At 43.1% G+C, this 125,428-nt stretch overlaps 6 protein-coding genes and 1 long non-coding RNA gene across 18 annotated transcripts; 2 read left to right on the top strand and 5 right to left on the bottom strand.

The window, feature by feature from the left end:
• Positions 1-6,652: 6,652 nt before the first annotated feature.
• PCOLCE (procollagen C-endopeptidase enhancer) lies at positions 6,653-11,985 on the bottom strand. 2 transcript variants are annotated; one of them, XM_020979161.2, is made up of 10 exons: positions 11,782-11,985; positions 10,679-10,787; positions 9,741-9,999; positions 9,341-9,415; positions 8,554-8,678; positions 8,309-8,445; positions 7,823-8,049; positions 7,552-7,629; positions 7,036-7,206; positions 6,653-6,894 (listed from the first exon to the last, which is right to left on the bottom strand). In XM_020979161.2, exons 1-10 carry the CDS (start codon positions 11,889-11,891, stop codon positions 6,740-6,742), a joined length of 1,446 nt encoding a protein of 481 aa, XP_020834820.1. In that variant the 5' UTR covers positions 11,892-11,985; the 3' UTR covers positions 6,653-6,739. The 2 variants fall into 2 exon arrangements, with proteins under 2 accessions (XP_020834820.1, XP_020834821.1); XM_020979162.2 differs by lacking the exon at positions 9,341-9,415.
• Positions 11,986-12,100: 115 nt separating this feature from the next.
• FBXO24 (F-box protein 24) lies at positions 12,101-28,717 on the bottom strand. 5 transcript variants are annotated; one of them, XM_078155564.1, is made up of 10 exons: positions 28,636-28,717; positions 26,500-26,598; positions 26,212-26,395; positions 25,056-25,294; positions 24,563-24,797; positions 23,493-23,651; positions 23,034-23,155; positions 22,661-22,792; positions 13,941-14,111; positions 12,101-13,563 (listed from the first exon to the last, which is right to left on the bottom strand). In XM_078155564.1, exons 1-10 carry the CDS (start codon positions 28,714-28,716, stop codon positions 13,201-13,203), a joined length of 1,785 nt encoding a protein of 594 aa, XP_078011690.1. In that variant the 5' UTR covers position 28,717; the 3' UTR covers positions 12,101-13,200. The 5 variants fall into 5 exon arrangements, with proteins under 5 accessions (XP_078011690.1, XP_020834813.1, XP_078011689.1 ...); XM_020979154.2 differs by lacking the exon at positions 28,636-28,717 and adding an exon at positions 28,176-28,492; XM_078155563.1 differs by lacking the exon at positions 28,636-28,717 and adding an exon at positions 27,008-27,172.
• A 271-nt stretch (positions 28,718-28,988) lies between these two features.
• On the top strand, positions 28,989-40,067 carry LRCH4 (leucine rich repeats and calponin homology domain containing 4). 3 transcript variants are annotated; one of them, XM_078155562.1, is made up of 19 exons: positions 29,141-29,208; positions 29,323-29,728; positions 33,454-33,598; positions 33,763-33,889; positions 34,094-34,199; positions 34,744-34,880; positions 35,018-35,133; positions 35,311-35,410; positions 35,645-35,735; positions 35,842-35,918; positions 36,055-36,116; positions 36,268-36,384; positions 36,653-36,712; positions 36,800-36,876; positions 37,020-37,103; positions 37,345-37,430; positions 37,630-37,767; positions 37,861-37,938; positions 38,223-38,891. In XM_078155562.1, exons 2-19 carry the CDS (start codon positions 29,581-29,583, stop codon positions 38,418-38,420), a joined length of 1,947 nt encoding a protein of 648 aa, XP_078011688.1. In that variant the 5' UTR covers positions 29,141-29,208; positions 29,323-29,580; the 3' UTR covers positions 38,421-38,891. The 3 variants fall into 3 exon arrangements, with proteins under 3 accessions (XP_020834810.1, XP_020834808.1, XP_078011688.1); XM_020979151.2 differs by lacking the exons at positions 29,323-29,728; positions 38,223-38,891 and adding an exon at positions 39,515-40,067 and having other exon boundaries at positions 28,989-29,208; XM_020979149.2 differs by lacking the exon at positions 29,323-29,728 and having other exon boundaries at positions 28,989-29,208.
• Positions 40,068-40,173: 106 nt separating this feature from the next.
• On the top strand, positions 40,174-43,507 carry SAP25 (Sin3A associated protein 25). 3 transcript variants are annotated; one of them, XM_020979163.2, is made up of 6 exons: positions 40,174-40,929; positions 41,044-41,144; positions 41,273-41,340; positions 41,481-41,631; positions 42,873-42,970; positions 43,097-43,507. In XM_020979163.2, exons 1-6 carry the CDS (start codon positions 40,808-40,810, stop codon positions 43,289-43,291), a joined length of 735 nt encoding a protein of 244 aa, XP_020834822.1. In that variant the 5' UTR covers positions 40,174-40,807; the 3' UTR covers positions 43,292-43,507. The 3 variants fall into 3 exon arrangements, with proteins under 3 accessions (XP_020834822.1, XP_020834823.1, XP_020834824.1); XM_020979164.2 differs by having other exon boundaries at positions 42,938-42,970; positions 43,097-43,209; XM_020979165.2 differs by lacking the exon at positions 42,873-42,970 and having other exon boundaries at positions 43,097-43,209.
• Positions 43,508-43,517: 10 nt separating this feature from the next.
• Positions 43,518-47,184, bottom strand: LOC110202820 (uncharacterized). Its single transcript, XR_002322795.2, has 2 exons — positions 46,110-47,184; positions 43,518-45,863 (listed from the first exon to the last, which is right to left on the bottom strand). It is a non-coding gene; the product is annotated as an uncharacterized LOC110202820 (long non-coding RNA).
• Positions 47,185-47,266: 82 nt separating this feature from the next.
• LOC110202823 (rhomboid-related protein 4-like) lies at positions 47,267-48,643 on the bottom strand. Its single transcript, XM_020979170.2, has 3 exons — positions 48,259-48,643; positions 47,788-47,893; positions 47,267-47,418 (listed from the first exon to the last, which is right to left on the bottom strand). The coding sequence occupies exons 1-3, from the start codon at positions 48,641-48,643 to the stop codon at positions 47,289-47,291; spliced, it is 621 nt and encodes a 206-aa protein (XP_020834829.1). The 3' UTR covers positions 47,267-47,288.
• Positions 48,644-50,313: 1,670 nt separating this feature from the next.
• AGFG2 (ArfGAP with FG repeats 2) lies at positions 50,314-103,877 on the bottom strand. Of its 3 annotated transcripts, XM_020979104.2 has the most exons (13): positions 103,532-103,877; positions 88,031-88,124; positions 80,482-80,597; positions 78,709-78,856; positions 77,966-78,116; positions 70,578-70,703; positions 69,876-69,908; positions 57,997-58,117; positions 57,634-57,734; positions 57,457-57,540; positions 56,796-56,921; positions 56,374-56,459; positions 50,314-56,024 (listed from the first exon to the last, which is right to left on the bottom strand). In XM_020979104.2, exons 1-13 carry the CDS (start codon positions 103,750-103,752, stop codon positions 55,965-55,967), a joined length of 1,467 nt encoding a protein of 488 aa, XP_020834763.1. In that variant the 5' UTR covers positions 103,753-103,877; the 3' UTR covers positions 50,314-55,964. The 3 variants fall into 3 exon arrangements, with proteins under 3 accessions (XP_020834763.1, XP_020834767.1, XP_020834766.1); XM_020979108.2 differs by lacking the exon at positions 56,796-56,921; XM_020979107.2 differs by lacking the exon at positions 69,876-69,908 and having other exon boundaries at positions 103,532-103,876.
• Positions 103,878-125,428: the final 21,551 nt, after the last annotated feature.

Below are 125,428 nucleotides of genomic sequence, written 5' to 3'. Positions count from 1 at the left end.
GGGGGGTGGCTAGGCAGTAGGGTTAAGTGATTTGCCCAGGGTCACGCAGCTAGTAAGTGTTATGTGTCTGAAGCCAGTCAAGTCAGCTTTTACACTCTTTTCTTTTACCCTCATCAGGAGGCTTTTTAATTACTCTTCATTGTTTGACATCAGATTGATATTCTTTGCATCTTTGAGATTGTTGCTATTTCTCCCAGCAACCTTAATTCAAACTTTTGTTTCATCCAGTCTGGCATTTCACATGATGTACTATGCATATAAGTTAAATAAGTAAGGTGACAATAGACAGCCTTGTTGTACTTCTTTTTGAGTCTTAAACCAATCAGTTGTTCCATATTCAGTTCTAACTGTTGCTTTTTGACCCTCATAGAGGTTCCTAACAGGAGACAAGTAAGATGATCTGCTACTTCCATCTCTTTGAGGAATTGCCACATTCTGTTATGATCCACACAGTGAAAAGCTTTAGTGTAGTCAATAAAGTAGAATGTTTTTCTGGAACTTCCTTGCTTTCTCCATAATCCAGCAAATGCTGGCAATTTGGTTTCTAGTTCCTTTGTCTCTTCGAAAACCAGCCTGCTCTTCTGCTAATTCTCAGTTCACATATTGCCAAAGCCTAGCTTGCAGAATCTTAAGCATAACCTTGTTAGTGTGTGAAATGAGCACAATTGTTTGGTAATTTGAACATTCCTCGGCATTGCTGAGACATCAACTGATCTTTTCCAATTCAGTGGCTACTGTTGTGTTTTCCAAATTTGCTGACATATCGAATGTAGCACTTTAATAGCATCATCTTCTAGGGTTTTAAATAGCTCAGTTGAATTCTATCACATCCCCTAGCCTTACTGTTAGCTGAACTCAAATCCAGCCTCAGACACTTACTAGCTGTGTGACCCTGGACAAGTCACTGACTCCTTTTCGCCTCAGTTTCCTCATCTGTAAAATGAGCTAGAAAAGGAAATGGCAAACCACTCCAGTAACTTTGCCAAGAAAACCCCAAAAGGGGGCAGCTAGGTGGCACAGTGGTTACACCACTGGCTCTGAAGTCAGGAGGACCTGAGTTCAGATCCTGGCCTTAGACTAAACACTTGACACTTATTAGCTGTGTGACCTTGGGCAAGTCATTTAATCCCAATTACCTAAAAACAAACCAAAAAATAAAAATAAAAAATAGATCTGAGAATCATCTGCATAGATATATTTTCTCTGATCATCTCAGTTGTCAGTGCCCTCTGTCCAGTCAAATTACTTCTCATTTACTTATCTGTGTACTAGTTGTAACCATACCCCACCCCCCCACCCAACTTAGAGGGGATGTGCCTAGCATACCTGGCACCTAAAACTATACCTCTCACAAAAGTCAATAAGTGAAAACTTAATTTCAATTTTTATCTGCAACTTGCTGTAACTTATAAATATACTATAACTTATTAGATAAGTCTTAGGAGTTATCTGAGGCTCAAAGAGATTAAATAACTTTCTCATGGTCATATATCTACTAAGTGTCAGAAAAATGGAATTTTCCATCCTCCTAAATTCAGCAGTCTCTATCCACTAAGCCAGGCCACCTTTTACTTTTCACATAATATATGCTTAATAAATGCATGTTCTTCCTGGTAAGACAAATTGACTACATATATGTGTATATACATATACATATGCAAATATATATACATATACACATATGTATACAAATATATATACATATACATACATATACAAGCACAAATATACAACACTGGCTTTAAAAGAAACCCCATAGCAAAGGGGATTAACTTAACTTTTTTTTCATATCATGTTCCCCTTTGACAGTCTGGTGAAGCTGATGGACCCCTTCTCAAAATGTTTTAAAATGAGTAGAACAAAATACATAGGATTACTAAGGAAATCAATTATATTGAAATATAGTTATAAAAATATTTTAAAAACAAGTTCAAAGACCCCAATTAAGAACCTGTAGAATCTTAGTGACAGTTTAACTACCATTCTATGAGGAGTTTTATGTGAAGAGACTGTTTTACTGTCATAGCTAGACTGAGGAAGGTACAGAGAAAGAGAAAATCTTTAGAGAACTGAATTCTTGAGAAGAGACTTTCCTTGTTCTCTTGAAATAACAATCGTGGGATTATGTTACATAACTCCAGGGAAGTCAAGAATTGTAGTGACAGAAAAAGATAACTTTGGCTGTGATCTTTCCCACAGTTGAAGCATTATAAATAAATCTAAGAGATTAGGGGTTTTGATATAGGGATATGAGCAGCTGCTTTTGGAAAGAAGTTTCTCCAGTTTATTTTAGACAGACTGATAGATAGATATAGATAAAAAGCACTTAAACAGGACACAGAGCAAATGAATTTTTTTTGTGGATTTGTTGTATGATTCTGCTTTGTTAAATGTTAAGGGTTTTCTGTAAAATGTTCATTTGATTATTTTTGTTGGTGGCAATTACACTTTTTATTATAAAACACACTTAATCCTGACTGGAATGAGTGGGGATTTCCTCAATCCATATATAATTTGGAGAAGGCTCTTACTACACCACAGCCAGAATCCTTCTCTCCCCAGCTAGCCTGCTGTGACTTGAGCATCTTCCATTTTTCTTCCCTTTCACTCCAACATCTGCATGTGTTAGCCAGGGACCCTCAAAGGCCATTTGTTTGAATCTTACATTAGTACCACCTGGTACCATCTACCTCCCATCAGCTACTGCTTGCCTTGTACTCACTAGGCAATGTATATGAATTGAATCATACTGGTGGGTGGGATTCAATCTTTTCAATGTATTATGCTGCCCCTCTGAAAATGCCTACTTAATATACAATTTATGTCATTTGCCTTATCTCAGTTAACAGATGTGAATAAAATTACCTTGATGTATGGGGATTCACAACATTTTTAGATGTTAGAATTTAAAGCAGGTTTCTCATACTAGAGCCATTGATTCTAGATGAAAGAATTGGAGTTTCACATGACCTGAATAGCAGAGCTGAAGGCAGAATGTTAAGGGCAGCTATATAACATGGCATAGTAGCTACAATACTGGAGTTGGGCTCAGGTAGATTGTTTGAAATCATGCTTCAGGCACTTACTGACAAGGCAATTAGGGGACAAGCCACTTAAAAACACTTTGCTGATCTTAAAGTGCTGTATGTCAGCTTTTTTTATTTAACCTTCTCATTTTACAGAAAAGAAAACTGAGGCCCAGAAAGTAGAGGGATTTGCTAAAAGTCATACAAGTAACACAGCTAATTGGTGTCAGAGCCAGGACTCAGCTTGGGTCAACTGACTTCCCCAACCTAGAGCTCATTCCACTATAGCTCAGTGAATATCTAGATCCCAGGGGCACTGAGAGGCAGAATATATTTCACTAGAAAGAAGAAAAACAGGAGGGGTAGGAATGGAAATCAGATTCTCTTCACATTGAATTTTTTCTATTTTTATTATTCATTTTGTAAAGTGACTAAAAATTATTGAGCTCAGAAGGTTGGGGAGGAAACAGAGCTTGTTGATATCTGAATGAACAAATCAAAGCGTCAGTGTCCCAGTGATTATTGTCAATTCCTGCCCAGAACTGAACACCTAGATTTGAAAGAAAGTCACAGTTAAAAGAAGGAGAGAGGAAGGAAAGGATATCAGAAGCCAATTCCTTCCAGGGATTTAGTGTCCTCCCCACCCTCTTCCAATCCCAACCCAATGGTATTGAGTGTCTAATCCTAGCACTCACTCAAGATATGCTGCCACTAACATCTGTCCCAGGGAGATATGTAGGATGTGGAGTAGTATGGGACTGAACTGCCCATGCAGAGGGAGCAAGAGAAAGGCCACATAGACTATAACTGTCAGAAGACAGAGAAGGAAGATACTGGGGCTGATGACAAGAAATCTGGGAGATTCACTGTTTGAAGCTCCACCCAAGAAATTCTTCCCCTTTCTCTTCTCCCCCAAATTAGGCACTGGATCCCAGAGACCCTACCCCAAAGATCCCTGTCTTTAAAAGGAACCTGAAAACAAGCAGTTGAGAGTCATAGGGTAGAGAAATCAGAGAAAAGAGGGGAGAGAGGCTATAATCATAACCTCACTATTCCTCATCGATACTAAGCCACTTAACCTTCCAGAGGGCAAGAACTTCCTCCCTGCAAAGGGCAGGTTCTTCCTAAATGCTTGCTGATTAATTCATCAGCTTGTGGTATAGATCAGATGACTTGTGAAGAAGCGTTCTCTGCTGCATGAACTTTTCACATTGTCTATTTCTGTTCAGTCTCCAACCCTACCCGATTCCAGCATCTCGGTGTGCTCTCTGTGGTGGGGGTGGGATGGGGGTGGCAGGAGCTGATAGGGAACAACTCAGGCTCTTGAGTCCTGGGACATCATGGGCAGGGGGCTTCCCAATGGAAGGAATACTGTTGAGTCCTGTCACTGGGTCCCTTTCTCCTTTCATTGTGGTGCCCGGGGATGAGGGCCAAATGACATCTCATACCTTTGAAGAGGGGTTGAAAGAGGTTGACAAATGATGGCTGAGGGAGCCCTAGAGCCTTCCCAAGAGCCCGCGACAGCAGCTAGACACAGAAACGCTTCCCTATCAGACAAGACGGACAGAATGGGGGTACCTAAAGAGAACTGGGTGAGGGTAAACGTGGTGACCAATTAAGCAGGCAGTGGAAGCTGACCTATTATTCTGCAAATGCCTCCACATCCCTCTGCCCCCGGGACTGCAGAGGGTGAGCAGAAGCCGCAGCCCAGACGAGGTAAGGACATGGATCCCATCCCAACCAGACCCTGGGGCCACCTCCAAGGATCACGGGGGCTCTTCTTCTTCTTTTTTTGCTAGGCAATTGGGGTTAAGAGACTTGCCCAGGGTCACACAGCTAGTATGTGTTGGGTCTGAGACCGCATTTGAACTTAGGTCCTCCTGACTTCAAGGCCGGAGCTCTATCCACTGCGCCACCTAGCTGCCCCCCCCTTTTTTTTTCCCCACGGAGGCTCTTCTGAGGCACGCGTGCCGGCTCCCCAGGCACAAAGCACCGCCGGTGGTCGCCGGCGCCTGCTTCCCCTGTACTGTCGCCCTCAAGCGGAGCGCAGGCCCGGGGCTTCTACAGGGTCACGGCCGCCCCACTGGTCCGTTCAGAAGCCCAGTTCCGGCGGGAAGACACGGACCGGGACCAAAAGCCCGCAGAGTGAGGGGCCCTCCCCCGGCTAGGACTCTGTTCTCAAACCCACCGCACCCACAGCCTCCGATAACCCGGCAGCCCCGAACCAGCCCAGCTGCAAAATTTGGGTAACGGAAAGAGAGGTTCCTGGGGCCCACGTCCGGATTGGAGAGCACACGTAGAGAGGGGCGGGCTCAGGGACCAACGCCCTGATTGGGCAACCGGCAGAGGAGGGGCGGGCTCGGGAACGGGGATGGGGTGGGCTCACAGAACCAACGCCTGATTGGGGAACCGGCAGAGGGGCGGGCTCCAAGCCCGACGCCCTGATTGGGGAACCGGAAGAGAAGGGGCGGGCTCGGGAACCGGGAGGGGGCGGGCTCAGAGAACCAACGCCCTGATTGGGGAACCGGCAGAGGGGCGAACTCGGGGACCAACACCCTGACTGAGGAACCGGCAGAAGACGAGCGGGCTCGGGGACCAACGCCCTGATGAGGAGGCTGGGAGAGGGGCGAGCTCAAGGACCAATGTCAGGAATGGGTGGAAACTGCAAAGGAAGGGTCCGTGCTCTGATTGGGAGGGTGGCGGGTGCGCGAGATGCAGCAAGACCTCCTCGTTTCTTCTGCTCCTAAGAGTCAGTCTTACCTCGGTCAAGCCCCCGCCCTTCTCAGACACTGCCCCGAGAATCTCCCAATCCTCGCCCCTTTTCCCCTTTCCCAGTTCTCGCCCCTCATAGCGTCCCGCTAGTGGCTGGATGACTCGGAGCCGTCGGTAACGCCTGTTTCTGGGGCGTTCAGCCCCGAGTCTCTAATTCTGCCTGCATTGTCAAACTCTGACTCTGCAGAGCTTCTGCCAGCGCAAGGGTTCAGGTTTTCCAGCTTTGGTTCCGAGTTCAACCCTGCCGGCTCACATTGGGCGAGGAGGCCGCCCATCAGCCCGAGGGTGGGCGTTCGACTCCGTTCGTCCTACCCCTCCGAACCGTAGAACTCTGCCCAGTGGTTAACAGAAAATTCCGGATCTGTACGCCCCGCCTAAGGGCACTTTTCATTGGCTCAAATACACATACGTGGCAATTACTTAATCGGAGTCTCTTGGGAACGGAACGCAGGACTTGGACTGTCCTGCAGGGATTGAGGGTGGGGCTCTGGACGTGGACATTCCCTAGGTCCACCCGCCCTCTGCAAGATTGAGACTTCCCTTGTTGGGCCGTCACCGCGGAGAGCGGCTGCCGGGCCTTCCTCCCTCTCCTCCAGGCCTCCCCTAACGGCTTCTTGCTGAGCCCCGCACGCCGTCTCCCCTCTGCCCACCTACGGCCCAGGTCCAGCCGCCTGGATCTGGGCAGCTTGCCTTGATGAAGAAGGGATAGAAATCGATCAGTTAGGAGGAGTAGCCTGTTTGGGGCTGGGGGTGGGGGCATGATGGAGGCTTTTTTTTTTTTAAGTTTCAGCAAACTAAGAAATCCTTGACATCGACCCTTCTGTCCCCCCAGTCTTAAACCAGACAAGTTCTGATTCTTCTGTCTGGGTGAACTTTATTTGTATTTCATAAAGTATGGAGGTAAGGAGAGGAAATTAGGTAGTATTTTGGTGCAGGTCATCTCAGGCCATGGCTGGAAGCTGGGAAGGACACTTCTTTTTGCTCAGGTTGGTGAGGATCTGGTCCTGGTTTGGCCGATATAGGACCACAAAACTGTTGGGGGGGAGCACTGCACTTCCCTTCTCATCCACGCTACCCATCAGCAAGTAACTAGCCCCTAAAGGAAGAATGATAGATTGGAGGAATAAGTCAGGCAAGAGGGTCTATGTCCCTCACCTTCCCCTTTTTTTTGTTCTTGGCAACCACACTATGCACATCCCCTACCCAAACTTTACATCTCTCCCCTAGGCTCTCTTACCTTTCTTTATTGGGGGACACTGCCGACAGGGTACATACAACTTAAGCGGGGTTCCAACGGGAGTGGAAGACAGGACAAGAGCCCCTGCCTTGTAGACACCCGTGAGGGTGATGGTAACAGTGATCCCTTCCCCAGGACCCCGAACCATTGACTTCACTGCTCCTGTCACCACTGTGGAGAAAACAGACAAGAAAGATCAGAAAATAAGTTTAGGGAGGACTCACCAGGAGTCCCATATGGTGGGCAGGATGACGAAATTAGCTGAAGGTCATAGGATAGAGCAAAGGCTAGGAAGCTGAGATGGTAATGGGAGATTGATTTGAGAGAGAGAGAGAAGGGGTGGGGGGGCAAGGGAAGGAGAAAGAAAGAGGAGAAAGGACAAGATATTGAAGAGTGCCTGAAGACATAGTAAGTGCTTAATAAAGCCTGTTCATAGACCGATGCAAGGAGTAGGAGAAGGCTCCCCCCAGTCTATTGATAGGAGATATGAGGGAGCAGGATTCTTGGCTTCCTTACCAAAGTCATTGGTACAGAAGTTGCTTTGTAGAGTGCCCGTTCTTCGACATTGTTTTGGGCAGGGAGTACTAGGAGCATCTGTGAGGGAGGAAATCTATTAGCTTTATGAGGTATCTATTCCTCCTCCTCCCTCACCCCACCCTCAACCCAGCTTCATCTTCCCCAACCCTCCAAGTTCTAAGTTGTACTTACGTGTCCTAGTATCCAGGCCCCAGATCCCTATTCTACTAATCTTCCCTACCCCCAGCCCCTGCTTACCAGCCATGCTTACCAGAGTCTGTGGCAAGGGTAGGTTTTGGGTTCTCCTGATCTGGGGCCTGGGGTTTGGTAGGAGGTTTGACCTTAGGCCCTGGCTGTGGTTGTGGAGGAGCTGGAACAGTCCCCTCCTTCCCACTGCCTCGGGGCTGGGCTTTATAGGAGGCAGAGAATCCATCAGCAGTCACACTGAGATCTGAGACAAACTGGACCAGGAGTTCATTTCCTTCTGAGGTGATGGAACTGAGGGAAGGGAGGATAGTAGGGTGTCGGGGGAAAGAATGGCTTAAGCTATAGTGCCTTCAGATTTTCCTCCAAAGCCGCTGTTCCTACCTATTCTGCTCTTTTACCTCTCTACTTCCCCTTTTTAACCTCCCCAACCCATTCAGTGTGGGAACCTCTGTTTTTAAGTCATGGTCCCTTCTATTTGATTCAACACTTTCCCTTATAACTTCATCCCAGCCACTAAAACTTGCCCTTCTAACAGGCCCTACTCACTCACCTCGGGGCAGTGTCCCCACAATACTTCCCCAATCTTTTTGAATCATCACTTTGAGCCCCATTGAAAATGCTGACTGAGTCGTATCGGCAGTAAGTGTCTGGCTCCAGGTCAAATTTCCCAAAGGTCAGAGAAATCACCTAGTGGAGAAGAGAAGGGAACTGGCTAGCAAGATACTTGGCTTTTAAGGGGAAGTGCAGCAGAAAAGCCAGATGCTTACGTTCCGTGAAGGGCCTCGGGAATGTTACCTGTTCTGGGGGAGCAATGATGAGCCAGGAACAGCTGACCCCAGGAGGATAGTCAGACTCAGGCCAGTTGGGTGTGGTCAGGGTACCTTGGGGCTTCTCCAGCCGACCCCCACAGAACTGATGCTCTGGATAGAGAAAGAGAAATGGGGTGGGGGCAGGGAGAGGGATAACTAGTGTTCAAGGGCAGGGGAAAAGGAAGTTCAAATATATGGATCCCTGAGTGGAGGAGGGTTGGGGGGAGGTAAGGAGAGGGGGAAAGTTAGCAAAAAGAGAGAATAAAGAAGAGTGGGAATCTGACTTTGGGCATAAAGGCACCCCCAAACTTCCCCCACTTCCCCACCCTTGGAAAATGATAGGAATTAGCTGGAGGGTCCCAGCCCACTCCCCAAACTCTTGCTCTCCCTCCCTATTATTCCTTAGCCACATTTTTCCCTTTCCCAAGGGAGATCTTATCCCCTCCCCAATTTAACAATTCTTCCTGATATTTTTCCTCTCAGTTGGAAGTTTCCCAAATTTGAGGGCTTCCCAACCCAAGGCTTTTGGGGTGCTCTCCATTCATGCCTCTTCTAATGCTTCCCTCTGATCACAGTGGTCCTTACTTTTTAAGGGGTGTCTTCTGCTATGGGGACAGGATGATGGGACTATAATCAGAATTCCAGGGCTGGATTTGGGGGGGGTAATCTAGGACAGGGGGAATAAATACGTCCCCCCCCCATCTCAGTTTCCCCACCCCCACCCCCAGCCAGGTGAGTTCTAACTGCAAGGGACATGAAGGCAAATTACTCACCATCCCAGTAACCCCACGCCGCCCAGTCCACCCGCGGGTCTGCGCCCCATTTCCGCCTTGCACCTGGGGGGGTGCCTAGAAGAGGGGGTTTGGTGGGAGGGAGGGAAAGGAAGGGTAGAAAAGATGGAAAGGTGGGACTGAAGGGACAGTTAGTGAGGGCAAAAGGAGAGGGGAGGATGCAAGGTGGAGGATGGGGATTAAGGAGAGTAACCTGGAGGTAAGGCCTTCTGTAAGGCATGGTGGGGCCTCTAGTAGGGACAGGCCTGAGCCTCTTGGGAGAGGGGTTTGTGTCTCATGGAGAGGGATCTCTTTGTCTTTGGATTTTGGTGGGACACAAGTTACAGGGTGGCAGTATGTGTGCCAGTGCTTGAGAGAGAGGTGGGGGGAGGGGTGATCTCACCATTGCCATTGGTAGCCCGCCCACTGTACCACAGCAGGAAGCCCCGTCCTCCTGTCCCCTCATCAGCCCTCATCCTCAGTGTCACCTGGTTGCCAGGAGCAACCACAGGCCCTGGCCTGAAGGTCCCACAGAAATGTCCAAGACGCTGGCCTGATGTCCCTGCCCCAGCAAAAATCTCCAGGGAATCATAGCGGCAGGAGGAATCCAATTCCAAGTCAAAGACTCGGAAGGAGAGGGAAACAGTCTGACTCTCAGGGACCTGGAGGAGAAAAAGGAAGGGCAGAGGGGCCAAGAGTACACTTCAGGATTCCATTTCTTCTTTCCATACCTATAATCCCAACTTCCCCACTGCTGGGGAGCTTTGTCCTTAGCTATTTGGGGCCAGATTAGGAGATGGAGATCTGGTGTGGTTTAGGAAAACTATCAAAAGGTTTCCTCTGTAGCAGTTAAGCCAAGGGAGTTTGGGGTTCCCTGGGTCCAAGTTATGGAGAAGGGTCCCCTAGAATTCCTTCTTTGGCCAGTAAGACTTATTTTTGACAGGGATGAAACTTCGTCTCACTCCCTTGGTCTTGTTGCCCAGGAATATCCTTTAGCAACAAGGCATGGAGGAGCCAAGGTTTGTGCTTCCCCTACAGAAGTGTTAGAAAAGTAAAGGACTCTAGAATCCTAAATGGGTTATTATATATACTAAGGAGTGCTGAGCTTGGGGCTTAATAGGATATATCATCAGAAAGCATTTCCCTTGGCAGTAACCAGATCTAGTTTGATGGACATAAAGGAGATGGGGGTTAGCAATAAAAAGGTCCTTTTGCTGGATCCTGATTGGGGGAAGGATCTTGGAGTCTTAGGGGAGCATTGATCCCAAGATAAGCTGCCCTGGTCCTAGGAGTTGGGAAATGGTTGAAATTGGCAGAACAGGGGGCAGAGAGGACGCTCACCGTGATTGTCCAGATGCACTCTTTGTTGGGGGGATAGTGATTGGGGAAGCCCTCACTTGCCACGTAGCCTGATTCCCCAGTCACATCTCCTCCGCACAGGAACACAGGTCTAGGGAGTTGGCCAGACATATAAATGAAGGCGTTGGGTAATCAGTATGGGTAGGGGGAGGCAGAGAAGAGATACAAATAAGAAATAAGAATGGAGAGGGGTCAGACTTTGGTGGGATAGTATACAGAGAAATGGGGATGAAATAAATGCAGGAGGGGTGGGAAATTTGCTGGAGTGGAGGTGAGATTGGGGCTAGAGAGGGGTTACTAGAAATGGGCAAAGCATTTGGCAAATGGGTAAGGCAAATGGCATCACAGCCAACTGGGATAGGGAGGAAGATCCAGGGATAGGAAGCAAAGGAGGAGATACAGTTTTGAGTTAACTCTTCCCGACAGCCTCTTAAATCCCATTCCCCAAGGTCCTTCACCCCTACCCTGGGCTAGAAGGCCGGAATTCTTGGAATCTTTTCCCTTTACACTGCCAGGCAGCTGGGACAGGAGCTGACTTAACTAGCACCAGATGTGGCCACAGCCACAAGGCTGCTAAAAGGAGGGGGCAGGATATGAAGGGAGAGGAAGCAATGATATATCTCAATGAAACTAGACATCAGCTCCCTTTAACTCCCACACTTGCCTCAATTTCTGCTGAAGCCTAGGATTTGGGCATCAGACTTCCTGACCTAACTCACCCATTCCCCCCATCCCTCTTGAACACAGATGTTCAACCTCTAAAATGAGGTTGCTCCTTTCAGGTCACAGCAATCTGGGACAAGGAGATGAAAGGCAGAGAAAAAAAGGTACAAGACACTGGAGAAAAGGGTCCGGGTGGGTTCAAGTGGGAGTCAGCTGAGAAACAAAAGAGCCGGCAGAGCTGAAATAAGACATAGGATGAGTAATACTAAAAGAGGATGAGGTCAAAGTGAGGGGGTTCTCAAGGAGCAAAAGAGAGGGGAAAAATCAATGGCTTCCAGCAATATAAAATCCATAAAGCTAAGTTCCTTTATTGGATTCTGTGGACATTGGGAAGGGTACACTAGGGGTGGAAATAGACCTACCTGGTGTAGTTGGGGGTCTGGGCAGGAGCTCCCTGGGCCTGGGTGAGGGAGAGCAGGGCGAAGGAAGTAAAAAGGGGCCCCAGGACGCAGAGTGGGATAGGAGGCAGCATGGCTAGGGGGAGAAGAGCTGGGGTCCCTGAGACAGAGGCAGCGGCTGAGTCCAGCAGCAACAGGATAATCAATGCCAGATGGGTTGGCTTCGAGTGTGTGGGCGTGGGGACTGGACGAATTAGGGAGAGGAATGGGGGAAGGGGAGGAAGACAGGGATGTGAAAAAACAGAGCCAAGTCTGGGGGCCTCTTAGGCCCAGTACACACAAATATTGACTTAACCTAAGTGATTAGGGTGGAGGGAAGCAGTGAAAGCACCCCTAGCCGTTGGCCAAGATCCAAATGTCTTGTAATTTTACCACAAGTTCATATTCTTCTTTGGAGACTCATGCATTCAGTTGCTATTTAGGACTGCCTCCAGACTGACAGCTGGATCTGACCTCATCCCCCACTTCCCACCTAGCTCTTAATTCTGCTTCCTCAGGGTTCCTGCTCCCCTTTTCTCTGCCCCCACTTCTATTCTTTGGTTCCAGGCATCTGGCCTTCCAGTCCAAGTCAGGGGAGAATTTGGAGGGGTGGGCAAATAGTTCCACCACTGCCAGACAAATTGGAGAAATAATAGGAGATAGGGGATTGCACAAGATTAGAGGAAGGTACCATGCAAAGGACACGTTAACGTTTGAGATTGAGAAAAAGTTAAGGACAGCCTGAGCATATGGAGGTAAAACCTGAGGGAGAATGAGTGTGGGAAAGTGGATATCAAAAGAAATGTGAACAGATAGAAGACTCTGGGACAAAAAGAAGACAAAGCATCTAATGGGGGAAACAGAAGATGAGTGTTTTGCGATGTGGCGCTAGAACCTCAAGGGAATGGCATTTTCCCTGCCATTTAGATCTCAGGGAGGTTTGCTGTGGCAAAGAGAGAGTTAAGAGAGAAGAAAAAATAGCCACTTCCTTTGGCCATCTCCACTGACCAGGTCCCCTACCTTCCCTTAGCTCTTCTTCCTAAGCTTCAAGCATTTTCTCAGGTTCCCTGCTTTCTCCTCTTTGAGCCCTTATTTCCCATGGGTATCCAAGGCAACCATCATTCCTACTCCCCTCCTAGGACCCAAGTATCCAGGGCTCCGCTGCAGCTTCTTTTTATTGTATCCATCCGTCAAATTTCTTTTGTCCATGATGCCCAAGTTGAGGGCCCCTCCTGGGAAGTCCCCAGAACATTTTACAAAACAACCCCCGTCCCGTCCCAGTGCGTGTCTCCTGTTCCCTCCCCCATCCCCAAATCTCTCACATATATAAAGTACACGCTTCAGCTCTCCTCTGTCCTGGTCCCTGGCCAGTCTCTCCCCTTCCTTTTGGGGGAGTAAGGGGGGTTAGCTTTCAGGGGGTGTGGGTCCTGGGCCACCTCCCCCCGCAGCCCTCTGCAGCATGTTCAGTGCTTCCCAGAAGAAATCCTTCTGTGCAGCTAGCAGAGGCATCCAGCCCACAATCTCCTTCATCTTCTCCATCCGGTCCTGTAGGGTGAGGCAGCTGTGAATCTGGCTCAGATACTCCTCACAGGCTCGGGCTGTTCCCCCAGGATCCTGGGATGTTCCAGTTCCCACAGTGGACTCTGAAGTGCCTGTGGCCTTGCTGGCTGGAAGATCACGGTAAGTGGGGCGGCGTTCAATGTCATGGCTGGAGAGCATGTAGAGGCACTCTCTTGTGGAGCAAAGAGAACAGGCACAAAGAGGGACCTAAGTGGAGAGAGCACGGCAGGCGTCTGAGGCTAGAGAAGATGACTCTGTGTGTGTGTGTGTGTGTGTGTGTGTGGCCTGGGTTTTGGGGAGTCTACTTCATTCTCCTACAGAGCCAACTAGATAGGAGAAATCTGTGTGTGAGGGAGGGGCCAGGGAAGGGCCCCAAGGATTATTGGGTAGGGTACACACCCCATAACAAGTGGTACACCACAGGAAAGGGACCAAAGAAAAGAGTTATGTGTGCATACATATCACTTTAGTGGGGGGCAGGGAGGGTAGAAGGGCAGAGATCAAAAAAGCCTCCTTTCTGGTTCTTATCTATCTTGACCCCTGATCTTCATAACCCCCTTTGCTTCCCCCATCATAATCCCGACCTTCACATGGAGCTTGACGAAAGAGGCACTCCCCTTGGGCCAGCCGGGGAGCCGGCCCCCAGCTCCACAGCCACAGCCCAACAGCTCCTTGCTGAAATCCGAGCTCTGGCTCAACACGAGGGAATGGTTCAGGCCACACCAGAGGGCAATGGGGCGCTGCAGGTAATGTACCTGGGGACAAGATGTCAGGATCCCTGAGGTGAGGAAAGACACCAAGGATTCTTGGGTTGGGGGGCAGGGAGGCTTGGGGGCTGGGAGGTGGGAAAGAAGAGACTTTCAGCACAAATCTCACCTCCTTTGTGAAGCTTTCCCTGACTAACTCTGTTTCCTTATCCTGAATTCTCAGACTGGTCTAGACCCTTCTATCACTCTCCATTTTCATCTTGTGTATTTTTTCTCCCCAGCTAGATTTTAAGTGAAGGAACCTTGTCTTCTACTTCCACAACTTTTCTCCATATCCCTTTATCAGTACATCTCAGTTCCTGCATTCATCTGCTCATCCTAATCCTCAGTCTCTTAGGAACAGGGGTTCTTTCTGTTCTCAAGGCTTACCATACCACATACGTACATGACCCCATTCCTTTCAGTCCCTGACATATAGGATTATTGTCTTACCCCTCCCTCTTTCATCTCTCCCTTTTCCATTGGCTCCTTTCCTGCTGCTTTCTAATATGCCTTAACACAACTTTTCACTATCTCCTGCTGCCTCTTAGAGGCAGTCAAGTAAAGTGAGGAAAAACTGGATTTGTAATCAGAAGACTTATATTTGAATCCTGCCTCTAAGATTTTTTATTTCTGTGATGTGTGACTTTACCTCCCAGGGCATTATCTCCCTGGAAGTTTCCTCATCTTGGAAGATAAGGGATTTAAGACCAGAGAGAGAATCTCTTTGGCTCCTCCTCGTCTAAGTCTGGTGGTCTTCCCATCCAAGTGCTAACACATTTTTTTTAAACAACAAATAAACAACATTTATTAAGTGTCACTATGATGATGTAAGGAATAGAAGACATTGATAAAAATATATTTTTTAAGTGAAAAAAGAAAATTACCAACAGTTAGAACACTATTTGGTTTGATGATTCATGGATCTGTCAAGACAGAATTTGCTATTTTCCTGAATGTACCTGTCTTGCTTGATGGGACCTGGTAAATTTGTACATCCCCTTTCTCCTTCTCATGCTAATACACTTTTACAAAATATACCTGCTACCTTCATTTCTTCAACCACCTGACCTCTCCCAGTCTGGGCTCTGTCCTCACCATTATACAAAAGTGGGTCCACTGAAGATTGAGTATTGTCCTGATTAATCATTTTGATGATTTTTTTTCCATCCTTATTTTCCTGGAACGTAGTTGCATATGACGATGTTGACTACCCTCTTCTGGAAACTATTTCTTCCCTTAGCTTCTGTGCTACTATACACCATTCTGGGTCTCTCTACTCCTTCAACTGCTTTTTCTTAATTTCATTTTTCCTTCTTCATTCAGCTTCTTGTGGGATGTGTTTCAAAGTTCAGACTTTGGCTTTTGGCTGCTCTTTCTCTTCTCTCTTTCCCTTTCCTCCCTCTTTCTCTCTCTCTCTCTCTCCCCTCCCTCCTTCTCCCTTTCTCTCTCTCTCTCCCCCCTCCCTCCTCCTCCCCTCTCTCTCTCTCTCCTCTCTCTCTCTCTCTCTCTCTCTCTCTCTCTCTCTCTCTCATATATATTCTCACTACATCATTTATCACTTCTCTGAAAAGCAATGTGGGGTAGAAGAAAAAGAAAGTAGACTAGGAGTCTCAGCTTCACCATCTGCTCACTGGCACAGAGACCTCTGACCAATTACTTATAACCTCCTCAAACTTAAGTTCTCTCATTTATAAAACAGGAGAAATGGATTAACGATACTTTCACTGTCTAATTTTTTGGGTTCCTATTAGAATTAAGTGAGATAACGTTTGTGAATGTGTTTTATAACTAACTATCAAGTGCTCTCCAAACAAATGTAGATGATTTTAAGGCTATGTGGATGAAACCCTAATCTAGTTTTCTAACTCTGTCCTTTCACCCAAACTGCAGGCAGTATCTCTAGCTACCTGCTAAAATATTTTCAGTTAGCCTTCATTGTTAACTTTCACATATCCAAAATGCAGCTTATTATCTTTCCCAAAAATTCTTCTTCCTAATACAAGGAGGCAAAATTTGAACTCATAGGTATTGTTGAGACTTAGTGGGATGACTCATCCTGGAATATGACACTGGAGGAGTAGACATTAAATCACTTAATCTCTCTGTGTAGATGTGGAGGCCAGATAAGATGGCCTCTACAATCCCTTCTAACTCTGAATCTATGATCCTAAACCTTTAGGATAAGTGAAAAGGCAGGGGTTGGGACCCAATAACATTGTATGTATATTAAGAAGTTAAACTTGTATGGGGAGATGCAGGAACCAGAGAGAAGAAGCATGGTAGAAAGCATGGGAGTGAAGATCAATAGAGGCAGAAAAAGAGACAATGTTGTCACTGAAGTAGACTATTGACCACTGAGAAAGAAAGGGGAAAGAGATGAAGGGCTTGGAAAAGAGATGAAGGCCATGAACTTTCAATTATCCCGATGTCTCAAGGCGAACGATCTTTTAGACTTGAAAAGATAGAAATAAAATGACAAATACAGAGTTGATAGCCCTCTAAAATGGAGAGTTAGTAGGAGAATACTTAGCTGATTTTGACGAGTTCAGGACTAAATGCTCAAGACCAAGCTCAGACGAACTACATCATTGGGTGCTGAAAGAAATGGTAGTTAAGACTGCTGGTTCCCTTAGTGATCTTGGAAAATAATGGAGAATAGGAAGTATTAGGGACTGAAGATAGGCTAATGTCCTAATTTTTTAAAAAGGGGAAAACTGAAATCTGCATACCATAGGTCTGTGAGCTTGACTTCGACTTCTGGCAAAATTCTAGAATTTTTCATTTGAAAGATACAGTTAATGGATATCTAGAAAAAGAAGCAGCACTCATAAAGGGTAGCATAATTTCATCAAGAACAGGTCCTACAAACTAACCTAATTCCCTTTTGTGACAGGGTTACTAAGCTGATAGATCAGAGGAATGCTATAGAGATACTTAAGTGACTTGCCCAGGGTCACACAGCTAGCTAGTAAGTGTCTGAGGCCCAATTTGAACTCAGGTCTTCCTGACTCCAAGGCTAGTGCTCTATCCACTGCACCACCTTAACTGCCCCCTTACCTAGATTTTAGTAACACATTTTATAAAGTGTCTATAGGTTACACTACAGTACAGTCAAATATTGGTTGAATGGTCAGACTCAAATATCAGCTTGGAAGGAGGACTCTACAGGACTGCTTGGCCTTGTGCTAGATCCATTCATTGAACAAGCATTTATTAAACAATTATTATGCGGTAGGCAGCTAGCTAGGCATCAGAGATACAAAGATCTAGTCAGTTCCCATAGGTTTAATTATCATCCCTTTATAGATGACTCCCAGATCTATATTTCCAGCCCAAGTATTTTTCCTGAGCTCTAGTCTTGCATCATCAACTATTAGACATTTCTAATTGAATGTCCCATAGACATTTTAAACTGAACATCCCTAAAAAACTTATCAGCCTCCCTAAACCCTAACTTTCCTAACTCTGCTGAAATTCTTAGTCACCCTACCCAGGTTTTCAATCTCAGAGTCCTCCTCACTTCTTTTCTTTCTCTTATCCTTTACAGGCAATCAGTTGTTAAGTCTTAGCAATTCCACCTCAGTAACATCTCAAACCCACCCTCTTTCTCTTCATTCATAAGGCTATCATTCTAGTTCCAGCCCTTATTACCTCTCGTTTGTATTATTACAATAGACTTCTAATTGGTCTCCCTGCCTCAAATCTCTTCCCTTTCCAATCCAACCTTCACACAAATGCCAAATCAATACTCCTAAAGCACAGATCTGACTATGCCACCCCCCTACTCCAGTGGTTTCCAAATGACTCTAGGACCAAATATAAACTTCTTTGGCATTTAAAGCCCATTATAATCTGGCTCCAACCTCCCTTTCCAAGTCTATTGCACATTATTCCCCTTGCATAAATTCTACCTTCCAGCCAAAATGGATGTTTCCCATACCTATCTCTCATATCAGTAATGCCCTCCCTTCTGACTGTCCTTCTTAGAATCCCTAGTTTCCTTTAAAGCTCAGTTCAGGTGCCTCATCTTAGAGGAGTCTTATTCTGACCCCTCCCACCCCCCCTCCAGTTCTAGCCTTCTTTTCAGAAGTTGCTTTGTATTTAATTTTCTATGTACATGTTATTTCCCTAATAGTATGGAAACTCTAAAGGGTATATATTGCTTCATTTTTTGTTTTTGTAACCATATCTGGTACTTAATAAATACTTGATACAGATACCCACTGATTAAAGAATGCCTAATCCAGTGTTTTTACATAGTGCCTGGTACATGGTAAGCATTTAATAAATACTTTTTGACTTGACTTAAATCAAATGAATGTAATGGAATATTAGTGTACCATAAGAAATGATGAATATGAAGAATTCAGATAAGCACGGAAGATTTATATGCACTGATATAGTGAAGTGAATAGAACCAGGAAAATAATATACATCACTACAGCAATGTAAATGGAAAGAAGAAAATGGAACTGAACAATATATAATTACAACCAAGTTTGGCCCCAGAGATTAGAAAAAGCACCTCCCTACCTTCTTTGCAGAGGTGAGGGATTGTGGCTGTGGAATACTGCATATGCTGTCAGATATGCTGGCTAGTTTTGTTGAACTGCTTTTTTCCCTCTTTATTCTTTGTTACAAGGAATAGCTTGATGGGTAGGGGAGGGAGGAGAGATATATTCATAAATGAAGGTGATATAAAAACAAGATATCATACAAATTTAGAAAAAAAAATTAATGCTTGTTGGGTGAAAGACAAAAACAAAAGAATTCCTAACCTCAACGACCCTTACATTCTACTGTGGTGAAAACATGTACACACACGAAGAGATATAAACCAAAAACACACATCAAAATTGCATGTGATGGGACAGAGGTAGCTAGCAACTCTGCTATTTAACATTTTCATCAGTGGTTTGAATAAAGACCTAAATGTCATGCTTCTCAAACTTAGCAGAATACCCAGAGCTGGGAGGGAGAGAGAACAAATGACCGAATCAGAATTGTGAAAGACCTTGTCACAGGCCCTAGAAGCAATAGGGACAGCACGTTGGATTTGAAGACAGGAAGCCTTGTTCAACTTAGTTTTATGGATGAGGGCATGCAGGTGGCACAATGGGTAGAGCACCAGGCTTTGAGTCTGGAAGACCTGAGTGACCTAACTTCATATCTAACATTACTCACTAGCTATATGACCCTGGACATGTCACTTAACCTATTTGCCTCAGTTTCCTCACCTTGTAAAATAGAGATAGCACCTACCTCCCAGGGTTGTTGTGAAGATTAAGCAATAACTGTAAGCCACTTATTAGCACAGTACCTGGCACATACACTATATAAATGTTACCTATTATTGGTAAATCTTGCCTCTGAGTGCCTGACACATATCAGGTGCTTAATAAATATTTATTGACTGATGAGTTTTGTGACCCTGGGGCAAATCACTTAACTTCCTAGCTCCTCAGTTTCTGAGGGGTTGGATTCAATGGTCTCCTAAGTGCTTTTTTAGCTCCAAATCTAAGATCCTATGATCTAATAAGATGACATTTAATGGCATCTTATTTACACTTAAGTTTAAAATTCAATGTCTTAAGTGAAAGTTGGGGGAAGTATGGCTATACAATGGAGCTTACCTGAAAAAGATCTCATAGTTTTATAGTAATACAAGCTCAATATGTGTGAACAGTATAATGTGAGAGCCCCAAAAGTTCATTGTATCCTAGTCTGCATTGAGAGGCATATTATCCAAGATTAGGGAGGTGATACTTCTGTTGTACTCTGCCGTGGTAAGTGCATATTTAGAATATTGTGTCTACTTCTGGATGCTGTCAGGAAGGACACTGATACGGGGACTAGCACTCAAAGACGGGCCATCGGCATGGCCTGTAAGGCCATCAAGATTATGCCATACGAGCATCATTTGAAAGAACTGAGGACATTTAACCCAAAGAAGGAAAGTGTTACAATATAGAAGGATGAGATTTCTCTGCTTGGTATGAGGTCAGAATTGGGAGCAGGAAAATTTAAGACTTGATGTAAGGAATAACTTCCTATCACTTAGAGCTGTCTAAAAATGGAATGGGCTGTCTCAGGAGGTAGTAATTTCCATTTCTCACTGGAGGTCTTCCAGCAAAGGCTGGAGGATTTTGTTCAGGTAGTGATTGGATTTGATAGTTTCTTCCAGTTCTTAGATTCCCTGCCTCTGTGGCAGGTACTGCCATTCTGAAAACCTTATTCATCCATACATCCATCTCTTTTGTTATATAATCAATTCCCAAGACATTTGTTTTAAATGTCTCTCAATATTTCACTTATATTCCTAATGCCTCCAACCTTAGTCCAGGTTCTTATCACCTCGTGGCTGGATTATTTTCACAGCCTTCTAGGCCCAGCTTGGAATGTTACCTTTGAGTTCAAATTTACCCTAGACACATTGCAGTGTGACCCTGGGCAAATCACAGTTTCCTCACATGTAAAATGGGGAAATAATAGCACCAACATCCCAGGATTGTTGTGAGGATAAAATATCTGTAAAGTGCTTTGAAAACTTTAAAATGCTGTTATTATCATTAGTTACAAGGAACTAACTTTTTCAGGATGGGGGAACTTTCTTTGTATCCCCAGCACTTAGCACAGTGCCTAGGCACATAGTAGGTACTTAATATGTGTTGTTGACTTGACTTCCCAAGTACCTCTGCCCTCCTACAATGACAGAAATAACCTTTCAGTCCTTTGAATTCCTTTAGCACTTAATTGACATCTACATTATGACTTTTCATAGGATCACAGGTTCAGAACTAGAAGAGATCTTGGAGGTCATCTAGTCCAACCAACTCATCACCGTACAGAGGAAACCGAAGTCCAAAGAGGTTAATCAACTTGCCCAAGGTCACACAGGAGTAAGCAACAGAGTCAGGGTTTAAAACTTTTTATTAGGGGGCAGCTAGGTGATGCAGTGGATAGAGTACCGGCCCTGAAGTCAGGAGGACTTGAGTTCAAATGTGACCTCATACCAAATACTTGACAGTTACTAGCTGTGTGACCCTGGGCAAGTCACTTAACCTATTACATCCTATGTTATAATTGTTTATCTGTGTTTTATCTCACCTGCTAGAATATTAACTTCTTAAGGGCAGGGACTGTATCTTAAGTCATCTTGTATCCCCCACAAAGCCCAAAGGAGTAGATATGAAATACTTAACATTAAGACTGTAAAGTTGTAAGGACCCTAAAAATCATACATTTGAATGTATTGAATGAATAGTTTCCCTGACGCTTCTTCCCCATCTTTCACACATCTGCCAGACAGTCTTTCTTTTTTGGTATTATTTAAAGTTTTTTATTGATATAGTTTGCTTTTCCATCACCTTCATTTCCAGATATATCCCTCCCCTCCCCAGTGAGCCATCTCCCTTGTGAATTAAAAAGAGAAAAAAAAAAGCAGTTCATCAAAACCAACCAACACATCAATCACAGACTATTCCTTCATAAGAGACAGTGTAGTAAAATGGAAAGAGTGCTTAAGAATCAGGAGACATGGGGGTTCACATCCCAGTCTTATAATCCTGGAACAAGTCATAATTTCTTTAAGCTTGAGTTTCCTTACTTGTCAAAAGGGGATAATATTTGCTTCTAACTCACAGGGCAGTGAGAAAAGCATTTTGAAAACCAAAGAGTGCTACAGGAACATATTATTATGAACCACTATTTTCATCATGTCATGGCCCTACTTAAAAATCTCTGATGGTCACTTTATGCCACTTCAACTTTGTTCTTGGCCCTTCAAAATTTGGCCCATTCCTTGCTGATCCAATCTTATTTCCAATGGGCAGTGAAATGAGTTTGTGAGTCAGAACCTTGGGTCAAATCCCACCTCTGCTGCTTTTAAGCTACTTGTGTGACCTTAGCGAAGTCACTTACCTCTCTGGGACATAGTTTCCTCAACTATAGAATGCAGAGGGTAGTTAAAAGGCCTCTGGGAACCATTCAAGTTCTAGATCTGTGAACCAATGACCTTACAAACCACTCCGTAAAGGTGTCATGTCTTATTGTATATTTCATCTTCTTTCTTGACTGTAAACCCCATGTGGGCAGGGAACCTGCCTGACTGATTTGTCTCCCTCAGAGCTCAGCACAAAGCTGATAGACACACATATATTAAGCACTGAATGTTTGTTGAATTGAATATTATCGTATACTGTTTTCTAGTTGTTTCAAGTGTTTGTCCTAATCTCTCCCAGTTAGATCATAAGCTCTTTAAAGACAAAGACTTTTCCTATTCTTTTCCACACATTGCCAAACACAGGGTTTTCAGTAAATATCTGTTTATAGACTGACTGATGCTGCTATGCACATGAAGTAACAAGCTATCATTCCTTTACATACACTGAATCAACATTTCTTGACTTGACTAGGGACTAGGGACTCAATTCTGGGGGCATCTGAATAGGAGAGGCAGAAAGCCTAGGTCTCAGGAGAAGAGGCAATATGAGAGCAAGAGGATGTGTATCAGGACACCTGGGTCAGGTCCCCAAAATTTTGGTCATGGGTCTCACCTGAGTGGGTTCCCCACGGTCCATCTTGTCTCCCGTCCCTAGCTGCCCATATCGGTTGTTTCCCTGCATGAAGATTCGTCCAAATTCATCTACCAGACCAAGATGATTGTAGCCAAGAGCACAGAATAGTATCTGGGGGGAGGAGGGCAAAGTAGAAGGGGCAGTAGTAAGGGCAGGGTGTTCTGCTCCTTTGAATATCAAACTCCCAAGACCAGATCCCTAAAACCTTTTTCTTTCTCCATTTCTTTTCAAGCCAACATCTCCCTGATGAGTCCCCCCCCACATCTTTGTCCAAATCTCTTCCCTTCTCGGCCCCACAGTCTCTGCTTCCTAGGTCTTCCCCCTCCCTAAACCCTTTTAGAGGATCTCCTACCTTAGCAGGTAGTGAGAGAGCAAGTGGCATCTGTTGGTCCAGAGGATCAAAGGCATGAAGGGTCCCAAAGAGATCACGATATACTCCAGGAGTGTGTACCTCAAAATACACTCCCCCCTGGTCTGGGGGGGGTGGGGGTCCTCAGCACTGAAGCTCCTAAAATATCTATATGTCCCAAGGAGTCTCCCACCCCTGGATGAAGGCTATCCCTAGATAACACTGTTGGAGAAATGGAACAAGGGAGGAGGGAATGGAGGACAGGATCAGAGATTAGGGACAGCTAGGGTCTTTGAGTGAGTGGGAACCAGAACTCTAAAGTCTGTAGTGATCCCAGATACTGGAATGCTCAGTAAACACATTAATAATACTCATAATAATAATGAGCTTATTAAGAATTGTACATAGGTCATGGGAAAGGCAAACGAGGAGGGTTTGGGAGTGGGGCCCTGGGAGATGTACCCGTAATGTAGAGTGTGCTGCTTTGATTGGAGGCCATGCGGGCCACTCGGAGATGAGGCAGACAACGGGACACTTTCCTCAGTGCCAGCTGCACTGTGTATGACCGTGGCTGGTCTAGCTGTGTTTCATTCACCACCAGGGAGTAAATCTTTCCTTCTTCTAGAGAATGTAGGGGATGGGGCAGGAAGAGGTTGTTAAGGATTTGAAGGGAAAACGAGACCGCCACTCCCCTCACCATTCAAACTGACCCTCAAAACCAGGGAATAATCTTCCTTTCCTTTGAGATGGAAGATTCATCACACTAGGGAGAAGTGACTTAATCAAGTTCATCAAAGATTTCCCCTACCCCCCAATCTGATAGTCTTCTCAAACTCAGTTGAGTTGGAAAGCTGGGATCAGGGAGAATAAAAGGGAAGCTAAATTGTCAAGATCCATGTGTTCAGGAATTTGAAGCAGAATTGGGGTCTGGAGGTGATATTAAGGGATCCAACAAGAGTCATCACTCCATTAGCAAACATTTAGCACTTACTATATATGTGCCAAGCACTCTGCTAGGCCCAGGAGATAAAAATGTACGTGAGATAATCTTTTTACCTAAGGAGCTGATGCATCTAAGCGCTTTATTACAAGCATATAAGCACTTTGGGTTTTCATATTTTTTTTTCTGGGGGTTGGGGGGGTGTTACATTTTGAGTTCTGAGTTATCTCCCTCTCTCCCCTCTTAATTCTACTTTAGAGAAGGCCAACAATTGATATGGAGGTTTTTTACATTTCTAAGATATTTACTTACCTGTGCTGGTCTTCCACAACAGCTAGTACTGATTGTGACAAGTTGGGGCTTAATAGATGTTTATTTAATGGAATTAGGGGAAGGGGAGGCCTCTGAAAGGACCTCAGAGCAACTATCTGGACTTCTAATTCAGGCTGTATGACCCTGAGCAAATCACTTCCCCTCAGTTTTCTCATCTTCTTGTAAAATGAAGGGGAAGATAGACTAGACAATCTCCTAAGGCCTCCTCTGACTCTGACATCCTACAGCTTTAGATTTGGGAGATAATGGCAGGCCATACCAGTAAGCAGTAACAGAGCCCGCTGAGTCTCCTGACCAACCAGCACAATCTGCTTGAAGTGCATGGAGTGGTGAAATGTCATCTTGAAGACACGCTGTCCGCTGGACTGCAGATAAACCTCCACACAGTCGCAGGCTCTTCCACCAGGCCCCCCCACCCCTCCTGGCTGCTCCCGTGTGGCCAACACATACAGGTATTTACGATAGACAGTGTCACTCCGTGGATCTGAGGCAAACTGCAAGGAAAATAGGGATACCTGGGTTCCAGGGGCCACTTGGCAACAAGGTAGGGGCAATTAGGATACTTCAGTCTCAGAACTGGTGGAAATTACTAGTCCCAGCATTCTAGGGCTGGAAGGCAGTGGGCTGGAGCTAAATTCCCAGATGTCTGGGTCTAAGGGGACACCCATAGTGGCGGTAAGGGGGCTATGGTCCTGGACACTTGGGTCCAAGAATGAGGAGTCTGCAGGAGGTCTGTAGGGTCTCAGTCTCACATCCTTGGCTCCTCGGCACAGTACAACATATCGGCATGCCCTCTTCCATTGGATCTGGCCAAGAGTGGAAGACACCAGTGCATTCTTGAGGAAGAAGAGAGTCCCAGCATAATCAAGAATGAAGACATGGTCCTTGGTTGGCAGGAAGCGTCGGTATCCATGGGCAAGCAGGGGGGCCACGCTCTTACTGAGGCAGCGGCGGCGGCCCCCAAACGCCTGGAAGTATAGGCCTTTGGTGTCTGGGGGAGGGGAAATTATATATGGCAGGGGGCAGTGGTTAATTTTGGGACAAACTGGATTCTGCAACTCCATGGTTCTTAGCTCCCTAACCCTCCCATTTATAGGGTTGGGAATCATTAAAAAATCCATACCCACATTTTATAACTCTTAGGTCACAGGCCTAGGCACTCCTTTCTTTCCCTTAACCCCATGCCAAATCTCCCCACCCCTAAAGACGTGCTTAGCTACAAAGTCTAGTCCTGTGTCAGAGATATCAGGAAAATCCTGGGAGAGAGACAAGCATACAAACAAAACAAAGAGACAGAGAAAGGCCTGTCCAATAATCCTCTCTCATACTGAGCCTAGAGTTAGAAATCTAGAACCCAGGTCCCTCCCCAGATTTCCTCAGAGACAAGAGGGTTAGGGAAGCAAAGCTAGGAGTTGCCAAGGAATCTTTAGAGAGCTTTGGGGGAAATCTTGGAGAAAATTTGGGAAATTCTATTTGTCAGGAATTTAGGACTAGGGATCTTTAGGTTTCTCTGGGAAAATGCTAGATGTCTGGACTAAAGGCTGTTTTGTTTTATTTTGTTTTTGTTTTTTGTTGGGAGGAGAGGAGAAGAAAAAAGCAGGAGAGATATTATTGGACTGGGTATACAGAAGTAGGGGTTAGTGGAGTATCCAAGAATCTTTAGGCTAGGGGTTGTTTTGGGGGGAGCTATTAAAGGACTATCTCTAGGATTCTAGGAATCTAATGGCATTTCTAGGGTGAGGGGTGGGATAGAATGGGGAGGGCATACAGCTGAAGTTTAGTAAATCTCTTCCAGGGAATCTCCCAAGGTTTTGGAAGTCATAAAATGTATGGAATAAGAGAAAGAGCTCAGGCCCAGTCGTGGGGAGGGGTTGGTTGAGGCTGGGGAATCCTGTTATTGAGGCATACAGTTTAAGATAGCAGCTCTTTTCCAGGGCCGAGCACCAGCACCCTGTTCTCGGAGTCGGGGGCTGAGCCTGCGACAGATTCTCCTCCACACTCCCTCACCATCACATACTTCCCGGAAGTAGCGGCAAGTCTGACCCAGAGCAACAATGTCCCGAACTGGGAGGAATGAGATAATGTGTTCCACCTAGAAGATTCAGGTGAAGAACGATATCAATCAGCTCAGACATACCCCAACCCTCAACACTGACCCCCTGAAGTCTCAGGCTTCCAGAAAGTCCCCCAACTTACCAACTCAGGGGGGAACAGCTGAACAGACACAGGGTTCCCTCTGCCCTTCTTCCCACCACTTCCAGGCTCTGGTCCACATGGGGGGCAGCTCCGCTTTACCTACCCAAGAAGAAGAAAAATGGTGAGATCATTTAGAATCATGTGGCCACTGTTTTTCTCCCATCTTCTCTTTCTGTGCCTCTTGCCTATCTCCTTCCTTTTATCTCTCTCCTCTCTCTAGTTTCATAGCTCCATCCCCTCCCATTACGTTTATCTGTCTTTCAGGCTTGTTTCTGTGCAGGACATACAGTTATTCCCCCACTACCCTAACACTACTCTTATCCCATGCCCTTGCCCCTGTCCCCCTCACCCTGAGCCCCTCCTCCCGACCGCAGAGCCTTGTGAATCTCTGCAGCCTCCTTCTTCGGCTCCTCCTCACCATCCTGACCCCCCTCCCCCCCCTGCTCCTTCCCTTCCTTGGCCACCTGGGCCCCCCCCCTGCCCCGTTCACTCAGCTCCTGGGCCCCACCCGTGCTGCCCTTCCCACACCATGCCCTCTGCCTGGGCTTGGGGGCCCTTTGAGGCCCTTCCCCCACATAGAGCACCAGGCCAACAAACTTCTCTGTGACCTCACCATCCAGCCACTGTGACCTATATGCCCAACCTTGCCCAGCACTTCCTCTCTTAGCAAGACCCTGGGTCTCTGGCCAATCTCTTACCCTATGGCATCAGAGGACTCACAGCATGATTCTTCAATAAAGGGGCACTTCTCCTTTCTCCCAGGATTTATTCAGGGGCAGTAGCTGAGATCTTCCTATTCTACAACTTCCAATACTCCAACTTTGTATTCCAGTAATGACTAGGACTATACATCATATATTCCTGGGGTAGCTAATCTCCCTTTCTTGCCAGCTTTTACTGGGTTCTGGAAAATGGAGTCTTTGGGGGGGGAATATGATGGAGGGTTTTCTTCCTGTATAGCAACACCCTAATAATGCTCAGTATTTGCTACCTGTGTTGGCTAGTTGGCTTCAATATTCCATGCCTACTGACTACAGGCCTAACCCTGACCCAGCTAGCTTGCAGCCCTTGGTCTCAAGAGAAATCAGTCAGGTTACCAAGTCTCACCAGTACTATAGCTAGAAAACAATTCAGGGTTATGCCCCAGCGAAAACATCTTCATACCTGAAAGTGCAGTTGATTTTCTTTTGGGGGTAGGGGGCGAAAGTATGGGAGATAATTTTTTTTTATTCCTAACCCTTTTATCCAACCCTAGACCTGTTTACCTCCCCAGCTGTTCCCAGCACTCCCGGAAGCCTCTGGGGACAGACAGCCTCAGGGTCTCTTTGGGAGTTCTCCTTCTTAATAGAAGGAAAACCTTTTCAGCAGGGATAGGGATTTGTCATTGTATTCCGGAGCTGCGAAGGACAAAAGCTTGGGGGCAGAGAGTTCCCCAGCCCCTTCTCCCTTGCAAAGATTGACAGTGGCAGCTCCCCTCTGCAAGCACCCTGGGCAGCAGCCTGTGCACACTCCCTGTGCCTCTCTCCACAACCGGACCTTCACTCTCCCGGTCCTCTGGGGTGCTTCAGATCTCTGGCACTTCCCTGGCACACACACGTACGCCACCTCTGCGACCTTACACTGGCACGCTCACCTCCCTTACTCCCTTAGCTCACTGCCTGAGAAGTCCATCCCACCTTTGCACGCTCGCCCTGCCACACTCGTGCCTCTTTATGTGCCGCCAGTCTCCAGCACTTCTCACCAGCTCCCGCCCCCTTCGTCCCCCGGCTCCTCCTCGCTTTCTGCCCGTACTCAGCCAGCCACCCTGCCCGCGCACTCCCAACTTTCTCTCGCTCGCTCATCTTGCCCCCTAGCGTTACTACCCAGAGCTTCCCTTACACCCGTCCTCTCCCAGGTTAGCGGAACCTCAATCTCCACCCTGCTTAACCCTGGCACCGCCCCCTTCTATTACTATTGGCAGGCCAAAACGTTCCTCTGAGCAGAGGCCTCGCCCTCAACTCACGCCTCTAGTTTCCTTCCTGAGGGTCTTTTTATTGGTCTACTTGGAAGCCACTCGCCCGTTGCTAGCCTGTGATTGGTTGATGGGAGGAGAGGGCACGGCCTACTGCGTTCGCGTCGTTTGACGTTGCCTTTTACCCAAGCGCTGGAGTCCTCGCCTTCTCCCTGGACCTGATTAGCTCTGTGTTCAGCTTCGTGCGTTATGATTGGATACAGCATCAAGGGGTGTGACAGCCTCGAGCCGCGGCCGTTGGCGAACACTCCATTCCATCCCTCCTCCCCTTCTCTCGCCCCTCACTCGAAGGGCAGAGTCATCTTCCCGTAGCCAGTTCTGATTGGCTTGCCGCACCCGTCCCGCGACGGCGATTGCTCCGCGAGGTTTCTGACCCCTCTCTCTCCTCCCGGAGAGACTACGGCGGCTCCGAGGACGGAGGGGGGGAGGGTAAGGCCGCTCCCGTCAGTCAGACAGCTGTGGGAATTGCCGGGTGCGGATGGCGGCTGCAGTGGTAGCCCCACCCGCCGTCGGGGGCGAGGAGACCGCGGCAGCAGCCCGGGTTCCGGGATCTACGGGGTTGCCGGGTAGCCGTAGCGCCGAGCGGGCTCTAGAGGAGGCCGTGGCCACTGGGACGCTGAACCTGTCGAACCGGCGTCTGAAGCAGTTTCCTAGGGGCACGGCCAGTGGCTACGACCTGTCGGACATCACCCAAGCTGGTAAGTGCGCCCTCGCGCCGGGCCTGGGACTCGAGGGTCTTTATTTGCATAACCACGCCTCCTGCGCGTGTTTTTCCCTTGAGAGCTTCCGACCGCGCCTTCTCTTTTGCATAGCCACGCCCCTCCGGCCTGCCCGGCCCGAATCTGAGCTCCCTCTGCGTAAACTACCACCTTCCTTCCGTACCTGGCCGGTCGGCCTTTGCATTCGCTGATCGTTTCCAAAGCTATGCCCCAACTGGCTAAGTTCTAGTTGGAACTTTTCTGACCGCGCCTCTTCATTTGCATAACTTGGCGTCCACTGCGTTGCACCGAAGCTGGCCCCCTCACCTAGAGCCGGAAGAAATCGTAACTACCATCTACCCCAACCTCCTCATGGTACAGATGAGGAAACTGAGCAGGCCTCCTCATTTCGAAGTTCTGACCCTGATGACTTTTGACTGCTTTTCTCCTCCTTTCCTCCTTCGTCTCAAGTCTCACCTGAACCCACGTCTTCTCCAAGGGCTACCCACTCTGGCACCAGGTGGTTCTCGTTTTCTTACTGGAATCTCAGCACACCTCCTCCTTCCCACCAACCCTAGCAATCAGTGAGCCTAGGGGAAGAGCCTTGTGAATTGAAGCCTCTTTACCTAGGCTTAACTGCCCTATCGTATCCCTGGTTTCTTTTTTGAGGCTTCTGTTGCCCTCCATCCGTGAGGTCACTGAGAGGAGCCTGTGACCTCATAGGGACCATAGAGTTCACACCTCAGTTTCTGCTTCCTTTCCTAGAAGGTAGGAAGATCGTTAAGACTGCAGTTAGATGGAGAAATCAGATCTTGCAGAAGTGAAAGGGGAAAAGACTCATACTCCCTATTTCTTTCCTGACACCCATTCTTCTTAGTTAAGATTCCAGTATTTCAGAACCGGGAGGAACTTTAGAAAGAGATCCTGTTATCCATCCTAGTTATTTTACAAGTAAAGAAACAGAAGGAAAGTGACTTGCCCACGGTCACACAGGTTTACCACCTTCCTGTAGTAATTACTAACTGGGGTTAGAACCCAGGTTTCTTAACTTCTAATTCGGTATACTTTCCACTACAATAATTTGTATGAATTACCTTCTCGCTTACACTTAACGCTTGAGGAATAGACAATAGTGCCTTCTAATCATGGTGTCTGCTGAGCTGATGTTAGTTGGGGAAATTGTCTGGGGAGCTCAGACTCAGCTGCTTCTTAAGGCATGCTGGGACCTAGAGCTGGCAGCTGTTAGAAAACTGCATTCCTGGAGTCCCGACCCTGGCCCAGCCTATGGTGTGAAATGCCAAGCCATCTCTCTCCTATTTTGGTTTTAATCTGGGGAATCCTATACTCAGAAGTCTTCCTACCACCACACTCAAGGAACCTTTTCCTCCCTGAAGTAAGTGCTTGTGCCTGCCCCCTTCCCATTTCTGAATTAGAAAGAACCAGTATGTCTCTTTTTTTCTTCAGTTCCCTTTAGGTATTGCGTGGCTAGTAGGCCCCTCTGCTTAGGTTAGCTTAGGCTTGTCTATATAGGTCTTTCCATCTCCTTTCCCTACCTCACCCCCACCAACTCCTACCTCAAAGACATATCTCATTCTCTGTGTATCTCCTCAGCCTATATATATATAATAGGCTTTATTGTTTGTTTGCAACTCTTCATGATCCTATTGGACCATATCTGTCCATGGGATTTTCTTGGCAAAGATACTGGAGTCCTTTGTCACGTCCTTCTCCAGTGGACGCTTTCGTCAGACAATTAGAGGTGAAGGGATTTGCCCAGAGTCACGTAGCTAGAAAGTGTCTGAGGCAGGATTTGAACTTAGGTTTTCCTGACTGGAGACCCAGTGCTCTTTCCATTTTTTGCCTTGCAGAAGACCAAATGTCACCCATGGATCTTGGTGTTTTTTTTGAAGGAGGCACAGGAGGTGGGGGCGTGGTGAGGTGGGAGGGGGAGGGGAGAGAAAGAAGAACCACTTAGAATCCACTCCCACTCCTCTTCTTTTTCTTTTTACCAGTCATTACCCTCTTCCCATACTCAAACAGTTCTCACTTTCCTTCTAGTCTTTTATCTGGGACTTTGGAGTGTCTGTCCACAGTTATGTGGCAGATAAAGACGGTGGGAAAATCTCAGCTCTCCTTGTACCCTTCCTTCTTATCCTTTAACACACCATCACCTCTGTTCCTTCTGGTAGATCTGTATGGACTAGACTGCTTCTTTTCTGTCCAGGGTTCCTTCATACTCTTGGTTAGGCCGGTGTGGGAAAGGGAAGTGTCTGGAGCACAGGGCTCCTTAAAGGTGGATAGCGTCATATCATAGGATCATAGATTTAGAGTGGGAAGGGACTTTTTAAGTTATCTAGTCTCCCTAATTTTGTAGAAGCCTGGAGAAATTAAGGGATTTTGTTGCTCCAAACTCAGTACTCTTCCTACCATGCTATCCTGCCTCATTTACTACCTTCTTTAAACTCTGTTCCCTGAAACTCCCCCAGTTTCTGCTTTACAGCCAGGTTCTATGATTTTCCTCCAGGGTTAAAGAGGAAATAGAGGCTACCCTGCACCCCACTGGGAAGCCCAGTACCTCTGCCCCTTCCCCCTTCAACTTTATTTTTTCTGCCTGTTACAATCTCCATCATCACAGAGAAGAAAAATAAACTTTCTCTAGAGATTCCTCTTTAGTGTTTCCTCCTCCCCACACCCTGATAAAACAGAGTTCTCTCTCCTTTTCTTTGTCCTAGACTTCTGACTTGAATGCTAGAATGTCATTTTTCTTCCTTCTCTCGGCTCTTTCTGAACCCGAAGAAATGATCTTCTTCCCTAAAGCCATCTATCTCAATACCTCCCTCTCCATACAGGAGAAATACCCTTTATCTTCTCATTCCAGTGGACTCTATTCCCTGGGGCCTAACACAGGGATGAACCTGAGGTGGGGTTTGGGGAATATATATCAAAAGAGAAGTGCTCGCAGCCCTGCTGTTGACCACATCCTGTCTCTGACTTGTCCTCCTCTTCCCCCTCCCCCCCTCCCCTTCCCCAACCCTGGGCTCCTTTCCCCTTCCTACTTTGAGGACTTTTTCCAAAATCGCATGCCAGCCTGTTCCTACCTCCTACCCTTTCCCCATGTGGCGGTGAATGAGGATGGGAGTCCTAGATATGTCCAGAAATGTTTTCTCAGATGACATATAGCTTATCTATAGGTTGGGGAAATATAAAGCAGAACCTTCTGAGGCTTTACCCTTCTGCTTGCCCTGCAAAAAATTCAGGGGGCTGGTGGATAGATTGTTTTCCATTTCACTTTGTCGTGAGACCAGTTTCTTTGGGGAAAGTTTTCCTCGGTGGCCCCCTTCCTCAAGAGAGTTATTCCTCCAGCACTGGAGAACGGTGGTGAGGTTTAATCCAGATAGTTGTCCAAGCCTTCCACTCCAGATCCTGGAATACCTACCCCTACAGGGTGACCAGTAGAAACAACAGGAGTTCTGGGTTTCTAGGATTTCCTAGAGTGGAGGGGCAGAGAGGGGTTCAGTTTGGCCTAGGTGAATTAGCTAGCTACTTGAGTTAGGTAGACTCCAGTACTTCTGGGTCTTCACTTTACTCCTACCCCCCCATCCCACTTGAGAGTTGGGGGAGAAGAGAAATTGTTTCAGTGAAGGCTGAGCTTCACACAGCAGGGTCAGGTGGAGAGGAAGTGAAACTGGTTATGCAATCTGGCTGGAGGGGGAGGGCCTGATTGGGGAATGGGGATTGTTGAGAAGCAGCCATGATAGCTTCCCTGGGCAAGCAGCCATCTGGGGCCAGTCTGGAGGGAATTGGTTGAGAGAAATTTTTTTAAACTGTTGAGATCCTCACCTCTAGCTCATCACTGCTTGGAGAAGGAGGTGTCTTTCTGCTTGATCAGTTGGAGCCAGGACACAGGGAATCTTAGGTTGCACTGAGATAGGCTAAGGATGAGGTGAGGGTGGGGAAAGAGGAATGTTATATAGGGAGATGGGAAGCCCCTGTTTCCTTTCTCAGGCTCTTTCCTTGCTCCTCCTGCCTATAACCTCAACATTTTCTGTGTTTCCCCTTGATCCTCTTTTATCCTCTTGCCTTCTCCTTCATGGGGCCTAAGTCATGTTAACCTTAAGAAGTCACCCCTTTTTTTATAGTAGGAGATGGGGATGCCTGTGCCACCTCCGGGTAAGTCAGGAACCCTGTTATATAGAGGACTGCACTTTCCCATAGCTATCCCCTACTCTACCTGATCCCCTCTAGACCTGTCCAGGAACCGGTTCCCTGAGGTGCCAGAGGCAGCATGCCAGCTGGTGTCCCTAGAGGGGCTGAGCCTCTATCACAACTGTCTTCGGTGTCTGAACCCAGCGCTGGGGAACCTCACGGCCCTTACTTACCTCAACCTAAGGTACAGTGGTTATTTGGGGAGGTCTCAGCTTTAGAATCGAAGGGGAGTGGGAATATCTTGCCCCACTCTGAACCTCATGTATGGGAGAACCTGCTAAGCAGGGAGGCATTCCCTGGGCCATCTGTGTCTGAACTGTGAGCCTACTTTTTTTCCCCCTACTACAGCCGGAATCAACTATTGTCGCTGCCTCCTTATATATGCCAGCTGCCCCTTCGTGTGCTCATTGTCAGCAACAACAAGCTGGGAGCCCTGCCTCCTGACATTGGGGCCTTGGGAAGCCTAAGACAGCTTGTGAGAATGGGACAGCCAGGGAAATGGGGAGGTCCTTGGGTTCTTTGGAGGGACGATTGAAGAGAAGCGATTGCTGGGAGCTGGGTTGAAGGCGGGGGAATAGGTGATGGTGCCAAAAAATGAAATGGATGGGATTAGAGGGGCTGGCCCAGGGATTCACGGCCTGACCCTGGTCTCAAGCCCCAACTTCCTCCCTAATTTCAGGACGTAAGCAGCAATGAACTCCAGTCCCTTCCCCTGCAGTTGGGTAACCTCCACTCCTTAAGGGACCTTAATGTTCGGAGGAACCAGCTCAGCACTCTGCCTGATGGTGAGGGAGGTCAGGGCCTGGATGGGTTAGTAGAATCCTCAGTGATCTTCAGGAAGCCTCCTCCCCCCACCACCCATCCCCCTCTTAAATCAACCCATTTAGTCACTTAACAAACAGGCATGTGTGGTCCCTACTGTCACAGAAGCCAGACTAACAGACACGAGACAGAGAAAAGTACAAGACAGTGTGTAAATGAAATGCTAAATTGTGTGGTTCTAATTATAAGTATACTAGGAGTTCAGAGAAAGGGGAGACCAATGTGGGCTGGAAGAGCCAGGGAAGGCTTCACGGAAGAGGTGAAACTTGAGCTGAGCCTTGACGGTTGGTAGGATTTGGATAGAGGAGAGCCTTCCAAGTGAGGGTAACATGATGGAAGACACAGAGGCAGGAATGAGCATGGTGTGGACCAGTAGACAGGAGAATAACCTGGCAGGAATGGAAGGTGTGTGGGGTGGGGAAAGCAGTGGGAAATAGGGTTGGATAGTTAGGTTGGAGCTGACCTTCCATTCCAAGATCCAACCGCAAGTTGTTATTTGCTCTCCAGAGCTGGGAGACCTTCCTCTTGTCCGTTTGGACTTCTCCTGTAACCATGTTTCTCGAATCCCAAGCTCTTTCCGCCGCCTCAGGCACCTCCAGGTCATTCTGCTGGATAGCAATCCCCTTCAGAGCCCTCCTGCACAGGTGAGGTACCCTGGACCTAGAAGGGCAGGTGGGCAGAATACAGCCTAGCTGTTTTCCAAAGTTGGGAAGAGGCAGACCCTGAAGACTGCCTCTCATCACTCTTTTTGCATTCTCCCTCTCTTTCTCCTGACCCCCAGATCTGCCTGAAGGGAAAGCTTCACATCTTCAAGTACCTTTCATCAGAGGCTGGAGAGCGGGGAGTCTCTGGATTTGGGGACCTGCCACCCTCTCACTCGTCAAGCTTCAGCCCCTGGTGGGTCACAAGTTATAGAGGAGCTACGTGGTGAATGAGAGCCCGGTGTCCTAGCTTTGTATTCATCATAGTTTTGGATTGGGCTCTTTCTCAGATAAATGGAGAATTTGAGGATGGGGGGAGGAAGTGTTAGAACTATCCAATTGACATTCGACCATGGCTTCCCCCAACTCCTAGCCCTGTGGAAGATTTGTTCCCTGGACGTCGGTATGATGGTGGGCTGGACTCTGGTTTTCACAGTGTTGACAGTGGAAGTAAGAGGTGGTCTGGAAATGAGGTAAGGGCCTCCCCAAGTGGGACATTCCTTGCCCGACCCCTTGGAAAGAAGTATTTTCTTCCCAGACAGAGAGATCCACTGCCTCTACTATCTTCCTAGACCAGAAAAAGAGATAGATAGGACACAGGGACTAGGCGTTAAGGGCCTTTGGTTTTTATGGGACCTCTCATCACATACTATCCAATTGTGATGTTGGGGGTTGGTCTCAGAGGCCCTCATTCTCCCTCTTTATAGCTGACAGATGAATTTTCGGAACTATCTTTCCGTATCTCAGAATTGACCCAAGAACCTCGGGGGCCTAGGAAGCAGAGGGAAGATCGAACAGGTGAGTGGAGGAGGAGTGGCAGAGAATGAAGAGAGAGATTCTGGAATGGGGAAGGTGGGGTTGGAGAGTTAGATATTCCCTTGATCCTCTCCCTTGGCCTTCTCAGGTGATGGGGACCCTGAACAAATTGACTTCATAGACAGCAGTGTACCTGGGGAGGAGGAGGAGAAAGGTCCTATTGAGGTGAGGGGGCCCCAGCTTTAGTAATGCCAGGGGAGATGGGAGGGCTGGGTGGGCCATTGAGGAAAATGTAACATAACAGTGGGGAATGGACATGGAAAATCTGTCAACACAACTAATGTGCAACCTCTTTTCCCAGGAGCAGCAGCTGGCAGGGCAAAAGACCCCAGAGATGGAAGTAGAAAGGCCTCCTAATGCCAGGTATCATTGCCCCAGTCCCATCATCAGCCCATTGCCCCTGTGTCACCCCAGTGCAATCACTCCTCACACCTTTCTTTCCTCCTTTGTCCTCTCTCTCTCTTTGGACCCCATGGGTGGGTACCCCTTTCTTGACTTCCCTGTGACCTTGCAGGTCAGAGGAGCCAGCTGGGGAAGAACGTCGTCGGCCAGACACTCTACAACTGTGGCAGGATCGAGAAAGGAGACAACAGCAACAGGGAGGCATGTGGGGAGCCCCCAAAAAGGAGAGGTATGAGAAATGGACAAGGGTGAGAGTGGTGCAGAGTCGGAGACATTGCATGAGATAGATAGGATTTGGTGATTGGCCACATTTGGATGGGGGTGGTGGTGGTAGGTGGAGCTAGAAGAAGCTGCCCCTCTGTATCTACCCCACCTGCCATAGGCTGGGAAGGCTTTGATCTGTTCTTGAGCTTTCCCACCTTATCCCATTCCACACTCTATGTGAATATTCTTCCAATGTGTATCTTCCATTTTCTTTGGTTTTGGTTTCTTTCTAGTTTCCTGAAACTGGCAAACAAAGGTAGTGGGGGAAGCCCTACCAGCACAGCCTCCTACAAGTAAGTCTTTTCTTCCTCATCTCTATTCTCAGCTCACCCTTCATCCCTTCCCAACATATCCTCTCCCAATTAACTCTCTCCCTTTAGCAATCCCTCCAAGCGAAGTGGCCCCCAGCCTGGAGCCCCTGAGCCCAACCCTGACCCTCACCATACAGCCTGTCCAGGTGAGATAGGGCCCCTAAGGGTGAGGGGGAAGGGGCATCTCTTAGCTGGTGATGGGATCTTCAGGAGAACTATGGACAGTGGTGGGATGGAGTACTACTTTAACATTCTCATTAACATTCCTTTTATCCCTATATCCCCCTAGCCACAAGCCCTTCTCCTCAGCCACTTGGCTCCATCCAAAGACCAAACAGTTTCCTATTCCGTTCGTCTTCTCAGAGCAGCTCAGGTGAGTTGTAGGCCTGTTGGGCATCTTCCTATGTCCCTATGTCAGTCATTTCCCCTACAAATTTCTGCAATCTGGGATATCATCCTAGACATGTAGATCATATTTCCCTAGACCCCAGTTTCATTTTTCACAGAAGCTGATAAAAAAGATTTCAGTCGGAGTGTTCAGGGAAAATGTGAGGGAGAGGAGAGTGTGGTATGAAGAAGGAAAAGCAACCTTTTCTCTTTAATTTCCTCCCCAGGCCCATTTTCATCGGAGCCTATTCTGAGGCCTCGACGGTCCCCCCAGGCAATGGACAGGGAGGAGTTAATGGCTCAACTCCGACAGGTAGGTCTTGCCTCTGCCTCTGCCTCAAAACCCCAAGTAGGTTTGGATTCTCTTCAGGGACCCAAGAATTCTGCTCCAATCTCATTTGCAGGTATTGGGTCTCTTCTAACACCCACTTCATGGAACCCAAGAAACCTGTTCCTTGTCTCATGAGGTGGATAGAAAGAGAGCCAGTGAGCTAACCCTTATGTTTCCTCAGGTCCTTGAATCTCGCCTACAACAACCCCTTCCTGAGGATTTGGGTGATGCTCTGGCTAATGGCGTTGTCCTGTGTCAGTTAGCCAACCACCTCCGCCCACGCTCTGTGCCCTTCATCCATGTTCCCTCACCTGCTGTGGTTAGTATATATGGGGGTGGAGAGGGTGAAGGAAACAGGGAGGGTCTCTGTTTACCTTTTGTTTCACCTCCAACTTCCTCACCCCCATCTCAGCCAAAACTTAGTGCTCTCAAGGCTCGAAAGAATGTGGAGAGTTTCCTAGAGGCCTGTCGAAAGATGGGAGTCCCTCAGGTATGGAACAGGATGCTGTGGGAGCCTATGGGGTGAGGTGCACGCTGTGGAGGTGGGAGAGGGGTGCATGAGGGAGGACAGCTGGGTGTGTTGCATGAAGGAAATGGAACGGGTCCTAGGCCTCACCAGAAGAAAGCATGTCTGTATGGGAGAAAGCTTAGCTTGTGGGTTCCTGCCAATATGATGTCATCAGCATGTGAGGGAGATTTGGGAGGGGAAGGTTTTGCTGCTGCTGACGTGTCTGTCTGTCTGTTCTGCTTTCCTGCCCTTCTGACCTACCTCAGGCTGACCTGTGCCTACCCTCCGACCTCCTCCAGGGCACCACACAGGGGCTACGTACCACGATGGAGGCTGTGAAGTGTGGTGGTGGGGAGGGCCCCCTGCCCCTTGGGCTCTCTCCCAGCCTGGGTGGCTTCGTTTTGTTCTACGTAGTCCTCATGTTCCTGCTCTATGTCACCTATGCTGGGCTCCTGGGCTCCTAGGACCCTGGAGTCTGAACGTCCCCAAACCTTATGTGCCTATTTATGACAATTCCTTCCCCGACTACTCGCCCCCCCCAAAAAAAATTTTTCACTGTGGGGACTTAGCTCAGCTACCCCCTTCCTATTCTGTCTGACCAATGATGCCTTCTGCCCTCACAAAACTGTACTGCTTCCCTTTCCCGTAAATGTATACAATGACTTCAGAAGCCCTACACTGCCCCATCCCCCTCCGGGTCCTCACTGGGGCCCGGACCTCATCCTGATAGATCTTTACTGTGGGTCATCCACCTCTGGCCCTTGATTCTTCAGAGAGGCTTTGGCCCCCTGCACTCATATACTGGTCCCTCTTCTACCCCTGCTCCTAACCCCCGATTAAATTATCTTTATTTTGTAGAGAGATCACTATATTTTTAGGGGATGGTGGGGCCCTTGCCCATCTCCCTCTTTGTTTATAAACTGTATAGACCATGACCATTGTCTCTGTGTTTGTTGTGTGTATTTTGTATCTGCTCAGTGTCACTCTGCTGCCATCTTCCATTTGCTTCCCTTTTCTGGCCAATAAATAGGAAGTCTCCTGAGCCAAAAGCATTGCCCCACTCCATGGCCATCTAACAGTTACACTTTGAAGTGCCTTCCTCCAAATCTGCTTCAGATCTTCCCTCCTTCAGAACCTATTAGCATAGAGTTCTATCCCAATAATGTAATTAACAGTTGATGAGCACTTTGTGTTAAGCACTGACCTGTCTCGTCCCTACAAGGCTTTTTCTCTCCCATCTTTCCAGTCTATGTGCAGTGTCTGTATGCAGGGCTGGATACAGGTGACAGTGTTGGGTAAAAGAACAGAAAGGGAGAGTGGAAGTAGCCAGGTCTGAGACCTAGTTTTTACTTTGAGGGTCCCTTTCTGTCTCCCCTCCATTCAACCTGTGTTCTTTATTTAGTGACTTGGGAGGAAGTGGACTGTCAAGGCTGAGTGAAGAGTGGGCCCCCAGGCCAGGCTTTGGTCTCTTACTTGTCTCTCTCGGAATGGGTGGGCTAGAGAAGTTAGTTCATGAAGACTAACCTAGAATCCTTCCTCATTTCCCCCTCCCCCCCAGGAGTCCCTGTGCCAGCCCCACCACATCTTAGAAGAGGAGGGGACCCTTGAAAAGGGCCTCCCCAGCATCGTCACTGCTGTCCATGCCTTGCTGGAGCAGGCAGGGTCCCATTTGCATCCTTAGGGGAGGGGAAGGGGGAATGGGACAAGACATCCAAGAACCTCCCTGCATCAGCAAATATGGATATCTTTAGATTACTGCTGCCCATAAATCATTGGGACGTGGGATGGGGCAGAGGGACATTGCTTCAGTCCCGTTTCCTGCCCCTGGACTCTTATGTGGGTGGGAAGACCTCAGCCCTGGCACCATGCCACTCAGGTACTGTTTCCAGGCTGTGCCTGGTGTAGGGAGCAGTAATTCCTACTGAAATGCTGTGGCTCCCACCATAGAACTCCCCATGGCCAGCTGAAGAAATGGCTGAACTGGATTCTAAGGAAAGAGGTCTGGGATGGAGCAAGAACGTATCTGGACTAAATCCCCCTGGACACCTCAAGCTGTGTCAGGTTCCCCCAATAAAGAATAGCCAGGAGCCTCCTGGGTTGATTTTCCGTTAGGCTGTCTGTGAATGAATGCCTGAGACTTTTTTTTTTTTAAACGACTGGGGGCGCTTAGGGAAATTCGGAGGCTTCTGGTGCATCTTGTCCTCCGACCCCATCTCTTTAACTTCTCGTCTCTACGTCTTCTCGGTGGGTTTCTCCAGTACTCATCTCTGCCCCGCCTCTCTTTTTCTTACCCACCTCAGCGGTTGCCCCACCTCCCATCAGTGACATGTGACTATTCCCTCGGGGGGTTCCCAGGTGGTAAAAGGGCTAACTTCTTGGTTCTGGCCTCTGGCCAGTCGCTCTTCCCTGGCCCTCTTTGCGGCTCTTTGGCTTCTCACCTTTTTTGGAGTCCCGGGGTGGGGTGGGGCCGTCCCTTGCGGGGTTAGCGCCTCCTCAGCACTTTTCGGTTTGAGGGGGGAAGGAGGGACCTCGGGACCCGGCCGGCACCCTCATCCTCTTCCTTTCCCAGGTAAGACTTGTTGGGTCTTTGAGCTAGTCCTGGCCGGGGTCTGGGAGACCCATGTGGTGGGACCAACCAGGGAGGGAGAGGGATTGGTGCCCCAAGACTCCAGTTAAGTTTGGCTTAGGAAGCAGAACCGGGGTCTCTGGTCTGAGGGAAACGGTGGGAACCAAGTACCCAGAAAGCTGGAGGAAAGAAGGAAGGCTGGGGGGGAAAAAAATTAGGAAGCAGGCCTCCTGAGTGTCTACAGGGTGAAGAGGAGGTAGTCTTGTGCGCTCCTCCCGACCTAGCATGATCCACTGCCTTCCTCCTGGGGAGGAGAGGAAGATCTGGATAAAGACCCATGTGACCAAGAAGAGAACTGTGGCTCTGGAGAAGAGTCTGGATGACACAGAGATCCCTCGACCACACAGGTAAGTATGTGTTGGGGGTAAAGTTGAGGACGGTGGGGGTCAGGCTTAGGGGAATAAATGGGAGATGAGAGGGAGGGTCTAGGAGAGCAGCTTTGTATTCCTCTTGACTTTCAGCCCCCAGCCTGGGTCCTCTCCAGCCCCTCAGCTCCATGGGGGCCAAATTCAGCCACCAAATGCCATGCTTCACTTTGGTCAGCTGCTTCTGGGGGATCAGAGTAAGTAAGCCAATATTTCCCATGCCATTTGGATTTTGACCTCCAGTGGAAACCCCACTTCTTCCTTACTTTGCCCTCTTCCTTTCTGGTTTTTGGCCTATTCTGATTTCAGTTTCCGTTCTTCCTAGCCCCAGTTGTCACCCAGAGTCTCAAAGAGAGGAGCCAGCCAGCTCCCTGGGAGCCTGGCTATGAAAGGGTGATGCCTGTGAAAGGGTGACCGGGTGGGAAGGGTGGGCTGGGGCAAAAGGGTGAGATGGAATTTGTGGAGTGATTGTGGGAGGGAGAGGGTCAATGTTGAAATTTGTGGTAAAAGTAAAAATCCTTTCCCAACCCCAGACAGGGAATTCTGGATCTGGTAACTCAATCTCCTTCAGAACCATCTGGCATCCATCCTTCTGTGCCTTGTTTGATGCCCGGGACCATGACACCCAATCCTTAGCTCCACCTGAAGTAGAGGGGAATAGGGAGAGCTCCCAGAGTGATAAAGGTACTGAACTTCCCTAGGTAGGTTACAAAACCAATGGAGATCCAGGTCAGATGTTGATGGATCGAGGAACCTGGGCTTCTTTCAGCGTCTTGAAAGTCTCTTCTTGGGAACTCCCTTATGTTATTTCCCCCTTCAATTCAACTCAAGTATTCAGCACCTGCTATTATGAGTGATTTCTGGGATCCAGAGAAAGCACCGACTACAGCTGGGGATCAGAGAAGGTTTTTTTCTATAGGAGGTGACCCCAAAGGAAACTAGGGATTTCAACAGGCAGAGGTAAGGAATAGGAGGATACCAGGCATTTGGGACAGTGGACAAAGGAATGGAAGGACAGCAAGTAGGCTGGTTTAGTTGAACTACAGAGAGTAAGTGAGAGAGGGGAGTAGTCAATCCAGAAAGGGTGGAGGTAGATTGTTTTGTGAAGGGCTTTAAATTCCAAGTGGGAGTTTGTATTTTATCCTAGGGGAACAACTGAAGTTTCTTCTGCAGGTTTCTTCAGAGCTGTGTTTTAGGAATATCAGTTTGGTAGCAATTTGTTGTGTGCTTTGTATGTTCATAAAGCGCTTTGCTTAAAACTATATAAATGCTAGCTAACTACTAAGAAAAATTATGAAGTCTCCATAGAGCTGACATTTTGATGGTAGTGTAAGGGTAAAAGGGCATTTCAGGCATAGGGCACAGCTTGTACAAATATATAAAGTCAGAGCTATAACATCCAGTTCTGGTAACTAACTGCTGTTCAGTTTGCCAAGAAAAGAGCCTGCAAAGGGGAATAATAGAAGTTAAAGCTGGAAGGAAAGGTAGGATGTAGGCCAGACTTGGAGGGCCTTAAGTCTAAGGCAGAGGAATTCATCTCTTATCCTAGAGGCAAGTAGGAAACCCAGAAGGCTTTTGTGTGTCCTAGAGACAGTGTCCAAGTTGTGCTTTAGGATTCTTTGGTAGACAGATGTTTGTAGAGGGGTGAGGCTGCTTTCAACAATTAAACAATTGTCTCTCTGAGAGTTGTGTAGGTCCTGAATTAAGATTATGGCTGTGTGATTGGGTAGAAAGGGTCCAACTGAGAGAGGTTTAGTTAGAAGCTGTGGAATTTACCTACTGATTAGATTTGGGTGTGTGAAAAGAGGGATCAAAGGTGAATTCAAGGTTAGGAAAGGATAATTACTCCCTATTCCTAGGTGTAGCTGGGAGGGAAGTGCTTTGTGAAACCTAAGCACTATATGAATGTTAATCACTGTGTTTAGGTTTCCCAGATCTCTGCTCAGAAGATTTTTTTTTCTCTGACCCTCTCTTGCCTTCCATTACTCAGATTCCGATTGGCCTGTCCCAACCACCCCAACAGGTGAGAAGCCCTCCCCTTCCACCCAAGTCCCTGGAGTGGATTTGAATGAGGCCCTTCCTGAGAGCTCAAGACGTTCTAGCTTTCAAGGATTCCTCCTTGCTAACCCAATTATTGTTGTTTCTTCAGATTCTGAGGAGGTCTAGGCAGCTTCTTGCCCCACCCCCCATAATGTCAGTCTGGACACAGCCAACCCCTGCCCGAATCTTAACTTGGATGTGTGGTCCAGAGATAACACCTGTTACCTGCCTACTTGAGATGAGCCAAGGAGACACCGAGTCTACCCCCACTCCAAAGTCCTCCCTAGTCCCACCCACTCCGTAGCCCAATGAGGCAAAGGTGGATTATGTCATCTCATCCCCATCCTATCCCTCTCTGCAATACTCCTTGAGAGCTGATGAAGGCTACCTCTTCCCCTTCATCTCTTGTTGCTGTTATTGTATTGGGAGAGAATAACAGGGCTCTCTCTTTTTCTCTCCCCCCCCCCTTTTGCTGTATTTAGTGTATTGCTGTGGGGCTGAATAAAGTGGGTAATGTGTACTCAACTGTCTCACAGTCAAAAATTTTATTATCATTCCAGGCATTATGTTAGCTGGTGCTGAGGATACAAATACAAAGAATAAGAATCCCTGCTCAAGCAGTTTACAGTCTAAACCACGGGTGGGGACCACATGTGGCCTTGAGGCCGAAGGTTCCCCACCCCTGGTAAACTATTTGTGACATAGGCCAGGAAGACAAGTGATTCCAATATGATTGTCTGGGGATGATAAATCATCCAGTCTCTCCCCCCCTCTTCCCACATCAGTGTTCTATTGGTGGCCATCATCACCCACCCCAGCCCTGTCTAGGGGAAGGTTGGCATGTGGGGTAATCACTGTGGAGTACAGGCGGCAGGGCAGGCTGGAACCAGGGCCATTAGTGCAGTCTAAGATAGGTTCTGTCATGTGCCTGGGGTCACTGCCCTGGGCAGACTCTAATGATGAACGCCTTGTATGTTTACTGGGGGGGCCCCCATTGGAACAGAGATAAGAGGGAAAGGCAATCTGGCCTCTCAAATTAGAGATTAAATGGGGCTGCTCCCAGAGTTACAGGGTGCCTCTCTGTGTAGGCCTCTCTAGCTGTTAAGGGAGAAAGATTCTTTAAGATTCCTCCCTGGCTCATGGAAGTTCCAGCTAGGAATTAAGTGGAGGGACTAGATCTATCGATAAGAGATAGGAGATTGCACTAGGACATTTGCAGGAATTTGAAATAGCAATTTGGAGTGGGTTGGGAATGAGGAAGTACCTCTGGAGAGTTACCACAAGAGAGTTCCCAGTGTTCTTATTGTCAGGACTAGAGAGAGAAAAAGAAAAAAGACTCTTCAGATATCTATAGATGTGGGCAGATTTTTTTTTTAGATGCCATCTTTCAAAGATGAAATTACTGGATTCTTAATGTACATTTTCTGGGTCTTCCTATCTTTAAGATAGCTGAAAGTGAGGCAAGCAGAGGTGGGGTGCAGGTACTGAGGGATTAACTATTAATATTAACCCAGTGACTTCTTTCCTGGGGAATGGTATTAGACAGCCTGAAGGGATGACTACCTGGGGGAAAGGAGTTAAAGGTAAACCTCTTTAGTTCCTGGGTCAGTTGTATTGGGCACCACAAGGAGGAGGGTCAGTGCTCTACACAAACCAACTCCCCGAACCCATTTAAATCCTCTTCCAGCCCAACAGCTGGAGAAGACAGTTGACTTGTGCCACGTTCATCACTTTGGCTATAAAGGGATGAAGGGTTGACAAGGGCCTGCACACTCGCCCTCTTCCCTGGGCCTCACAAAGTTGTTTCTGTGCTTAGCTATGGGGATGCCCTCACAGGGGACCAGAGGATGAAGCTGAGCCTGGCTGCTTGCCCTTCTTCCTGCCCCAGATCCAGGTCGACCTAGTTGAAGCCAACCTTCCTGGTTGGTAGTGGAAGCTCTCTTCCCAGCCAGCCTCTATGGCTATGTATTCTGGACCTTCAGTGCCTACCTATTCCCCTGCTGGCTCCAGAGCCCAGGGGTTTGTCGCTTTACTGGCATCTTGGTGACCACAGCTGTCATTACACTCCAGTGGTGTGCCAGGGGGAGGCAGCTCTATTATATGGTGCTGGCTGGCACTCTGAGGAGTAGAGCAGGGAGCTAGAGTTCTGAGGCAATTCCGGTGCCTGACCACAGGATACAGCATTAGGAAGTGATGTGCCCCTCGAGGGCAACTCCATCTTCATGGACCCCTTGGCCTCCCGCAGACGCGTGGTTGCCCGAGTGCTCCAAGTGGTCCCCTGTACCACTTGGCTTCAGCGGTATCTCTATCCTGAGGGCATTGCTCCAACGGTGACCCTCTTCTGGAACCTGCACCCGGGGTGACCTTCCTTTTGAGACACACCCTAGGACTCAGGGCTCATCCGTATATGATCATGGCCCTGGAGAACTTAGGCAACTAGAGCTGTTGGAGGCTTCGGGGCAGCCCGGTGCAATGATTACAAGGTCCCCGCAGGAGCCGCTCCGTGTTCTAGCCCGGTCCCACCAAGCCCATTTATAGCGTCCAGCAGTCTTATGGATGCTACAAGTTTGGCCCGTTGTCGTGTGCCTGCAGCCACAGCTCTCCGGGCTCCGCGGGAGCCGATCTGCTCCAGGAAAAAGGGGTCAGTGTGGCCACAACGCCGCGAGCTGAGCAGGGGCAGCAGGAGGTACTTGGCTAGGGCTTTCGGATTCCCAGATCTCTCTGGCTTCCCTCTGCCCGAGCGCCCTGGACCTCTTATAAGCTGGTAACAATCTCAGCCCAGGCTATGAGTCTACAGCCCCAGTCCCTTGGGCCGAAGGGTCACTGGTCACACCTCGTGGCACGCAACAGGGTCTAGAACTCTGGAGCTCTTTAACCTGGAGGGAATGAAGGTAATGGGGAGTCAGAGCAGAAAAACATGAAAAACACTTGTAAAGAGACCCGCGGGGTTATTTCTTCAGTGAGTGCTCAGAGGGAGGGAAAGAGGGATCTAGATAAAAGGAACCCACCGACAAAGGGAAAACCATTTCCTTGCAACCTTCATAGGTCCATACTTCTCCCCCTGGTGGATATCGTCCGGGGCCCCCTGGACCTCTTTTATTCCCTCCCAGATCTGACCTCACCTGTGCTGGCGGGCGCTGTACCTGGTCAGCTGCTCGGCTTCACTGGCAGCCACCACGGCCAGACTGCTGTAGTGTGTGCAGAGTACGATAAGGTGGCCCAGACTCGCACTGGCGCACTTGTATGCGCCCGCCGAACGCGCAGCCATCGCTCACTTTCTTCTCACTATTGAAGCACTCTAGCTGTGGAGGGTCTGCATGGAGCCCCTGCGACGTTTGCTTCCGCAGGTGGCCGCAGAGCTGTCTGCACATCTGGATGATAAAGCCAGGGCCGCGAGTCAGTAGCTCACCAGCCCTAGTACCTCATGCCCCCAACTCCATCTTCCGGGCCCAGGGGTCGAAGGATTGACCTAGGCTTGGAGGCGGCTGGGGAGGGAGGGCGAGAGTTAAGTGGAGGTGAATTCTGAGTATTGTATGAAACTTGCATGCTCTGTGCCAGGTGAGGTAGAGTCGTAAGTGAACAGCCAGTTCCCCATTGTTTCCGCAGTACTGGTGGACAGGCTAGCCCCAGGACAGCTCTCGCCTGGGTCCGCCGCCGTCTCCTAGCCGCCACTCCACGCTTGCGGGGGGGGGGGGGCGGGAAGGCCCTATCTACTTTCTCTGTGAGTTTCTTAGAGACCCTGAGCTGCCTGAGGATCTCGTAGCTGGTGTGGACGCTAAGGTTCTGAGTCCTGTGGGAGCGCCGGGGGACTGCTACCTAGGCGGCTCCCGGAGTCCTACCCTCCTAGCGTTTCACCCTCAAAAAACGACCGGAGTGAAAACAAGGCTAGGGGGCTATGAGACGGGTTGCTAGGAGTTTGCCTAGTGGGGGGAGAATTGAACGGAAACCGAGACAGGGCATTCGCGGGCAGCGCTCCTGCCAGTTGCCAGGAGTCGCTATCTGGGAGGGCAGAATCCAGCCCGAGGTGTTTTCGGCCGCTGGCCAATCCGAACTTCCTTGGACAAGTCGGCCAAGCTCTGACCAATGGGCGTTCGCCGCCAGTATCTCCTCCCTCTCTTTTCGCCCCGCCCGGGTTGACGTGCCTCGAGCCGTGTAGATCTAGTGGCGCCGTAGGGACTCGAGCTCCTTCTGAGCTGCCCCGCCCCGCCCCTGCCCACATCCCCGCACCCAGCCGTCCTACCACCCCATCCCCCCTCCGAAGTAATTGTGGAGGCTGAGGTTAAGGCATGTATTCAGCTGTATTAGTTGATTGTAGTTGGGCGGGGGGAATTTAGCGTAGCTTTTATTTTCCGACGGGTGACGTCCCTCAGCGGCCCCCAGATGTAGGCCAGGCCCACGAGGACCCCTGCCAAATGTCCGCTGAAGGAGATCCTGTGAAGGAAAAGGAGGCTCTTGGAAGCGGCTTCTCGGTGCCTGTGCCTTGCGCCGGGTCTTGGGCGGTAGCCGAATGGGCTCCCGGGATCTTTTCGTTAGTTAGAGCAGTGGATGTTAATCGAATATGGACCTTTTCCTAAGAGCAGTTTGGTCACTGAGGTCACTGGGCTCCTGAAGAGCCGGGAGTCCTCGTAAAGGGGCGGGTCAGCAGATGGTGCAGAAACTTAAGACACGACGTGGTGTATTCAAAAGCCCACGGAACCGGGATCGGGAAATCTGCACTGTGGCTCCAGCTGTGATTATGGGCATTCACCTTTCGAATACATAGCCTCTGAATCCCCAGCCCTGCCCAAGGGCCACACTCACTTAGGGGCGAAGTAGCTGGCCACCAAAGATTCTGCCAGGCACAGCAATAGGTCCCCCACAAGGGTGTTCTCGGAGCTGGACATCACCTGCATGGCAAACAGGACGCCTTGGGAGTGGAAGGGAAGAGGATTCCATGGGTTTACTACTCTCCGGGAGCCCCAGATTCTCTTTCCACCCCCTCTCTTTTTCAAAAGAAAACATGAAAACTCCCGGCTCCACAGCAGAAGGAGGCTACGTTTGACATAAAATTCCCCCTTGCGACAAACATAGTATAGCTAAGGTGAAGCAATTTCTGTGGATGCTGTCGTTTGGGTTAGTGTGCAGGACCGGAATGACTGCTCTATCCAGAACTTGATTGACCTGAGCAATGGAAGATAATTTCCCCCCCACCCGCCCATGATACCACCCTTCCCCACCACCCCAGGGATTGTCTCTCTCGCTTGAAGTGAGGTTTTCCTGTCCCTCCTGTACCGGAGAAGCCAAGCGTACAGCCAGCTCGGTAATGACTTTCTCGGAATAGCAACTCCATGACCAAGTTCAGGGCAAGGTGAAGGAAACCAGCGAACAGGGCAGCAGAGAACACCAGGACTAGGAACATGCCTGTGCCCACAGACTGTTCCATACGACGCCCAGTCAGCCACAGTCCCGCCACATTGCAGGCCAGGTGCCAGGGGTTCTCATGGTGCACGGGAGCTAGCAGCAGCAGCCACCAGTGCTTGGCTGTATCTAATGAGAAGCAGGCATTGCTGGGGTCCACGAGTGGCCACAGGAACAGGCTTATAATGAAGGATATGGTCCCTACTGTGACTTGGGGCCAAGGTGCTGGCCCCTTTAGTTGTTTTGCAAGCAGCACCATAGGTGGAGGGAGGGAACAAAGAAATTAGGGAACTCGAAGCATTTCCCCCGTGTCACGTCGAACTCTTTCCCTCTAGCTTTCACTTTGCTAGGTGATCAAGGTGGTCAAGGTCCTCCCTAGCCCCAGATCTTCCCACAGGGACCCAGGTGCCCATTCCAATTCCCCCTATTTCCAATCATGTGAAGAGGGTCCCTCGCCCAGACTTCTATTCAGTCTGCTCCTTTGTGACGGCAGCTGTGATTCACAGATACCTACTCTTGGGTCTGGACCCCTCTGAGCAAGTTAGCGACGTGTCCAAAGGGGCACTAGGTAACTAGGGTAAATGGACAAAATTGGATGGATGAAGAACCAGAATTAATGGGGGGAGAACATTTTGCAAAGTAATCGTAATTAACTCTCTGAGCATTGGGGAGAGGGGGCGGCGGGAAGAGAGAAAAACAGCACCCTCTAAATCATTTGCCCTCTAACTCATTCAGCCTATTGTCCTGGCAACTTACGAAGCTCGCTTAAAGAAACTGGCTAGATTTGGTAGGTGGAGGGTAGTTCTCCTAGTCAAGTGGTTGTAGGAAAAATACTGTTTACAGTTTATAAAGCATCTTCACATATACTGTCATTTAATTCTCACATTAGTTCTGCAGACGGGAGAGCCCTATTGCATTTATGAGTGAGCAAGCACAGGACATCAAATGATGGAGTTAACTAGGTGGTGGTGGAGTCATAATTCATCTTAGATCTGCCTATTTTGGTGATTCAGAGACAAAAAGTCTACCTCTTCTAGGTGGACTTGCTGAAAGTTGGAAGAGGAGACACCTAGGTGCTCATCCCAATTTGGCTTCTTGAATTTTAATCAAACCCAGGAGGTGTCAAGACACAGTTCCTAACTACTAACTGCTGACCCACTAAATCATTTTCTAACCCCAGAGGCACAGTGGAACCTGACAGAGAAGTTAAGTACTTCTAATAAATAATTTCTGAAATATTTTTCCTCTGTGCTTCATTGGTCCAGGAGAGAAGAGGACACACCCACACACCCACCCACACCCACCACCTCTCCCCTCCATTGATATATTTGCTAAAGCAGATTAAGTATGGCTGGGAGTAATACCTCTGGTTCTGAAACAGAATACAGGAAAACCAAGTAAATGACTAGAAGGGAATGATACCTCAGAACTGTAGATCACTTGATTATTTTCAAAATATTTTTATGTGATCTGGTTGAAAGAACTCACAACTCAAACTTCTAGCCAAGATGCTCATAGGGTGACTTGATCTCAGAACTGCACCAAGTAATCCGAAGTTCACAGGCTTATTTAGGAAAGGGAATCTGCCCAAAAAAGCTAGTGCCAGTGTTAAATACGATGGAAGCCTCCCAGCTCAACCAGAGACCATCTGCAACTGGCAAGTCTTTGTATCCAAGAGGCAGCAAGAGCAGAGCAGTCCCATGAGAAAAGTCCAGGGTGACTGGAAACATATAACATGGACCTTTGCACTTGGAGGATTTGGAGCAAAGGCACCTAGACTCTGTTGTGCAGCACAGGCTCCACAAGCCCACAGGCTGAGATCACTCAACCTCTCTCGAGTTTAGAACAGAAAGTGGTAAATAACTTTAGCCAGGTAATGGAATCCCTGAAAATTAGAATAGACCAAAAAGAAATCAATGACAAGAAACATCCAAACAAAATCAAAAGAAGACTTTTAATAATGAGAAAAGTTATCTATTTTTATTTTTTAAAAGCTGATCAGGAAACAGGTTAAGGAGAGGTATTTTGGAATCCTTGAAAACCAAATTTTTTTTTAAAGCCTGAACACTATATTTTAAGCAATGATAAATGAAAAGTGCTCAAATCTTTAGAAGCAGAAGGCAAAGTGAAAACTGAAAGAATCCAATTGTTTTCTGAAAGGAATCTCAAAAGGACAAATCCCAAGAATGTCATCAAAATCCAGAGCTTCCAAGGTCAAATTAAATTGCAAACAGCCAAAAAAAAAAAAGCAAGAATTCTAGCACCAGGGAACCAAGATTAGGGTCATATAAGGCTTGGGAGCTTCTCTTTCGGAGAGCTCTTAGAATACAGTTTTCCTTTTTTTTTTTTTTTTGGCTAGGCAATAGGGTTAAAGTGACTTGCCCAGGGTCACACAGCTAATAAGTATTATTATGTGTCTGATGCCGCATTTGAACTCAGGTCCTCCTGAATCCAGGGCCGGTGCTCTATCCACTGCACCACCTAGCAGCCCCCAGAATACAGTTTTCCAAGAGGCAAGAGAGGAATAATTCGCTCAACCCTGAAAAACTAAGCATAAACTTAAAGGGGAAAAAAATGGACCTTTAATGGCATTCTTAATGAAAAACCACAGTTGAATAGGAACTTTGAAGAGCAAGGTAAATTTATATGAGCATTTTAAAGGGGCTACAGAATGATGAAGTGCTAACAGTCTGATGGGAGAAGAAACAAGTGTTCCTTCAGAACATTAATGCCTTCATGGGAATTAAACAAGATAAATGGAAGAAAACTTGGGGGCGGCCTGGTTACGTTCTATGGGTTGCACGAGGGAAAAGAAAAGAGAAAATAAAAGGGATACAAGTGTAGAAAGGAGGCAAAAGGGAGTGGAACTAACTCTCATAATTGGGATGCCTCAGAATATACATACATGGAGAAGGGGTGGGCATATGCAGACATCAGATGAATCTTTTAACCAAATTGGATAAAGTAAGGTTGAACACACTCATGATCTTATACACAAATATATAAAACTCAATCAGCAAACAGGCAGAGAAAAGGGGGTTAGGGTTAAGCAGGAAAGATCCTATCCTATCCCTATAAGAGGGAGTAGTGGCAGTCAAAACAAACTTCAGTTTTGGAGAGTGGACCCTGGTTATGGAAAGGGGAAAAAACTGGAAACTAAGGGGGTGTCTATCATCTGGAGAATAGCTAAACAGGCTGTTACATATGAATGGTGTATTACTGTGCTATAAGAAATGAAGATTTCGGAGAATCCTGGGAATGTGTATGAACTGCTGTAAGGTGAAGAGAGCAGAATAATAATTCAGATAAGGACAACACTGCAAAGAAAAACAACTTTGAGAGACCTAAACATCCTAAATTCCAAAGGCAAACTGACAAGAGCTGATGTGGAGAAAGACATAACATTTTTGGATGTGGCCACAATATGGATTTGTTTTGCTTGACTATGCCTATTTATATTTATTTCTGTTGGGGTAGGGGGTGGGAGGGGTGGAGATGCAATTATGAGGTCAAAGGGGGAGAAAACTTGGCCACTGAGATGTTTTTAAAATGCAGAGAAGGTGAAATTTTACAAAAATGAATGTGGAAAACTATCTTCCTGTGTAATTGGGGAAAAAAAAAAAAGAAAGGCAGAGAACAGAACAGTATAGACTCTTACAGCAGTCAGTCAGTAGCAAGATAAGGTCTTGTGTTCAGACTCAGTTGTTTGTTGCCGATCTCAACTTTTCCACTCAGATTTCTACTCTTTCCTCAGCTTATGCTCTTACCAGAGGCCTTAACCACTGAAAAAAATCAAATGTTCTAGTGAAGCCCAAGAGTTAAGCTGTTAAAGTATGGACTCTTTCAAGACAATAACAAGCCAACAACAATCTTAACTTAATCTTTTGTATTTGGAAGGGAAGCAAGGCAGCACTGATGAAATGATTAATCAAAATGATTTTTAATCAGGCATTTCATAAATACTTGGGTTCATTATGGGCTCAGAATAAAATATGGGACTACTCTTCCTAGAAGACGTAACAAATGCTGAAATGTTTTATCTTGAAGAACACCTAACACCACATCGATTATCCTCCATGTTCTTTCAGTGTACTTATATTCAAAGAATAAATTAGTTATTTTAACTTTTTAAAAAAATAAAACGCAAGGGGCAGCTGGGTGGCGCAGTGGATAGAGCTCCAGCCTTCAAGTCAGGAGGACCTGAGTTCAAATCTAGCCTCAGACACTTGACACTTACTAGCTGTGTGACCCCTAGGCAAGTTACTTATACTCGACTGCCTCACTAAAAAGCAAGAAAAGAAAAAATAAAATAAAATGCATGAAGGATATTCAGGAGGAAGCAAAGACAAAGGAGAACAGCTTTGAAAGTAATGCAAATTTATTATATACATTTTTAAAAAGCAAGCAGTATGGAATAGAGATTCATAGTTTCATATGCAAAAAACCTTACAGACATACTTTTTTTGGTGTTAAATTCAAAATTTAAAAATTAAAAAAAAAAAAAAGAACAATTCATGACTCCAGGTTCTACACCCAGAGCTACCCCCTCTCATCCTTGGTCAGTGACAGAGTAAAGATCAGAATTCCTGTTGTTCCCACTGAACTCAGAGATAAGGAGTGAGGCTAGGAATGGAGAAGGTTGGCTGGAAGTATTTGAGGTCCTTGGCCTCACTTTTCCTAAAGTGCCCTTATTTTCTGTACTTCGGGATCTTGGGCTGATTCAGCCCTATCACCTATGACTATCTGCCCTCAAAAAGCTAAAGTAAGTCCTAGGACCAGAATAGAGAAAAGATGACAACAGAGTTGGCTGGCTCAGTAAATGCTGGGGGAAAGTTGGAGGGAGCCACTGAATCTAGGGCACCAAGCACCAGGGAAAGAATATGACACACAAAGGCATCTCAGATCCCTAGCCCTTTAAATAAGTTCCAACCAGTAGTGATTTTTGGAGGCCTTTCCTTGGTAACTGAAGAATTGGGGGGGGGGGGAAGTAGCAGCAAGTTATGAGAAAACAAGAAAAGGCTAAAAGTGTAGCTCTCACCACAGCATGCCAACCGGGCTCTTGGCTCCCTCCCTACCTCAAAGCACTCAAACAGGCCAGTGAAAGGGGACAGTAAGTGGAGACAAAAAACAAATGGCGAAGGTACAGAATACATGATGACAAGATTTAGGGAGAAAAAAGCCAAGATGGGAGACATGGAGATATAGCATATGGAGATTAGAGTTTTGGAAACAACACTAACTAGTTGTGAGGAGGTGTCCTCCTATGGGTTACCTTCTCCCTAAAGGAGAAATTCATTGGGCTTGAGGAAGGGACTCTGGAAGCTGGCTGTGTACTTATTCTGCTTCCCTGACTTGGACTTGAGGGAGAAGTACCAACATGAGTTTCTCCCTCTCCCGTGCATAACTGCCTATACTGGTGGGGTAGACCTTTGCAAAAGGAGGGGGGAGGGAGTGAGGAGGAAGCAGAGGGTGGACAGAGAGATATAAGGGGAGCATGACTTCTGTGCCCCAGGGGGAAGTGACAACAGTTCTTCAGCAGTTAGACTTCCCATCTTCCCCATACCAAAAACAGTGTTAATAGGTATGTTCAGAAGCTGGGCACAGAGAAGAGTTAGGAATTTAAGAGAACATCAAGATATGGATTCTTCTCCACAATGAGGATGAAGTGAGATTGAGCCTGGCTAGATAAATGACACACAGCTGGAGGCATTCTTCCAGAAAACACCCCAAATCCACTAAAGATAACCAATCTCCCACACCCTCAAGGCTACAGAAGCTTAAACACCCACATACACACACAAATAAGAGAAGGGAAACTGAGTAGCAAGTCCTCTCACCCTATCACATTGTCCTAAATATCAAGGTCATAACCCTTTGCCTCATTCTGAAGAGAAAGTTTACCCTAAGCAGATATCCATGTCCCCATACAAACAGCTCAGCCCCCAGAGCTGTTGACATAACACAATGGACTAGAAAATATAAACAGCTGTGTTTGCCTGAGGTGGCTGTCAGGGATATTATGGTAATGCTTTGGTAGTCTGGTTAGGTATGGGCAAATTTAACACTAAGGCAATGAAAGCCATCCTCATTTCTGCCCATCTTGTCCTTGGTATAAGAGAAACATCCTTACCTAGTCTTACCCCCCATCTTAACCCACTCTTTGGAGTCACTTTGCCAGAAAGGCCTGTGTTAGTTTATAGACGAAGCTGTTGTCTGGACAAAGAAAGAAAAAAAAAAGCCAAATTAAGCTAATCAGGCAAGTTTGCTAGTATATGAAAACAAGGGACCCTAAAGCCAGGCAACAACAAACTTTTTTTCTTTTTCTTTCAAACCAAAGTTCTTTTCCAACACTGCCTTTAGTGCAAGAATCAAAGTCAGGGCAGAACAGGAAGTGTGAAAAAACAATGCAGCAACTGCACAAAAATCTCTCCCCTGTGGTAGTCCAGAAGGTAAGGCTGGGAGTGATCTCAGAACATGGATGATGGAATGATGGTCAGAGTAGATAAGGAATACCTTTACTACCCATGAATATCAGCAGTTATCTGGTGATTCTTGGGGGCAGAGTACACAAGAGGATGGCTGTGTAGATTTTATGTATATAGATATAGATATAGATATATGTATATATGTATGCATGTATCCATGTATGTATGCATGGATACATACACATATATGTAGAATAGGCTATATTAGAAAACTTTGTGTTTATAAAACACTGGTATCCAAACATCAAACCAACAGTTAACTAAAGTGCCTGACATGAGTTTGGGGGAAGAGAAGAAGCTAAGGGATTAAACTTTTGCAAACAAATGAAAGATAGTAGCAGCTTTGATATGAAGGATAGGAACCTTTCATCATTGCATGTGTAGATGGGGTAGTTGGGTTGGGAGTTTGTGCAAGAGAGATGAAGGCCTTTTGGGGGGGGGGCACAAGGTGGAAAGTGATTGGAAGGTTGCTAAAGTGCTCAGCAATGCAGAAAGAAGCCAGGGAATGAAGGTGCTCCAACTCCAGTGCCATTCAACTGTCCTTCCCATGCCTTGGTCTCAGCAGCCATACTTCCCACTGTTTTAGCCAGGAATGAGGCCCTTTAGCATGTGGGGAAACGTCCTGCCGTGGGTTCAGCTTCCCACAGCCTCCCAGCAATTAGTTAGACTAGAGCACTAGAGGAGGAAATTTGTATCGGCCTGCATCTATAATAACTTTCTCCACAGGAGAAGGCTTTAGGAGCTGGGAGAATCACAGGTGTAAGGGGGAGAGGGGAGATAAGAGAAGGAAAAATTTTAGAATAATAAAACACACCTGGGCCAGCCCCCTCTAATAACCACTCCCATTGTTCTCACTGCTCTGGGAGGGGGACTACTGGCCTAGGGGCTGGTGTTTTATTTGCAAGCCCAGAGCAAAGCATTAGCACTTTCATTATCCCCAAGATTCCCACCACCTAAAGCAAGGCAAGTCATTCCCCATTTTGGGCTGAGACCACAGTAATGCCAAAAAACAAAGGTGGCCACCAGGGATCGAGGGAACAGAGGGATAATTGGGGCAGAGGGAGCAGGAAGGATGTTGTCCTCCTGGGCACAGTGCTACAAGAAGGGATTAGTAGGAGGAGGTTTGGAGGCAAATGGGCTTGATGAGGATCCAGTCTAAAGAGAAAAGAACAAAATAAAGAATAATCAGATTTGGGAAGAGGAATTGGGTAGATTCCTGTGCCATTCCCCACCCCCAAACAGTTCCAAGAAGAAGCTGGGTAAAGAAATGTAAAGATATAAAGAGAGAGGTTCAAAGGTTCAAAGAGACAAACACAAAAGAGGGCTAGAATAGAGGGCCTTGAATCTGACCCGACCTAGAGAGCAGCAAACACAACACAGCCAGGGGGATTCACTCCTAATTATGTCTGCTAGCACAGGCACCTATCCCCAGCACACCCACATGAGTAAAAGGTCTCTCCATGTCCTCTAGATTTCTTCAAGGCTCAGTCTCTTCTTTCCTTACCATGAAGGGGTTGGTAGAGATCCCCGCAGGATGGTTCACAGGCCTTTGCCCCAGTTTGGCTGCTCCTAATCCCACAAAGCCAGAGCCTGAAAGACAAAACAAAGCAAAACAAAACAAAACATAACACAATTTAGCTGCAATGAACAGCAGCATCAGAACTTAACCAAACAAATGAAGGGAGGGTGATATGAACTTGGACAATCTTTCTCAATTTCCCTGATAGTATGCACAATTCCACATTCTCAGCAAGGATTGGGGGAGGAGGGGAAAAGGCACTCCCAAGATTGAGGGATGTGTATTCCTAGAGTCTCTCACTTGAGGACAGACAGGTTTCATCCCCTCTTTACTCCTCTATGCCTATCCAGGAAAATGAATCGTTCCCTCAAATTCAGCGGCCGAACAGAAAGAAGAAGAATCTTTACCATTCTGCTGCTGAACCAGCAAGGTTTGTGGAGGGAAGAGATTAGGAGAGAAAGTTCCTGGGAAGCCACCTGGGGTCGGTGCAGAAGAGAAGCTAGGAACCACAGTGTTCATCCCCAAACCAAGCCCTGTGGAAACAAAGCAGATGAACTGGAACTGAGAAAGACAGGATTTAGGGCAATTTTATCAAGACTACACCTAATGAGAGAAATAGGCTTCTCCAGATCAAAAATCAACTCACTGAACTGTCCTGAATATAACTCTGAAATCTTCTGCTTCCAGATCCACCCTGGGTCCATTGTCACCAATGTTCAAAGGCAGAGGAGCTGGGACTCAGGGTTCCCAAAAAAAGTGCTGTATTCGTGTTGTATGTAGTTATAGCCTTCTACCTAGGTTTTTAAGGGCTCTTTAATTTCTTTGGGAATTTGGGGGTGGGAGGACTAAGACCACTGGGGTTGGGAAAGTCAGAAGAGGGGAGTACAATGGGAGAACATAAAGGCTATGGCCCTGGCTGAGAAGGTTTAAGGAATTAATATATTAGGGGAGCCCCAAGATGGGAACAAGAACAGAAATAACCGTATGAAAAAGGGGTACAAAAAAAGACTTCCTGAAAAGATGTTTGGTAGTCTGGAGGAGATAGAATACAAAGAAAGGAAGGCTTACCTGAAGCCACGCCATTGGTTTGGAATGGGTTAGTGGAAGGCAACTGTGGGTGAGGAGCCGGTGTGATGAAAGGGTTGGTGAAAGCTAAATGTTGGGGGAATATAGGAAGAAAGAGTTAGTCTTTTATATATATAAAATGTTTCCACATTACCCTAGCTCTTTACAAGTGGAACTCACCCCCAAATCCAAGTCCAGTGCTGCTGCTGCTGCTGCTGCTACTATTACTGCCAGAAGCAGCAGGGTGGAGTCCAGAGACATGGCCAACAGTCCCAAAGGCTCTGTGAGAGAAAGAGAGAAATTGCATCACTAGTACCAAAGAAATATCCTCCACTATGATGAGCCTTATAAGCATTATTCGTATTGGTATTGGAAAAGCAAATCCTGCTCCTCTGTCTTCAAAGGTATTAAACAGAAGGCACTGAGAAGAAAAAAGGAAAAAGCTTTGGGACATGGGACAGGAAGTATCAAGACAAAAAAAAACCAAGTCTAGGCTTTTTGCTTTTCTTTCTCATGGCTGAGGAACCCACAATCTCAACCTACCTGCTAGGAACACCACCAGCTGACATCCCAGTTCCCAAGACATTGCTCATATCTGAAAGGGCACTTGGCTGGCCGGCAGGAGCAAGAGGAGAGGCACCAAATGGAGTCACCTGGCTGCTGCCTATAAGAGAAAACAGGTACAAAAACTTAATACTCATGAAAGACAGGTAGAGGAAAAAGGCAGACTGTCTCTTAGTTTAAGAGGAGATAGCTAGGCTACCCTCTTACTCTTCTATCCCACCCCTAATCCATCCCAATAAAAAAAATCTGAGAGTATAGGGTTATATTGTGCTGACATTTCCAAAGATCCAGAAACCTAAACCTCTTTTATTTCCCCAGTGTCCAAGGGATCTTACCCCTAGAGAAGTGATTTTTCTTATGTTATCTCTTTCCTTGCTCCAGTTTCTGCCACATTTTCCCCAGGTCTGACTTCAAAAGACAGGAAAACCTGTCCTTTACTAACATCCTAATTGTCCTATCTCACCACAATCAAATCAAATCAAGGGGCAGATATAATGGAGGTGAAGAGCAGGAGTGAGTCAATAGTAATGAGTTGAGGTTTCTAGATCTGTATCAAATCCAACACCTCAGAAAGGAGCTTTCTTTCTAGCTCTCCTTTACTGATCTGTGGAATCAGCCCCACCTGGTGATGCCAACAGCTGCAATTGACTGGTTTGATTGTTCTTCATCAATAATAACAACAACCTATATTTATATAGCACTTTAAAATTTGTAAAGCCTTTTATATACATTTTTTTCATTTGGGCCTCCCAACCACCCTTTTAGGCAGAGACTACAGGTATTATTTGCTGGTAAAAAATCTATGAATAGATTGAAGTAAACCAAATAGCATTTTTTGTTTTACCATCTGGGCTTTACCATCATCTAAAACAAAAGCTCTTAAGCTTTTGGTGTCATGAACACCTTGGGGAGTGTGATGAAGCCTATGAATTCCCTCTCAGAATGTTTTTAAAAGCATAAAATCAAATATGTAAGCTTATGAAGGGAGCCAATTACACAGAAATAGTTATGAAAATATTAAAAACAAAGTTCATGGATCCCAGGTTTAAGAAACCTTAATCTAATGTGTCACTGAGATTCTGGGAGAGGAAAGATACAGGGGAGCATCAGCATTTGGAAATCCTCTGCCCACTAACTAGTATTTCTCAGAATCTGGCTGTGGAGGGGGTGCTTCCTATAGAAAGAACCAGTACAAACCATCAAGTAGGATGCTTATTCCAGCTACTTCCTCTAGAAGAGGCCCATCCTATCCATATGTGTTCTAAACATCCCTCTGGATAAAGAAAGCCATCCTCTTTAAGCTACCAGGATGAAAACCCAGAGAATGAGCCATGTTTGAGGGGCCTCCCTGAGATCGCATGCTTCTTTGAGTTCCAAGCACTGTGGTCTTGTTAAAAAAGCTTTAGGTCACTGCATTTGGTGTTTAACAAGTCACCTATCCTCTGGGCTGTCATCTATCTTACACAGAAGTCATGGCAGCTAGTTCACAAACAGGAAAAGGCTTTGATCAATTAAAAGCGCCATGTATTATTTTATTATAAAACCAGAATTAATGCCACACTAATTATTGATATAAGGTAGTTGATACTGATATCTCCAGCTTATAAATGGTCAAACTTCTCAAAGCCGCAGTTTCCTAATCTATAAGTTGAAAGGGTTGCATTAGAATACAGATTTAGGTCCAGAAGGGATTTAAAGGTAGTCCAACCTTCTCATTTTATGAATAAGGAAACTGAGCCCTCAAGTGGTGAAGTGACTTGGGCAAGGAATCAAATGCAGATCCTTTTGACTGGAAATCCAGTTCTCTTTCCACTGTGTCATGCAGCATTTTAAGCTCCATCCCTAAATTTACGGACAGAATCACAAAGCCTGTAAGCAACTGAAGCGGGATTTAAACCCTGACCTCTTGAAATGACCATGCCAGGGTGCCTCTCTCATCTTTCTGTCTAAGCAAAAAACTCCTTAATTAAGGGCAAGAAATCTGTCATTCCATTCTGCATGCCTCATCAATAAATGCTTACTAAAACATGAGAAGCACTATGGCGCAGGGAACAGAGAACCAGGTAGATAGTCTCTGACACTCTACCTGTGTATCACTGGACAAAGTTATTTAACCTCTCGATGCTTTGGGCAACTCTCTAAGATTCTAAACTGTAGATAAGTTGCCAACCAGTTAAGGGCAAAGGTAATTTTCTCACTTGGGAGCTCCCTATTGCAGTGAAATTAGAGAAGAAAGAAAATAAGCATTTATTAAGTGCTATTATGTGCCAGGTACTGTGATAAGGGCTTCACAAATGTTATCTGAATTCTCATTCCCATTTTACAGCTGGTGAAACTGGGACAAACAGAAATTAAATGACACACAGCTATTAAGATAATTCACAAAGCTAGTAAGCGTCCCAGTCTTTCTGGCTTCAAGCCCAATGCTTTGAGATGCCTAATTGTCTTAAGTAGACCCTGGCTGCATCTAATAATCTTGCCCTTGATGATTCATGCTTCAGGTAAAGGTTGAATTAGATCAGGGGCCAGCAAACTTTTGCCGTAAAAAAGGGCCAGATATTTTAAGCTTTGCAGATCAAGAGGCAACAATCGAGGATATTATGTAAGTACTTATATAACAAAAGAGAAAATAAATGTCCACAAATTTTTTGATGAAATTCAAAATAAAATAATTAACAACAGTACAAGTTGTTTTTTTTTTAAATACAGGTCTACAAATAAGAACAAAATTCTTTCCTGGGGGATAAAACATTTCACTTGATAGGGGTTCAAATTTATCATTCCCTATCATCAAAATTGATTGCAAATGTACATCTATTAATGCTAATCTTTAATGAGATTTTAAGGGTTTCATCTTTGAAAACATCTTTCCACACCAGGACACTAATGCATTGTTGGTGGAGTTGTGAACTGGTCCAACAATTCTGGACAGCAAGTTGGAACTATGTCCAAAAGGCTATAAAACCGTGCATACCCTTTGATCCAGCAATACCACTGCTAGTTCTGTGTCCCAAAGACATAAAAAAAAAGGGGGGGGGAAGGAACTATTTGTGCAAAAATATTTATACCAGTTTTTTGTGGTGGCTAAGAATTGGAAATCAAAGTGATGCCCATCAATTGAGGAATGACTAAACAAGCTGTGGTATATAACTGTAATGGAATATTATTGTGCTATAAGAAATAAGATTTAAGGGGCAGCTTAAATGGATACAGTGGATACAGCATTGGCCCTAGAGTCACGAAGACCCCGAGTTCAAATCCAGCCTCAGACATAAAACACTCACTAGCTGTGTGACCCTGGGCAAGTCACTTAACCCCACTGCCTAGCCAAAAAAAAAAAAAGGCAAAAAACACAAAAACAAGAAATAAGATATAAGAAAAACCTGGCAAGACTTATAAGAACTAATACAAAGCGAGGTAAGCAGAACCAGGAGACTGTTGTACACAGTAACAAGCAATATTGTATGATAAAGAACTGTGAATGACTTAGCTATTCTCAGCAAAACAATGATCTAAGACAATCCCAAAGGACTAATGATGAAGCATACTATCCACCTCCAGAGAAAGAACTGATATTGTCTGAATACAGACTGAAGCATGCTATTTTTCCCTTTCTTTTTAAAAATTCTATTTGAGGAGCAGCTAGGTGGTACAGTGGACAGAGCACCGGCCCTGGATTCAGGAGGACCTGAGTTCAAATTCGGCCTCAGACACATAACACGTACTAGCTGTGTGACCTTGGGCAAGTCACTTAACCCCAGTGCCTAGCCAAAAAAAAAAATTCTATTTGAGTCTTCTTGTACAAAATGACCAATATGGAAATGTTTTACATGATTGCACATGTATTACCTCTGTCTGACTGCATGGGGAGGGGGAGAGAGAAAGACAGAATTTGGAACGCAAAACTTTAAAAAAAAAGTTAAAAATTGTTTTAACATGTAATAGGGGAGAATAAAATATTATATTTATAAAAATGTCTTTTTCACACAGATAGGTACTGCTAATATCGTTATCAATCCATGATTTTAACTGAGCATATTCATCTCTTGGAAGGCATGTATAGAAAGAATTCTATTAGATTCTTCTCGTGATATTTGTCTTTTAGTATGTCATTATGTTACAGATAAATCACTTCCAACTGAAGATTGGTGGAATCTCCTCAACTGCACCGTTCAACGGATTCTGAAATATGGAAATGTCTTTTGCACCTGCATTAAGGTCTGAAAAACACTGCTGGAAATGCAGTTTATGCTCAAAATATATCCACTGCTATTGTGTGAGAATGAAGATATCACTTCTCGTTTTACCTTTTGACAGCATGGGAAGTATATAAAACAGCCTGACAGTGCTTGTGATTCAAACAATGTTTAGTTGTTGAATTGACTTTACCACAGTAAAAGTTTTGCCTTGTAATTTTAGGTTGAATTCATTAAGAAACACATCAGATCTGAAGCAAAAACTAATTTCCAAAGCCATTCAGTGTTTGGTAATATTGACTGAGGACAATTCTTTTCATTCTGAAAAACTTCAATCTTGGCCCTAAGCTCAAAAAATTATAAGGCAGTTTTTTCTCTTTTCTTCTTTTGACAATGATGTATATGCACTGGTAATTAAAAAAAATTAAATGTCACACTATAGTGATATGCATAACACTCTTAAAACACTGTCAAGTTCTGTAGTGCCATGGGCAGCAGTACAAAGTGATAAGAGTGCCACATACTATCTCTGTTGTAACTCCTGAACTCTCACTGAAGCATAAAAGTAGTCATGGACAAAAAGTAAAAAAAAAAAAAGAGTGCAGCTGTATTCCAATAAAACTTTATTACAGATACTGAAATTCACTGAAATTTGAATTTCAAATAATTTTAAAGTGTCACAGAATATTATTCTTTTGATTTTTGCCTTCAACCATTAAAAAAATGTAAAAACTCATGGGCCACACAAAAATGGAGCAGGCTGGATTTGGCCAGTGGATCATAGTTTGCCTGTTTCTGAACTAGATGATTCTTGAAGCCCCTTTCAGTCAGAGACCAAACAACAGTAAAAGTAAAAATGAATTTACAGCAGGTAGAATTCTTCCTAGCTGTTTGAGGGCATGAAATGGTATGTGTCTATACTGAACCTGAGAGCAGAATGACATAAACAGGAGTCCAGATCAAAAAGGGAGGCAGGTTTAATGTTAAGTCTTTTTCTAATTTCCCAGTCTTCTAAGAGAGAAATAAGTTAGTTAGGGGTGTCAAGAGCCCCACCTACTGGTAAGACTTGCAATGGCCACTTTAATTCCGTTCATGAAGTGAATCCTACACAGGACTGGGGTGGTAGATTTTGGGCTAGAATGGATGTCAAAGGTCAAGTTCAACAACCTCATTTTAAAAATAAGGAAAGTGAGGCCCAGAGAGGTTAAGTAAATTTATCAGGGTCACAACTAATAAGTTTCTAAGGCAAGAGTTGAACCCAGGTCTTTAAAAAAATTTTTTTTATTAATTTATTTTGAATAATCAACAATCACTTCCATAAGCTTTTGAGTCTTAAATTTTGTCGCCCTTCCCCCCTACCTCTGGATATAGGCTACACATGAACCTAGGTCTTCTTGACTCCAAATCTATTGCTTAATCTACTACATCATGATGCATCTCTCCAAATGGGGTTGAAAAGGTTCTAGTACTGAACCTGAAGAGATTAGGGCCTCTGGATAAGTCTCTGGGTAAGGTGGACAGTTAAGGCTTATTTTCTTCAGGGTAGTTTCCCTACCTTCTGAACTTCATGCAGAGAAAAGGGAAAAACCAAGATCACTCGGAAGAGAAAGGAAGTGGGTATGTTGATCAACAAGTATTTGTTAGATGCCTACTATATACACGATACAGTATCAATCAAAGTTAAATATTGTTTTTGTTTTGTTTTCAGGAGCCAGAAGTCATTTGTGGCTAAGAGTGGGGCCTAAGGCTCAAACATCTAGGACTGGACATAAAGGAATCTTGTCACCAGCTTTAACTGACAGCTAGACTTCACATACTGAAAGTTGCAGGCTTTCTCCAACACACAGTCAAAAAGTCAAAGGACACATTCGAGGAAGAGTGGAAAATTACCCTTGACAAACTCCAATCACACCAACTTCCTCAATCTACTTCACAAGACAGATTCAGGGAGAGAGGTATCTATATTTGGGCGGGACCTGACTCAGACCAGGCCACAGGGTAGTTTATGTTTGATAGGAACAAAGTGAGACACTTGTAGATCATTCACTAGTTAATAAAAGATTTACTTAGCCTCAGCGGAAGAACATTTGCCAAGAATCCCTGCAGTTGCCCATTATGGTCCCCCAAGCACTAGACAGTGCCTGGAGCTAGCTCCCTGCGGCTGCTTTTCACTCTAGAACCAATCCAGAGTGTATGATTATCTGGAGTACAGCCTCAGTACCTTTTAAGAAAAAACTAGCCTGATATGCACTGAAGCAGGATTTAGTCTGCTGCTTCCAACACATGTAGTGTATTAAAAACATAGCTATATTTGAAGTCTGATTGCTACTAGTGAGCTTTGTGACCTTGGATTACCATTGAACCTCACTGACCTGCAGTTTGCTTACTTGTAAAAAAAAACCAACATAATAACAACTGTACTGCCCATGTTGTGTCAAATTAGGCAATGTATGTGAAAATATAGTGCCCACTCCTCCCCAACCAAAAATAATATGGCATATGAATAAATCCTCCTGCTCTTGGCTCCAGCTCCACATCTAATCTCATTCTGGTATAAGAATGCACATTCCTGAAGGCTCAGCTGTGCCTATGTCCCTCTCAAAGATATATACAATTATTTTTTCACAGAGAACTGGAGTTTACTGTTAGTTGCAATGCAGTGAATCAAATGCTCCTAAGAGTTTCTACTGATATGTATGATGTAGCTAAAGACATGGTCTCGAGGTGAGGATAGCACAAGGGGGAGAAAACCAAAAGGCTAAGACACAAAAGCTGAGGGACTTACTCAAACCTCCATTCCCTCCACCTAACTTTCCCCTACCTAAATTGTGTATTTCTTACTAGCTGTGGCATAAGCTCCTGACCGTACTCTAAAGCCCCAGCTGGGCCTGCCTCCTTCCCCCAGAGCCATGGGCCCCACAGATCAGGGCCTAGGTAGTGGCCAGAGAAGCCCCTCTCAACAAACTCCTTTCAAGAGTTAACTTCCAGTGTGAGGAAATTCAGGGTGTCTTCACTACTCAATGTCATGGTAACACTGTGTATCTCAAATCCACCTTGTTCCCTTCCATCCCTTTAACATATATATATATATATTTTTTTTTTTTTAAAGTGTCTCATCTGGGCTAGCTGTAAATTCCCCAAGATACAGGGACTAGTTCTGAGTCACCTTCCAAATCCACTCCTGCCTTTCCTTCTTACAGACATTTCAACATATCTTGGGGGGAGCTGCATATGGCCCTAGTTCTCTGGCCTCTTCTGACTTGGAAGGAGCAATCTTGCTTATTTTCCCAAGGATTAGTAGTTCATGTAGCCATGAAAAACTTAAGAGCAGTACTGTAAACTGGGAGAAATGTTCTGAACTCTCTTCCTTAAGAAAACATTTCCTCATGATGGAAAATGCTATCCACACTCAGAGAAAGAACTATGGAGTTTGCATGCAGATCGAAGCATACTATTTGCTCTTTTTTTTCTTCTGTTTTATTTTGTTTCTTCTTTCTTGTGGTTCCTCCTATTGGTTCTAACTCTTCTTTACAATGTGACTAACGTGAAAATGTTTAATAGGAATGTATACGTGGAGCCTATTGAATGCTGTCTTGCAGAGGGAGGCGGAGAAAATTTAAAACTCAAAAGGTTATAGAAGTGAATGTTGAAAACTAAGAAGAAATTAATAAAAATAAATTAACAAAAAAGAAAATAAAATGAAAACATTTCCTTCCTACTTCTCCATCCCTCATGTGGGCTACGGATTCTCACAGAGAACACCATCTCTTACGTCATGGTCCTCTTTGGCCTCCTATGATTTCTCATGGGTTTCAGATCTATGCTCTCAGGAAAGTTGAAGGGTAAAAGTAATCTTTTAAAAAGAGGAACCTCAAACTGAATAATTTAGAAAACCTAATTGGATAAATTGAATTGGCTAGACCAAGCACAGAGGGGAAACACAGTACAAGGGAGTTGGAAAAGCCAGAGGTAAAATCAATAATAGCTGACATTTATATAACACTTTAAGGTATATCAAGTGCTTTGTATACATTAACTCATTTAATCCTCAAAATAATCCTGTGAGGCAAGCATTATAGTTTTTAATATTTCCATTTTACAGATGAGAAAACTGAGTAATTTGCTCAAAGTCAAATAACTAGCATGTGCAAGAGATAAGGTTTGAACTCAGGTATCTCTCCTGACTCCAAGTCCAATATTCTTCCACCAACCACCAGCTCTTCTTAGGGTAGAAAGACTGTGATGGAATAATAGTGGCTCTTAATCATAACACTTCCAAACGTATTCACCTCTCCTCCTACCACTAAAAATTCAATGGAAAAAAATTAATTTAGAGTCATAAGATCTGAATTCAAATCTCAGTTCTGCTGCTCTCTATCTGTGTGACCTTGAGCAGGTGACTTCATATCTCTGGGCCTCAGTTTTCTCATCTGTAAAATGAGGGGGTTGAACCAGATGACTTCTCAGGTCCCTTCTAGCTCTAGATACACGACCCTTTACTCTGGCGGTTGATCCATGATCCTGTCTATGGGAAATGGAACAATTCCTTATCAGACTCATCAATGGTCCAAACTACGCCTCTTCCTGGACACTGAAAAGTAGATACCTGACATACTGTAACAAAGAAATAAACTTATCTGCCACCAAATGATTATCACATCCGTTCTGCTACTTGCGGGCTTTTAAGTAATCAAACATTCCATTCAGGCATTTTATCCCATGATAGGCCAGAGCACCAGCAGCTCATTCAGTTGATTGGCTAAAGTTGTCCTAATAAGGATTTTTCAGAAGCATGACATCAATTGCACATCTGACAGAACCAATGAAGTGCTGCCAGTGCCTCTAGGTAAATTTTAAGAACTCCAGGAGGTCCTGGTGAAGCCACTCAGCCAAGGAACACCAGTCTATTCAACTTGAGACCTAATGGATCAGAAATTGACCATATGCTTCCAGAAACAGGCAGACCGTAGTTCAGGGGACCCCTGTGCAGAAACTGCACATTAGGATAGCCTGGGAGAACGTTACCCCAGATGCCAAAGCACCCATCTAATGCCACCATGTGAATGGCATCCTTTGTACTGCTATAGCTTTTCAAACTCTTAATAAATGTTTATTCCAAGGCTAGTTTGTTCATCCAATGTCAGAAATGTAAACAAAAGTTAAAAGAGATAGGAAGGTGGGGATGATCTGCTGTACAGAAAGTATGCTGCTGCCTCTAAAGACAGAAAAGGAAGGAAGAGAAGAGTGCCCAACTCGTATTCTCCCTCTCTCCCCTCCACCAACCTGCACCAGGACAAACTGGGAGAGTCACTCCCCCTCCCCCTTCTGATTTCTGAATTTCTGACACCTCCATCTCAGAGTGGCAGAAAGAGATGGTGTGAGGAGATTTAGTTTTCAGTCCTGGCTCATCCATTAACTTTCTGCGTGATCCTGAGCCTCAGTTAAGCCTCTGGGGGAGGGGTGGAGCCAAGATAGGGGAGAAAAAGCAGGAACTGGCCTGAGCTCTCCCCACAATCCTTCCAAACAACTTTAAATAATTCCTCAAAACAAATTCTGAAATGGCAGAACCCACGAAAGGACAGGCTGAAGCAATTTTTCAGCCTAAAACAATTTAGAAGGTTGGCAGGAAAAGTCTATAGCACCAGGGTGATAATGGAGCAGAGCAGTCCAGCCCAGGCCATGCCTCAGCAAACCAGCAGTAGGCTTTGGGGGTTATCATGGTGGTAGTGGCGGTTTCCAGACCTCTCAGCCCACAGACAATAAGGGGATCAGACAACTGGTCAGAAGGAGATTATAGAGATTCCTTTGCTGGCACCAGGGGTAGGACTCTGCTGCATTTCCCACACTTGGATCTGGGTCACAATCCTGGCTCTCAGTCCCAGGGCAGAAAAGAGTGCTCATGGTTGCTCACAGATCAAAGGACAGGCCAAGAGAGAAGTAATCCCTATATCATAACACTTTGGAAGAACTGAAAATTTATAGGTCCCCAGAATTATCTCTGAAAACAGCTGCACAAAAAACATGAAGCTTGGGACAGTGCCACCTCCACTATGGAAGGAAAGCCCTATGGTAGGATAGTTAAAAATCTTGACTTTTAGGAGGACCTGAGTTCAAACCTGGTCTCAGACACATAACATTTACTAGTTGTGTGACCCTGGGCAAGTCACTTAACCCCATTACCTGGCCAAAAAAAAAAAAAGACACATGAAAGCTTTTACAGTGGAGAGGTATGAGGGGGAAGATGAGGCGAGCACTTGAACCTTACTCTCACCAGAACTGCCTCAAAGAGGGAATAACATGCACACTCAGTTGGGTATAGAAATCTAGTTTACCATACATGAAAAGTAGGAGAGGAAGGGGATAAGAGAAGGAGGGAAGGCTGATAGAAGGGAGGAGGATTGAGTGAGGTAGAAGTCAGAAGCAAAACACTTTTGAGAATGGACAGGGTGAAAGGACAGAAGTGAGTAGGATAAATGGGGAAAGTGGGATGAAGCTAAATACACAGTAATCATAACTGTGAAAAAAACTTTGTAAAGACCCCATTTCTCTCATATATATATATATATAAAATGCATATATATGTATGAATCAAATTTATAGAAATAAGAGCCATTCCTCAATTGAAAAATGGTCAAAGGATGTGAATAGACAGTTTTCAGATGAAGTAATCAAAGCTATCTATAGTAATATGAAAAAATGCTCTAAATCACTATTGGTTAGAGAAATGCAAATGAAAACAACTCTATCACGATTGGCTAATATGACAAAGGAGGAAAATGACAAATCTTGGAGGGGATGTGGGAAAAGTGAGACATGAATACACTGTTGGTGAAGTGATATACTGATTCAACCACTCTGTAGAACAATCTGGATCTGTGCCCAAACGGCTATAAAACCACACATACCCTTTGACCAAACAATACCACTACTATCCCAAAGAGATGAAAAAAACAAAAAGGACCTATATGTTAAAAATATTTATAGCAGTTCTTTTTAGTGGTGGCAAAGAAATGGAAATTGAGGAGATATCAATCAATTGGGGAATGACTGAACAGGCTGTATATGATTGTGCTGGAATACTATTGCGCTATAATAAACGATGAGCAGGATGCTCTCAGAAAAACCTGGAAAGACATAAACTGACGAAAAGTGAAATGCACAGAACCAGGTGAACAGTGTATACAGTAACAGCAATACTGTATGATGATCAACTGTGAATGACTTAGTTATGCTCAATAACACAATGATCTAAGACAATTCTGAAGGACTTAGAACTTATGAATGCAGATGGAAGCATATTTTTTCTTTAATTTTCTTGGGTATTTTTCTCTGTATTTTCTTTTACAACATGACTAACATGGAAATATGTTTTGCATGACTACACATGTATAATCTATATCAAACTGCTTGTCTTCTCAATGGGGTGGGGAGGGGAGGAAAGAGAAGGAGCAGAAGGATGGAGAGAATTTGGAACTCTAAAATTTAAAAAAGTGCTAAAAATTGTTTTTACATGTAATTGGGAGAAAATATTAAATTAAAAAAAAACCCTCACTAGACTTTAACTTCCTCATCTGTAATAAGAGTGCTAGAAGGTCTAACAAGGGAATCTTTAAATATGAGCAGGTCTGTTTTTGCCCTTTGGCTCAAAGAAAGGAAACTTACCAAAGCTGTAACTTCCAGTAAGCATCTGACTGGCTAGCAATAGGGAGGGAAGAGGAAAAAGTGAAAGAAAATCAACAGAGAAAAGCAGTCAATCTATCACTTGCTCTCCCTCAATCCTTAAGTGCCTCGAGGTGGTCATTGCACAGAGAGAGAGTGAGGGGCAGGGCAGAGACCATCTGAAGTCAAATGTCAGACTTGCCTTTTAATACCTATAGATGATCCTGGGTGAGACACTTACCCACATTGGGTCTTTGTTTCCTCACCCACAAAATGAGAACGGCCTGGATGACATCTCTTGACACCCACTCATTACAGGAGTGGGGCCTCTTCTGGGCTGAGACCTCCCCACCCTACCCCTAGCCACCCCAGAAACAATGTAGAGATATCCAGAAAGAAGTAAACCATGCTCAGGTTTGCTCTCATGGAGCCTGGTCTTTCCATTCAGAAACAGAGTCCTGTTTGTATTCAACTTTTACCCCTCCTACTGCAGTGTTGGTCTTTCCCTTTGGTCTTTGGTGGAAGAAGAAAATAGTGCAATCTTCCTCCTTCGAGAAGGCCAACCATAATTGACTCATTGGTCTTTTAAGTTACACTCAGTTCTAACGCTCCTCTACCCAAGTCTTGGGCAGTGATGAGATGAGAATGGGGAAAATGGAGAGGGAAGGGCAAAGAGGGGAGAGAAAAACAATGAACCCCAATTACCTATGGGCGTTGGCTGGGTCTGGAACAAAGTCTGGCCGGCTGGAGGGATACATCCGATTGTGGAAGAGAAAGGGCTGCTCCCAAAGGCATCAAAGTTGGCAAAGCCTCCATGGGAAGTCCCCTGGCCTGTAAGTAGAGTGAACAGGAAGGTTACACACCAGCAAGACCAGAGCTAGAAAGCAACACTTAAAGGATTTCTGCTTTACCACACAGCTCTCTTCCCCAGGCCTTGTTTTCCTTGACTACAAAATCAGGCAACTGAAATCAATGACCTCAAAGATCCACAATCCCAAGAGTGGACATACCCAGGCATATGCAGACAGAAAGGGACACTTTAAAGAGGCCCAAGTTTTCAGAGCTCCACTTCTTCACAGAAACATTATCAACAAATTTCAGAGGCAAAAGGAACTTTGTTGGCAATGTAGTCTAACCCCTGCCTAACACAGAACCCATTTTACAACAACTTCCAAACATAGTCATCCAGCCTTTGCTTGAAGACCTCCAGTGAAGGGTTTGGATGCATTTCAAAAAGGGTGTTTTTTTTTCCCTCTAGAAATACAAAGAAATACATATTTTTTTCCAATTTAAAAACTCTTTCCAGATCTGTTCTCTTCGTGTGGATTAGATCAAGAACGAAAGACAACATCCTTGTCTATTTTTTTTTAGGCAACTGGGGTTAAGTGACTTGCCCAGGGTCACACAGCTAATAAGTGTCAAGTGTTTGGTCTGAAGCCACATTTGAACTCAGGTCCTCCTGACTTCTGGGCTGGTGCTCTATCCACTGCACCACCTAGCTGCCCCCTAAAGACAACTTTCTTAAGAAAATGGATTAAAATCCTCTAAAGTCCTTGCCTGCCTCAACCCCAGAAAGTGACTGGCCTGTGGGACTCTCAGGAAAGTACTCTGAATAATGGATTCTCTGGTTTAGAAAAGATTATGATACTGATAACAAGAGGGTCCCTATCAGCCTTAAGGGGAGGGGTTAAGGCAAGAACTGAATAGTTCTGGTTGAAGATTAAGTGACTACTGCTATAAAATATTAACCACAAACTGTATTTTAACATGCTGAAATTTTTCTCCTCAGGATCCTTGTAAATATTATCTCATCATCTTGGGGTATGTGTTCAAGGGCATGTACAGAGAAGCTATGCTTCTACAGGCATGGGAATTGGGGATATGCCAAGTTGGACATCTTTCTCTAAACTAGAAATGTCTAGAAACTAGAGTACTATGAAATGGAATAAAATTGTTTCTGGTAGACTAACATTTAGAATACAGAATTAATAATTTTTTTCTTCAACAAAGGGAAACTACTTCCTCCCATTACATTTCTGGACAAGTCTAACTATTAAGAAGTTTTCCCTTTTGTGGCCCATACACTTACCTTCCTGAAACTTCCACTCACTGCTCCCAGTTCTGCATTTTGGATGAGGCTAAGTGGGACAAATCTAACAATAATAATTGGGTATTTTTATTTTTTAATATGAATATGTTGATTATTTTTCTGATGTTGAACCACTCTTACATCCCTGTATAATGATGAAATGATTTCTTTGATGAATTTGTCATCTGACAGGATTTTATTTAAAAAATTTTGAATCAATATTCATTAAAATTTGTTAGGATATAGTTCTTTTGTGTTATATCTTTTCCTGGTTTGGGTACCAGTTTAAGTATTAATTAGGATGGTATTTGTCTCCTCTGGTAGGGTGCTTTTTTCCCCCAATTTTGAGAATAATTTGTGTAGTAGTGATATTAAATGCAAGTTTAATAGAATTCTCCTGTGAATTCAACAGGATCAAGTGTTTTTCCTTTAGTAGTTCCTTTACAGCTACTTCTATTTCCTTTTCTGAGATTAATTAGGAGTTCTATTTTGTGTTCTGTTAGTTAAGATATTTTAAGATAGTTAAGATATTTTTGAAGGTATTCCTCTATTTCTTTTGTATCTGGTTTTGTTAGACTATAACTAACTGTACATAGTAGGTTCCGATCATATTTTTTTATTTCTTCTGGTTTTGTTGTGATTTGACTTTGCCTGCTGTGTTGTTGATTTGATTTTCTTTTTTCTTCTTTTTAATCAGACTGGCTACATATTTGTCGATTTCAGTAGTTTTTTCAAAGAACAAATTGTTAGTTTTACTAGTTCATTGTTTCATCAATATCATTTTCTTTCACATAACTGTTGTTCCTATGACTTGTTCTTTTAGGATTTTGCTGTTAAGTTTCCAACTGTGTCTGTGTCTTTTGTTTGTGCTCTCTAAACTGCTTACTGTTCTTATCATGTCCTGCAAAGGATGTGTTTACTATTTCTTTCTTTTTGACATTCATTTGTAATTTCTCTGTGTACATTCTTTAATACACAAGTAATTTCTCTACATGTTCCATGTGGTGTTAAGAAATACTTATATTCTAAACTGAGGGGATGCTCATCAATTGAGGAATGGCTGAACAAAGTTGTGCTATTTGATTATGATGGAATACTATTGTACTATTAGAAATGATGAGCAGGAATGTTCTCAGAAAAATCTGGAAAGTAACAGCAATATTGTAAGATAATCAGCTGTGAATGACTTAGTTATTCTCAGCAATACAACGATCCAAGACAACTCTGAAGGACTTTATGATGAAAAATGCTATCCATTCCCAGAGAAAGAACTGATGGTGTCTGAATACAAATTGAAGCATACTTCTTTTTTTTTAACTTTATTTTTCTTGGGGGGTTTTTTGTCTATGTTTTCTTTCACAACATAACTATTATAGATATGTTTTGTATGACTATACATGTACAACTTATATCGAACTGTCTTCTCAATGGGGGGGTAGGGAGGGAGGAAGGAAGAGAATTTGGAACTCAAAAGTTTTAAAAACAAATGTTAAAAATTGTTTTTACATATAACTGGGGGAAAACAAAATACAAAAGAAATACATAAAAAAAGAAATAGTTGTATTCTTAAGCAGTCTCATTTGGACATGACATAAGCCTTTTAGCTCTAGATTCTCCAACAATCTGCTCAATTCTGTATTTTCCCTTTTGTTTATCTCTCTGTTAGATTTGTCCAGAACTGAGAACAGAACAACTGAACTCTCTTACCATTACTGTATTACTCTCTATATCTTCTTGTAGTTCAGTTAACTTTTTCCATTTTGAATTTTTATGGTAAGGCACTTGAAGCATAAAAGTTTAATATTGATACTGGTTTGTTATTTCTGGTTACTTCCATCATACTGTAGTTTCTTTGCTCACCCTTTTTTATGTTAACAATAATAAATGACATTTATATTGCACTTTAGGGTTTGCAAAGCACTTTACATACATTATTTCACAAGAACCTCAAACAATTCTATGAGATAGAAACTATTTTACAGACAAGAAAACCAAAACTCAGGGAGGCTAAATAATTTTGCCCACAGTCACCCAAGGAGTTAAGTGTCAACAAGACAGGATTTGAACAGTTTTCTGTGTTTCTGTAGTCTTTCTGCTATATTATTACTTCCTTTGACAAGGACCTTTCAGATCCTTAAAGAATGCTACTATTTCCCCCCGAGTCATCTCTTTTCTCTGCTAACCATCCCCTATATAGTGTTATAATCAAGTTCCTCTCTACCTTAGTATCCTTCCTAAAGTGTGGTGCTACAAACTGAACACAAAGCTCCAGACTATGGTCTGACCATTAGAACACAATAAAACTATAAGTCAATCAACAAGCTTTTACTAAATGGGTTCTTAAACTTGGGGTCTGAGAATTTAAAAAAAAATTTATTAACTGCATTTTAGTAAAATTGATTTCCTTTTAATTCTATTTTATTTTTACAAATTTAAAAACATTATTCCTAGAAGGGGTCTACAGGCTTTAGATCGCCCAAGATGTCTAGACACACAGCAGGTCAAGAATCGCCACCCTAAGGGCAGCTAGGTGGCACAGTGGATACAGTACTGGCCCTGGAGTCAGGAGGACCTGAGTTCAAATCTGGCCTCAGACACATAATACTTACTAGCTGTGTGACCCTGGGCAAGTCACTTAACCCCACTGCCTACCAAAAAAAAAAAGCATCACTGCCCTATACTTCTCTCAAGGCACTTATACTCTAGTGGGGAAACACAATATTTCCATAAACATAGGCTATAAATATAACAAGCAGTGAAGGAGGAGGGGATTCAACAGCTATGAAAGTCATAGAAGGTGGTACCTGAGCTAAGTGCCAAAGGGAACTAGGGATTCAAAGAGATGGAAGTGAGAAGTGAGAGCATTCCAGATAGGAGGGACAGAAAACCTTTGTGAAGGTATGGAGTGGGAAATGGAATCTCCTGTACAGGGAACACCAAGTAAGCTAGTTTGACTGGAGCATAGAGAACATGTGGGGGAGTAAAGTATAATAAGCCTAGAAAGACAGGCAGGTTGGAATTTAATTGTCAAACAGGGTTTGTAGTTTATCCTGAGGTAATGGGGAAACAATGAGCTTCCTGGGCAGAAAAGTGTCATGTTTATCCCTGTACTTTAGATATATAATTTTGGCAACTGCATGGAAGACACATTAGATAGGAGACAGTCTTGAAGCAGAAAGATCCATTAGGAGGCTACTGTCCAAGCAACATGGGATGAAGGCCTGGATGGGATGGCTGTGGTATGAGCTGAGAGAAAGGGACTGACGAAAGAAACACTGAACACATAACTTCAACGCTGCAAACTTGAGTGTCTGGAAGAATAGTGTTTCTCTTGACAGAGTTAGGGAAGTTAAGAGGAAATGAGTTTAAAGAGCAAGATGAGGTCTGCTTACGACATGTTGAGCTTGAGATACTTATCTAGGTGGATAGGTCAAGTAAGCCACTAGAGAAGCAAGACAGGTGCTCCAAAGAGAGAAGGGGAAATGGATGTGCAGATCTGGAAATCATCCACACAGAGATAATAGCTGAGAAATCATGGGAGCTAAAGAGATCACCAAGAGACAGGATATGAGGAAAGAAGAAAGGGTACATAACAAAGCCATGAGGCAGAACATGATTAAACTGCAAAAGAAAGAGAATGAATGGTCTGTCCAGTAGAAAGAAAACTATGACTAATAAGTGTCATGAAAACCCAGGAAAAGAGAGAGAGAAGGACAGAGTGTTCAACAGCACTGAACACTGCAGGGAGGTCAAGAAAATTGAGGACCAGGGGCAGCTAGGTGGAGCAGTGAATAGAGCACCAGCCCTGGAGGCAGGAGGACCTGAGTTCAAATCCAGCCTCAGACACTTGACACTTACTAGCTGTGTGACCCTGGGCAAGTCACTTAACCCCACTCCTAACCAAAAAAAAAAAAAAGAAAGAAAGAAAAAGAAAAAAGAAGGATGAGGACCTAGAAAATGCCATTGGATTTAACAGTAAAGTGATCACTGAAGACCTTGGAGACTGTAGTTTTAATTGTAGACAGGAAAGTGAGACTTCAAGGAGCTGAGAAATGAGTGGGAGGGGAAGAAAGCAGAGGTAAGGAATATAGAAAGCTTTCTCTCAGAGTCTGGCTGTGAAAGGGAAGAGAGAGATAGGAAGATAGCACAGGCACCAAGGTCAGGTGGAATAGACTGAAATGGATGCTGAACTTCACTACAAAGGAGAAAAAATGACCTGACAGCCCATCAATAACCAGGATCTGGGTGGTTATTTTGGATGAAGTGAATCTCAAAGGAGGAACAGTAGATGAGGAAAGCTGGTTAAGGAAAAGGATACGTAAATGAGAAACAAAAAGCATCCTTCTCCCCCTCCTAGCCGACTATGTCAATGGGGATGAGAGATAGTACAACCAGACAAGGGTAGTCAGGAGTGCTGTGCCACTGAGGAGAGGTTTCTCAGATGGCCAGGAGATAGAAGGACTGTTAAGAAAATCTAATCTCAAATGTAATTTGTTAAAAAGAGAAAGAAGGTTCCTCAAGGCACAATGGATGGAAAGAATAAAGTTGGAGAGGGACCTAGGAAAAATGTAAGAGAGTAGGGAGCGTTGGCCAGGGATGGGAGACCGAAGAGTCTAGTCCAGGGGTGGGGAACCTGCAGCCCCAAGGCCACATGTGGCCCTCTAGGTCCTCAAGTGCAGCCCTTTGACTGAACTCAAACTTCACAGAACAAATCCCCTTAATAAAAGGATTTGTTCTGTAAAACTTGGACTCGGTCAAAAGGCCGCACCCAAGGACCTAGAAGGTCACATGTGGCCTGAAAGCTGCTGATTCCCCACCCCTGGTCTAGGCACTCTTCTACTATGAATCACAGGGATTGTGAAGAGAACAACAGAGCACAAGATTACTATGCCCTTTCCAGTAGTAATGGTAATGATGAACTGATTACTATTCCCAAACCAAGAGGCAGAAATTAGGGATAGTAGAGGTATTGAGGAGAGGGAGAGAAAGGTGGCCTGGGCCCTGCTATACTGGTGAGATGAAGCTGGACCTTGGGCTGGCTAGATATGGAGAACTAACCTCCTCCAACCCAGAAGAGCTCTAATTTAGGTTAAGTTCCAAGGCTTCATGGATTAATTCACCCTGGGTGGGAAGGCAGAGTCCAAAGGGCTCCTATTCCTGGCATCCTATCCTCTCCCTACTGGGCATTATGTAGCCTACAACAGCATTAGCTTTTGGGCACAGTGTTGACTCACGTTGAACCTATGGTTCACTAAAATTCCTGGATCATTTTCACTGAAAATGCCATTTGGTCATGATTTCTCCAACAGGACAACCCAATAAGGTTGAATTTTTGAGCCCAAGTGCAGAACTTCACATTGATCCCTATTAGATTTCAACTGATCCACTTCATCTTTACCAGTTTAGCCCCTCTATGTCATTTGGAACCCTACTATCTATCATTCAGTGGGTCAAGTTAGCTGTAACTCCGTTTCATGTCACGTTGCCCCCCAAAATCCCGGTCTGACTCAGCATGTTTTTACAAGATATGGAACCAGGATTTAACAGAATCAGATGGGTTTGGGTGGGAGGTGGCGGTGGAGTAAGGCAGAGAGGCAGATAATACTCTTCAGCCTCCACTGGCCAATACAATGAGACAACAACCTCATCATTCCTCCTTCAAACCACGTGCAAAGCAAGAGAGGACAAAAAGGGAATAAAAAGACGAAGATTATTTTCAGAAGTTTAAGAGGAAGCTCTGGGACTCCTCCTGCTTTTATTTAGTTCCTCCCCTCAATTTATTTAGTACCTCAACCCAAGCTCCCAGTATTATGACCACTTTTTCTTCTTCTCAACCTTTCTCCACTAACCAATATAAAATTACTAGAATGTGTTGTCCCCTCCCCAACTAATTCCAAGATCAAACAAAATGCAAGTTACCCCAAAGGAATGGGTTATACCTACACCTGATGTGTTCTGAATACATGAAACTGTTTTTGTTTTTTAAAGTCTGGACCCAACTTACCCCCAAAGACAGCAAAGTTCGATGCGGGTTGGGGAGCAGCAAAAGGGTCTCCACCAATGTCAGCCAGAAGGTCAGTGCTAGCTTTCTTGACTGGAGGGAGGGTGGGTGGTTGAGAGCATGGGTGCTGGGAAAGACGAGCCTGAGGGACAGACTAGAGAGGAATGAATCATAATAACTATGGAGCCAACAATCCTAAAAAACCCCCAGGACTTCCTCTAACTTTGTATTGTCCTAACCCAGAGAGAAAGATGCACTGGAAATCATGTGGTCTCTGTACTAAGAAAATTTCTGGGAGCAAGACAGGATGGTTTCCTTTATATTCCAGTTTCTAAACTCATAGGCTCTTAGGCTAGGGCCTACATAGGAAAGGCAACGGCCTCAGTGAAACACTGTTGGCAAACAACACAGTATTCAATTCCAGCTGTGGCTATTATCAACCAGATTTCTGCTTTTCCCGAGTTGCTGAAGAAGTTTCCCCTTCTACGGCTCCCTCCAACTGTAAAATCACTAAATCTGCTCTGACTTTCCTCCACCTTACTTTCTGCTAGTTTATTCCTTTTTTTTTTTCTTCAAACAAGGGTAATATCCACGGATATTTTTTAGTAGACAGTGACACACAAGCAGAGTTCATAGTAAAGGTTCTGCTCTGCTGCCTTGTCAATCAAACTAGAGGATTCAAAGACTGAAACTAGATCTCTATCTTCTTACCCTCTATAAATTAAGCTTTTGTATCTGACACCTACCTGGCTAGCACTGGAGATGGCAACAGAGGGCACAGGGTCCCCAAGAAGTGTCCTCAGGGGCTTTACATCTGGAGTGGAATCTTGGGTAGGGGTAGAGGTGCTGCTTTTGGTGTAGGATGGCCCCTTGATTTGGTCTGGGGGGACATACCTTCAAGGAACAAACAGTCTAAGTGGAACAAGGAGTAACACCTTATAGTATCCCCAGTTTATGTGATCCTTCAACTCCTAGGAAAGCAGACATTACAGTATCTGAATCAAATCATGGTATTTTCAGAGTTGGAAGAGAATTTAGATATTGTCTAGTACAACCTCTCAACCAGTGCAAGAGATGTCAAACATTTGGCCTGCATGAGTGAAGCCCCAAGTGAGTCCTAAACCAGATTTAAATTGGGAAATATTTAACAAGATAAATAAAAATACAAGAGAACATAGATAATATTACACCTTAAAACCAAATCAATATGCAGTCTGCAGGGATCCTTAGGCAGAGATTAGTGGCCTCCCTTTTTATTTGAGTTTGATACCAATGACCTAGAACATTTCTGACAGGTAGTCATTCAGCTGCCACAGAAATACTTTTTGTGACAAGGAATCTACATAAGGACAATAGTGATAATGAGCATCCTCTTCATCCCAACACTCTGAGGCACCTGGGTTCTAAATGAGTCCCTACCCCAAAATGAAACACCTCAATTCTGATAGAAATATTACCATATTCACCAATGTAGAAACTCCCCAACTTTTTCCTATAAGGGCTTCTTTTTATATCTCCCCTCTAATTCTTTCCCACAGGCAGGGTTTCTATCATATCATCATTCCCAGGCTTCCAAACTGTGCATCTCCGTATTTGTCACTCCAGCTCATTATTTCTACCTCTAATTATCCCCTTTTGCCTCTGTTGCATATACTTTACTTTTAGTAACATCACCTAATCCAGAGCATTTCCCCAAGACTAGGGGTTCTTAACCTTTTTTTGTATCATGGCCCTTTTTGGTAGTGTGGCAAAGCCTATAATCCCCTTTTCAAAATAATGTTTATTGCCTACATTCATAATTAAAGAAAAGGCTAACTTCAACTAGAGGTTAGGAAAAATAAAGGTGTAAATTTCTCCACCCCCCACCATTCAAGTTCATGGACCCCTTGAAATTGAAGTTTGGATCCCAGGTTAAGAAGCATTGTCCAGAGGACAGCACATCTAAAATACTGTTCTATTCAAATTAATCTGCATTCTTCCACTTACCCTCCAACTAGTAATCAAAACAGAAAAAAAAAATTGACCTTGGAGAGAAAACTGAGAGAAAGCTGTTACAACATGGCTTTCTTCTTTGAGAAAACAATAATTTGTAATGATTTGTAAGGGGAGGAAGGAGGTAAATACCATTAAATTTAATACCATTAAGAAGGTACTAAGATAATGAAGGTTCAGACTTCACCTGATAAAATACCTGCCTTCAATTTCTCTCTCCCCACAAAAGATAGCAACTTGGTATGAATAAAGACACATTGCTGCCTACATGTTCCCACCATTCTAACTAATCCATTTGCTCTGTTAAACTTGAGGAACACCAATTGTATGTGACAAATGACTGAGGACAGGAAATACTGTCCTTCAGCAAAGACTGGTTCTGTAGAATTATGACAGGACTTAGCTATGATTGAATCTATAAAGATTTAACCAAAGCTTCCAGAGAAGCCCCAAATTTATATCTAGAAAGAGAAGAATATATACCACACATAATCTATGTAACTGTTTCCTCCCTCCTCCATGATTACCATCGTTTCTTCTCATATTTCTCCTGAAGAAACTCCTTCACCTTTTGAGGGTCCCTGGAGTCTGGGACTAAGGAGGTTTGTGAATCAAAGAGACCCAGCCAGATCTTCCTGCAAACCTGTAGTACAAGAGGATACACAGGTAACACAGGCGCTAGAGAAGACAGCTTAGAGTAAAAAACACAAATACCTCCAACCAGAAGCTGAAAAATTTTCAGTATGAGCATTTACACCTCGGAAATTAGCAGATGCAGAGCCTGATTTATTGTTGTGTTGATTGTCTAGACTTAAGAAAGCACAGAGAAAACATTAATGATACAGATTAAACTTAAAAGTGTGTCATTTTTTCCCCCCAGAGAACTGTTGAACATTTATCAACATAATGATGCCTCTAATGGTCTTGAGAAGTGTGTGGTTTTGGGGCTGATCAGAGGCCCTTGTCTTCAAGATCCAAGTTCCTCATACTGGTCAGTGAAAGGAACACAGATACTACTAACAAGCATTTCTCTGGGCGTAGTTGAGGAAGGAGGAAGAATTTACTTTGCAAAAAAAAATTGAATGCATTAAGAATCTACTATGTACAGAGCACCATTCTGGGCACAAGAGGAGACACAGAGTCTAGAAAGAATCTTTTAGCTTTTTCTGACAATTTTACCTATGTCATCTTGATTTTTTAATGTTTTAGTCTCTTTGGAACTATGCAACAGATCTAATTCAGCAATCTTAAATCTTGAAAAAGATATAGAAAAATATCCAGGACAGTTTATGAGTTATTACTTACTTATGGTGATTATCTGTCAATGTATTCAATCTAACAATTTTTTTTAAATAATCCTCTTATACTTTTTAAAAGAGGAATCGAATGTCAAAACGGTGACATTTCTCAACTGTGTCTTGAATAAAGAACCTATTCTTGGTTGGTTCAAGTTCCACAAAAATAATCTCTATAAGAATCTAGAAAACTTGTTGGGGTGGGTTTCCATGCTTTTATCAACAATTTAGCCAGACCCTTTACCCCATTTCCCAGTTTAATACAGCTCTGATCATGGTATTGGGTACTTGTGAGTAATGGTCAGGTTTTAAGAAACTAGTCTATCAGGACCCAATGGTCAAAAAAGAAAAGGCCAGAAATTTCATGTCACACAAGCATAAATAATACCTACTACCTTAAAGCTGGGGCATCTAGATTAGGTATATTTTCCTGTATAAAGGGAAAACTACAATCATTTCTAAAGGGGTCACCTAATCCAATCCTTTCATTTAACAGATGAGGAAACTGAGGCCAAGAGAAGTTGTCTTTTAGGTGCTAAGTGGAAAAGACAATTCTTCCAACCAAATCAATTATGCTCAGGAACAAATGAATCTTTTTAATTCTGCAATTACAAAAGAAAGAGAAGGAAGCTGAAATTTAGACACAGATACCTCTTTCCAAAGAGTAAGTTTCATAAAAAGGGTTTTATACCTTACACCAAAAGGGAACAAAATGTTATCAATTAAGACACTTTATGAATTGTAGAGGGGCCAAGAAGAGGGCATCTTCAAAGGAAAGGAACATCAAACAAAGGACAGCTGTCTTTGCTTCCTGGAACTATTTCACATTCTTGTTATCAGCAAGGTCTGGTAGAGTTAGGACAAAGAACCTCTCAAGCTTACAAATAACATTTTGAATTCCTGCTGTTCAATTGAGAATTGGAGCTTTTTATGTCTTCATCAGCGACAGAGCCAACAGGCAAGTCCTGGTCCTTGGACTCTAAGCCTGGTGGGCCCTTTCCACTGTACCATATGCTCCCTCCTTGGAATAACACTGATCCTCAGAATTTAGTTTTATGCATAATGAATTCATTTTCTTTTTTTATTATGAGCTTGACAAAAATCAGACACGAACATTTCCATATATAAAAAACTGAAAAATGAATGTATATGACACTGAGTATATTACTTACAGTTTGTTTTGTTTTTTTTCTTTGAAAGCACATATTAAATTTAACCTAGCAGTCTCAGCACTATCCTGCTTGTCTGAGTCCTCTTGTTAACTTTCTTCTGCTCTCTTCCACGTATGTTTTAAAATGTTTCACTGTCACTTTTTTTCCTTTCCTTTCCTTTTTTTTCTCTTTTTTTTGGGGGGTGCAATTAATTAACTTAAAGCAAATGATTTGAATTAGCAGTAGGCCCAAAAAAGTAGAACCCATATCTCATTTCCCCAATACCTAAAAACAGGCTTCCTTCTATGCTCAGGCTACATGAAAACACTAAGAATTCAACAGTTTCTCTACAAAGGGGTTCAGACTTATCTCCTTTCCCCTGTCTGTACCCCTAATGAAGGACAAACTATAAACTATATCATCAATAATTTGCTGGACATCTATGAACAAATAACACAACTGTACCTTAAATCCAGTGAAAAAATAATAAGGGGAGAAGTATGGCCTCAAAACTCCAAGGAAAACACCTATTAGTATCAAAACCTACTCAAATCAGGACAGAGCCAAGATACAGGAGTGGTAGGAAGCAGGGTGGTGAATTCTTATCCACAAACTCCTCCAAATAGATCTAGAAAATACAGACTGAATATTGATGAAGATATCCAGAAAAAGTCATAGTAAGATCTTTGTTCAGCACAGTTCAACACAGAGAGGCAAACAAGGTCTTTGGACACTGGGGATGGATTCTGTCTGGAAGTATGCAGCATGTGGAGCACTCCAACAAGCAGACAGAGGTTGTGCATCAGAACAAGAGGAGGTACCTGACCCAAACTGGACCACCTGCAGACCCATAACAGGTAAAAACAGGGACAGAGGTGAATTGGCAGTTTTGTTACCACCCATTTCTGGGTCATAGATACAGGGCAGACCAAGAAAGGGACCTTTGTACAAGGGTTGTATTTCCAGGAAGGGAGGCCCTGGGCACAGTGTATGGAGAAAGAAGGAAGTTCAGAAGCCAACAGCAGCAGTGTAGCTCAGAACCCAGACTCAGATCAGCGTCTCACTTCAAGCACTTAGACCAGCCTGTAGCAGAATAACCAAGGGCAGGAATCCCAGACCAAAGCAGAGCCTACACCTCTGTCACTCTGAACCAAAAGGGCTTTCCAGCTGGCTAACAGGGGCTAAGTCCAACAGCAGTCTACTCTTGCACAGAACCAAAGAAGTCAGGGGACCTGCAGAGGTCAGACCAAGGGAGGTAACAATCAGATGTTGCCCTGATCAGACCACTCTGGGAGCACTGAAAGCTTTCAGGTTTCCCACCTGTCCCTGAGATCCTAGAACAACACAACACTCAATACTTCAAGAAAGCAACAACAGGATAGGCCCAGAAGTGTTGCAGAGCTCAACCCTAACATTAAATCCAAAGCCAAAAAGTTGGCTGCAAGAACTAGCAAACAAAAAAAGGGTACACAAGTAAACATCTCTATAAATGGGGGAGGGGGGGGTTGGGGGGGTGAAGAAAGAGCAGCTGACACTGAAACCAAACTCTTAACTGAAATCTTCAAAAGAAAGAACACACACACACAGAGTCGAGTCCAGAATTACAGTTCACTCAACAGGGAAATAGAAGGGAAAGAGGAGAATATGAGGGGGGGATTAGAAGGAGGGAAGATTATGAAAGGGAGTAGTCCTAAACAAAACAAAGTCTAAGGATGTCTTCTTTTTCTTCTTCTTCTTCTTTCTTTTTTTTTTCCTTTTTTTTGCTTTTTGGTGAGGCAATTAGGGTTAAATGACTTGCCCAGGGTCATACAGCTAATAAATGTCAAGTGTCTGAGGCCAGATTTGAACTCAGGTCCTACTGACTCCAAGGCCAGAGCTCTAGCCATTGCACCACCTAGCTGCCCCTTAAGGATATCTTTTGCCCTTTTTTGTATCCCCAGCACTTAGCACAGTGCCTAGCACATAGTAGGCATTTAATAAATAACTGATTGAGTAGATTAAAAAAACATTAAAGCTCTTTTTGAGGTATCAAAGAATAGGAATCAGAAAGGGAGGCCCAGAAATTCAGGAATGAATGAACAAGATATGGTATATAAATGTGATGGAATAGTATTGTGCTGAAATCTTATCTACGTAAAAAGAGATCTTAGAATATAATATTCCAAATGGCTGAACACTTATAAAAAATAATAATTTACCCTGTCAAAGATGAGAATAATCCTACAGGGAAAAGAACAGACCCTGAATAGAACAGAGGACTTAAAAGCACTTCTGGTGAAAAGATCAGAGCTGAGTAGAACTTTTAAAATACAAACACAAGAGTCTAAATAAACCTAAGAAAGTAAATTTATTTCAGCAACAGGAATGAGCTGAATATTTTCTAATAATTGAGTGGCTTGAGAAGAAGAGTACACAAACACAGAAGAAGAGGTAACAGAAGTGGGCACGGGATGAATCTCACTCTTATCTAAAATGGACAAAGTGTTGAACATACACACATGGGTTTGGTATAAGACTACATCAAACTCAACACAGGAAGAGATGGGAGGGGTTAAGAAGGAGGATAATGGCTCAGATTCTCATAATCTAGCCAATAGCTCACTAATGTTCAGACTCCTTAATAGTCTGCCCAACATGACGGATGTTCCAATAAACCTTGTCTTTGGCTGAAAAGAAAAAAGGCTTGGGTCGAATTCTTTCAGACAGAACCCACGTTTCCTGACTTTGGGGTCCCAGCACCTTTAAATCCCTAAAGCTCAACATTTTGGTGGCCTGTATGGGGAAACTGCCTAACCCCAAGTTCTTCTCCAGCCAAGACTAGAAGGCATAGAAGCCTCTCTCCTCCCTTTCTTGCTCTGCAGCTGAGGTAGCTCTCTAAGCACCAAGGTTTAGAGGTGCTTTTCAGGCAGTTACAAGGTTGTCTCACACTCAGCCTGACCTCTCAGGCTCTCGGTCCACTGGTTCAGTTCAAGGCCATGGACCTGAGTATACTTTCGGCAGCATAGAGGACAAAGACGGACTCCCTATCTGAAAGCATATGCCCAATTCTGTCAATTCTTTCTTCGATAGGGAATTGGGGAAAACTACAGTTGCCTTTTGGTTCCCTGAGGCTTACTAACTGCCCTCTATACTCCTGAATCAGGAAAAATTAGAACAGCTAAAAATATCTTAGCAGATTCTGGAGGTTTTGTGATCAATCATTAAGATGTTTTGAAACTCCTCCTTACAACCTTCATCACTCCTTTCTTCCACTCCCTTCCCTAGAGTCAAGAGGGTATCTCTTAATACCTTTCATAGGAGAAGAAAGTTTTACCCTTTACTCCTCACCTTTGATTTCACCCTCCCCCACTTGGGAAAGGAAGGAGGGGGAGGGGCAGCAGCTACAGCTTGCACCCCCCTGGCAATTGCCTTGGGCCCTGGGGCAACCTTTGCCAGGAAGCATCACCCAGGTTCACTATGTCCTGGTCCTGCTTTAGGTAAAGAAACTAGCCTCTGAACTTGGGGAAGCATGTTCTTTTAAAATTGTAGTTTTAACTGTTAATGATGAGATGTTGATTCTCTATGTAAAGTAATTTGGAAATGCATTTAACAAAACTCAAGTCACCTGACTGGTAATGGGTTTGTTTCAAGTTTCAAATTGTTAAACTTTTTGTATCAGTTATGTCAAGCAACTTCGTAATTTGGTTACCGATAAAATAATTTCACTGTTGTTGGTTACTGTTTTAATTGTAAACTTTCCAAAAAGCTTGTTTGGGTTTTGTCTTGCTGAGAATTTGCAAGTATATAGAAATAATCTTTAATGATTAGCTTTTCACACCAGGAGAAATTTAAGTTTGAGATGTAAATCCTGGAAAAGTTTTTCCTAATCTATGATTAGTGGAACTTGCTATATGAGACAAAAGCTCATAGGATTTTATTTTTAGTTGCCTGATGGATCATAATAATCCATCAATAATCAATAATCCACCATCTGAGAGAAATGCCACAAGCTACTCAGAGAGAATGTGATACTGGTGGAAAGTCAGCATCAGGAAAAGCTGAGAGGGCAATTTTAGTCTCAGTCTAAGATAGGATCCTCCTGGCTCAATTTCCCCATTATGTTCCTTTGAAAAGGAATGTTACCCACCTGGCTATTCCTGAGTCTGGCAGATTTATGTCTTCCAGGCTACAAGCCATTCACCTGTAGCTGACAACAAATTTTGAGTACCAGCTAACGTCCCCTCATTGTTCCCTGGACGCAGCCTGTACTCAGTTCCAGTCAACCTCCTCTTTGGGACTCCCTCAAGGAAGGGATAGCTCTACACCCCTTGCCAACAGTAAGCCGTTTCAGAAGCTGAGATCTTCACCCCTTACCCCAAAAAGAATTTGGGTCTCATTTGTTTGAGGGGGGAATGATAAGGATGGGATTTAGACCCCAAAAAGGAAAAACCCTGGACTTTCTCACATGACCAAATCTCAGGCTTTTGCCTGAAGCTATAATCCCATCAACTGGTCTTTCATTGTGGCTATGCCCTATCTCCCAATTCTCTGTTAACCCTTAATCTAGCCTAGCCCTCCACTGTTTTACCTCCCAATGGCTCCTGGCCACTTCCCACTCTTAATCTTATCTAGTCTCCATTCTCCCTAGACCATGTGGTCCAGGTCCCTGGTGTTCTGTTCACCCCAGCTTATTGGCCACTCCCATTCAGATCTTTCTTAGACCTCCCCTCCAATCACCTAAACTACTCGGCCATTCCTAGATCCCTCCCACAGTCTTTCTGTATATAAGGTCCATCTTGTCCCCATTAAGGTGCTCAGATTCTTAAAATCTAGCCAATAGTTCATTAATGCTCAGCCTTCTTAAGAGTCTGGCCAATATGACAGATGTTCTAATAAACCTTGTCTCTGGCTGGGGAAAAATTTAAAAAAGGAGGATAACACTAGAGAGAGAATAATCACAGAACCAGGAGAACAATTTATACAATGACAACATTTTAAAGAAAAATAACTTTCAAAGACCTAAGGACTCTGATCAAATTAATGACTGAATCACCAGAAGACCTATCACGAAGCACGTTACCCACCTTCCAATAGAGAAGTGATGGACACAAGGTTCAGAGACATACATTTTTGGAAGTGGCCACTTTGTGGATTTGTTTTGCTTGATTATACTTATTTGTTACAAGGAATTTTTTTCACCTTTCTTTCAATTTCAGTTAATTGAGGAGTGAGAGGGGGAAAGGTAAGAGTGAATGAAGGACTAGCAATAGTGATACCAAAAAATAAGGGCCATTTAATTGTTTTTAAAAATACACCAAAGAAAAGACATTCTAAAGGAAGCACAGACAAGCAGGGAAGTCTTGAAAGTAACATGCAAATTTTACTTTTTTTGAAGCAAGCAGTTTGAAATGGAGATTCAGTTTCATATAAAATCCTACTTTTGTATTAAGCTATGTGTACAGAAATGTTCCCTTTTTTTTGGCATTTAAAAATTCAGAATAAAAAAATTTTTGTCCTTCCCCCAAAAATAGACAAGAAAATTTTAACCAAAAGAAAAAAAAATGTCGTAACTTCAAAAACACAGAAACTCTTCATAATATGCTTCAGGCAAAGCCAAGGCCTTCTAATAAAATGTATCTGTGGCAACTCACCTCATTTCCACGAGACTGGAGGAACATCACTTCAGGCTCAGTAAAGGTTGTCATGGAGATGGATTTGACTCGGTGAGGGGGATTCAGGCCTCTCCTGTGTGAGGAAAAGCAAGAGAGATATAATGCGATTAGCACTGCCAGGCTGCTTATAGGGAGAGGAGAGAGAAAAGGGTGACAAAATTAATTATGGAAGGAAGAAAGAAAAAGGAAGGAAGAGTTGGAAGAACGCTAGTGAGAGCCAGAGAGAGGTTTAGAAAAAGAACGGCCAAGAACATTTGAGGGTCTGTCACTCTGGAGGGAAAACAAAGAATCGCTTATCCTTTTTTTTCTGCAGGCTGGCAGACCAACATCTCTAGTGCCCTACCTGTGAGCTGTACAACACTTCTGGGAACATGGACAACCAGATTCCATTTTTCTCAATTTGTCTGTATAGCACTTCAGCATCTGAAGACTAAAACCTGGTAAAATCACATTCCGATGGCATTATGGTCATGCTAAAAAGGCCCCAAATAGCTGATCTGGTAATAAACATGAAAACTTAGAGGGTTTTTTGCTGCCCTTCCCCAGGTTCTACTTTCCCAGCCCTCACAGCAGGTAGGTGGTCTTTCACCAGCCTCCTTCATTACTAGATCTTACTATGAAGCACTAGGGAACTTATTTTCATCCAGCAAGATCTAAACACCTTTTTGGCCTATAGGAAGCTAGACCCATGCTTTTAGCTGAGATGCTTATATCACTGCTGTGTGCTGTGTGTCCCTGGGAGTTCAACTATGGTCAAAGGAGTCCTGTGGAGACCACATGGCTGATGGGATGGTATTTTCTTGAGGCCACAAAACCAGTTCTTCTGGGGGAGGTGTTCTAACTGGAAAGACACAGGAATTCTCTCACACCCTCCTACCAGTCCTATCTTAAATCTGTTATTCTGATAACATATTAGAATAAAGCTAGGCCGTGGGGCAGAGAATGGGCCACTACTTTATTTGCTTCTTCCTAGTAAAAGAAAAATTTCTTTTTCCTATTCTACCTCTAAAATGTTTTAAAGCACAGAAATGACTGAGAGAGACAAGGAATAAGTTAGAGAAACAATCTCAGATGACAGAATGTAAAATAAGAGAAAGAAAGAAGGTTTTAAATCCCCTAAAAACTTGGCCAAAAATCTGATACTAAAGAACAGATATAAGAATGCATGTGCCTCCCCTTTCTTACATAAGGAAAACTCAACGTACCGTCAAGCCCGTGTTGATGTTTAACTGAGAAAGATTTAGCTACTATGATCAATACAATGATCCATGACAATTGCAAAGGACTTGGGATAAAAGATGCTATCTACCTCCAGGGAACTGCTAAACTTGGAATGCAGATAGAAGCATATTGTTTTTCCCACTTTATTTTTTCTTGTCCCCTCCCCCCCATATGGAAATATGTTTTGCATGACTTCACATGAAGAAAGGGTATCATATTACTTACCTTCTCAATGTGGGGGAGGGGCTTAAGGGAAGGAGAGAATTTAGAACTAAAATTTTTTTTTGAAAATATATAAGAAATGCAAAAAAAAAAAAGACTGTATTGATGTGTTGGTTAGTTAGCTGAATTGCATTTTTCTTCCCTGTGTTTTATTCTTTGTTATAACGGATGGCTGTCTAAGTGGGGGAAAGAGAACACATTGGGAAATAAAAGTGATACAATAGCAAAATACATAATAGAAAAAAAATAAGTAGGAAACATTTGGCCAAATCAAGACTTTTTTTTTTTGGTTTTTTGGCTAGGCAATGGGGTTAAGTGACTTGCCCAGGTTCACACAGCTAGTAAGTGTTATGTGTCTGAGGCCATATTTGAACTCAGGTCCTTCTGAATTCAGGGCCGGTGCTCTATTCACTACGCCACCTAGCTGCCCCCCAAATCAAGACTTTACACAAAGAAATTAACTACAGTAGGTCCTAGTTAATGTTTCTAGCAAGACAAAGGGAAGGGGAGAAAAAAATGGACATTTATATGCTTTTGTAAAGCATGTAATATGAAATGGAGAGTCACATTTTCATACAAAATCCTCTTGGATTTTTCTGAATCCAAGGGAATCCTGGGAAATTTGTAGTTTCCTAAGTAGAAACTGTAAAAATTTCACAAAGACAGGGAGGAGATAGGGACAAAGAGGATAAAAGGTGTCATTGCCAAGTTTAGAAAAACAGCACTATTTATGAATATAAGTGATGGCTCTGGGGGCGGGAGAACAGATGACACAAAACAGAGTGAACACTGAAGGGTCAGACAAATCCTGGGATTCTGCCCCAGTGGACAGGTGCTGATTAAGAAGAACAGATCCATGGTAGCTAGTTAGGGTTACAGCAGTTCAGTTGTCGCATAGAAATAACCAGAAACTTGTAGCTCAGACTTCTAAGAGAAAGGTCTCAAACATACTCAGGAAGGGCAGGAGTCAGCAGAGAAAACTGCTCCCCCCAAGAGCATGTAAAGGATACAGAGAAGCCAGGATTCTTTACTTTCACAATATTTGACCTGACCCAGATACTGAAGCATCCACAGATCACATTTCAGGAATGCTCTAGTTTCCTCTTCCTAAGTAGCATAGCTCTCAGGCTTTTTTTCCTTGCTTTACCCTTTCACAAAGTCTTGTTCCCTAAAGAATGGAAAGAATGGTAGACTTGGGGATCAGGAGGAGTCTGGGTTCAAATCCTGCCTCTGACACTTGCTGACAAGAAAGACACAGAATGGAACTAATAACACCTGTAGAATCTACCTCACCAGGTTACCTGTGAACCTTAAACCTTTAAATTTGACATATGTCATTTATCATTATCATTATTCTTGTCATGATTTTCCCCTGTGACCAGACTGAAGCTCAACAGGAACATTCCAAAATTCAGCAGAGGTGCTATCTTGACCTCATGGTCGAATCTGCTTTTATAACTTCATCCTTTTCCTCAGGGTCCCTTCCTTGTACCTTACCTTTCACCATTCATTTAGCTAACTGCCTACTCCATATGAGGCTTTGTGCTAGGTGGAAGGAGTGATACACAAATTCATTAAGGCTCTCTAGGAGTTTACAAGAAGGAAGCCCTCCGAAGCCAATTTGAACAAATTAGTATGGCACCATCCTCCAGTAGGCAGTGTTAGCTTGTACAAAATATGATTCTAATTTTCCACATGGGGGTGAGGGCAGGGGAGGAGGAGGAGGACAGGAAGGAGAAGAAGGAAAAGAAATAGAAAGTAGAAAGGGATTTTGGGTTTTCTGGTTTCTTATCATTAACAAACACATCAAAAGGGGTTACTGGTATGGACAATATGGGGCTGTCAGTCTGGCAGAGCAAGGAAATGTATTTTCTTGCTTAGGGAAAATCCAGCAAAAAATATCAAAAGAACCACGAACCCATAGTCAGGCGTACATTGGGGTTTTGGAGTGGCAGTGAAGGAAAAGATGACAAAGTGAATAAAGAGAGTCTCAAGTATGTTAGTTTAAGTGAGTTTGATCAAACAAGATGTTCCTGTTATTTTGCCTTTGGTGTACATAAAACAGGAACACACTGTTAGAGAATATAGAGAACACAATACAAAATACATTATTCAGCTCCAAAAACAAGGCTTAGTTAGAAAAATCTGAATCCCAAGAGGCTTAGTGAGACAATCTAAATCAGAGGAGTTGTTTCTGAAGCCATTTTCTCCCACCTCCAGGAATTGTCCAGGTCAGTCTCCCAAATGCAAGTTCTCTTCCTCCTTGTTAAACCTTTCTTTTCCAGTTTAAGCTAAGGAGGCACCTTTCCTCCCCAAAATCTTCTCTGACCCTCCCAGACAAAACTCTTCCTCCAGGACTGAACCTCTTGACCATCTTCCCCAAGCATTTACTCCCCCCTCACATTTTTCTAGAACATTTTGCCCAGATCTCTCCTTTGTCCCTCCCACACTCTATCTTGTATTATGTTTAATTGTGTATAGTCTTATCCACCCAAGTAAAGTAATCCCCAGAAGAACAGGGATTTTGTTGTTTTTCATATCTGCAATCCCAGGACCTAATCATTGCCTTGTCTGTTGAAGGTGCTAGATAAATGTTTATTGAATTAAATTGGTTGGGTAGATGACAGACTCAAAGAAAAGAGCTCCCCAGGATTAGAGAAGAGCAGATGCCCTAATTTTGTGAAAAAGGGAAAAGAAAAGAATCTGTGAACCAGAGGCCACTGAACTTGACTTCAATTTCTGCTAAAATTCTAAAATAGACAGTTAGTGAATACCTAGCAAAGGAAGTGGTGATTACAAAGATCCAATATGGCTTTATCAAAGACAAGTTATGCAAAAATAATATAATTTCCTTTGTTGACAGAGTTAATTGTCAACTAACTGGTAGATGGGGGAAGTGCTATAAATACAGTTTAACTAGATTTTAGCAAAAAATTAATAAAATGTCATACTATTCTCGTGGAAAAGGTGCTTACTAGATGGCCAAAAAAATTAGGACTTGGAAGTAGCTGAACGGTTTGTCTCAAAGAGCAGTTGTTAACAAGAACTAGCATTTATATAGTACTTAACAGGTTTGCAAAACATTTTACAAATATTGTCATTTTATCTTCACAACAACCTTGGGAGGTAGTTAGTTGTTATTATTATCATTCCCATTTTACAGATGAGGAAAATGAAGCAAATAGTGGTTAAGTAACTTGTCAAGGGTCACACAGCTACTAGCTGAGGCTGGATTGGAACTCAGGTCTTCCTGACTCCAGGCCTACTGTTCTATCCACTCTGCCATCTAGCTGTTAATGATTCAAAAGTAACTTGGCAGGAGGACATTTCTTGGCATTCTAGTAGATTGCCCCACCAGATCTGTATTTGGCCCTATGATGTTTATTAATTATATTTATTTATAACATAATTTATATATCATTATATATTAATTATAATTAACTTATTAATGATTTAAAGGCAGAGATGACATGCTTATTAAATCTGAAGATGACACAAAATTGGGGGGAGGGAGTGGGGATAATTAGAGCTAAAACAATGATGATTAACTGAATAAGGATTCAAAGAGATCTTGACTGGCTAGAGTACTAGGCTGAATTTAGCGATAGGGAATGGACTTCATCGATACAGGTATAGGGAACTGCCAGGTAAGAAAACTTCCTTCACCAATTCAGGTCACCAACTTCTTTACAACTTATAGTCTTAGAAAGCTGTCTAGAATAATGAGAAGTTAAGTGACTTGCCCAGGGTCATGGCAGCAGTGTTGTCAGAGGCAGAAATTGAACCCAGGTCTTCTGGGCTCGAAGACCAACACTCTACCCACTAGATGTGCAAACTCCCTGTGCTAAATTGACTAAGATTAAGTTGAATAGCGATCTGTGAAATTATAAGAACAAGCTAGGCCTCAGAGGGAGATATGAGAAAATACCTTTCCCCCATTCCTCTGTAGAGGTGGGAGAAAAAGGTCATGAGTGGGAAGCATTGCATCTAATGACATTTTGCATTGTATTCCTCTTCCTCTTTTAAGAAAATTCTTTGTTATAATATATGGCTTCAGGGAGGATGAGGGGACACAGGGGGGAAATCTAGGATATGTAAAAGCAGAATATCAACAAAACTCTATTCTGAAAGACAAATTTAATAGGAATAATTGTAAGGTTTTATATTTGGGTTAAAACAATCAGCCTCAAAAATAAGAGAGTGGGGTAGGTACAGGCATACATTTTGTCTGAAAAAGATCTGAGAGTTTTAATGGACTACAAGCTTAGTATGAGTCAGCAGTCTGATATGGCAGCCAAAAAGCTAAATTGGTGTTGTGTTCCATTAAGGAAGCCACAGCTTCCAGGAATAAGGGGGTAATAGTCCCAAAGCACTTTGCTTTGATCAAACCACTTTTGGAGGACTGTATTCCAGTTCTTAATGACAATTTAAGGACAATAAGTGGGACTGGGCTCAGAGGAGGACAACCAATGATATAGGGCCTCGAGTCTATGTTATAAAGACAGGGCCAACAAACTAGGAATATTTAACCTGGAGAACAGCTTGGCGGGAGGGGAAATGATAACTATATTCAAATATTTGACCAGAAGAGAGTTTAGACTTGTTCTATTTAGTCTCAGAGAACAGAACCAGGGACCAGCTGAAAGTTGCAAAAAGGAAAATTTAGGTTTGATGTCAGGGAAAATTTCCTAACAAGTAGAGCTGTCCCAAAGTAGCTGCTTTGGGAGGTGGGAGGTTCCTCACCTTGGAGGTCTTCATGGAGAGGCTGAATGAGCAACCGGTCAGGTACATTATTGTAAGGACTGCTATTAAATATGGGTTCTTCATATGACAATTTCTCTGTTTCTATACCTTTACATAGGACGTCCCCCATTCCTGGAATGCCTTCCCGTCCTTATCATTGTCTCTTAGAATCCCCTATAGTTTCCTACAAAGCTCAGCTCTCAAGTGCCACCTCCCCAAGGCTCTTCCTGATTCCCCCAGCTGCTACTGCTTGCCCACTAAAAATACATACTTACGTGTCTACAAGTTTTTTTATTCTGATAGAATATAAGTTCCTGGAGGGCATGTATAATTTCATTTCTGTCTTTGTATTCTCCACACCTAGCACAGTGCCTAACACATAATAAATGTTTTATGGGTTAGACTGGATGGCCGATGAGGTCCTCTTCAAATCCAAATTCTATGATTCTGTCATCCAAAAGGATGGATGTCAGTCCCTGGCTGTGTACTAAGCAAGGCCAGTTTCACCAGCTGCCCATCCTCCTCAATATAGTTATCATACACGTTTTCCTTAATGAAGAAGTAGAGATTAACTGAGGGATGTTGTTAAATGTTGGAGTCAGATGACCTAGAGTCAAATCCTGCCTCTGAGATTCACTACCTGTAGGACTAGAGGCAAATCAATTACCTTCATATATTGGGGCTGAACCCAGTAGTTTCTGAGATTCCTTCTAGCTCTAGGATCTGTGACCTTTAGTCCTTGATGTCTCATCTCTCAACTCAGCTATTCTTTCTGACAAGAAGGGACTATAAAAGAACAGATATACCCAGGATCAGGAAGCCCTTATACAACTGTACAGGACAAGAACTTCAGTTCATTTAATCTACCACCCAAAGCAATGAATTCGCCATTACCAAGGCAGTTCATCCCAAAGTTGGCTAGCCCTAATTATTAGGTGATTCTTCCTTATATAGCACTGAAACTTGCCTTTCTCTAACTTATTAGTTCTGGTTTTGCCCTCAAAGGTCAAGCAAAGTTGAAACCCTTCTCACATCTAATTAACCCCAATTTTTCTCTTCTCCAGACTAAACAACTCTAGCTCCTTTAACAGATCCTTACATGGCATGGTTTGAATTACTTACACTATCCTTATTATGCTCCAGCTTGTCAATATCATTTCTAAATATGATGCTCCACCTCTCCAGAACTGGACGCACTTATCAAAGATCATGAAAAACCAGCCTGGGTAGCAACAAAGTAGATACAGCACTGGGCTATAGTCAAGAAGACCTGAATTCAAATCCCACCTCTAACACTTATTAGCTACGTGACCTTGGGTGAGTCACTTAACCTCAATGTCTGTTTCCTCGACTATAAAATAGGGATAAAAATAGTACCTACCTCCCAGGGTTGTTTTGATGATCAAAAATGAGATATCTCTAATACTCAGCACAGTGCCTGGCGCCAAGTAGGTGCTTTATAAATACCTATTCTCTTCCTCTTATTTCAGCTCAGCCACATTCCCTCTACTTCAGATGCAATGCTAAATTGCATATGAATTACCTAGCAGATCACATGATATTATATGAGGACCTCTTATTTAGTCTATTATAGAAATATGTATCTGCACCAGCCTCTAGAAGTCTATGAAAGGTGCCCTTCAGTCAAGGGAATTGTTTTCACAGACTTTTAGGGAAATACTACACACTTCCTGTCTTAGCCACCCCTTTCCCCCAGTGTCAGCCTGTCCATATTTTGCTTTTATCTTGACTAATAAAATTCACTCAACCTGCTCACAGTCAGTGAGATAAAGGAGTTGCACCTGGTCAACAATGGAAAAAGCCAGATTTACCTGATCCAATTCTTTCATCTGTGCCAGATTTGTAGCACTGACACTCTTTGTCTTTTGGACACTTGTATCCAAAGAAACACACTCCGATTGCTTCTGGGAAAAGGGAGGATCACTTTAGAATCAATCTCAGAATTGGAAAGGGAAATACTGACAGGATTGCAGCTAAACTAGGCCAACACCTATTTCTTTTGCTTGTCTACTACATTAAACTATGAATCTCTATTATATACACGTTGCTTTTCTTGTTAAACGTATAATACGTGTAACTTTTAAAGCTGCCTGGCTTTTATGCGATTCTTTCTGGTCTTCTATGCATTTAAAAAATGTTACAATGGCCTTTTCTTTTTTTGGCCACTTTTCCCCTAACCGTCCTCCCAGTCCAACACTCCCAACTTGAAAAAGAAAAAGAAGAAACCAAACAAATCCTTGTAACCAATATGCAGAGTCCAGGAAAACCAATTCCCACATTGGCCACGTCTGAAAATGTATGATTCTGATTCTGCATCTTGGGTTTATCCACCATGTTAAATGTTGTATAGTACCATCTTTCTTCCAAATAACTCTATAGAAAGAATCCAGCTTCCACCCTGGTTTTGATTCAATGTTACTTATTCCTTTGGAAAACATGTAAGTTTCTTAGTCTATAAACTCAATTACAATTCTTTTTTACCTTTTCTCTCTGCCCCCCACTTTAGTCATAGCTTTTAAACAAATTTTAAAATAAGTTTTTATTGATCATTTTGGTTTTTTCACATCACCATAATTTTCCCCAGTATTCATCCTTCCTTTCTGACTTCCAGAGGTTCATCCCATATAACAAATAGTATTTTTAAAGATAAAAAAAATTAAAAAGGAAGGGAAAAAAGGCATAACTGATCAATACATCAAAAAGGCTGAAAACATGCAATATAACACTTGTGGACCTCCCGCCTCTACAAACCCCTTTAGTTGTTTCTATTGCTTTCTTACACAAATTCATACTGAATAATCTAATAAAAACCTATTTATCACACAGAAAGTAGGATAATGTGCTGAGGGAGGAATGGGGCCAAATGGAGTCACAAAGTTCCCTTCAACCATTCTGGCTCAGAGGCATGAAAAATGCTGAATTATTAATAACTGCTTTAGTGCTTATATAATAAGTGTTTTAGCCAAGACTTTCCTTATATTGGGCAGATTATAATTTGATGTAAGGAAAAAATTCCCAACAAATGCAGCTACCCAAAGGTGAACTGAATGAGTTGTCTCTGGAATACTGGGTTTCCCAGGACTGAAAGTCTTCAAGAGGTTGGGAGGAAGGACTGGAAATATCGCTGAAAATATTTAGAGATGATTGGTAAGGTAGAGGCGGTATTAAGATGGCCTCTTCCAGGTGTTAAATTCTACGAACCAAATATTATTACTAATGTTGAAGGAAACAGCAAGAGAAAAACAGATGGACAGAGGTCCAAAAATATATAGGCTTTGCCTAAGATTTAAAAAATAATCGTGTGGTACTTAGCTTCAGAAACCTGGCCAGACCTCTCTAATCACAACCTACTGTCTGATATTGGAAAGGCAAATTCATGAATAGAAAAGGGACTGCTACCCCAGACATCTTCCATGCACATTAACTAGTCCATAACTATTTATAGTCTTAAAGAAATGCTTTAAGCTCAGAAAGGTTATATAATTTGCCCACAGTCACACAGCTAGAACATGTCAGAGGTGAGATTTGAACCCAAGTCTTCCTGACTCCAAATTCAACAATCTATCCAATATACTAGGCTGCATTTCTAGAACCCTGTGAATTAATTATAAGGAGAGGGAACCACTGCCCTCAGACCTACCTGGCTGTGTGAGGCAGGCAAAAGCACATTTTTCCTTTATTCTAATCACAAGCCATTACATCAGCAGAGTTAAGGAAACTGAGGAGTCAAGGAGAGAAATCCATACCTATCCTCCCCAGGGAAGGGGACCATAAGTCCATCCTTCTTCCCCCACCACAGAGGCAGATGCAACCAGAACAAAAGAAAAAAAGAGAATCAACATCCTAGAATATGTTTAACTCTAATGCTCTATGAGTCTATTTAGACAATTCTGGCCCCACTATCACCCAAATACCCTCACTTTTCCACGGAGCACTTCTTGTCTCATCATAGGCCTCAGTGGCACATTCATTCTATAACGGGACTGCTAGAAAAAATAACTTCTGCCAAAATATTTACTAGGGGGACAAAAATGGAATCTACATCTAGAACGCTGAAATTAGATTTGCAGAGTGGGGCTGGAGAGAAAAAAAATTAAAGGAGGTCAGATTCAAGACTAGCAACTGTGTCAACATTCTTATAAATTTAGAAACGGCCAACACCAGTAGCTTCTCTCTCTGTGAATAGAGTGCTGGACCTGGAGCCAGTCAGACCTGAATTCAAATTTGACTTCACACACTTAATAGCTATGTGACATCACTTAACATCTGTTTGCCTCAGTTTCCTAAACTGTAAAATGGAAGTAATAATAGCAACTACTTTCCAGGGTTGTTATGAGGATAAAAATGAGATATTTGTAAAAAGTGTTCAGCATAGTGCATGGCACATTGGAGGCACTATATAAAAATGTTTATTCTCTCCCCTCCTTCCCTACCTTATATGGCCCCCTCAACCTTATGAAAGCCACAGCTGAAAAAACATTTCCAATCAGGAAAAAAACAAAACTGGTATTCAAAGGAACTTCTCAAAAATCCAGATATACGTTATCATATCTCCCCCCTCAAAGCAATAGGCAAATTGTTTTGGGACCCACTCATTGGAAAGTTAAATTTACCAGGGATGACAATCCAACCACCCTTTTCTGCTGGAAGTCTTGGTGATGCCGCTCTTTAGCCAACATTCTGTATCTCTGAAAAGGACTGACAGATTTTTCAATTCAGGCCCAACGGCTTTTAAAAGCAAAACCAAACTCATTTATTTCCCTTCCCTGAACAGTGTTGTGCTTACAGGCAGTGACTCAGCCAGGCACTTTAAAATGTTTTTATTATTCTCACTTAGACATCTTCCCATTTATTCCCCCTCCTTCCCAGCATAAGATCCCAGTTCAGAGGTTGACAAGAAGAGTCAAAAGTATGTGAGCTGATTTTAATTGACACGTGATTGCTTTTAGCTCCTCTGTCTATAAATATGAACTGGCATAACTTTTTCTTTTTTTTTTAGTATTTTATTTTTCCCCAGTTACATGTAAAAACAATTTTTAACATTTACTTTTAAAACTCTGAATTCCAAATTCTCTCCCTTCCTCCCTCCCCCTCCTCCCCACTGAGAAGGCAAGCAATTTGATATAAGTTATACACGTGTAATCACTGGCATAACTTTCAATCAACATCTCCTATGCAGTAAGTCACTTTTCTCCCAACCATACTGAACTAGAACTTGGTACATTCCCCTTTAAAAAGCTGTCAACTCATTTTATTCCAGGCTAAAAGGATAAGATTTAGCCTTGCCTCAGAGTTGTCACAGCTTCTTCCTCAGGTTTGCCCCGTGTTTCTCTCCCTTCCAATCTCAAGGCCACTCCAGTTCAGCTTGATCTTGATCCAGGTCTCCCTTGTGTAGTAAAAGTATAATCAGTAGTCAAGTGATTCTTCCTGAAGCAATCACTAATGAGCCCTTTTTCCAACAATCAAACCATCCTTTCCCCCAAAATCACCTCTGGAAAACTCTTTAGGCATAGACTGAAAATGCTTCCCTCTATCTTCTTTAAAACCAGAACTAGAGGCAAGAATTCCACTTAGTTCCCTTGAAACTAAGTTCCTAGGAAGCAAGGCCCAAAGCTGTACATTCTGGGCAGTGCCTAATCACTATAGTTGTTCTCATTATTAAACAAGTCAGGCCCTAGTACATTCTGCACAAAACCATTCCTACTTATCTAACTGGGATCATGATGAAGGCAAGTCGGAAGAGAGGCTAGCAGTGGCCAGTGGGAGGAGACACGAATTTCACTGTCATGTGAAAAGTGAACTTCCTACAAAGTAAATGTTTTTTGGGTTTTTTTTAAGCTTATCCCAGATCATTTCCCCCTCCCTCTAACTCATTTGAGGACTATTCATCCAAAGACAGTTACCCAAGCCAGGCACTGGAGGCAATTCTTACCCACATTGTTTTTAAGGCATTTGATGTGGCCACAGGCCAGGATCTGGAAAAATTATTTATAGGCTATATCAGAACAAAAACCATAAAAGTAATGACAAAGCCAGAACTTCTTACTGGCCATGTATTTTTTTTAAGTCAACTATGACAGCAAGTCAACTCACTGCTTTGCTTATGTTTTTTTCTTCCCAGGAACCCCTGGGCAACTAACCAATCAATTTTGTCACTCCTTCCATTTTTTTTTTCTATCTTGTATCCTACAGCTGGGATTTCTCTCCCTTCCTACTTCCTTTGTCCTAAAAACAATCTCCAAACTTTGCTTCTAGTCTTTGGCCTTGAGGCCACATGTGTCCACACGTAGCCAAAGTTCTCCACCCCTGTTCTAGTTAGTCAATGAACCATCATTTACCAAGCACGTACTATGTGTCAGGCTAAATGCTGGGGAGACAAAAAAAGGCAAAAGACAGTTCCTGCTCTCAGGAAGTTCACATTCCAAAAGGGGAAACAATAACCAAACAACTATGTACAAACAAACCATATACAGGATAAAGTGGGAGCTGTCTCAGAGAGAAGGCTAGGATTCAGGTAGACTGAGAAAGACTTCTTGCAGAAGATGGATTATTAGGTGAGACTTGAAGGGAGCTGGAGATGAGGAAGGAGAGAGTTGCAGACATGGGGGACAGTCAGCACAAATGCATGAAGTCAGGAGAAGGGAGTGCTGCATATAAGGAATAGTAAGTAAGCCAATGTTACTGGATTGTCCAACCAAAATCCCCATCACATCAGTACTCTATGTTACCCCTATCCCTACTCAGAAAACACCCACAGGCTCTGCAATATTATATGAACCACAACAGACGTTACTTGGGGGGAATGATCTAGTTCATTCTCACAATATACCTATTCAATATGGAAGAGGGTAGGTTTGATAAAGAAGGAAATAATTTTCCAGGAAAAAAAAATCTGTTCTTGGAAGACCTGTATCCTAAGTCTCTTACTCCCCATAAACTCAAAAAAATTCAAACAACAAATACAGTAAACAGTGATTCAACAATGAAAAAGTTGATAAATTTCTATGTTATCTCATTTCTCCCCAGCTCTGAAACACAGGGGGAAAAAAATGTCCTCTTCAGTACCTCAGGTTCAAAGAAAAGAGAAATAAGACCTTATATTTTAAAAATAAAATATACTAGAGATAACGGTCATAGTAAATCACTGTCCAACTCATACAAACCAAGGGCTTTGCAATTAAAATCCAGCAGTCTAACTTTAGTCATGCTTTTGCCTTATCCCTCAAGAAGAAAGGCACTTCAATATAACCTGGCTTACTGGACTACCACTGTGTATCCAAATTAGACAGGGTCTGACCCTAAGGAATAAGTATTATCACCTATATATTTTAATATGAGCCCACCAAAATCTGGGATGGGGCCTGCTTGTTGGTTCAAGGTCTCTTGGTCCTTGACTGTGGTCAGCTCAGGGATATAAATTATTACACTTTGGGATTCCCTTGCCAATCAAAGGGAAATTTAAGTTACTTCAGAACTGACTGATACCTGATTGGATTGGCAAGGTTAATAGTACTTTCCTTAATAGAACTCAACCTAATGGTACTTTGATCTCTGCAGCATTCCTGAGAGATAAGGGCTGGCACCTGAGTAAAAGAATATGATTCCTCAACTGCCATGATGCCAACCTGCATAAAGAAGCATATCTTAGACAGGTTTCTAAACCTCTGCATCCAGGGAAAGGCATAAGCCAGAAAGAGGAAAGGTACTGTTTTTATACAGCTGAAGGGCTACTTTTCCTCCACATGAGGAAGAGAACCTTCCCTGAAACTGGGGCTCTTTTGCTCCTTGATGAATATTCTATTTATTAGTCAGTGAGCATTTTATTCTATCTCCTGACTTTTCTTCCTTTCCAATTCTGGACTCCAAATCTCAGTCCTATCCAGTGTCTCTGTGTTTCATTTTACTACAGGGTTTCTTCTATTTTATCTCCCTTCTTCCCTTTTTGTCCCATTTCGCCTGTGTCTCTTTTCCGTAACTGGATGGTTTTTTCTCCATATTCCCATCCCACTGAGGTCTCCATGACTACTCTGTAAAGGACCAAGATCACTATTACACTTTTTAAAAGATAGATTTGTATTGGTATCTTTTGTTCACATATAGACATATGTGTGCATGTATACATATACACACACATACATACACATACCCTCCTCTCCTCACCCTCCTAGAGAGCTGTACGTTATCAGCAAAAAAAAAGGGGGGGGGGAGGTGGAAAGCAGTTCAATAAAAACTAGCCAACAAATTTTTTTTTAAGTCTGACAGTTTATGCAGTGTTCCACACCCACAGTCCCTCACTTCAGCAAAGAAGGCATGGAGGTACTTTCTTATCTCTTCTTCTGAGGCCAAGCTTGTTCATTATTTCACAGCATTCAATTCCTATCATTTTGTTTTTGTTGCTCTTTCCATTTACATAGTCGCAGCCACAATGTATGTTTTCCTGGTTCTGTTTTCTTCACTTTGCATCAGTTCATTAAGTCTTTCCATGCTTCTCTCATTTCATGTAAGTCTTCCCATGCTTCTCTTTGTCATATTCATTTTTTTACAGCTGTAATCTTTCATTACATTCACTTATGACAACTACTTTAGCTATTCCCCAATAGATGGGCAGCTACTCCGTTTCCAGGTCTTTGCTATCATGTATAATAAAAATCACTGCTATAAGCATTTTGAAATAGTCGGGGTCTTTCTTTTTAATCACTGAACTCCTTGGGCCAAGACAATTAGTGGGGTTTAGAGAATAGAATATTTCATAAGTACGTTGTCAGTTAATGGTGCTTAAGGACGGAAATTCTGTGTCAAAGGGTATGGGCATTTTAGTCGCTTTTTTAGCATAATTCCCAATTGCCTTCCAGAATGGTAGGACCAAGTCATGCTTCCAGCAACAGCTCATTAATGGCCCCCAATCGCTCCAAGATTGAGTATTCAACAACCCAATCCTGATAGTTTCCCACCCCACGAAACAAACTCCCTTGAAATGAGGCTCCTCGCCCTCAGGTCACCTCTCCAGACTAGCCAAAGGCTGTTCTTCACACAGGGAATTTCCCCCTAACAGTTACTGGTCGGCAACCATCACTCCGTTCATTCACTCAGTTCCCCCTTCTTTCCTCTCCCTGGGCCGCACTCCTCTCTTCTCTGGATCTCTCATTCACCCCAAAGCTCCTCATCTCCGCCCCCAGGATCCCCCACGACGGGCTCTTCTTCCTCCAAAAGCCCCCTCCCTCCCGGATCTCCCAGCCAACAGGCCTGCAGCCCCTCGGCAACTCAAAGACTCACAGGAGACCAGAGCAGGAGGTGCAGACAAAGCTGCCCACGGTGATATCCACGTATGTGACCCCGCGCTGGGCACACTCGAAGCAGTGGCGGTTTCCGGCCTGGCTGCTGCCACCCAGCTCCCGCACCCGGCGACACCACACCTCCGAAGCCGCCTCCGCCTCCGCTTTGCCGGCGCTGTCGCCGCCGCCGGGGCCCGGGCCCTTCTTCGCAGCCATCATCATCGCTTTACCCCCACCCCCCTGCCCCTCTTCAGCCGGCTCTCCTCAGACGCCAGCACTGACACCTTTTCTCCTCTTGGACACTCTCCTCACCCACGGATCCAGCAACCAAAACCCGCCCGCGCAGGCGCAGGCGCAGCCGCTACTCAACGTCTTCCTCTACTACCGCCCCCCCCCAGCTCTGATTGGACGGCCTCTCTACCTCGCCTCCCTCACTGGTCCGATTATAAGGAAGCCGCGGGGGACAGCAACTCATCTAGCTGCACCCAGCCCCCTCACTTCGTGACCTCCAGGCTTTCCGATTGGTCTGCGAGAGAGAACGGACCATGCCACTATTCCTTGGCCCCGCCCTTTCTCCCGGAAATCCAGCCCCTCGAGCTCTGATTGGTGGCATGTTCCTTCTCTCTCTCCTAGGTTCTCCTCTCTACTGCCTTGGGGGACTCGGACTGGGTTCTTCTTGTGATAGATTAGGGAAAGAGGCAAAAATGTGGGCGGGATGACAAGCTTTCATGCCAGAACGTGCAACTTGCGCTCTTGCTACCCGCTATTTCCGCTCTTCCCAGTAACTTTAGCACCTGCCAAAATAGGAACCTCTCCACCAATCATCGAATAGCTCTAGAGACTAGTTGTGTCCTGTTTCAGTTAAGCAGCCAGGCTGACCTCGGTGACACTTTAGGAAGGCTGTACCTTATAGTGGGAAGAGCCCGGGAGCGGGAGGCGGGGATACCTGGCTTCTAGTCCTGGCTGTACCACTAGTGTGCTGTGTCAGCCACTCAATAAACATTTATTTAGCGGCCTACTATAAGGAAGTATCACAGCACCGCTGTGATAAGCGCTGGGGATAGGAAGAAAGGCAAAAAAACAGTTTGTGCTCTCGAGGAGCTCACTAGGGGGAAGGGACACAACAAGCAAACAAATGTATTCAAAGTAAGCTAAATACAGAATAAATAGGAAATCATTAACAGAGAGAAGGCATTGGAATTAAGAGGGGTTGGGAAAGGTTTCTTGTAGGAGGTGGGATTTTAATTGGGACTTAAAGGAAGCTAGGGAGGTCAGTAGTTGGAGAGTAGAAGGGAGAGCATGCCAGGGGTAAGACAGCCAGACAGAATGTCCAGAGCAGTGAAATGAAGTGTCTTGCTTGTGGAACATCCAGGAGGATGTCACTGGATGGAGGAGTTGGGAAGTAAGGTATAAGAAGACTGGAAACGCAGAAGGGGACTAGGTAATAAAGGACTTTGAATGCCAAAAAGCATTTTGTATTTTCTTCTGGAGTTTTTGTTTTTCAAGTAATTAACAGTCTAATGAAGGAGACAGCATGCAAGAACTATATACAAACAAGCCATCAACAAGATAAATTGAAGATAATAAACACAAGGAAGGCCCTTAGAATTAAGGGGGATAAGGAAAGGTTTCCTGTGGAGAAGAGATTTTGGCTGGGGCTTAAAGGAAGGAAGGGAAGCCAGGAGGCAGAGATGCCGAAGGAGAAATTTTCAGGCATGGGGGACAGCTAGTGAAAATACTTGGAGAGTAGGGAGATGGGACGTCTTGTTGAAGGAACAGCAAGGGGGCCAGTGTCACTGAATTGCAAACTATGCAGAAGGGGGTGGGGAAGAGGAGAAGAAGGTATAAGAAGACTGCAAAGGTGGGAGGAGGCAAGTTATGAAGGGTTGTGAATGCCAAACAGAAGGTGTTATATTTGCAGTGATAACAGAGCTGGAGTAGGAGAGGGTGACATGGTCAGACCTCTCCATTAGGAAGCTCCCTTTGAAAGCTGAGTGGAGGATGGACTGGAGTGGGGAGAGGTTTGTGTCTGGGAGACCTACCAGAAGGCTACTGCACCAGTCTAGGTATGAGGTGATCATAACCTGAACTAGAGTCAGAAAACCTGGCTTTCTAGCTCAAAGTGGTGGCGGAGGAGAGAAGGGGACACATTGGAGAGATATTTCAAAGATGAAATTCAGGAGCTTTGGTGACGGATTGGACATAGGATGAGAGAAAATGAGGGGTCCAGATCAACTGAATTTGCCTTAGATCCTCGATGGTACTGTAATTCCTAATTATCATTCTTAGTGGTGGAACCTGTCACTCTCAGAGTTGGCAGCCAAGTTGAACCTCTTGGTCCTACAGATCAAAGTAACAATTGCCAGTGGTGGAGTAGCAAGATTTCCTGGACTAAACCTTCTGGAGAGAGATGGGAGGATGTCCTGTATAATGCCAAGTTCCTGGAGCCAGAATACAGAAGAGAAGACAAGTCCTTCCTGAATGTGTCTTCCCTAAGGAAAATGGAAATCTCAATGACTGTCTTGGGAATCATAGAATGAGAATCATAGAATCAGTCAGTGACAGGATCAGAGATCTTTAATTGCAAAGGGTATTAGAGGTCATCCAGTTCAAATCAAACCTTCTTGATTCTAAGTCCATTGCTTATCCTTGTTAACAGGATTTTTACTGAGCCAGTCTCCAACCTGAGAATGCTTAGAGCCACCCACAAAAATCATTGGCATTTCTATATGTTACTAACAAAGCCCCAACAACAAGAGATAGAAAGAGAAATTCCACTTAAAGTTCCTGTAGACATTATAAAATATTTGGGAGTCTACCTGCCGAAACAAACTCAGGAACTATGTGAACACAATTACAAAACACTTCACACAAATAAAGTCAGATCTAAATAACTGGGAAAATATCAATTGCTCATGGGTAGGCCAAGCTAATATAGCAAAAATGACAATTCTACCTAAATTAATGTATTTATTCAGTGCCATACCAATCAAACTACCAAAAAATTATTTCATAGAGCTAGAAAAAATGATAACAAAAGGTCATCTGGAAGAACAAAAGGTCCAGAATATCAAGGGAACTAACGAAAAGACATGCAAAGGAAGGTGGCCTAGCTGTACCAGATCTTAAATTGTATTATAAAGCAGCAATTATCAAAACTACTTGGTACTGGCTAAGAAAGAGAGTGATAGATCAGTGGAATAGGTTAGGTATGCAAGTCACAATAGTCAATGACTATACTAATCTACTATTTGATAAATCCAAAGACTCCAGCTCCTGGGATTAGAAATCACTATTTAACAAAAACTGCTGGGAAAACTGGAAACAGAAACTGGGCATAGACCAATAACTTATACCCTATACCAAGATAAAGTCAAAATGGGTACATGATTTAGATATAAAGGCTGATACTATAAGCAAACTAGGAGAGCAAGGAGTAGTTTACCTATCAGATCTATGGAGAAGGGAAGAATTTATGGCCAAACGAGAGACAGAGAACATCATGAAATGCAAAGTGGATAATTTTGATTACATTAAATTGAAAAGTTTTTGCACAAACAAAGCCAGTGCAACCAAGATTAGGAGGGAAGCAGAAAGCTGGGAAAGAATTTTTACAATCAATGTCTCTAATAAAGGCCTCATTTCTAAAGTATATAGAGAACTGAGTCAAATTTATAAGAATACAAGTCACTTCCCAATTAATAAATGGTCAAACAATATGAACAGGCAGTTTTCAGATGAAGAAATTAAAGCTATCTATAATCATATGAAAAAAAGCTCTAAATCACTATTGATTAGAGAAATGCAAATCAAAACAACTTTGAGGTACTACATCACACCTGTCAGATTGGCTAACATGACAAAACAGGAAAATGATAAATGTTGGAGAAGATGTGGGAAAATTGGAACACTAATGCATTGTTGATGGAGTCGTGAACTAATCCAACCTTCTGGAGAGCTATTGGGAACTATGCCCAAAGGGCTATAAAATATCCTTTGACCCAGCAATACTACTTCTAGGTCTGTATCCCAGAGATCATAAAAATGGGAAAAGGACCCACATGTGCAAAAATATTTATAGCCTCTCTTTTTGTGGTGGCCAAGAATTGGAAATCGAGGGGATGTCCGTCAATTGGGGAATGGCTGAGCAAGTTGTGGTATGTGAATGTAATGGAATACTATTGTGCTATAAGAAATGATGAGCAGACTTCAGAAAAACCTGGAAAGACTTATATGAACTGATGCTGAGTGAAATGAACAGAACCAGGATAACATTATACACAGTAACATCCACACTGTGCAATGACTGACTTTGATAGACTTGGCTCTTCTCAGCAATGCAAGGATCTTGGACAACTCCAAAAGACTCATGATGGAAAATGCTATCCACATTCAGAGAAAGAGCTATGGAGTCTGAATGCATATGGAAGCATATTATTTGTTCTCTTTTTCTTTTGTTGTTTTGTTTTATTGCTTCTTTCTCTTGGTTCCTCCCATCAGTTCTAATTCTTCTTTACATCATGACTAATGTGAAAATATGCTTAATATGAATGTATAAATACAGATTGCATGCTGTCTTGGGGAGGGGGGAGGAGAGGGAGGGGGAGAAAATGTAAAACTCAAAATCTTATGGAAGTGAATGTTTAAAACTAAAAATAAATGAATAAATAATTTTTTAAAAAAAGAATGCTTGGAACGCACAAAGCAAGCTTAGAGACAGGAGTGCCAATAGACAAGTAGTTTAATTAATCAGTTTCAGAGTGAGGAATATTCTCCTTGTTGAAGTAAAAGCACAGGTCACATAATTAAATCACAACTGGGGGAGGAAAGGGGAAGGTAGATTACAAAGACTCATTTAGAGGTTTCCCACCAGAAATCTGTAAGTCATAATACAACAATTCTGGAGTCAAGTCTTTGGGTATTGTGACTGCCTCCCCTAAAGTACAGAACCAGAGTTCTGTAATGGGAACAGGTTCTTCAATCTTTGATTCTCTTCACTTAAGGTTCAATGATTCTGAGCATTGTCAGAATTTTGATTAATCAGTTTAAGCTGCATTGTGAGCTCTGACTCCCAAGCCATAGAGGCAGCTCTTGAGAAAACTAAATTATTAGTATATTCATTACATGTATTATATCAGTTAATGTGAAAATTATAAATTCCTTTCTCATCCTCTACCCCCATTTTGCCTCTCATATTATTATTATTATTATTAACTATAATACTAGATACTATTATCTTGTGAGTAAGATGTTATTATCATGGGAGGCAATATATTACAAAGTAGAAATGCCTCTGGAGGACCTGGGTTCATATCCTGCCTCTAATGCTCCCAACTTGCATAACCTTGGGCAAGTCAACCTCCCTAGGTCTCAGCTTTCTCATCTATAAAGTCAAGGGGTTAGACCAGATCGTCTCTGTGGTCTCTTCTAGATCTATGATCCTAAGATCTTCATTTTATAGATGAGAAAATTGAATAGGAGGTTGAGTGATTTGTCCAGCAGCACAGAGCTAGCAAGTGTGAGTTAGGACTTGAATCTAGGTCTGCTTAGCTCTGAGTCTGATGCTCTATCTGTGTTACTTCTGTTAAGATGATATAACATTTTCTGAAAGGCTGAGCTGGAGAGATGTGGGACCAGGGGGAAGGAAGGAGAATAGAGACCTCCATTTGTTGCTGGGCAGGTTCTCTTTCTTTCTATGGAGAACTGTGGCAGGGGATGTCCACTTGGGTTTCCATTTTGAGGATTTCACTATTAGGAAATTGGTTATCTTTTGGAGATGTTCTTTGTTAGGAGCAATTGTTGGTAGGTTTCTGAGGGGTCATAATCCTTAAACACAGGACTTTGCCTTTATTTCTGTGATTCTGGATTGAAAAACTGAGGTGGACTTTACCACCATGCCGCCTTGTTCTCTCACCCTAGAACCTCCCTCAGCCATGCTTTTCTCCATTTTGGGAAGAAGCCCAGGCTGCCAACCTTCATTCTCCTCCTGGCTCTGCTTCCGATTTTCTAGGTATGTTTCCCTCTTCCCACTGCCTTCCTTTTCAGCTCTTTTGTGTGTGTTGTCTTCTACCATTGGAATGTAAGCTCCTTAATGGCTGGGATTGTCTTTCTTTTTGCTTGTGTTTATGTCCCCAGTGCTTGATACAGTACTTGGCATTTAATAAATGCTAAATAAGTGCTTAATAAATGCTTGTTACCTCTTGCCTGCCAATCTAGGTAATTTAAGAAATATACAGGCCTTTTCTCAATATTTACCCTTTTTGATCTCTCCTTCAATGTCAGTCACCCTCCTCTGGATAATCTTTCTTCTCCAGGTTTTTGTGATAACTGCTTTCTCCTGGTTCTCTTACTTATCTCTGACTGCTCTTTCTCAGCCGCCTTTGAGAGTTCATTCAGCTTCATACCAGCTAACTATAGGTGTCTCCCAAAGGTCTATCCTTAGCTCTCTCCTCTTCCTCTAAATTATCTTCCATTGTGATCTCATCTTGGGTTGAATTATAACCTCTATGTAGATGATTCCTAAATCTATATATCCAGCCCTAACCTCTCTTGTGAGCTCCAGCTTCACACCACCTGCTGTCTTTTAGACATCTGGATATTCCACAGATAACTTAAATTCCACATATCCACAACTGAGCTCATTCTCTTTCCTCACCCCTAGCCCTCTCCTCCCAACTTCTCTTATTATTTTTGAGGTTACCACCATCATCCAAGTCACCCAGACTTGCAACCTTAGAGTCATTTGGATTCTTTCCTTGCACTCAATCCTCATATTCAATGTGTTGCCAAGTCTTGTCATTTTTACCTTCACAGTCAATGATTTAACAGAACTTAATTGCCTAGGTAAATTAGAATCAAAAGCACCTAAAAGGAATTGGAAATCAACTTTGTATTTGTAAGCTCTTAAAAACCCAAACTGGAAAAATTTTGGGGTCTCAAGAGTTGTAAAGATCTGGTATGTGGGACAGAAAGCCTCTAGTTAATCACATTATAATAGCTAGGTGGGACAGGAAATCTCTTAAAATAGTGAAGGTCTCCTTGAAGATAGAATCATTGGGTCTATCCTATTGTTCAGTAAAATGCAGACTGAGGATGGTCTCTATACAATTTGTAACTTTTTTTAACCTCTAAGAGTGCTTTTTCTGGGAAGATGCTTTCAACAAAATCACAGAAGTTTCTATTTTGATCAGGAAAAAGTAAAAACTTTGTAACTAATTGCAAAGAAGGAGGCCTCTACTATTTTAAGAGATTTTCTGTCCCACCTGGATATTCTGTTGGGATTACCCAATGGCTTTCTGCCTCAGGTACCTGATCTTTACAACTTCTGAGGCCCCTCAATTTTTCCAGTTTGTATTCTTGAGAACTTATTGTACAAGAAAATTTGTGTTAATTTGCAAAGGAGTTTCAGTGAAGGAAATTAGTTCTGATGATAGTTTTGAGATATGATTGTAACATATAAAAATGTGAGAGATTGGGAAAATAGTGAAGGTAGCTGAAGTATTGAATTAGAGCATAGAAATCAAAGTACAATTCTGAAGTAATTAAAGTCCACTGAAAGGAGGGAGGGCTAAGGACATTTTAGATTTCCTTAAAGATAAAAGGAGAATAGGAAGATTCACATGCCTGCAAATATGTGAACTCTGTTTAGGAGAAATGTTTGTTAGAATTAGCTTTGAGATTTCTGATAATCTCTGACTTTTATTTCAGTGATTTGGCTATTCTTGTTAATATGGAAAATAGCTAGAATTATGAAGCATGGTTTAAAATTGACAATATTATATTCAGTTATAATATTTGCCAAGTGGAGAATATAAAAATAAATTTGCAGCATGAAATTATTTGAATGGAATATACTAAAATTCTATCTTTGAAGGACAAATAAAAGGGTATATTCTAATTTTTATATGGGAAATATAAATTCATAATTTCATTACTATATAACAGAGGTTATGTTTGCAATTCACATGTTTCAGAAAAGATGGAAATGTACCTTAAAGGCAAGAGTTGTAAATTCAAGACTGCAACATTAATCTTTGGCAGTAGACTCGCTGAAGGTAGTTGGGTCTATAACTTGAAATGACAGTGAATTGCCCTTGGGAAACTTGAAATTCTATATGGTGCCATTAATAACTGTAAATTCATATTCAATTTGCTGAATTTGTTCTAAACAAAATTGTAATGCAATCTCATTTTTTTCTTTATTTTTACTTTCAATTCTAAAGCCTTTGCTGCCTTCTGCCCCTCCCCCACCCATTGAGAAGGCAAGAAATATGATAGCCATTATACATATACAATGATGGAAAACATTTTTCCACATTAACCATGTTGTGAAAAAAATCAAGAAAAATAAAGGGAAAAAATATGCTTCAATCTGTACTCTATCAATTCTCTATCTGGAGATGGATAGCATTTTTCATTATTCATACTCTAGAATTATTGTAGATCATTATATTCATCTGAGTAGTCAAGTCTGTCACAGTTGATTATTATTACTATATTGCTGTCATTGTGTACAATGTTCTCTTGGTTCTGCTCATTTCACTTTCGATGAGTTTATATGTCTTCCCAGGTTTTTCTAAAACCATCCCTTTCATGATTTCCTAAAGCACAATAGAATTCCATCATAATATACTACAATTTGTTCAGCCATTCTCCAATTAATGGGCATCCTCTCAGTTTCCATTTTTTTGCCGCCACAAAAAAAGAGCTGCTATGAAATTTTTGTACATATGGGTCTTTTTCCTTTTTCTTTGATCTCTTTGGGGTACAGGCCTAGTAGTGGTATTGCTAGATCAAAGAGTACACCATTTTATAGCCCTTTGGGAATGATTCCAAATTGTTCTCCAGAATGGTCAGACCAGTTCACAACTCCACCAACAGTCCATTGGTGTACCTATTTTTCCACATCCCTTTCACCATTTATTATTTTCCTTTTCTGTCATCTTAGCCAATCTGATAGGTATTATCACTAATTGTTAGTGATGTATGGCTTTGATTTCTCCTCCTGAAAACTACTTCTTTATATCTTTTGACAGTTTATCAACTGGGGAATGACACTTATTTTTATAAATTTGGCTCGGTTTTCTATATATTTGAGAAATGAGACCTTTATTAGAGAGACCTGTAAAAACTTTCCCCCCAGTTTCCTTCTAATTTTGCCTGCATAGATTTTGTTTGTGCAAAAACCCTTTTAATTTAATATAATCAAAATTATCCATTTTACCTTCCATGATCCTTTCTGTCTTATTTGGTCATGATCTTTTCCTCTATCTATAGATCTGACAGGTAATTTCTTCCATGCTCCCCTGATCTGCATATGATATCACCTTTTATGTCTAAGTCATGTACCCATTTTGAGCTTATCGTAGCATATGGTGTGAGATGTTGTTTTATACCTAGTTTCTACCAAACTGCTTTCCAGTTTTTCTAGCAGTTTTCATCAAAAAGTAAGTTCTTGCCCCAATACCTGTGATGTTTGGGTTTGTCAAACACTAGGTTACTGTGATCATTTATTTCTGTATGTTGTGTACCTAGTCTATTCCACTGACCAACCTCTGTATTTCTTATCCAGTACCAGATTATTTTGATGATTACTGCTTTGTAATAGAATTTGAGATCTGGTCTGCTAGGTGCCTTCCTTCACTTTTTTTTCCCATTTATTCCCTTGATGTTCTTGATTGCAGTATCATTTAAAGTGAAATGCGGTTTTCCTATTAGGACAACTGTGATTATTTTACTTTCTATATAAGTAAAATAGACTTTGATGGAAAATAAACTGAAGATTTGGCATTCAGATAAAAATGTTCATAAACTACAAGAATAAGAATTATAAGTGTAATTTTTCTATTAAAACAAAGTCGTTTTGAGATCACTGAAGTTGGCTGATACACTAAATACTTTAAACTTTTTTAAAAATTTATATTGCATTTTGATAAATTAATTGAAAAAATATTCTTTTCAGCATGGTTAATGTGTGCCCTGAGTAATAATGCTTTTGGCCACTTTTATAATTATAAATATAACTAGATCACAATTACTCTATATTTGTCCTTGAATGCAGCTAGTATAAAATGATAGATAAATGAAAATTTTTTTTTGTTTGGGATCTACATTTTAAATCCGTGATACTATTTTATGTTAGTATCATGTTTAACTTCTTGCATTATGATTTTAGAAAACCATCATATAAGAAATGCTATTGATTTGAGATACAATAGAGTATAATATGTTTGCTGGTTGTTAGCTCCTTTTTCGGTCTGAATGCTGTAGTTTTGTAATTTTGAGCTAGTACTCATTAGAAACTTTTGTCTGGAAGGCAGAGTGCCCCACTGGTTAAAGATTGTCATTCGTATTTAAATGGGTATGCTCTGTTTTGTCAAAATTAACTTATTTGCTTATGAATTCGAATTGTCTATGAGAGGCTTTGCTAGACCAATGAAATTTTCAAAGATCAGAAACTCTTATCAGCTTAATGAAAGAAATGAAAGTCTTTCTTAACAAAAGAAGGCCACAAGAAAGAGGTGTGTGAAAAAAGGCTTAAATCTTACCTGACTCTACCACAGGTCCTAAGCTCTTTCTCCAACACAAATCATCAGTTAAAATGCATTGTGGGATGACAAGTTTGCTTATGGTATAGAAGTAATTTATACATGAAATTGAATCTGGAATGCTGTATATTAAAGCTATATTCATGAAGCAACTTAGTATCAACAGGTTCCAGTTTAAAAGTTGTTTGTTTTTTTTTCACCCTTAGGATTAATATCCAGTACTCTAAGATATCTAGGCTAATATCTAGCCAAAGTTGTTCTGGAGTTTGAGTGAACTACTATGTATTCCTTTTATGCATAAAACTCCAGAATATGATTGTTTTCTTAATTTCTTCTTAATTGATTTATCTATCAGGATGTGTTTAAACTAGAAAAGTAAAAATGATTACTGAAAGGCCTTGTATGTACTTAATTAGTACTGAAAATAATTGTTTTTACTAATTGCTATTTATTGTTATTTTTTTCTAGATCTATAAAATAATTTTTTGGTAGTTTGATTGGTATGGCACTGAATAAGTAAATTAATTTAGGTACAATTGTCATTTTTATATTTGCTTAGCCTACCCACAAGCAACTGATATTTTTCCAGTTATTAAATCGGACTTTATTTGTGTGAAAGTGTTTTGTAATTGTGTTCATGTAATTCTTGGGTTTGTCTTGGCAGATAGACTCCCAAACATTTTATGTTGTCTACAGTTGTTTTAAATGAAATTCCTCTTTTTATCTCTTGCTGTTGGGTTTTGTTAGTAATATATGGAAATGCCAATGATTTATATGGGTTTATTTTATATCCTGCAACTTTGCTAAAGTTGTTAATTATTTCAAGTAGTTTTTAGTTGATTCTCTAGGATTTTCTAAGTAAAGTCATATCATCTGCAAAGAGTAATAACTTTGTTTCCTCATTGCCTATTCTAATTCCTTCAATTGATTTTACTTCTCTTATTAGGATTTGTAGTACAATATTGAATAACAGCGGTGATAATGGATATCCTTGTTTCACCCCTGATCTGATTAGGAATGCTTCTAGCTTATCTTAATGAAGATATGTAATGACATATAATGTGCTATTTATTGTTTACCAACTGTTACTGCAACATGAAAAACAATTGTATCCTACTCTATACTATAACTAGTGGAACTTTCTGTATGAGGTGGAATTGTGATTTGATTTGTTCTCAATCTTAAATTCAGGGAGCATTGTTTGATAGTTGTTAAGCCAGTCGGTACTTTACCATTCAAGGGAAATGCCAAGAGCTTCTCAGAGAGAGTGCCTGCTGGTGGATGTCAGTGACTGGGGAGGTTGAGAAGATGGTCTTATAAATAGCAGGATCCTCTTGACTCATTTTCCCCGCTGTCCTATTTTCTTCTGAATAGCAATATTTCCCACCTAGTTTTATCTGAGCCTGGCAATGATACTCTGTAAATGATGTGGAATTCAGTCGCATGACTGACTTTTCCAAAAGGTATCTATGAATTTTACTTGAAATTAAAGAGAGCTAAGGGAGTTTTTCCCTGAGGCAGCTAAGTGGAGCAAAAGATTGAGTGCTAGGTCTAGTGTCAGTGTGAGATATATGGATGTTGCTTCTGCGTATCACTCAATCAGAGGTTGGAGTCAGAGAAATAGTTTTTCCACAAAAAGTCTAGTGGAAAGGAATGTAGTCTGGGGCGAGATGGAAGTTGAACCAGTTCTAAGGTTAAGGTGTAGATTAACATAAAAGTGAATGTTCCCAAGTAAGGTTGGGTCACCCAAATTGTGGGGAAGTGGGAGATATAATTAGGGGCAGAGACTCAGGTGGGGAAATTAGGTACTTTAGATAGGCTGTAACCTCTACAGTACCCAACAAATGGGGAAACAGAGGAAGGAAATTCAAATGGGGAATAGGGAATAAAAAAGTGTGCATTTGTCGATACATGTGCTCTCATGTGTGTGCTCTCACACATGCGGGATGCCCAGCCTTCCCTAGTCATTAATAAAGCTTCTTCCTGATTCAACAATGGCTTCGTAGAATTTGAAATATTCATATAGATAACAGTCAGGAAGACCTGAGTTTAAATCCAGCCCCAGACACTTAATAGCTGTGTGAACCTAGGTAAATCGCTTAATCCCCCTGTTTGCTCAGTTTCCTCACCTGTAAAATGGGAATAATAGTACCTTTGCTTCCCTAGAATGTTGTAAGAATCAAACGAGATAATAATTGTAAAGTACTTAGCAGAGTGCCTGGCACATAGTAAGCACTAGAAAAATATTAGTTTATTATTTTTTTTTACATGATAACTTTAATATATATTTAAAAGGAATAGCAAGTTGTACATAATAGATTTGCAGTTCTACATACAATCATCTTTTTCTTATTATACTATGTTATGGAAATGCTTGTTTTATTTCATAAATTAAAAATAAAATAAGTAAAAAATTTTTTAAATACTGACCAAGGATACAAAAAAAAAAAAAAACCAAACCCAAAACCCAAACCAAGACAACCCAAACCTTGGGAAGACCTATATGAACTGATGCAAAGCCAAGTAAACAGAACCAGTAGAACAATTTGCATGATGAACCCAACAATATAAAGGAAGTCAACATTGAAACACTTAACAACTCTGACCAATGCAATGACCAAGCATGATTTCAAAAGACCACTGGGGAAGCATGTGTCTTACTTCTCAGCAGAGAGATGGTGGACTACAGGTGCAGAATGAGGCATATGTAGCCAATATCTTAATTTGTTCTGATTGACCACACTTGCTTATTATAAGGGAGTATTCTATACATTGGTAGAGTGAAGTGTAGGTAGAGAGAATATATTAGTTTATTATTGTTGTTATTGTTATATTGCCCAAGTAGTGAGAGTGAAAGGACCCCATGTGTGAGGAAAGACCCCAAGTGTAAAGATGCTGACCTGTGGTGAGGTCTGTCATTGTGTGGCTCAAAGGGAAGCAAAATAGACATCCCTATTCTCTTCTCCTCCCTTTCCTACATGCCAGCCCTTCTCCAAGGAAGACTTTAATTCTTGCCAGGAGAAGAAGCAGGAAGTTGGGGACAGATGCCACAATGCTCTCCTCAGAGAGAGGTGGTACTGGACTAGAATTATATCTATCTGCTTCTTAAACATTATTTGTCTAGGTGATATAATTGGGTTCAAGATAAATTCTGATCACTTTATCATTTCTGGGAAGAAGGGGAACTCCAAGCCCTATATCTAAGGCTAATTACCCCTCCAAATACCAGATTGACAATGAACATACATAGATAATAACAAAGAAACCCAATCCAAATCATAGTAAAACATATCAGAGAAGACATGCGTAGGAGAATATATACCAGACAATAACGAGTGAAAGAGCAAGATAACTTAGCTCAACCCAGAGTCCTGGATCTTACTCAGAGGATAATTCCCCAGGTAGCTAGCTGGGTTAGGGACATGATGGAGACTGCTAGCTCCTCTCATGTCTTCCCAGAGTCTTTTCCTTCAGCAACCTGAAGTGGGGTTGGTCTCTTCCATCTTCCCTCTCAAAGGTGGAAGCCAGAACCACCCAAAGCAACTTGATGCCTGAAAAGTCCTGAAGATGACTAGCCTTGAGGAGTCCCAAAGGGGACTGGTGAAGGCTGGAGCTTTGTTGTCTCTCACCAGCTCTATCCCCCTACCCCTCTATCCCCAACAATGAGGAGGAAATCCCATATCAATGGGCTCTGGGACAGGGGTTATATTCCTCCCCTGGGCCAAAACTCTTTGCAGTCCCTTGAAAAGATAATCTGGAACAGGTCCAAAACCTGTACAAGATATACAGCATGAAAACAAACATCAGCACTTTAAAACAGCAGGTATGATTTTTGTGACATTCCAGGTAACCTACTTTTGGTACTGTGGAGACGGAAATGAAGCAAATGCACATTCACAGTACATGTAAGTGACATGGCGCTATATAGAGCATCAATGCAAAGATACTACAATGAAAACATGCCTATATATATATATATTTATATAAACATATGCACATTTCATAAGAACATGCATATCTGTAATACTCAGTAATCAAAAGCAATAAGCACAGCTAACTAACAAAGCAAAGCTAGATAGCTACAACAATAACAATAGATCTACATAAAAAATATAATTGAATAATAAGCAGTAGTGTATACACAAAACAATCAACAGACACTGCTACAGTATGAACATAACACAAAACAGTCAAATGATCATAACAGCAAAATTAAAAAACAAGCTTACTTAATGTTTGGTGATTCACATGTAGAGCAGTAAATATGTGCAATTACATGAAAGGCACTTTTCACATGAGCAGCCTCTGGTATTGTTGCTTAGAGACATGTGTAACTACATCTTCTTGTTTACCTGCAACATCATAACTTAGACTATTTAGATCTAATAGGCCTAGATCTCTTGTCACTGACTGATCTCTCAACTGCTATAGATCCAGGTTGTCTATCAATATTGTCTAGCTTTGTGGGTTGAATCTGTATACTCTTTGAGTATAGTTTTGGGCAGAAAAGGAATAGCCTCTGGGTTCAATTTTACTGCCTTGTACACACAGTTTCCTTCCCTGGATGCATCAATTTCAGTGCCCATATTTGAGTCAGAAAGCCTTTGTACAGTTGGTGAACAGTCTCTTCCTTAGTCTTTTGCTAGGTGAATGTCTATCAGTTTTTGCACCTGCTCATTAGAAAGTCCAGTGAAATCTCCTATGGACAATGAATGGGTGGTTGCAGTAAATAGTCATGTTAGGGTCTCCCCCATTCATTGGGGCTTTTTCATAATCAGTCAGATTGTGCAGTCTCTCAATTACTTTGTATGGGTTAGTTTTCCATTGGTCAGCTAACTTGTACTTTCCTGGATAAATGAAAGCAGCCATTTCTTTGTCTTCCTTAGACATAGGAATCTGATAGGAATTTGGACTATGCAAATCCAGAACTGAAAACTGCTGCCTAGCAGACAATCCAGGGCATCTTGAGCCCATCGTGTAATATACTGGTTCACTTCAGTCCTTTTGTTCAAAGTTCAGTAATCAACACATATCTGCATCTTTCCGTTTTTCTTAGGCACCACTGCCATGGGTAATGTATAAGAGCTGCTGGATTCCATGATGATGTTATTAACTAGCATTTCTTTGAGGTGGTTTCTGAGATCTTCCATCATAGATAGAAGAATACTTCTAGATCTTCTTCTGAATGGTTGGGAATTGGTAAACTGGAGTCTGTTCTTTGAATATCAAGCACATCCCACATCCTACTCATGCAATGAGAACACACCATCCTCTTGCTAAATTCCAGCCTCAACTTATCCTTCCACTCTTGTGGTACTGGGTAATCTACAAAGTCAGATACCTCAGGAACCAGCACAGAAGGTGAACAGTTGGGTCATGTTTACTGGAACCTCTTACCTGCATGGGTAGTCAAAGTGTGTGGGTATTGTGTTCCAGCTTGTTGCTTGCAGTATCCTGCTAGAATTTTGAAAAGACTAGATTTCGTTCCCATCAGTGCTGATACTCTAGTGAGTATTGGAGTAATGGACATATCAGAGCCAGAGCATCTACTTTTCTGTTGAGACTAACAATTTTCTTGGGGAAATTTCAAGCTCACGTAGATATATCCAAGGTATAGATAGTCTTTATCACTTACACTATCAAACCCAAGCCCTGTCATTGGCTTTAAAGGTATTTTACTCAAATACCTATCATAAAAATATTGGAAGATGATGGCAACTTGAGATCCACTGTCCAGGATACCTTGCAGTCCACATTCTCAATTTTTACTATCACTTCTGTACAAGGGCCTATGAGTCCAGGTGTAATAGACCCATAGGGAATTGTTGATAAGATCAGTGTGACCTTCTTTGGGGCCTGGGGTGACCTCCTTTCCTAGCACCCACACCAGTTTCCCAAGGCTGGATCAGAAGATTTTAACTTCTTCATCACCAAGTTTCCATTTTCTTGGTCAGTAAATCTTTAGAACATGAGTATAGCCATCTAATCCACATTTTTAGCAAAAGGTGGATCTGTCACTCTGATGATTACCTGATGGAGGTGTTCAACCATCTGTACTCTTCATTGCTTCGGTCTTCTACCTCTTCAAGGAGAATGAGATTGTGCCCTGTCCCAGGTTTTGTGACTGCAGCTCAGGACTGGTGGTAGTGTTGTCTTGTTTTGCTCCTATGCTCCACATTTGAGAAGGCCTGGATCCTGCTGAGGCTGTATCCTATGGATTACATTGATTCTTTTTTTTTTTTCCGAGAGGCAATCAGGTTAAGTGACTTGCCCAGGGGCACACAGCTAGTAAGTGTCAAGTATCTGAGGTCAGATTTGAATTCAGGTCCTCCTGACTCCAAGGCCCATACTGTATCAACTACACCTGGATTATATTGATTCTTGAAGCTCAGAAGTACTTGTCTCATGGTCTCTTCCATCTTCCCTCTCAAATCTGGAAGCCAGAAGTGCCTGAAATAACTTGATGCCTGAAGTGTCCCAAAGAGAACTTGCCTTTAAAAATTCCAAAGGGGAATTGCTTTGAAAAATCTCAAGGGAGACTGGCATAGCCTGGAGCTCTCTTGCTTCTCACCAACTCCACCTTGCTCCTCTATGGAGAGAAATTCCCATACCAATGGTCTTTGAAGCAGAGTCAGTGTGTGACTTTAGGCTTAAGTCTGAGGAAACACCCTGGTTTTGTTACAATCTTGTTTACTTCCTTTCATAGCAGATTTCTCTAACCATGGCAGGAAAACTACAAATATTTTATAATGGATCTTCTTGTTAAAATCATCAAGCATCTCTGAACCATTATAATAGGATACAAGTATAAAAGACCCTGTTGCATTGATTTTACTGATCTGAATTTGTGACCATTACTTGTCTTAGCTTTCTAAACTAGGCAACTAGGGAAAATCAGCTCTTAGACTTCACATCTCCTTGCTCATTGGTTTAACGGTTATGTATTCATGTATAAGATTAAGAAGGGCTATGATAAAAAAGTTTTCATTTTTAATGGATTAGTTAAATTCACTTTGGGAAAAGTAACAAGACTAGACTATTTCCTCTTGAGAGGTAGGATATATGATTGGCTTTCAAAGTTTTTCATCGAAGTAAAAGAATGTATTTAAAGGATTTTCGATAATTACAATTCTATTAATAACTTTAGAACTTCAGTTGTTGGGCCAGTGGAAAAAAATGGAAAAAAGAGGATGGTTCTAGACAACATATTTTAAATTTTATCCTGAAAGTAATAGGAAACTACTGAACTTGAACATTCACAGATGCCTATCTATACAAATTCCTAAATACATAGGCTTTGGATACATTTTGGTAATTGTTTATAAAGTCTCAAGTTAGATGGAAGCTTTCACACATAGAATTGTTTTAATTAGTTGTCAAGAAACTTTTAAGTCATTTTTTTTCCTTCTGTGTGAAGTCTGTCTCTGATAATACCAAGAGACAAAGAAGGACAAAGTAAGGTCCCCAAGGACTCTTTTTTAAAGAATCTTCCTTTAGTTCATAGAAAGCATAATTCATACAATGTACAGGGTTCAAGTAAAGATAGAGGAGAACAAGCAGTATGTAAAGACTGAAACTCTCTAAATTTTCAGATGAGTTCTAAGTAGCCTAACGTGACGTTCTTCCCAAAGCACTGATGTTTGTAAGGTTGACTTCACAAGACTTCTGCTGGCTTCTACCACATGAACTAATTACTAGAGGGCCAATATGATTATGTTTTATAAAGCTCTATTAAATTATGTGAAGTCTTATTGCTAGCAGGTTTAAGTTAAGCAGCATTATCTAGGAAATACCCACAAGTGGCTTGGAACCTGGAAAGTTGATTTATTAGAAGTACCTCTCCAGAACTACTCTAGAAACAAAGCCTATTCCAGGTACTATTGACTACAAGTGACACCCCAGGAAAGAGACTAAGATATTGATTCAGGGATACATGTCTCTGTGTTTTGAGTGGACAAAACTGTCAATCTGTGTTACAGAATTTCCAGGAGAAGATGTTTCCCAGAAGCAGACAACTTCATGAAGTAGATAGCCAAACTCAAGATGACAGAATAAGAAATCTTTTTTTTTTAAGTGGACATTAACTGAATGTTACACATGTGTGTTTGACCAAACCCTTATAATTACCTAGCACTTGAATGGTCAAGGCTCACTGATTTGTTTTTCCAGTGATGCCTGCACTCTGAGCATGGTGAGCTGTGTTTTTTTTTTTCCATCCCTGCCTCATGGATTGTGTGATTGGCAGCACCTAATCAGCAGATTCTCAGACAATTTTTGTCACAATTATTTGAAGGCAGGAACTACATTTTTGTGCCTGGCACAAAAGCTTAACAAAGTTTGTCAATTGATTGGGGTTTTTTTTGTTCATACAATAAATTGAGTGACCAAAGAATGCTATTTGCCTTAGTTTTATGAATGCAATCAAACTGGATTTAAATAGAACATTTTCAAAATGGTGGGTGTGGGTGAGTCATAGAAATGTATTATTTACAAATTTTTTTACAATATTTAATAACCTCTAAGCTAGAATTCAGAGCTCTCACAAATGAGGTTTTTTTTTCTCTAGCCCATTCCCTTTAGAAGCCTCATGGCTTTTTTGGGGAGGGGGGCGGGGCACTGACATGAAAGAATATTCTGAACAAGTATTTGAGATATTGAGTAATCTACAGGCTTAGTGGCTTGAATATAGAGCCACCTGGTGTTCAAAATTTCAACCACTCACTGGGTAAAGCTACAATTTATATTCCTGTGAACCTAAGGAAAGCAGGACATGAAGGGAAGGGGAAAGAGAATAAGTATTTAAATAGCACCTACTGTGTGCCAGTTACTGTGCTAAGTGCTTTTTACAAATATCATCTCATTTGATCCTCACAAAAATCCTGAGATAGGTATTATTATCCCCATTTTATAGTTGAGAAAACTGAGGCACAGGTTAAGTGACTTTCCTAGGGCTGGCCACACAGCTAGTAAGTGCCTGAGACTGGATCTGAACTCAGGTCCTCTTGACTCAAGGCTCAGCACTGCATCCACTGGACCATCAGTTTGGCACAGCTTGCCATCAGTATGGGCCATACCTGAGATACACAGCCCATACCACACACAAATACACATTTTGTATTTATTTGTGTACTTGCTATTTCCCCCTGTAGAATATAAACTTCTGAGGGCAAAGAACTGCTTTGTTTTTTATCTGTGTATCCTTAGTAGGAGCTTAACATCACACATATTACATTAGTAGCCACCTTTTTAGGAGATCTGCGTCCCAGGAAAACTAAAGGTGTTTCCTTTTTCAGTTAGGTCTCAGTTCTATTGTGAACAGGTAAACTAAGAGTTATACCCTCTTTCAATTTGGTGAACAAAAGAACATTCATTTCCTGACTTGATAACTACCAATTCTCTTTAAGTGACTCCCCCCATTTCAATTGTCTTCTATGCAAGGAAATTCAGAGAGGTTAAGAATATATACCAAGGACACTGTTATAATATTAATTTTTAATTTTTTAACACATAAAGAAGTGTTGGTTCTGTATGCTTCCACAATATATATATATATATATATATATATATATATATATATATTATATATATTAGCAGAGGGTATGCTCAGGAAAAACCCTCCTGAATCCTTATGGGATTCAAAACCTGCTAATACCTCCTTAATGAGCTGTTAAACCCTAGATAACTAGTTCTTTGATAAGATGTCAACTCAGGCCAACGTACACTTTTCACACCACTTTAAAGATGACATTGATTTATAGCCAATTCTTACCTATGGACTTGACCTTTAGAAGACAAAACACAGGCTGGGAGAAGGTAGAGAACAGAGTGCTAAGAAAGACTCAGAGTCATTTCACTGGAGCAAAAGCCAACATATTCACAGGGTTTCTCTAGGGAACCATAAGGAACCTCCAGAGCTGAAAGCAGACAGAACTGGAATTGGCCACATGGAGGAATTAGTGGACCAAGTTTCTCAGACATCAAGGAGGAGTTCAAATAGGAGGGAAAGCTGAGGAGCAAACTCAGACTTCACCTTTTGCTAGTACCCTGAATTATGCGCACCGTATATGTTCATTGAGGGGAAAAGAGGTCAAAGCTCCCTTGCTCAAGTGCCCTCTTCTTGGTGGAGGTGAGCCACCTTATGCTTGTAGTATAGGATCCTGGGGAAGATAAGCTCACTGGAGAGAGAATTTTCTTAACTGTTTGTGGGTTCAGGTGCTAATCCTTTGCATTTTGCATTCTCTAATTTAAATGGAACCTCTTCCATATTCAACTGTTTGTTAACTTGGGTGCTCACGTGGGAGGTGATTATCCTTTCCCTTTTCACGGAGACCTAGACACGAGCCAATTTCTGGTGTTCCCAATAGAAATTCTGTACTGTGAACACAATTTGAACCCTTATTAGTAATCTTTTGTGATGCTCCCTGAGTGAATCCCAAACTCTCCTTTCTGTGTTAGCCACCAGCTGACTGGGAGCATTCTCCTGTTTGATATGATATGGACCAGGTGCCTTGAACCGGACACTATCTTTATTAGTGGCATTCTTCTCGTCATCCTGTTATGACACTCTCTTCTTGTTATGACATCCCCTTGTTTATGGTTGACAGAAACCAGACATCCTGGGGGCGGGAGGACTCTTGTTCTATGGGAATTTGTAATTTTGGCTGAGTTGGGGGCAGGAGGAACACTTCCTTGCTCTATGGGTATATAATCTGGGCAGCCTGACCCCAAAGTGAGATCATTGCTAAATGGACTCCCGTGCATGCTATGCGTGCATGTCTGCCTGCTTTGAGAGAAATAAACATGTGCATATAGCCTAATTCTGTTTGTCTTTCTTAGAGTCTTTAAGGTTGGCAGTAGGTATGCACAAGCCTAAGAAAGAGTGATAAACGTAAGCCCTCTGAATAACCAGAGGAGAGTAGGATCCAAATCTTCTAAGACTGTCTCTTATGCAATTCTGGTATGTTTAAGATTTAAACTGTACCCAGTTCTTACTTAGAACTAGATGGTGAAACTCTTGAGCAAATTGGTAATGATTTAATCTTATTGATCCTGAGTAGTCTTTCCTGGTTAATTTTTAACACCCCCCCCCCCCCCGCCTTTTGTTACTTGTCCACATTCCCTTGTTTCATCAAGGCAGACCCTTTGTCAGAAAACCCTATGTAAACTGGAGCTCCTGGGGTCTTTGGGCCTTCCACCAAACAGTACATTCATTACCACCACCACTGCCCCCTGCAATGTTGCTAGGTGCTATGGTAGGGGCACAGGAGGCTACATAGGATTCTATCCCTGACTATATGTCTGTTCACACCCTCCTCCTGTGCTGTGCTTGACTGTGAGTATGAAAAAACCTA

This window comes from Phascolarctos cinereus, unplaced genomic scaffold (assembly GCF_003287225.1).
Source record: "Phascolarctos cinereus isolate Bilbo 61053 unplaced genomic scaffold, phaCin_HiC Scaffold_5;HRSCAF=322, whole genome shotgun sequence".
NCBI classification, from domain to species: domain Eukaryota; kingdom Metazoa; phylum Chordata; class Mammalia; order Diprotodontia; family Phascolarctidae; genus Phascolarctos; species Phascolarctos cinereus.
Note: the sequence above shows the minus strand (reverse complement) of the source record. Positions and strands in the feature narration are given on the sequence as shown.

What these genes read in the sequence shown, in the direction of transcription:
- PCOLCE (XM_020979161.2), bottom strand. Translation starts at nt 11,891, where the DNA reads ATGCTGCCTCCTATCCCACTCTGCGTCCTGGGGCCCCTTTTTACTTCC. An exon ending in GCGGGCTACCAATGGCAATG is followed by an intron (nt 9,416 to 9,740) that starts GTGAGATCACCC and finishes CCCCTCTTCTAG; the next exon opens with GCACCCCCCCAGGTGCAAGG. An exon ending in TGTGGGGACACTGCCCCGAG is followed by an intron (nt 8,050 to 8,308) that starts GTGAGTGAGTAG and finishes CCCTTCCCTCAG; the next exon opens with TTCCATCACCTCAGAAGGAA.
- FBXO24 (XM_020979154.2), bottom strand. Translation starts at nt 28,340, where the DNA reads ATGAGCGAGCGAGAGAAAGTTGGGAGTGCGCGGGCAGGGTGGCTGGCT. An exon ending in AGCTGTTCCCCCCTGAGTTG is followed by an intron (nt 26,396 to 26,499) that starts GTAAGTTGGGGG and finishes TGAATCTTCTAG; the next exon opens with GTGGAACACATTATCTCATT. An exon ending in ACCGTGGGGAACCCACTCAG is followed by an intron (nt 14,112 to 22,660) that starts GTGAGACCCATG and finishes TCTTGTCCCCAG; the next exon opens with GTACATTACCTGCAGCGCCC.
- LRCH4 (XM_020979149.2), top strand. Translation starts at nt 28,989, where the DNA reads ATGGCGGCTGCAGTGGTAGCCCCACCCGCCGTCGGGGGCGAGGAGACC. An exon ending in TTCAGAGCCCTCCTGCACAG is followed by an intron (nt 34,881 to 35,017) that starts GTGAGGTACCCT and finishes CCTGACCCCCAG; the next exon opens with ATCTGCCTGAAGGGAAAGCT. An exon ending in GTCTTCTCAGAGCAGCTCAG is followed by an intron (nt 37,104 to 37,344) that starts GTGAGTTGTAGG and finishes TTTCCTCCCCAG; the next exon opens with GCCCATTTTCATCGGAGCCT.
- SAP25 (XM_020979163.2), top strand. Translation starts at nt 40,808, where the DNA reads ATGATCCACTGCCTTCCTCCTGGGGAGGAGAGGAAGATCTGGATAAAG. An exon ending in GAGATCCCTCGACCACACAG is followed by an intron (nt 40,930 to 41,043) that starts GTAAGTATGTGT and finishes CTTGACTTTCAG; the next exon opens with CCCCCAGCCTGGGTCCTCTC. An exon ending in TGTCCCAACCACCCCAACAG is followed by an intron (nt 42,971 to 43,096) that starts GTGAGAAGCCCT and finishes TTGTTTCTTCAG; the next exon opens with ATTCTGAGGAGGTCTAGGCA.
- LOC110202823 (XM_020979170.2), bottom strand. Translation starts at nt 48,643, where the DNA reads ATGGTGCTGCTTGCAAAACAACTAAAGGGGCCAGCACCTTGGCCCCAA. An exon ending in CTGTACGCTTGGCTTCTCCG is followed by an intron (nt 47,894 to 48,258) that starts GTACAGGAGGGA and finishes TCCACTCCCAAG; the next exon opens with GCGTCCTGTTTGCCATGCAG. An exon ending in GCCAGCTACTTCGCCCCTAA is followed by an intron (nt 47,419 to 47,787) that starts GTGAGTGTGGCC and finishes TTTCCTTCACAG; the next exon opens with GATCTCCTTCAGCGGACATT.
- AGFG2 (XM_020979104.2), bottom strand. Translation starts at nt 103,752, where the DNA reads ATGATGATGGCTGCGAAGAAGGGCCCGGGCCCCGGCGGCGGCGACAGC. An exon ending in AAATATGAGAAGAAACGATG is followed by an intron (nt 78,857 to 80,481) that starts GTAATCATGGAG and finishes TGTTCCTTGAAG; the next exon opens with GTATGTCCCCCCAGACCAAA. An exon ending in CCATCTCCAGTGCTAGCCAG is followed by an intron (nt 78,117 to 78,708) that starts GTAGGTGTCAGA and finishes ATTCCTCTCTAG; the next exon opens with TCTGTCCCTCAGGCTCGTCT.